General features: G+C 39.1%; 6 protein-coding genes across 18 annotated transcripts in view; 3 read left to right on the top strand and 3 right to left on the bottom strand.

The window, feature by feature from the left end:
• trpm3 (transient receptor potential cation channel, subfamily M, member 3) overlaps window positions 1–15,975 on the bottom strand; it is a 221,555-nt gene extending 205,580 nt beyond the window's left edge. For 7 of the 9 annotated variants that reach the window (XM_028458383.1, XM_028458377.1, XM_028458375.1 and 4 more), the window contains exon 1: window positions 8,589–9,204. In XM_028458383.1, the coding sequence (XP_028314184.1) occupies window positions 8,589–8,792 (204 nt within the window). In that variant the 5' untranslated portion in view covers window positions 8,793–9,204. Of the gene's footprint in view, window positions 1–8,588; window positions 9,205–15,906 lie in introns of those variants that run through there. The other 2 variants (XM_028458380.1, XM_028458373.1) reach the window with 2 other exon arrangements.
• Window positions 15,976–34,091: 18,116 nt separating this feature from the next.
• On the top strand, window positions 34,092–36,732 carry LOC114469487 (uncharacterized). Its single transcript, XM_028457032.1, has 2 exons — window positions 34,092–35,292; window positions 35,461–36,732. Exons 1-2 carry the CDS (start codon window positions 34,092–34,094, stop codon window positions 36,018–36,020), a joined length of 1,761 nt encoding a protein of 586 aa, XP_028312833.1. The 3' UTR covers window positions 36,021–36,732.
• An 11,453-nt stretch (window positions 36,733–48,185) lies between these two features.
• cemip2 (cell migration inducing hyaluronidase 2) lies at window positions 48,186–90,235 on the bottom strand. The gene is made up of 24 exons (XM_028457392.1): window positions 90,015–90,235; window positions 81,817–82,186; window positions 80,209–80,349; window positions 79,524–80,091; window positions 76,306–76,475; window positions 73,391–73,582; window positions 72,240–72,409; window positions 71,136–71,348; window positions 69,704–69,909; window positions 67,815–67,884; window positions 65,980–66,108; window positions 65,203–65,291; window positions 63,795–63,926; window positions 63,421–63,456; window positions 62,309–62,464; window positions 58,323–58,500; window positions 55,595–55,810; window positions 53,617–53,828; window positions 53,325–53,507; window positions 51,718–51,937; window positions 51,546–51,647; window positions 50,736–50,881; window positions 49,958–50,064; window positions 48,186–49,879 (listed from the first exon to the last, which is right to left on the bottom strand). Exons 2-24 carry the CDS (start codon window positions 82,166–82,168, stop codon window positions 49,680–49,682), a joined length of 4,188 nt encoding a protein of 1,395 aa, XP_028313193.1. The 5' UTR covers window positions 82,169–82,186; window positions 90,015–90,235; the 3' UTR covers window positions 48,186–49,679.
• Window positions 90,236–92,627: 2,392 nt separating this feature from the next.
• On the bottom strand, window positions 92,628–111,394 carry LOC114470368 (abhydrolase domain containing 17B, depalmitoylase). 4 transcript variants are annotated; one of them, XM_028458541.1, is made up of 4 exons: window positions 111,040–111,394; window positions 108,437–108,913; window positions 95,887–96,066; window positions 92,628–94,455 (listed from the first exon to the last, which is right to left on the bottom strand). In XM_028458541.1, the coding sequence occupies exons 2-4, from the start codon at window positions 108,901–108,903 to the stop codon at window positions 94,236–94,238; spliced, it is 867 nt and encodes a 288-aa protein (XP_028314342.1). In that variant the 5' UTR covers window positions 108,904–108,913; window positions 111,040–111,394; the 3' UTR covers window positions 92,628–94,235. The 4 variants fall into 4 exon arrangements, with proteins under 4 accessions (XP_028314342.1, XP_028314341.1, XP_028314340.1 ...); XM_028458540.1 differs by having other exon boundaries at window positions 108,437–108,916; XM_028458539.1 differs by having other exon boundaries at window positions 110,948–111,394.
• Window positions 111,395–111,774: 380 nt separating this feature from the next.
• c9h9orf85 (chromosome 9 C9orf85 homolog) lies at window positions 111,775–116,197 on the top strand. 2 transcript variants are annotated; one of them, XM_028457968.1, is made up of 5 exons: window positions 111,775–111,943; window positions 112,249–112,355; window positions 114,265–114,378; window positions 114,478–114,492; window positions 115,848–116,197. In XM_028457968.1, the coding sequence occupies exons 1-5, from the start codon at window positions 111,842–111,844 to the stop codon at window positions 116,083–116,085; spliced, it is 576 nt and encodes a 191-aa protein (XP_028313769.1). In that variant the 5' UTR covers window positions 111,775–111,841; the 3' UTR covers window positions 116,086–116,197. The 2 variants fall into 2 exon arrangements, with proteins under 2 accessions (XP_028313769.1, XP_028313770.1); XM_028457969.1 differs by lacking the exon at window positions 114,478–114,492.
• Window positions 116,198–126,109: 9,912 nt separating this feature from the next.
• On the top strand, window positions 126,110–142,226 carry gda (guanine deaminase). The gene is made up of 14 exons (XM_028457908.1): window positions 126,110–126,499; window positions 127,036–127,124; window positions 127,270–127,441; window positions 127,645–127,732; window positions 130,850–130,955; window positions 131,320–131,347; window positions 131,451–131,558; window positions 131,729–131,836; window positions 131,919–132,016; window positions 132,844–132,911; window positions 141,202–141,348; window positions 141,730–141,848; window positions 141,932–141,959; window positions 142,051–142,226. Exons 1-14 carry the CDS (start codon window positions 126,383–126,385, stop codon window positions 142,125–142,127), a joined length of 1,353 nt encoding a protein of 450 aa, XP_028313709.1. The 5' UTR covers window positions 126,110–126,382; the 3' UTR covers window positions 142,128–142,226.
• Window positions 142,227–144,179: the final 1,953 nt, after the last annotated feature.

Raw genomic sequence — 144,179 nt, forward strand, 5'->3', positions numbered from 1 at the left:
ACAGAAATCCATAAAGGGAAGTTGTTTGTGGGGCGACAGGTTTGACTATGAGAAAAGACAATAAATGTTGTTTCACTTTTGAAATCCACGTCTTATTGATTATTGAATGTGTGCACTCTCAGCTTCTTGGTGCTACTTAAATATATGTCCTTAAAGCTGAGATCCACGTTCCGCCCTAAACAGCTCCACCTCCTCCCACTGCCTCTCCCAATCTACCAGAAGCCACGCCTCTACTTTTCTGCACGCGCATCGCAGAACTTAACAAGGTCGCATCGGGTTGGATTGACATAGGTCTATGGGTCAGGTAAGAGCCAAAATCATTATTTACCTGTTTGCTGTTGTGACGCGTGGCCTTGTTTCCGTGCACAGTTCCACATTCACTTTGATTGACTGTCTCAAAAACAGGAAGTCAAAGCCTATTGGCTGGGTGCACTCGGCGATCATTTCCATTTATATAGGGGTCTATAGGACGAAGGCGGGACTTGTATACAATGTATATGAATGACCACTGGCAGTAGACCATAATAAAAAGATTAGTTATGTATTTTTCCGCATTTCAAAAGAATCATACATAAGCATAGATTTCTCAGAACCTCCAGATATCAGCTTTAAGCTGCTGTTATGCCTTTTTAAATTGCCCCATGGGGACAAATAAAGTGATTTTACAAAAAACTGTGTTAATAGTTAAAATTAAAAAATTTCCATCAGCTGCTGTGAACCATTAACATTCAGCTCGTGCTCCACAAAGAAGAGGCTCGGGGCTGGATGAGGACGACGGTCACTAATAACAAGTTACTGCTTCAAACCCTTCCAAATGTCTCTCCCAAGTTGGAAAATGTGCAACACTAACGGAAATAAGACTGCCAAAAAGTCTGTGTTAGATGTTGTGTGTTAAAAAAAAATATTCATGAGAAGTCACTTCAATGCAGAGCTGAAAACTTTTAATTGTTAAGTTAATTAGCAAAGTTTAGAGTGAAAAATCACAGCCTCTCAAGGCTGAGAGAAGGACACACATTGACAGTGAGACTGCACAAGCCTTGGATGTCATGTTCTGAAGTCACCGCTTACTACAAAGAAACAAAAACGTCTGATGTTGAAGTGTAAAAGTTCATTACAACCAAAGGTTCTCGGTAAATGTGAGCTACAAGACTTTAACTCAACCACCCAACTTCAAATAAGTATCCTCTCCAAAAGGACACACACACACTGAAATGCTAAAAATCCAAACAAAGAGTCACAGTTCTTTACTCAATAACAAAGAATGTGTATATTATTCTATCTCAGAGCAGAAGGTCTTTGTGATTCACAGATGGCTTGATGAACTGCAGGGTATTTACAGGACAACACACACACACACACACACACACACACACACACACACACACAAATAATCTCATTGACACACACCCACACTGAAAAATACACGTTCTCTAAACACTTTCTTAGACCTACAGTATATGTATTCATCAGCAATAATATGCATACTGTAATTAAAGATATCGGCCCATCCATTTTATTGGACGATATCTGCCATAAAATGCAATATCGGTCGAAGTTTGTATTCGTTTTTCTACAGATATTAAAAAACCAATATGTGCTGTTTGTTTGAGAAAGCATATTAAAAACTAATATGGCTAAATAATTATTATTTCTGCACCGATTATGTTTATTTGTAGAATACATTCAGTGGAGAATTGCATTAAAAGAAGCCATAACCTGTTATTTCCATAAACATATACATATACTGTATATATGTGTGTGTGTGTGTGTGTGTGACCAAAAATTGGGTGTGGGGGGAGGGGATGTATGTATACAACGGTAACTGTTAATATCAGTAAAATCTAAAATTTAGTATTGGACAATATTGGCATATGAAATATCAAACATCCCAAATATATTTGAATGTGAAACAGCAATAAACCGTCAATCATTGCTCGTATCCACCATTTAGAACCATCAACTCTCATTGCTGATCAAAAACGTTAAAAAAAAAAACATCCTTTGAAACCTTGAAACAAATTTAATATGTCACTGATAATCAGAATTGAAATCTGTTTTATTGTCAGGTATAGTTAACAATAAGAGGAATTTGTTTTGGCGGGATTGGTGCAACAATACATACAGATAGAGAAAAAAGACAAAGATAAAAGTGCAGTAGCAGAAAATAATAATAATGATAAAATATAAATATAGATAGTACAGTAAAGATACTAAACTGCCCATTGACGAAATAGTAATTATTGATGTTCTCTCTCAGCTTGAAGAACGAAGGTTGATTCCAGGTCCTGCCTCTTTGAGTGGAATTTGCATTATGTGTGCATTGATTTTATATTCAGAGACACTAATACCACTTTTTGCAGAATGTGATTCTGCAAAGATACCAAGATCCTACTTAATATCATTTATATGATTCTCAGGCTTTTCAACTTTTATTTTGGTAATACATTGTTTAGTTTATCACTTTAACAGTCTTTGTACAATCATTTAAAGTTGATCATTTAAACATTTTGACAGTGCTGATATGTAAAGGACCTTATCTGATGCACTTGACACTAGGGTTGGTGACTGAGATCCGTTTCCAAATAGGAACGAAAATGTTTGAATTTCAATTACTTTTTCCGGTTCCTAAATGCCCGTGCTAGTTTGTTTCTGCAGTTTGTATTACTCCACTCAGCATGCTTTGTTATTGTTTGTTTACACGGGGTTTGTATCTCTGCCCAGAAGAACATCACTCGTCTGAACATAGACCGCAAAAAACGTTGCTCGAAAGTCTGGCTTCATTTTATTTTGAAAAACGACGGATTGGCACAGTGCAACACCTGTCAAAAATGTGTTTCTGCCAAAGGAGGATGCACAACAAACATGGCAAAACACCTTCGCCAGCAGCACTGTGTCAAATCTGTTCATAGTTGTTGAAAGCGCAGAGTGATGCTAACGTTAGCCAGTCTGAGCCTGCTGCCTGGTTCTGAACCCAGAAACAAACTTATAATGGCACATTCACACCAAACGCGTCAAAAGCGTCAGATTTACATTCACAATATATGGTGGACACGCTTTTAGGAGCATCAAGGAATCCCGCAGCGCCTCCTGTGTGGTGCGTTTTGGAGATTTCAAGCTTGTGATGCGCATCCGGTGCCTCCAACGCGGCCAATGCTTGAATTAAGATTGTTGAATTGTGGCTGGAAACGCGACACATCGACCAATCAGGAGCTTTCTCTAACACATAGTGACGTAGTGATGCATTTCATGACAGGACTGTAGGACCCGGATGACAACAGGAAGCAAACACAACTATACTGTGCTCGCGCCGAGCTGTATAACCCAGCAAACTATTACTATAGAGACAAGAATAGGAAGGACCTTGCTTGGAGGAGGAATAGAGAGGAGGTCGGTGTCTCGGGTAAGTTATTTAAACTTTTCACTGGCAACAGAGAAGCCCCTTCCCAAAACGTGCTCTCTTCCCAACTTGTTTGGACGCTTGTCACCGAGCGTCTTTGACCCTCTGTGACAAGCGTCTGATTCAATGAGCACAAGCGTCCAACTACGGGCATTAGGAGCGATTTTGATGCCCGAAAAGTGTCCGGTGTGAACGTAGCATCCTTTACTGCCATGTCTGGCCTCCTCATATTCATGTGTCCAGGCCTCCCCAACGCCTACTGAATGTGTTCTCTGCTACAGGAAACACAATCTGTGCAGAACAGGCACGCTTACTGCCTGAAAAGGCAGACATGATCATCTTCCTAAACAAGAACTGTTGACTGATTTGTCACATGACTGCTCCAGGGTTTGAGTTTGTTTTATTTTGTTTCATATACATCTACCTGGGCTGGAGATCTTTGTTTTTTAGACTGCTGCCAACTTGGAGTGCACACATTCAATAATTGAATACCCTAGTTTCCTGGGGCTAGAGTCGGTTTTTTACCGCTTGTATAGTGGTTGAACATTTTCTGGCACTTTATTGTACATATATACAAAGATACTCATGAAGCTAACTTTGGGGACCTGCCATTGTGATTTGTGATTGTTTTTATCTTCTTGTTTGTGGTATTTTTGCATTTCACTTTCCATAGATAACTTTGTAATCAGACACAGTACTGTTTTTGGTCAAATTATTGTACATCGCTAGTTGTATACAGGGGCGTTTCTAGACCCCCTGGGGGCCCTAGGCAAGAAGGACTATGGGGCCTCCCGGCCCCAGAATGATGATGAATGAAGTCCAAGATGACGGATCAGTAAATAAATACTTTATTAAATAATTAACATATAAAATAAATAACATAGCGATCTAAACTAAATGCAAACTTTACTCACAATACATACAGTAAATGCCAGAAAAACAAACACAACTGAAGTGTGCAAAATTTTAAGTATGATAAAAATGCAACCAAGCAAAAAAAACAATAAAAAAAAACCAAGGAAATTAAGTGGAAAGTAAGAGTACACTAACCATAAACGTTGGATTTTGTCATTTTCTTTGGTCCGAGGTGAGTTCTCTGAACTTTGGTGAAGTCCATGTCTGTTATTTGGAGTGGTTCTTGTCTCACAATTTGACACCGAGCATTGTCATCGATAGCTTTTGGCCACAGCACAGGATCATGTGATATTATTTGATTTGCTATTATTTGAGTACCTTCTGTTCTGGTGATGTGGTGTCATGGGGGTGGTGAGGAGGTGGTGATGGAATGCTGTGCTGCATGAAGGTGCCATCATGTCCTACTCTTTTTCTTCAAGACCCCCCTCATGATCTGAGGTTGATATTGCTCGAAAGAAAATAGTATAAGAAGCAATTGTTTAAGACAAATATCTGTGTGGTCATATTAAATCAGATAGCTCCCATGGTATATTTTAAACCTTAAAATATATTTTAAAAAGTTAAGCTAAATAAGTTCCTACTTTCATGTAGAGAGGTCTGCTGTTACTGCTGCTGCTGCTGCTGCTGCTGCTGATGGTGGTGGTGTTGTTGTGGTGATGATCCAAAAAACTTCAACAAAGCACCTCGAGGAAGAAAAAAGAGAAGAGCACAATGTATTTGGTTGGCTTGCATAAAGTAAAGTAAAGAACTGTACATGCTACAAAAAACACTAAACATTTGATATGTATGGAATATTTAATGAACATTAATTTGCAGTAACAACTTTAATGCTTCATGTTAACATTTTATTTAATGTAACATTTAGGCTATAGCAGAACATTTATGGATGTATCAGTTTTACCGTTTGACAACAAACACTTTATTCTGGACTAACTTATTGTGTGGCTATGAATGTACAGTATGTACACAGCCATTGATAACAAGACTTATGATGTGTAAACAAAGCTGGACTTCTTAAAATAAAGCTGTTAAATTTGGTGTAAAGTAAGAATAAATATGTGCTTCAAGTTTGTCATAACACAGAAGTTTGTTGTTAACCACACTGTCAAATTTGAATGATTAATATATAAATACAAACACACTTTATGAATGTGTTTTGAAGAAAATGGCTGAATTCACTTTACACAGACTTAAATGTGCAGTTAACTTTTCTGGCGCTGGGTGGATGACTGGGAGTTTGGGACAAAGTACATGGGACTAACTGGGACAAACTGGGACAAACTTTTTTTTACAATTAACACACATTCTCACTTACCACGATCACATTTTTTCTTTTTGTCCTCTTCTTGTTTTTTCTTCTTTTCATGAGCCCTGTGGGATATGTCCGCTTCATTTCATCGGTGTGTGTGTGTGATAACATCAGCACGTTGATGCAGGGGCCCGTAGTAGTGGGTCCCCATTAGGGAGGTTCCCGACGTATCACTGTAATGTGTCCGGGGGGTTCACTGATGTCTGCAGTCTGTCGGGGCCCCGACTAGCAACTAACCAGTGACTACTCAGAACGGACCCCGTGCAGGGGATTTTCGATGTGCTGTCGTTGTAACGTCATTGAAATTGACTGTTAGCCATCCCTCGGGGGCCCCTTTCAGCTCGGGGTCCTAGGCAATTGCCCGTGTTTGCCTACCTTGTTACAACGCCTCTGGTTGTATATCAATACAAAATTTGATTTTAGAAAAACGTAGTGGAGGCTGCTCGAGGTCTAATCCCTCCAGACATTTTAACGTGTCACAACAGCATGAGAGCAGGTGCCATGATCTATAATTTGTTTTTCCCTCTGGTTTGGATTTTTGTTTAAAGGTCTCTTGGTATAGACATGGTACAATATGTACCGACTCAAGGCTTTACCAGTCCAGAGCATTCGGCTTCATCTAACACACCAGTAACATTGGCTGTTATATTGTAAATCTGTGCCTACACCTTTGACATTTACTTTTGAGAACTAGTCCCTAATCTCATGTGAAGCTCTAATGAAATAAAAATGCCTGTGAAATAAACGTTCTCCTCTACACCCAACTTTTTTTGCAGAGTCAAACAATAGCACAGTAACATGGCTTTATGAAATGGATGCCATCTGTTGCCGTTTTTGTTGATATTGTTTTGAAATTATTTAGTCTAAAAACACACTATGCATGTTGTCTTCACATCTACAGCAGGTGGAGTCTGGATAAAACTTAATCACAGCCATTATATGCTGTCTATATACAGTAGTTAAGTATCCTAATGTTACTTTTCTTAATGATATTCTGAGATATTGTCCTATATCTTAGTACTCAGGCTATTTTGAACATTTACATTCTCACAGCCAGGCTGCCTGAGCATTGCCAACCTAAAAAACATGCAGATACTGTTTCATGAATACATATTCTCATTCCTACATTAAAACACAGTCTTCTCATGGAGGATTTAAAGCAACACCTTTAAAATGTAACAGTTTAAGAAAATCCTAAAGAGCTCTTCTATCTCTCCCTCACTCTGTCTCCCTATCATCCTTGGCCAGTAATTCTCCTTGCATTTCACTCATCCAGCGCTATCACAAAGTATTGGATTTTCACATCGCTCCTTTGGTGTTTCCTCATCTGTCGTTGCTTTCTTCTTATTCTCACTTTCTATCTCAATTATTCAGTCAGTCATGCACGGAATTGCTCTCTCCCCCTCGGGATCTCACAAAAGATGCGCACACACACACACACACACACCATTGGGTCTTTATAGGAGACTAATGATTTGAAAAGTGCACTGATTTGACACTGGCTGTAGTGTTGCAGCGGGCGCAACATGTGGTTCATAACCAAGCAACAGACATCCCCGAGGACTCTGTTCTACTTTTGCTTTGTTCCCACAGACACATTCACAGACATGAAGGCACCTGGGGATCAACATGAGAGCACAGAATGTTGGTTTTTAAAAATAGCATGTATCTTTGTAAATAAAAAGGGGGAACTCTCAATTAAGGTTTTATATAATAAACATTAAAAAAAAGTGTAATTTTTCGAAGCCATCTTTTTGGTGCACTAAAGATGAATAAATGCTGGACAGATAAAAGCTGAAAAATATCAAATGCACCTCATGTAAATGCTCATCTCTGTGTCCTACTCATCACTCAGCTCTGATACAGCTGCCAAATAACACTCCACAGTTTGGCCCAGCTTCATGATATGACATGATCTACTAACTTCTGTGTCGTGGTACATTTCTAAAATAGACCGGACACTAACCTAGCTTCACCAGATCCCCATTGCAGAGAAGTGTCATCATAAAGTGGATATATTTTCTTCATCATCTTCAAAGATGCAAAAGGTAGGTGACAGGAAAAAGATTAGAGTGAAGAGAGAAGATAGGAATAAAATACAGTGATACCCAGAGAGAGAAAGAAATCCAGGCTTTTTTAAACAAAGCGTCCAATTACCAACTTGCACCCAGTGATGTTCACAGGTAAGCTATTATGGTACGCACTGTATAACGAGCAAGCATCTGTGTGCAGGGTTTTTTTCAAAGCAGCACAACAGATAAGAAGTAATTTATTAACTATGCATTGATGACAATTTGGGATAAAGAATATAAACATATGTTTGGATGAGAAATCAGATTATTAGTTGAATAACCTAATCAGTGTTCATTCTTTCATTGTGTCAAATAGATATTTACAGATACTCAAAGGAGAACTTGTTCATTTTACCAATATTATTGAGATACACAATGTATGTACAGGAGGTGTGAATGACAGGTGAAGTATTAAGCCCTACTCGTGCCCTGTGTAGGCTGGGCCAAAAAGCCTAAAGTGCCTAACATGTATGATGACGATTTGGAGAAAATCAGACACTGCTTGGATTAGAAAACACCATCAGTTTTCTGGCCCAATCTAAAAAACAAGACCCAGCTCCAATCCAGAATTAGTGGTAGAAATAAACATATATAGTCAGCAAAGGACAAAATAAATAAATAAAACCTGTGTAATCACATCCTAGTAAAGTTTGCAGGAAAGAAGTTACAAACACAGGATGCAACTTAATGTTGGCCTTTGAATTTCCTTTGGTATTATAAAGTACAATCATATGTTTTTAATATCTTAGTTCTCCATATTCCCTCAAAGGATCAACTCTTTTCTTTAAAACATGGTCAGATGTTAGTCATCCTGTACCATTTCCCTTCCAGCACTCACTCACTGACCTTTGGAGGGAACAGGTGGCAGTTCCTGGGTGTCCTTATAACACCTTACCTGTGTCTGCTGAGAGTTGAGCCCTCCCCTCTTGGTGGACCCCCCTCTGGAGCTGAGCCTCTTCCACGACTCCGAGAAGCGTCCCCTGGTGGTGGAACGTCCTGGCCCAGATGTCCCGGACGCAACAGAAGAATCATCCCGTGTGGAGAATGGACGTTCCCTCTTCAACTCCCTTCGCTCTGCCCACTTCTTCTTGGAAGCCATTGGCGTTTAAGACTCACGCAGAGGATGTGGGAAGGAGAGCAGCGCGACTCAGTCAAGGATGCTGTCTTTGAATCAAACTGCTGCCACAGGTGGCATCTTCACTTCTTCTCAACTGTGCCTGAACAGTTGGTAGCTCTTCTCTTTAATACAAACGACTCCTTTGTAAACTTTATGAAAAAAATGGCAAATGTAAAATTTTGAATTACTTCTTCATCCCTCCTTTTGATGATCTGATCAAACACTCCTGTGCAGCCAGTCTTCACCTGCTCAGATCTTCTCATGTACTCTTCTTCTCCTGTCGTACTCTTCCACTGGGAGGAGTGAGTAGTGGAGAGGAAGGTGGCGAAGCAGAAGGTGTTGGCTGTACCCTGTTGCATGTGCTGTTACCGTGGCTCAGCCGTGGATGCTGTTTTCTCTCCTCGCAGAGAGAGTGAGAGAAGGAGAGCGAGTGATAGAAATAGGAAAACAAGGCAAGAGAAAGAGCGAGGGAGGAGGAAGAGGTGGAGGAGGGTAGGATTTAGACAGAGATTTTAGGAATTTAAGAAAATTCTAGTTAGAAAAAGAAGGTCAGAAAACGGACGGGCTGGAACCGAGAGCAAATTATAAAGAGGCAGGTGGAAAAGAAAGAAAACACTCGCAGACGTGGAAAACAAAGAGACAAGCAGGAGTCTCCTGAGTGCAAGTCCCTGCTGAGCAGCTCTGAGCTGCTTTCAGCTGACAGGGAGACAGCAGATACCGCTCAGTAAGTCTCTCTCACTGTGAGCACAATGCTCCCAAAACCTCCATAAGCAGGTTCACTTTCATTATTACTTCTGCTTCACTTCTCTGTTCACAAATAGCTTATAACTAAAGTGTCACTTTACCAATTGGAACTAAAACATCCCACCGTGCTCATTCATTATCTCCACCACAGAGGTAATATTGTCACCCTCTTTTTTTTTTTTTTGCCTGTTACCATGATTACATCAAAAGTACTTAACCAATTTTGACTAATTTTAATTTAAGATGGACCTTATTCCATGGACAATTCCATTACATTTTGGAGGGCAGGGTTTCTATTTCTGGCGTTAGCGCGTGGAGTGATGTTTGCACACGTTTTAACATCCCTAAACCATCAGTGAATCCACCCTCTGAGTGATCTTTTTTCATTTATTTTTGTAATATCAAGGACATAAATGCCTTTCTTCTTGTTTTTTAACTGTTCTAGTGAAATCCAACCTTTAAAATCAACTTTTATGCTGCATTGTAGATCCTGCTAGCAGTTAAGTATACATCACGGGGGACCAAACAGTATTTTTCCAGAGGAGGAAGGAATAGATATCAGCCATTCTACAGGATTAACCAGTTATACACATACACACATACACTAACGGTAAAGAGTTTTAGAACACCCTAATTTTTCCATTTATTTATTGCAATTCAAGTCGTGCAAGTCCAATGAATAGGTTGAAATGGTACAAAGGTAAGTACTGAACAGCCAGAGGTTAAAAAAAAAAGGTTTGGTTACCCAAAACTAAAAATCTACATTTCAGAATTATACAAATTGGTATTTTTCAGGGGACATGAAGTGGGTTAACAATTTAAAGCTGCTCTGCAGCAATGAAGGTTGAATAAGCCTTGAAAGCTGGTGCTATTAATTCCTGCAGGTGTTCCAACTTTTCTTGGTTACTTCTAACCCCCTCTGTCTGCATAAAAGCAGTGTTTGGAACACACTGTAGTTCCAGACCCTCATGAGCATCAGGTAAACAGGTATTGTTCATGGATTCCATGATTTCTTTTTCAACTCAAATTGCTTATTTGTTTTTAATGCCTTCGTTTCAGAGTGCAATGACACAAACTGAATGATTTTCATTAAGAAAAACTGGAAAAAGTGTGGTGTTCTAAAACTTTTGACCGGTTGTGTAAATATATTAAAATATGTATAAATATTGAGTGACGAATAGTAAACGAAAATCTAGGAAGACCTGGCTTGAGTACACTTCAGTGTGTGAGTGTGATATGAAGCCATTATTAGAAGAATAGTGAGAGAATATTTTGCTAATTGCAGCAGATTCAAGTCAAGCAGATTTAGGGAAATGGTAAAGTTCGAGTTGGTGCTTTTTCAAATCAATCTGAGGAAGCAGAGTCTCTTATGGTGAAAGCAGGATCAGCCTGATGAATGATCCTGTGCTACATCCAAAAAGGCACAACACCATCACTGTGATGGTCTGTGGACAATTTTCCAGTTGATGGATAATGAAAAGGCACTGAGCTGAAATGCCAACCCTATACAGCTTATCCAAAGGTTAAGATTTATTGTTTTTTTTTATTTTTTGATCTGAAAAACTTCTGATGTTTACGAGTTACAAGAAAGCAATTAAAGTTGGAGATAGTGATTACCAATGACCAGTAATTAGGTGTGTCCAAAGAAATATCTGTTATCCAGTTCCAGATAATTAGAAAACAGCACAGAAACAAAATATAGAAAAGGACAAAAAATTAGGAAAAAAAGAAAACATTAGCAAGGATAAACTACTTGCCACAACATTATTACCTCCCACCAAATATTTATAAAAATTATGTGGATATTACAGGTTTATGATCTTTTTAAAGGTTATACATTATGTTAATGCTGAATTTTATTCATATAGAGACTATGCTTCATTTAACATGTCAACAAAATATAATCTAAAATTATAGCTGCTGCACAGCAATGTTCTGGGCCAGGCAATTTTAGGCACAACAAGACAGCAGCTGTTAGTGTGACAAGGCAGATTTCAAATGTCTATCAAAAATTTTGTTACTGTAAACAATGATTTATTGGCTCCAAACATGAACATTTTTTAGTTGCAAAATGTATAAATCTTATTATATAACACTATATGTATTCATTTTTCCCAACAGTTGGTCCTAATGTTAGAATATGGATGGATGGATTGATCAAAAAATCTAAAGACAGTGTAAATCCTGTGATAAAATCCCTCACATGATAATCTTTATTTGTAACTCGGAGCTCGAGCGTTCAATCTTAACACTAATCTTGCACTAAAAAGTCAGATGCAAGTTAAGCATGTTTTTTGGGGGAAAAAAAGATTGAAGAATAGGAGAGCATTAGAGAAGTGAAAAGGCAATAATATATTGTAAAATGTGTATATTTAAACTCTTCAGTGACAGGACCCTCTGTTTACATTCATTTTACAGTATTTATATAGTTTCACTCCAATTGATTTATCTGAACTAACCACAATAGCTAGTACTTCTAAACCAACAACCTGTCTTTTCGATCCAATCCCAACTCTACTATTTAAAGATGTTTTTCCATTAATTAGCACTAATATGGATAACTGGATTAACACATCTTTAGTAACAGGTTATGTGCCACACGCCTTTAAAACTGCTGTAATCAAACCTTTCCTTAAAAACCTACCCTTGATCCAAGTGACTTGTCAAATTATAGGCCAACACCCAATCTCCCTTTTGTTTTTCAAAATTCTTGATAAAATCATTGCAGGTCAACTATGTAATCATCTACATAGGAACTATTTATACGAGAGCTTTCAGTCTGTCTTTAGAGCCCATCATAGCACAGAGACTGCCTTAGTAAAAGTAGACAATGATCTCCTCTTAGCTTCAGACAGAGGGTTGGTCTCAGTTCTGGTGATCTTAGATCTCAGTGCAGCCTTCGATACAGTGGATCATCATCTCCTGCTACAGAGACTGGAAAGTGTTTTTGGGATTAAAGAAACGGCACTAGGTTGGTTTAAATCCTATTTATCAGACAGAACCCACTTTGTTCATGTTAATAATCTCTCCTCAGTGCACACCAGAGTTAATCATGGAGTTCCACAAGGTTCACTTTTAGGACCAATACTCTTTACATTATATATGCTTCCACTGGGTAACATTATCAGAGAACATAATATAAATTTCCATTGCTATGCCGATGATTCACATCTCTATTTGTCAAATAAATCAGATGAAACTCATCAGTTATCAAAACACCAGGCTTGTCTTAAAGACATCACATGATGAGCTGTAACTTTCTCCTTCTTAACCAGGATGAAACTGAAGTGATTTTATTTGGTCCAAAACACCACAAATTATCAGAGCAAATAGTGTCTCTGGATGGCATTACTCTGTCACCCAGCACCACAGTAAAAAACTTAGTCTTCATCTTCAATACTGACTTATCCTTTAACTCTCATATTAAGCAAATCTCAAGGACTGCCTTCTTCCACCTCCAAAATCTCTCTAAAATCAGGAATATCTAGACTAGATTATTATAACTTTCTACTTTCAGGATGTCCAAGTAAGTCACCAAAAATCTCCAGTTAATTCAGAATGCTGCAGCTAGAATACTAACAGGTACTAACAGGAGCGAGCAAATTTCCCCAGTAATGGCTTCCCTTCATTGGCTTCCTGTAAAATCTAGAATAGAGTTTAAAATCCTCCTGTTAGCATACAAAGCTCTACATGATCAAGCTCCTGTATATCTTAGAGACCTGTTAGTGCCCTATCGTCCAAGCAGAACACTCCGGTCTCAGTTTGCTGGTCTTCTGGAAGTTCCTAAAGTGTTTAGGAAGAAGCACTCGAACTTCTGAAACTGTGTTTTAATTTCAGGTCAACGCGTAAGTAAATACATTTTATTTATACAGCACCTTTCACAGATAGAAATCACAAAGTGCTTTACAGTAAAAAAAAAACAAAAAAAACAAACAGTGCTTCATAAAACAGAATAAACAGTGATTTACAAAAAATACAATACAAGACAGTCCTTCAAAATAAGGCAAATGAAAATACAATGTAAACACCAAGTTAATAAAGGAGGTTAATTAAAAGCTTGTCTGTATAAAAGTGTCTTTAACTGCATTTTAAAGGAGTCATTGGAGTTAGAGCAGAGTATAGCCTGAGTTCCACAATCTTGGTGCCACTGCCTGAAACGCCCTTTCACCATGAGTTCACCACACATGTATCTAAGCTGACAGCTCCACTTCCATCTGCCATCCTCTCTCTTTGATATCTGAGATCCAGCTACATGGTGTCATGCAGTTGCCATGGTTACGAACCAGAAAATTTAAATGTTGCCTTATTTTTGCATCATTACATTCCTCTCATGTATCGGACCGCGCACATTGTCACACACGCACTCACGCGCGCATACACAGTAATGAAGAGCAAAAGTTACATTCTTGCTCAAAACCAGTTCAAGTTTTTAAAAGTTATCAAAGCACATTCATTGACCCAGTCATCTCATTAATAAAGTAACTTTGGTAGAGAAACGTTGTCCACACCGCTAATTAGCAAAGTATCTTTTTCTGGGGTTGCAAGTGTCAAATCATAGATTTTTCAAGAAATATTTTTAACAAGTAAAATAATATTAAAGCCTGATTATTAGTGATGCATGGAAATTTCAGCCACCGAAAACCTTCGGCCAAAAATGGGCCAAAGGAAATTCTCAGTTTTTGGCCAAAACACTTTTTTCACAAAAACAATCCAGCCGAAACGGGATGTTACGATGACATACAGTATATATAAATATAGTATACTTCTATATATGAGTCAACGTGTCCAAAATCTGAGCACTAAAGCGTCTTCTAAGTGGAGGTTGAGACAGAGCAATGAAAAGTTCACTCTCAAGTGTGATTTACCGATATGTTTGTACGTCATGTCGATGGCCCTCAGTTGACGCGCGCCTCCAAAAAATCCTACCTACTCATCAGAAGTATACATTCAGCATTAGTCTGTCAGCACACAATTCACTGATATCTTCTGCACTTCATCGGGACTGTACTCGATCCGCGTTATAATGATGATCAGTACTTGGATTAGGGAATAAACAAAGCAGTGCGCAAAAGAACTGATACACATCACAATGGGAACCCGCTTGGAGACGGAGAAGCACGCGAAGCGCAGGAGACGGAGAACTGAGTTGACAGAGACAGACCGTCAGGAACAGATTTCACTGAGATAAAGCAGAGAAGCTAATCTTCATCAACAACTTTAATGCACTTTGTGTTTTTATGATAGAACATATTTAAATTGATTAATCTTTCAGCCAGTCAGTCACCAATCAGTTCTAAGCCCATATATTAATATTTAATGTATACATAATTGGGGTCAAGTTAAACATTTTGATTAAATTTTTTTTATTTTATGTTGTGCATTGTTGGAATGTCAGCTGTTGCCTTTATTATCCCCCGCCACAAAGTGCGGAAAGGGGGATTTGAGCTCCGTCCGTTAAAGGGAACAGTTTTTCTCAGAAACTGTTTAAGATAGGAAAACCAAATTCGGTGTGCGGCTTCAGGGTATCAACACCTTGATGGAGTTCGAAAATGAGAAGCGTGCATTAATTTTTTTTCCGGAGTCATTGCCCTTGTTTCGTTTTTTTCTGGCAGGGGATGATGAGGATGTCTTCTTGTTTATTTTATTTATTTTTAGCAAATGAATACAAACAGGAAAGTGTACATACATTTGTAGCCTACATGGCTAATTTAACGTAAACACTGTAGATAAACAGAAATAAATACACTGCTTGAAAGGGAGTGAAATGAATGTGGGATAAATGTCAGCGCTAAATAAATATCATATATTTTTAATTGATTTATTCTTTATAGCATTAATATTAATTCATGCAATTGCAATGTTTAAATTCTAGTGAGGTTAGTTCACATTCATAGCCATAAATTCAATGTTACTAATAATTGGCAAAATACGGTAATTCCCTTCGGTTTTTGGACTTTGTTTTCAGCCAATAATTTTCATTTCAGTGCATCACTACTGATTATTTTTAAAATAAATACAAATACCGTTGACATTCTTTAAGCTCCTAACATATCTAATTTGCAGAATTCTTAAAAATGTGATCACTCCCATGTGTTTGATGATGCTCACAATAGGTTTTCATGTCAATACACAATCACAATATTCTTGAAACTAATCACTATGCCACATGTGTGATAGCTTTTAATATGCATTTTGAATTCTCATTATCACATTTATCTTAAGATGGTTATGTATTTTGGCCCATCTGTTTAGATTCCCAAGGTCCAAAGTCTAAGGTTCACTGTAATGCTTAAATTAAATGGGTGCAAAAGGTCTCTAAACAGGATCAACAGGTACAGATGATGTTTCTTACCTTAATTTCAGTGCAAAGGGGCGTCAACACTCGTCTGGTGTGAGTTTTCCTGGTCATTTTTCTCAGAAGGGTGAAGAAGTTCAGAAGTCTGAAGAAGGAAAAGAAACATGTGTTGCTTATAAACAACATTGTGTCCTTTGAAAAATTTCTTTTTATAATTCATTACAATAAAATATTTCTTTCATTTCAACCATTGAGGTTTTTGAATTCTTAAAACTAAAGCTTTATTTGTATCTTTTGACAAAATCTGAAAAAGTGGGTCAAACACCAGCCAACTAGAGCTGAAACAACTTTCATCATTTTCTTTTGTTTTTGAATGGGTGCAACAGAGGATATTCACACTATTTACCACAACTGTGTATCTTTGTGTAACACAATTGTTTCCTATTGGTTTTATACAAATAGATACATGCAATATTTCATGTAATAACACATAGTGTTAACACTTAACTTCTTGTTTAGAACAGCCACTTTTAACACTTGTACAACATTAATAAAAGCCACATGGCATGGAGGAGAGTAGCTCAGCTCTTTGACAACATCTGCCATTTGTTTCTGCTTCCAATAGCAATATAAATTACCAGGAATAATATTAAAATTATTATTTAGTATTTTGTTTTTTATTTATTTGGTGGCCTTGAATTAGTTTTTTCTGCCCATGAAGCAGTGTTTTGTGCGCACGTTATAGTTTTTTTTTGGTTTTTTTACCATGACATGTCTGCTTTAGAGCAGTGGTTCTTAACCTTTTCAGCCTGCGACCCCAAAAATAAAGGTGCCAGAGACCGGGGACCCCCACTGTACCTGAAGGTGGTTGAACACCGACATGAACATTAATGAACAGTCATGTGGAGACAGGGCCATCTATAAGGGGGAATAAAGGGGAGAGCTTTTTGGGGTCCATCCATAAAGTCAGCAAAATGATGGTCCATTGTTCTATGAATAGATAACCATATTTATTTATTGATCTGAATAATATCCACTGTTATCCAGGAAGTTTATTATTTTTTGTAATGTAATATAGAGCCATAAAGATGTAAATCTTTGTTTTAATCAGAAATAATAAAAAAAAAAAATGGGTTCAAAGTGACCAAAAACCGGGACTTTAAAAACCACAGATATTGGTTAAAAGTTGCAAATTGGAGTGGCCAAAAATGGACAGAAAAAGTCGTTTAAAAAGGTTTAAAGTGTGGTGGAAATGATTTTTAAGTAAAAAGTCTTGAAAGTGGGAAAAAATATGCAGAAAAGGCATTGAAATTGAATTGAGAATTGGCAGAAATGGGAGTAATGTAGCAAAAACGCATTAAAAAGAGCAAAAATATGGCAAGAAAGTGATAAAAAAAAATAGATTAAAATATGGCAAGTTTGGTGTAGATGCAGAAAAAGGTTAAAGGAAAAAAAAAAAGCTTTGTTTCTTGAAGGTATCTGGCGACCGCCTACCAGCGTCTTGCAACCCCAAGTGGGGTCCTGACCCTAAGGTTAAGAACCCCTGCTTTAGAGAATTTTCTTCTATTTTGAGGTTTTAATAAAATTATAAAATGACATGTTTAGTTTCTTGTGATGCTTTTACTCAATGAAAGAAAAAGGTCATATTACCATAACTCTCCAGAAACTGTGAATTTAAATCCATTGACTATTGAACATCAAATTAATTAGTTTCATTATGGAAAAGTTAACCTTCGTTATTTCCGGCTCAATAGCACGCTTTGAGAGTCACATTCAGCTGAGCAAGGCCACTCATTCGGCAAAGCAGATCAATGATGTAAACAGCTGTGATTAATTCATAATCCTTATTCCCATACTGAGGATTTTTCTTAAAACCAAACCTGCAAAAAAAAATAGATTTTTACCCTTTAGTGAGGTTAAAAAACATCAAGCAAAAACAGAACAACATGGTCGTCTTCACCGCACTGATCTTTAGCCTGTGTCGCCACACACATTCTAACCATCACTGCTTCCTCTCTCTGTGCGACAAAAGGTTGAGGATGCATTTTTAAGCAGGCTGATGCCATCAATAATTTACGCACAGATATCCACAGACTAACATGTGTGTTTCTGTTCCCAAGGTGTTTGTAATTTATACATTTATACAGTTTTAATATATTAATGCATACAAAAAAATATATAAAGAAAAACAAGCAGCTACACTCTGTGCTTTGAGCTACCCTATGTGTTCATCTTGAAGGTGTTGGCAAGACTTTCCACCAAAACTTTGGTTTAAAACTCACAGATTCTCAGACTTTCTATGTCGTTGGACACAATCATCTGCTGTTGTCATTTGCCTTGGGAAAGATTTAACGAGCTGTCGTGCTGTACCAGAAGATGAGCCGAACACAGAGGCACCCCCCTGTTGTGAAGTGTAACCAACACAGTCCAAACTGCTACTCATCCCACAAGCTGTTTGATGACAGTCTAAATGACAGCGAGAAAAGCCATGATACGCCCCATATGTTCAACGATGCGTTGACGCTTTCCTATGAGACTGTGTGCATGAATCACCAGCCGGCTTCCCTTCTAACACACACACACACACGCACGCACACGCACGCACACGCACGCACACACACACACACGCTGAATTAAGTGGCACATACTTGGAAAAAAAAAATGATCTGATCATGAGTCTCAATAACGATGCCATACAAGGCGAGAAACGCTCAGTTTTTACTGATTGTTGGACAGAATTTATGTTTGTTTCACGACCCAAGTACAGAAAAATAAATAAATAAACTTGTCAGGCTGTGACGGTGCAAAAAAACGAAGGACAACCCAACAGCACAGAAGATGCCTGGAAACACAGAATAGCTTAGAGGTTTTAAGATAATCTATCAATATGTAGAGAGACTGTGATGGCCAGAAGATGTTTAATTGATAACCAACATATGGTTGCTTAAGAGGCCAAACAGCCAACAGATGGGAAAAGAAGCAAATGTAGGCAGACAATTATTTATTTAATCAACTGGCAGCAAAACCATTTCCTACCATCAGTCTGTTACTCTGGGTCACAATTTGCAACATTAATCATGGCCATGAAGAATCTAAATGATGTATAAATCCCTGGCAAAGCCAAGATAGAGATCTTAAGCTACTGTAAAGTCCTTTATAAGTCCCTCAGCTACAGTATGTATAGATTTTTGATTAGATTCAAACTTCAAGTCTTTGACTTCTCCATAGGGAGCTGAAACTTCATCGTCAGGAGAGCATAGAAATTCAAAATGGCTGATGTCTTACCACTCTATAGTCCCAGGGTCACTCTGTTCCTCTTCCCTTTACTTCACTTCACTTGATTCCTAGACTTCTGTGTGAAGATCCTTCTTGGTTTCTTTCAAAAAAAAAAAAAAAAAAAAAAAAAAAACTTCAGACAAAGTGGTGCAGATCTTCACAACCAAACAGGGGACAAGCCCAGATGAATGAAGGGAGAGACAAATGGTGGCTGTGATGAGATGGTTGGCTCCAGGAGTCAGAAGCCACAGGTGGGCGAGACGTCCCCCTGCTAGTGATGGCGCACTGGATGATAGGGCATGACGCAGCTTGTGTTAGTGTGTGTTAGTGTGTGTGAGAGACACTGTCAGTCCCAGTTAAAACACATCTGTGGATCCATTAGAAACACGGTGGACCAGAAATGAAAAGGGTAGAATTCCACAATATTTACAATTAGCATTTGTTCCAATAAAGCCACTCGTTATTTTTATTTCATTTCATTTGTTTTTCCACTATTTATACTCATCTAAGTCTAAGTAAGAAGTGGAATCTTCTTCAGCCGCTTTTCTACATCAGCATATCTCATCCTTCAGCAATGGTGGTTAAAAGAAAATGCAAAAATTAAGCAAGAGAAAGCAATGCCTTCTGTTTTCAATGGTCTTGCTGGTTATTTCCTCTGTTCTTTCTTAATTTTCCATGTTTTGGAGAAGACAAAAGGCAAAGGAGAGACCAAAAAAATTAAGAGTAGACCAGTTCTTGCAGATCTGGCAGCTGTCTTAGTCCAACGAGCATCTGGTTGGTGGGACGTCATCAGTGAAACTACTTGGGTCACAATAAATATGATGTGGGGCTTCATTGTGAGAGTCCTGCAGTGTGTGTGTGTCACCCCCAGTGATCCAGAGCCTTTGAGCATCTCACCGGCGCAGGTTGCTAGGTAATGATGCTATGATACACACCCTAAGTCAATTCCCTCACACATGCACACACACACGTGAAGTGCACAGTTTGAAGGTTGGAGGGTTAATGATAGCAAATAAAGTAAAGTAAACAGCGTGTGGCTAATGAGTGCTAATTTAGTTCTAAGCTGTACTATAAATTAATGAAGAGATCTCTTTGACGCCATGGCAACAGAGGGGAGGAGTCGTCTTGTGACATGACGACGTGGGGCCCCTGTATGATCACTGATGGTTTTAGGGCCCACTTGGTCGTCTGGAAACCTGAGGATGATGTAATCTTTTTCTGTGGTTTATTGTGTGTAAGCACTATGTCTTTGTTTTAACATCCACCCTGTACTTATCCTGTTCTGTAGTCCTCACCCTGCTGCCTCCATGTATCCTTCTATCATGACCTGTCGGCTCAGATGCAACAGTGAGATCGTAAGATGGCTCATCCAATTCTGGCCTGTCACATCAGGTACAAACTGGTGCTGATCAGGGCCTCGTTCATTACCACACTGCTCCATCAAACATGTGCCCCTGCTGCACACACACACACTTTAACCACAATCTACAAATTGATTTCCCCTAAAGACTGAATCAAAAGATTGCATTAATAATGTTGAATAAACATAACGAACCCGTCTAACCTTCGTTCTTTGGTTATTTTGTTTCAAAACCAAATTGAAAAATAGAAAAAACGGGTTGGTTGTTTTGTTTTATTCATTTAAAACCAGAAACAGGAAAACCAAAAACCAAACAAGCAGCGTTTTTCTGTTTTAAAATCATATCTGGTTCTGTTTGTGTGATATTTGGATATTTACAGGGAAACTAGGACGAGAGCTTCATGTTTTAATCTCACCACACACAGATGGACTTAAATGATGGATAAAAAATGATGACAAAGAGGCGTAATGTGTGTGTCGATGACGTTTAGTTAAAGCGTTATTGATGCTGGAAGTCCAAATTTGTGAATATATATCTGTCAACTAGTATCCAGATAAAATGGTGACTGGGCGGACTTTTGTTCCCAGTCCGAACATAAAAAGAAGCAACACATAAGTCACATTACTGGTGATTTGAAATGTTAATACATAAATAAATCAAAACCACAAAATGGATTAAGATATGCGGAACCAGAGGTGGTGTAATGAACTACTGGTGCTCCTCCTCCTTTCTTCTGATCAACTTCTGTGTGTGTTGACGGCTGCTGTTAGCGGTATTTATAATGTGCAAAATAAATATTTTTACTGCCCTCAAAAAGCTGTAATTGTTTTTGCAAAAGTGTTAAATCGTAGAAGTTCTAACATCTAATCTTCATCAAACCAGCTACACAATCGATAGTCGGTCACCAGCAGTGTTTGGAATAACGCCGTTTAAAATAACGGCGTTAGGTAACAGCTTTTTTTTTTTTTTTCAATGACGGGGTAATCTAATTACTTTTTACGCCGTTAAGTCGTTAACGTTCCTGAACGTTAAATGCAGTGCGTTACATGCATTGATTGAATAAACTGTTATCCGAACGCAACCCTGGCTTCATATGCAGCTGTAGTGAGGAGGTGGGTTAAAAACAAGGGGAGCGATTATGATTGGCTAAGGCAGCGTCATGTTTTGTGGTAGCCAATCAGAGCCAGTATTTTTACACATGTGGCAGCACACACGCCACACATACACAACCACTACAGATTTGATGAAGCAGTAGGGATGGCGAGCGTTGAGCAGTCCAATGAAAAGTTGGCATTTGTAAGGTGGCGATACAAACACTACTTTGTCGACATCCGTCGTAAGCAACTAGTATTTTATGAAGCACCTCACAACGACACACACATCTAAAAAAAATCTGAATTCTTTGACATATAGCAACTTTTTTTTTTAACAGTAACACAAATAGTTACTTTCCTTGGTAATGAGTTACTTTTATTAAAGAGTAACTCAATTACTAACTCAGTTTTTTAATGAAACTATAACTAATTACTTTTTTAAAGTAACGTTCCCAACATTGGTCACCAGTTCATGTGGATTCTATTTGGACCTTAACACCACAAAACAAAACATAAACATGAGCAGCTTTTTACGAGCTAAAACATCCACAGACTGAATGAAAACATGAGCAGGAACAGAAAACTGCTAAAATAAATCCTAAACAGTCCTAATGTGTGAGGAGACCTGGTCCAGGACCTGGGGAAGGAAACCAGGTGCACCGGACTTCAGTTCTCGCTCTAATTTCTCTGTAAATATCCAAATATCACACAAACAGAACAAGTTAAAAAAATAAATAAAAATACACAAAAAACAGAAAAATGCTGCTTATCTGGTTTTTGGTTTTTTTGTGTTTCTGTATTGGCTTTAAATCAGTAAAACAAAATAACCACACGAGTGACGAAGTAAAATTAACCCATATTTAAAGATAAAACATCAAATATTATGGCCAAGAGTGACAACAGTGGGATAAGAAATGTTTCAAAGTAAAAAGTGAGTGGGTGATTCCCATCAAACTAGTTACACAAAGCAGTTATCCAAATGCCAAGCAATTCATTTGAACTTTATATAGTGTAGTGTTAAATACAACAAGTCATCTCAGGGAACTAAGTAATCACTAAATAGAAAGTTATGTTTTAAAAGTTGTTTCATCAAGTTTATTTTCCCAAGTCGGTAAAGATAAAGTTAATAATGATGCAGCTAATTTTACAGTTGTTTTTAATTGCTGACTCAAATGAAAGCAATGTTACAAAAACAGACATTGGTAAAACATAATCTGAACGCATCACCTGGAATTTAAAAGTGACAATCCTGCAGGGACTGCTATCTATCATGTATTGCTTTGATCAAACTCTTAATAATAATAATAATAATAATAATAATAATAATAATAATAATAATAATAATAATAATAATAATAATAATAATAATAATAATAATGCATTGGATATTATATAGCGCTTTATCTCAAAGTGCTTCACAGAATTAAGGCATTTACTCTTTCCCTCCACACTTGGTGGCCCTTCTGTATTGGCCCCTAAAATGAGTGTGACACCCCTGGTTTAGAGCGTTTGCTAGGTTGTACTGTGAAATCCCACATAGTAACTACAAACCAATTGTCATCGATTACTTTTTCATCAGACCAGCTCCATAACAGTGTACTAGTGAGCATTGAATTTCACACTTTGTGATTTCTCCATTGAGAGGTGGACGAAGCATGATGGAATTACTGTGGCTTTGATTCAGACTATTTTCTTCTTCAGAGTTTGTTGATGATCTGAAGAGTTATAGCTCCACACAGTACTCCCTTTCTACCTTGTTTGCCTATTATGATGATGATTATTATTATTATTATTATTGATATTTGTGCAATTATTGTGATGCCATTTAATAGTGAAACACAAAGTAACAATCTTGCAGAAAGGGGTTTTTTTTTTTTTTCTCTCTGCAATTAAATTTGATTCGCTGGTTATTCTTGTTGATGCTTTAACTGTTTCTTTTTGTGTGGTCTGTGCTTTCTCTTCTCTATCATTTTTAGGTGTCCCAGGATTGGAGCCGACTGTTCCTGATGTGTGGTTCATGGTTCAACTCTGATGTTCTTTCTCTCTACCCTGTTCTGTTCTCCTCTTTCTCTCCACTCACTCTGCTTGGGGTTAGTGTACAGCCTGAGTCAGGTTCTGCTGGAGGTTTCCTTCAGTTAAAAGGTAGTTTCTCCACTCCATCATCACTAATGCTTGCTCACGTGGAAATGTAGGGTTTTTTCATTAAAGGTGTTTGCTAAATTCTGAGCTGTACCCATTAGACAATACAGCATTAAAGAGTGATAATGTTCTCAGATAACAAGGTTTTGTCCTTATTCAGGTTCAACTTCAACATTACCGCTGGATAGTGCATTTGCATGCCCAGCTAAGTAAATTGTTCCAGAATTGTCCTACAAACAAATGGACACCTTCATCATCAAGAAAAATGAGGTTAAATGGAACTATAGGCTTCTCTGTGGACAACTTTCTACCTATATCAAACAAAAAAATATATATATATATATATATATATATATATATATATATATATATATATATTTATTTTGTAACTAGTTTGAATACAGCATTAAGCAAGAAGCATTAAAAATTTGACAATAGTTTCATAATTGTGTGATTATATTTAACCATATCAATAAAATAATACATACAATTCAAGCATGGACAGTCAGTGGCGAACAAAAAAAGAAAGAAGTTGTGTTCTGGATCACACGTGTCAGTAACGTGTGTGTCTGCCATATGCTGCCATAAGCGTCTGTACCCATTGTGGCATTGTCGTTTAGCGTGTATCTGGCTCTGTAGAAATTGATCCCACTCGGGGAACAGTGCATTTCAGCGTTCCTGGTTCAGAACATCCCAAAGATGACCTCTAGCTGCTTGCGGCAATCATGACATCTTCACTTTTTTACAAGTTTACTTTTTTTTTTTTTTTTTTTAAACCAAACTTTTTATAGCCAGAGCTTCCACTTCAGAACAAGCGTTGCACAGCGTTGAGTTTTATTTAGGAGAAATTGGCAACTACGCTTCAGTATTAATTTTATTTTTCCAAATATTCATGTCTACACATTGGTGCTGGTTGCTCTTTTAACGCCTCTTCTGACTTTGTATCTAGCTTTAATTTTAAAGTTAAAAAGACTCTGACTCTGACTCCTATGGATGAAAAGAGTCCCAGGAGGAAACCTATGGCAACACAGAATAAACAATCAAACCGAGACGAGGGTCTGTGAAACCAGGGTCTTCATGTAATGAGGCAGAAGTGCTGACCACTAAATCACTGCACTTTAGCTCCACAGCTTAACCAACACACATTGATACCAAACTGTGACACAAATTGGGATGACTCAATTTCTTGTACAATGGCAATGGAGTATTTAAAAAATGTAGATCTTTATTTTCATACATTAATTTAACAAAAAAGATGCTGCAGTTTAAACCTTAGATAGGCTATTATAGGCTATTTTTTTTAATCCTGTCAAAGGTTCATGACCCACTTAAAATGGGTCTAAGACCCCTTTTTGGATCTTTCCCCATGGTTGTAGAACTCCTACTTAAGATGGCAGAGCTCATTTCAGTAATGCTCCCACTGGGCTCATTGACACAGTTGATGGAAATAATATAAACTTTGCTTCTGCTTATGAAAAATCTGAATCTTTATTGATTCTAACACTGCTACTCTATTACTAAGCTATTATTCCTTCCTATAGTTGAGCTTCACCTAAAGAAACTACTAGTAATCACTTATTTTACACATATACATCATTCCTTATTTTCCCTCTTCCGTCATACAGAAAGTCTAACGTTATTTTTTTGGACTCAAACATCTCACAGGATGGTTTAAGTTCCAACACAAAGTCAATTATTAGCTTCTAAATCATTGGGACATAATCCTTTCTTTATTGCATTTTCCAGGCCTTGATAAGCCCCTGTCGTGCTGTGTGGAAATTACACGGCATGTTTTCTTGTGATAACTGTGCCTGGGACAAGGCTGTAGCGTCACAGCCATACCTCTTCATCAACAGGTGGATAAGGTTAACTCACTATCTAATGGGCCACCAAAGCTGATGAACCATTTGATGTTAAAGGGTAATTGCCTACGTCTGGATAGCGCTTTTGTGTGTGCGCGTGTGTTGGGTGGGGGAGTGTATCTGTAGGAGTTGTGTGTACGTAGGAGGGGAAGATTATGGACATTATTAAAATATTCCCTCCGTGACCTTAAAGCCCTTCCTCCCACCTCTACCCACGCTGATCAGTACACACCAAAGCCGTTTGTGGGCCGTTACTCAAGGAGGAAGCAGAGTTTGTCAAGCCACGTTAAAAAAAAAAAATCAGATGCTCTGTATCCATTACATACAAAAGTAATAAACGGGGTCATAAACAGAGGAAATATATTTAAATATAATTTATAACACTGTGGACATGTTGGACTGAGTTACAGATAAGTCATATCTCTATTGTTCATATTCTAAAATCATTTATTCTTTTGGTTCCATAAATAATCTGTAACTTGAATGTTTTAACATGTTTACACAAACAGATGAAATAGAACACAGAATCTAGCAAACATTGCGAAAAATTATTGTTTGCCATGAACTACTTGTAACCTTAGGGGTACTTGAACACGTTGCAGGGGGTATTTGGATCATTTATGAATTTATTTCCAACATAATGACTAATTTAATTGCCTATTTCAGACACTGTATGTAAGAATTGTTCCATTTGTTGACAAAGAATGGCCTCAATGAATCATTTGAAGAGAGGTTTTGGGGTACACAACAGAAAGGGTTGGGAAACATCAAATTAAATAGTTACTTCGTATCATAAAACCAAAAAACTTCTGCCAGGGCAGCAAAGATATTAGTGGATATAAAGGTTTGGGGTTTGACAAGAATCTCAGAATGACCACAAAGAGAACTCAAGTCTCAGATGATACGTCGCGAAGCTTTGTAATTTCATAGAGCAGGATAGTAATCATCTATGCATTCGTATTTATTCAAGATTATGTAGGTGAAAAGAAGTTATTGGACAAACTGTTTCAACTTCAAAAGCAAGGAGATTAAAAGTAAAATAGATTCAAACTGTACAATATCTTTGGAACAATTGTTTGGAATATAACAGACAGACCTTCCTTGCTTTTATAGAGAGACTGTGTGTTTTTGTTATTTTTTTGTGTTTTTGTTGTAATTTTGTGTATTTCTCGGTAATTTTCTGCATTTATATTGTCGATTTGTGTGTTTTTGGGGTCACTTTCTGTATTCATGTGGTTTCGGTGGTTGTTGTGTCTGTTGCTATTTTGTGTTTTGCGAGTTCTTTTGTGTATTTTTGGAATTTTTTCTGTGTTTTTGTGTACTTTGTGCATTTTGCTGTCAACTTGTGTGTTTTGGGAGTTATTTTGTGTAATATGTTGGCCTTTATATTCCTACATGCGGGCCCCGGGCCTCCAGTTGCCGATGTCTGCCACACAAACAAACTAGATAATGATGCATATTTACCATGGTTGTCATCAGTTCCAGGTCATTAACTCAATTAAGCAGAAGTTTGCAGGTGATCATGAGGGCTGTCAATAAGGTGCATCATGTGGTTCCTGGTCGCTCCTGAGACTCAGCTCATATTTGTCTCAGTCGTGGACAAAGTAAACAATTGTGGATTTGTAATCAAAAGCCTATCTTGTCACCTCCAACCTGTCAGTGTGCTCTTTGTGTGGGACTTTTGCTGCTGTGACATTAAGCAGACAGCAGATTTACGTCGCTCCTCTGGGCTGTAAGGACACCGGGAGAGGGGTTGTCATGGAGACGGCCCCCTGCAAGGCTGTCACTTTCGTTTCATTATTCACGAGCGCCGTTACCAAGCATCAGCAGGGAATCAACCGGAGCCGATTGAATGATGAGATTAGAAAATTATACCCTGTTGCAAGTTAGCGGAGTCGAGATCAACTGAATAAACTCCAGTGTCATACTGGGAGGCTAATGGCTGGACTCTGATAACAATCATTCATTGTCCTGCACGCTCAAACACAGTCAATATCACCATAAACATGCACCCACTGATAATCCAATAATCTGAAAATGGCAGGAAGTCATTATTTCATATCCTCTATCACCTCAGGTAGCAATCAATGGGAACATAAATGTGACAAAGCATTTTAGCAGACATAAATAAATAAAGGTGAATAATACACCCGACAGCAAAGTCAATATTCAAAAGATCAAACCAATATAGAATCCATAGCATGGAGAGAACATGCAAACTCCACAAAAAACGGTGCTGAGTCGAGCCAAGCATGTACTCCATGTATTGACAATACTCAACACTTAACCTGACCATCGAATTATGCTAAATAATGTATTACCAGTACAAGTGGTTGGCACAACTTTCTGGCACCTTTATTTTTCACTTTTCAAAAAATAAGGTTTATTTTCTATATATCTACAACAAATTTACCAAGATATGGATAAAAGTTGAAGTTGTGCAGTTAGTGCCTTTACCTCACTGTAGGAGGCAGTTTTAAGGTGTTCAGAACACACACACACAGACAGACAGACAGACAGACAGACAGACAGACAGACAGAGAGGCCATTCATCCTGTCATGTGAGTCACTCATTGTTAATCCTTGGTCAGTTACGTAAACATAACTGAGTGCATCTTCATCATGACATATGTTTGAAAGAAAGTCATTATTTTGTTCTTGTAGTTGATTTGTTAGATTAGAAAAATAGGAAAGTTAGGATTGAAGATGGTTTGACTTTAATTGTGATAATCAGAAGACTGATTTCTTTATTGAGCACAAAGAGACAAAGTGAGGCCTTGAGAGACATCAGGATGACTCAGAAATCCTTGGACAAACAGAACAGATTTCTAACAGCATCATGACAAGGAATTTTAGCGTTTAAGTGTACAGACAATGTATCTGTGTTTGTACCAATGAAGAGACATTTTATGTGATAAAAGAATATGTTTCAATTAAGGTTCCAGATGTTTTTCTCTTGCTTCAGGCATGATAAAGCATGTCAAGTAACTTAAGTAACTTTAAAATCGTGTTTAATGATTCGTCTTTGGTCAAAGAAATATAATAATCATGGAATATTTTAAATTTGACCTAATTTAGTCATCTTTCAAGGATTTTTAGGAGATTATTTACCTTTTTGAGCTGTCAAGGTAAATCAATAGAACACCTTGTAATAAATAAATCAAAAACAATAATAAGAAGAAGACAATCAACATCACCTGCCAGATTGGTTCTCATTGTAACAACCTTTTCCTAAATGTCCTGAAATCTACCTTAGATGTATACATAAGAAAATATGATCACATCAGGATATAAAATGACTAAATATCTTAAAAGGTTTCTAAGAAAAGCTGTCCCCTTTGCAGACACCTCGAACCTGCTGGTGTGGCAGTCTAGCCGGGCCCTTGTGTGGGGGGGGGATGACTATCAATAACTAAGGCGCATCACGCTGGCGGCGTCAAAAAAATGTGACCTGGGGTGCTCTGGGGGGCTCGGTTGGTGCACCTGGGGGCTGGCGAGGGTGGCATGCAGCATCCCTTTGTTGCCCACGGCGGCCAAGGATGTGGTCGTTATCCCTGGGCAGGCTGCTCTCGGTGCTGCTTCTATTCTGGTGGTCTGTTGCACTGGGTCCTCGGCTCCTTGGTGCTTTTTCTGGTGTGTGTGTGGGGGGCAGTGGCTGCCTCTTGACTTGGGGTCTTAGGGGCGTCTGGAGGGCTGCTCGGCCGTGGGGGGGTTGCCTGGGCTCCTTGGCCCCCGCTCTTTCTGCTAGCCTGGCTGCATTTTCGGGTCCGGGGCAGCACTTGGGTTTGCAGTGGCAGTTCTTGAACATACTGTACAATGGTCTACAATGCACTAGCATGCCTTGGATTGTGGGCTAAAACTCGTACTGGGCTAAACTTTAGACACGTTGATCCCAAAGACCTGTTTTAGGTATCATCACTCACTCCTTCCCTCTGTCCACAGCCACCATCATTTTACCTAAGCTTCACGCTTATCACCAGACTGGCTTGATTACACAACACAATAAGCACAATTTCACATCTCACCCTCACTTTACAATAATCAACTTTTCCCTACCCTTCCATTTTCTACCTTGAATCTCGAGTCCCTGCAATAACAAAACATTCATTGCTGTCTTAAAAAGATTGCACTTCTTGTAGTGTTGACCTTTGACAGCATGTGCAGACAAAAGTTAAAAAAAAAAATTGTTTGACTGTTAATTGTCCTCTTTTAACTAAGCTAGAAAGAAATAGCCTTTGAATTGACTTTAGCCTAGACTGCAGCCTTAGCATCAGTTTGTGTTTGACAATCTGTAACTTGGATCATCTTTTTGTCTCTTCCATTACTCAAAAGAAGTCAGAATTAAAACAAAGGCTTGGGTTTGCTTGTTTATGTCAAATCGATTACAATAAAGTAGGAACACAACCAACAAATGGTGTGTAGCAGATAAGCATGTGTGTGTTGTTACAGCTATAATCGGTCTCATAAATACAATATACAGTTCAATGCTGAAGGCTACCGCCCACACTTCAGCACACGCAAGTCTCTAGTGTCATATTTTTAGCCTTGGCATTTCTCTAAATGTATTTGCATAGTTCAAAAGCCAGAGCATTACATAATTAAACCTCCACTGTAAATATTTCTCAGAGCTTCCCTGTGATGCGAGAACACAGATTTTATAGGATTTAAACAGGCACAGAATGATTTAAATGAAGCATTTGAAATGATTTGATGTCTTGTGCTGAGTAGAGGCTCAGTGTGAGGGTTTAGGACTGTGTGTTTTCTGTCTTCATGTGCACAGAGCATTTTATGGGCATCATAATCTACTATGAGATGGGGGACCATATGGGTGCTTTGGGCTGTGAGTTTCATATCCTTTCCTTGTCAGATATACAAATAAGTTCCCACACAGATGTTCCCTGGAGTATCACCTGAATGAGACGAGTACACTGACTTTATTATGCACACTATAGTATCTATTCTCACTGCATTGGCCTGCTGACAAAAAGACAAAATGCTTTTATAAAGGATGGTTTCTGATGCCTGGTTTCATTATATTTAATTCATTTACTCAGCTATTCAAATATACTGAAGTGTAATTATGGATCAAATCAGATTGTGTGCTGAGTGGGACACAAGGGGAGAAATGCAACTTCTCAATCGAAGGGTTGTTAATCAAAATACTTCCAGTCTATCATAAATAATGACATTGGTTGTGTGCCAGCGTGGATGCGTCCTGAGTGACTGCTTTGGAAAAGAATCCAACATCTTGTGATTATTAAGAACATTTACATTTTAATTGGGGGGGGGGGGGGGGGGGTTAGATTGTGGATAACTTGTGTAAAGTGTTTGATTTGCATTGCGTAGACATTCCTTTGTGAAATAAGAGCATGGGAGAAAGAAACAGCCAGAGATTATTGTAATGAGGGCTCAATTAAATCAAGGAGCCAACTTATTCCTGAGAGCCAATTTTCTGATTATGTGCTAAACCTCCTCTATATAATAAATGTCATTTCGTTTCAACTTCATTTCAGACCAATTCGGTCCATATAAAAGAGGTATAAACAACAATAAGTATAATATATCCACATAGGGCATATAGTTAAAACACAAACATTACTGCCAGTGATCACAATGGCTGAACCCATGCGCGGATCAACTCATTTTTCTAATTAGATAACCTCAGCATAAATTTAAACATAACATTTCTGAGCACAGTATGAAAAAATGTAAAATTATTACTGATAATTGACTGGCACTTGTAGATCTAGGTACATAACGTTGAGCATAATTCTAAAGGCATCATTATAAGCCACCAGTATTTTTTTATTTTATTTTAACTTTACTGTAACTGCACCACAAATGTGCTGTATAGAGTGGTGTACAGTATGCTCTAAAAATAGCTATTTTAACATCTACAGGACACATGTGGAATTTGCGTGCAAGCATGTTAGCTTAAGCATACAGTTTGCAACACTGATGCCGTAGATCATCATCATCATCATCACCATCATCACATACATCTTCCCTGATAACATGACCCAGGAACCTCACTTTATTAACAACATTCAACTCCTGGTTGCCTAAAAAGAATGTGGGAAAGCTTAACTTCCAATTCATAACAAGACTCTTCATAACAGGTCGTAGCCAAGCACCCCTCTGCTCCACTACAACATTTTACTCAGAATATTATGAAAACATGTTCTGATGGACTACGGCTGGGCCCGCAGAACTTCTCCGCGCCGAATAGCACGTTTCATGTTCCTGAGAATTCTGTGAAATGACTCGGTTCCACAGAGTAAAACAAATGTAATTGTGCGAAGTAAAACGATAAACTACATTGAATTGCCAACGATATATCACACGACTATGTTCCAACAAATTTAGAAATGACCGGAAAAGGGGGTGGCATTTTGAGTCCGGTAGCCCGGCCTAAAAACAACTATAGAGCATAATGATGGAATAAATGAGTTATAAACATTTTAAACAATCTAATTTTGTAAATAAGTGGAATGAATCAGTATTTAGTGCCTCCTGATTATTTATTTCTATAGTTCTTATAATGCCTTGTCATCTCCCGCTTAATGCGGGACAAAGACTGACTCTTCATGTAATCAAGATTATTTCTATCATGATTTTGTTTGTTTTTGTGTCATTTAGTGTATTTTGTTGTTGTTTGTCTGTTCTTTTTATTATTCAGTAAATTTTCTCTTATTTTGTGTGTTTTTTTGTGTCGTTTTGTATGTTTGTTATTTTTTTGTATTTCGAAGTGATGTGTATTTTTGTCACATTGTGTGTGTTGCTGGTAATAGTAAGTATTTTTCTCTCTTAGTGCGTGTGTTTTTGGTGTCATTTTGTTGTTGTTTGTCCTTTTTATTATTCAGAATCAGAAACAGAATCAGCTTTATTGGCCAGGTACAGTTTAGAACAATACGAGGAATTTGACTTGGTAGCTGCAGTGAAAGAATACACACACCGGAGCAGCCATTTGCGGTGCCCACATATTTAGGTGAAAAAGGGATCAACAACAGGAGGAGAGGAGGGGTTAGGGGAAAAAAACTGCCAGTTTGAGACTGATTTCCCTAACAAGAGGATTCCAGCCGTTTGGGGACATGGGCGTGCTGCCAATGGGCGCTGCGACCACGCCTCCATGCAGCGCGGAAGATGGCCGACGCCTCTATGCAGCGCAGGAAGATGGCCGACGCCTCCATGCAGCGCAGGAAGATGGCTGACGAGGGCATTTGAAATTGAAGACCTGTAGCTGCGCTACTGACAACAGTCAGATGATGTGTGGCAACAGTTCAGCGGCACAGTTCCAGGTGGGAATGTAGGGAAGGAGCGGGGGGAGGGAGTGGGGGTAAGAGCCGCCGTCTGCAGAAACTTCCTGGTGATCAGAGATGAGACAACCTTGGCTTTAGCCTTGGCTGGCCGGGGAGCCGAAAGGGAGATAAGCAATGTGTTTTTGATACAGGCTATGTCCATTTTACAGGCTATGTCCATTTTCAATAGCCTTCTGTCCTGGGTCTCTCTGCTGTAATCCAATGAGTGGTCGAACTACTACTTCCAAGCTGGGCCTCCAACTTCTCCCAATTGTTATCCATAACGCGTAGACGATCCATAAGCAGCTCTTGCTTGCTTTTGATATCAATCAACACATGAGTCTGAGTGTTCAGAGCCCTTCTACATCCTTCAGAAATCACTGGAAGCTTTTCCAAAACAGTCGCCAGCGTAGTACATTCGATAGATAAGAAAGCCACCAGCTCTGATCAGCAGCATGCCTACTATCATTATTCCAATCATGTAGATGTCCTCCACGTCTTCCACGGAAAGGATGGACAGACACACAACTCGCCACTTATTCCAAGGGTCAAGTGCGTATCCAGCCGCAAACGTCCCGCTTGGACATGCGGGTTCACCACCCCCGATTCTTTTCTTCGAAAAAATCTGGTCGATAGCACTGAGAGACCAACTAATTAATTCCATTATTCCGGTTTTGGATGAGTTGCAGAGAGAGGCTCTTTTAGGCTCACAGGACCAGACAAAGCAGCAGCAGGGAGAGATAAGAATGGAAGGGAGGGAGAAACAGAGAGTGCGACTGTCCTCGTTGAGATCAGCAAGAAGAAGAAAGTGTATTTTTCCCTTATTGTGTGTGTTTGTGTTGTCATTTTGCGAGTTGTGGTAATATTTAGTATGGTTATCATTTTTAACTAATAATTAATTTAATAAACATTATAATAGCCCATATATTTAATAATTTTAATTATTAACTCTCTCTCTCTCTCTCTCTCTCTCTCTCTCTCTCTCTCTCTGAGTGAGTGAGTGGCAGCGTGAGTGTGAGTGGAGGCTCGGAAACCCGGTGTTTTGGAGTTTTGTGAGTGAGTTTGAACCTTTTTTCTTCTTTTTCTGGCTTATTTCGTCACTCTGTGTGATAGTTTTGCGTTGCCTCGGTTTCTGTTGGGTGGTTTTTTGTTAGATTGCGCAGTTTGGTGAATTGTTTGGCGGCGGCTAACGCCGTCGCTGCTCAGGTGAGCATGACAGCTCAGGTGAGCTCCGTGGGGCGGAGCAGCCCCGGGCTGGAGAGACTGACCCGGCGGCACGGCGTGAAGCTGTGTACGGGGCCGGGTGTCTCTGTGGAGGAATGTAGTTTGGCGGTGGGTGAAGTGGTGGGTTTCGGGAGCGTTAAATCGGCCTCACGTATGAACAGTGCGGTGGTGATCTTTGTGGAGAGCACGGAGAAGGCCAATCAGCTGGTGGAGAGTGGGGTGGTGATCCGCGGTGCTCTGACTCCGGTGTTACCGTTGGGGAACCCTGCGAGAAAGGTGTTGATCTCCAATGTTCCGCCGTTTTTGAAGAACAGTCTCCTTGAGAAGGAGCTGTCCCGGCACGGTCAGATAGTATCTCCAATTAAACTGATCCCATTGGGCTGCAAGTCTCCTAAACTGAGACATGTAGTGTCCTTTAGGAGGCAGGTGTTTATGGTCCTCAGCGGGAAGCAGGAGATAAATGTAATCATGAGATTCCGCATTGATGAGTTTGATTATACAGTTCATGTCAGTTCTGACAATTTAAAGTGTTTTGGATGCGGGGCAGAGGGACATCTCATCCGCTCGTGTCCGGACGGAGGTGGCGCGCGTCGATCTGCCGATGCAGAGGCTCCGCCTCCTGTCAGTGTGGGGGGGCTGCGTGTTGGTCAACGTGACCTCGATATCAGAGATTCGGAAATGCGGGGTGAAGCGCTCAAATCGACGGTCACTGAGGGAGCACTGATTCATTCTGTCTCACAGAGCACAGAGAGAGAGCACGGAGCACCGGGGGGCACACACTGTAGTGAGGTGGGAGCCGTCGGCTCACATGGGGAGGGGTCCCCTGCTAGTGACAGTCAGAAGGAGGATGGCAGTGAGCTGGCTGGGGTTAACGTTCACACTCAGCCAGAGCTAGGGCTCACTGGTCTGAATGGGGGTTTACTGGAGGAGGAGGAGGGAGATGTGGTGATGGATGAGGATTTTCTGAAATCTTCATCGAAACGTAAAATTACAGAGAAGATTGTTAAAAAGTTCACTAAAGTTTCTAAGGTTGACACACATGGCATCTCACACACTGATGTCACTTCACCTGATATGCACACCGGTTCACTGGACATGCACACATGCTCACAGGGTGCACACACAGTGATACAGGACGCACACACAGATTCACAGGGTGCACACACAGAGATACAGGACGCACACACAGATTCACTGGGTGCACATACAGTGATACAGGGTGCACACACAGTGATACAGGACGCACACACAGATTCACAGGGTGCACGCGCAGTGATACAGGACGCGCACACAGATTCACAGGGAGCACATACAGTGATACAGGACGCACGAACAGATTTACAGGGTGCACACACAGATTCACAGGGTGCACACACAGTGCTCCAGGACACACACACAGGTTCACGAGGCGCACACACGGCTTTAAGCTGCGCACACACAGATTCACTGGATACGCCCACACTTATGGAGGATACACACGCAGATGCACTAGATACACACATGGTTTCACAGCACGCACTTGGAGATTCGGTACTTACAGACTCGCAGGCCACGCACACAGTTTTGGAGGAGCACAGTGACTCACAGGACTTGCTCACACCCTCTCAGGATGCACACGCAGATTCACAGGTCATAGATGCAGGGGCCCCCTCCCTATGCGCTGGGTTAGGGGGTGACCAACAGAGCCAGTACTCCTTTCAGAGGATAAAATCCTTCCTCAAGGATACAAAGGGAATGAGGCTGGTTCGGCTTGAGGCTTATTTCTCGGACCTCCAGGTGTTCCATGACTCTGTGGGACACTTTATGAGGAACCCAGGAAACCTGGGGCAGGACGTGTTTTCGGAGCAGGAGATTTTTCGGTTAAAAAAGTTTCTGACCAAGATTAGAAAACGGGCCTCCCAAGATGATCAGTTTTAGGGTGTGTGGTTTTTTTTCTTTTGTGTTTTTATCCTTCGTTAGTTTATTCCCAGCTGACACAATGTGTGAGTTCGAACTTGGTTCTCTGAACTTAAACGGGGCCAGAGAGGCGGTGAAGAGGGCCTCACTGTTCAGCCTCAGTCAGGCTAAAAAGCTAGACGTCTTATTTATCCAGGAGACACACAGCACACCAGAATTAGAAGCAGATTGGAAGAAGGAATGGGGAGGGCAGGTTCACCTTAGTCACGGAAGCAGCACTAGTAGTGGGGTGGGTGTGCTCTTCTCCAGGGGTTTTTTACCTGTCTCCAGTTCCTCTGAGGAAGTGATCCCGGGGCGTCTTTTAAAAGTTAGTGCTGTTTTTGAAGATGTGCCAATGGTGTTTATTAATGTGTATGCTCCCACAGTGGGCAGACAGAGGGTGGAGTTTTTTAGTGTTTTAAGTGACGTCCTGTCTAACTGCAGTGATGATGTCCTTCTTTTTCTGGGGGGGGATTTTAACTGTACCACTAACCCTGGATTAGACAGGAACCACCCAGAGCCACACACAGCCTCCAAGAGCTGTTTTTTAAAAGTGATTGAGGCCTTTGACCTCTGTGATGTGTGGAGGCACATTCATCCAAGGGTGAGGCAGTATAGCTGGACTCACTGCAGGGCGAACTATCTGTCCTTGGCCAGGCTGGATCGTTTTTATTGTTTTCAGCACCACGTTAATGTTTTTAGGGGTTGCCAGATTAGCCCGGTTGGTTTTTTCTGATCATTCCTTGGTTAAAGCTTCGGTTTTTAAGAAAAATGTTCGATGTAAGAGTGCTTATTGGCATTTTAACACAAACCTGCTCAAAGATCGAGTTTTTAAAAGGGCTTTTAAAATTTTCTGGCAGTCCCATAGTAGTAGAGAGTCTGATTACAATTCTCTGCAACAATGGTGGGATGTTGGGAAGGTGCAGATCAGACAGTTGTGTCTTCAGTATACTCTCAATGTCACTAGAAGCATGAATGGGTCACTTAGGGCTCTGGAGAGAGAGGTGGAGGAGATGCAAAGTCAGGCACACTTCACGGGAAATCGAGAGCATATTGAAGCTCTCAAAAACAAACGATCTACTCTATCTGACCTTCTGGGGGTCTCTGCACAGGGAGCCATGGTCCGCTCTCGGTTCCAATATGTGGCTCTCATGGATGCTCCATCACATTTCTTCTTTGGGTTGGAGCGGAAAAACGGCCAGAGGAGGCTGATGCACTCTCTGCGCTCCAGCACCGGGCAGCTACTGACGGAGTCGGCAGGGATCAGGGAACATGCTGCCTCCTTTTACAGGTCCTTATACAGGAGTGAGATCCAGGAAGGGGCGGAGGAAGCACAGGCCTTCTTTGAGGGCCTCCCTCAGGTTCCTGCTGACCTGAGAGCGGAGCTAGATGCCCCATTAACTGCTGGTGAACTACAGGCAGCACTGAAAAGTATGCAGAGTGGGAAAGCTCCGGGTATCGACGGGCTGCCTGTGGACTTTTATAAGGCTTTCTGGCCTGAGATGGGCAGAGACCTGCTGAGGGTCCTCAGAGACAGTCTCAGGACAGGGCGGCTGGCCCTGAGTTGTAGGAGAGCGGTCCTGACTCTACTCCCCAAAAAAGGGGACCTGCAGGACATCAAAAATTGGAGGCCTGTGTCCCTGCTCTGCAGTGACTACAAACTGCTGTCCAAGGTGCTGGCCACTCGGCTGAGGAAGGTGATGGAATCCGTGATCCACGTAGACCAGACCTACTGTGTGCCCGGTAGGCTCATTTCAGATAATGTGACGCTAATTCGAGACATTTTGGACCTCTCTAGAGCATTGGGCTTCGACCTTGGTCTGATCTCTCTCGACCAGGAAAAGGCTTTTGACCGGGTTGAGCATCTGTACCTCTGGCGCACGCTGGAGGCTATGGGGTTCGGCTCTGGTTTTATAGCCATGATCCGGGTGTTGTATGGTGACATTGAGAGTGTGCTGAAAATAAATGGTGGTCTGGGGGCCCCGTTTAAAGTTGAACGTGGGATTCGACAGGGCTGCTCAATGTCAGGGATGTTGTACTCTCTGTCGTTGGAGCCTTTTTTACATAGACTCAGGGCGCAGCTTTCCGGGGTGTCATTGCCAGGGTGCATGACCAATTTTAAAATGTCTGTATATGCTGATGACCTTATTATCCTGGTGACGACTCAAAGAGACATTGATGTACTTAATAAGACTGTGTGTGCTTTTAAGAAGATTTCCTCTGCCAAAGTGAACTGGCTTAAAAGTGAAGCGGTCGCAGTTGGGAACGCTTCGACAGGGACACTGTGTCTACCTGCAGGCCTGACGTGGAGGTCAGGTGGGCTGAAATACCTCGGAGTTTATCTCGGGGATGAGACCTTCATTGCCCAGAATTGGACTGGTGTTTTAGAAGCTGTTGAAGGTCGTTTGAAGAAATGGAAGTGGATCCTCCCACGGATGTCATACAGGGGCAGAGTCCTGGTGATCAACAGTCTGCTCGCTTCCATGTTGTGGCATCGGCTGGTGACTGTGGAACCTCCAGGTGACTTGTTAGCGAGACTGCAGGCCATGCTGGTGGATTTCTTCTGGGATCGATTACACTGGGTTCAGCAAAGCGTGCTTTTCCTGCCAAAGGAGGAAGGGGGGCACGGTCTGATACACCTAGCCAGCCGGGGAGCTGCCTTTCGCCTCCGCTTCATCCAGCGGTTCCTGACCGCTCCTGCCGGCCTGGTGTGGCGACCTTTGGCGTGTGCCATATTGAAGCAGTGTGGAGGGCTGGGTCTGAGTGAGTCACTGTTCCTGATGGATTTTAAAGGTCGGACAATGGATAAGCTTCCGTCCTTTTACCAGGGAGTTTTTAAAGTTTGGAAACTTTTTTACCTTCGCCGTTCTGAGCCCTGTACTTCTTTGTCGTGGCTACTGAGGGAGCCGGTTGTGTTTGGGTCCCGTCTTGGATGCGAGGCAGGATCGTCCGCAATCCTGAACAAACTTTGCAGCTCGAAGGTGCTAACCCTTGCGGACGTTGTGGTATTTGCCGGCCCTCTCCTCAAAGATGCCGACGGATTGGCATCGCAGATCGGCGTCAGGTCGGTCAGGATCGTCAGCCATTTTCTCCGTCGACTCAAGGGCCAACTTGTGGAGTCTGAGCTACGGCTCCTTGCAGGTCACGGTAAGAGGCGATGTGTGCCAGACCCCACAGATACCTTCCCGGAGTGTGCGTTGATGCCAAGAATGACACATCATGGAGAGTTTTTAAGACTGAGGGCCTCTGCGGCCATTTCGTTTGAGGAAACTGGGGGTCGGGAGTTTTACTACCTTTCTGTTAAAGTTTTAAATCAGGTGAAACTAAGTGGTAGACCGGATACTCCATGGAGGTCACACTTGGCCCTGTGTGACTCACGAAAACCTGAGTGGAGTACACTGTACAAACCTCCACTGACTAAGAGGGGAGGGGACCTACAGTGGCGCATTCTTCATGGCGCAGTTGCAGTCAACTCTTTTGTGTCAATTCTTGACCCCACGGTGTCTGATCTGTGCCCTTTCTGCTCCCACAGGGAAACTGTTTTTCATTGTTTTGTTGAGTGTTCTCGGCTTGCTGCCTTTTTTTGTTTGATGTCCCAGTTTTTCTTGTTGTTTGGCCTCACTTTTAACACTCATTTGTTTATTCTAGGGATCAGACAGGTAAAAAAAAGGAAAGTTGAGTGCCGATTACTGAACTTTCTGCAGGGACAGGGCAAAATGGCCGTGTATCTCAGTCGGAGGAACAAGGTCAATGGTTGTAGAGATGATGATGTGGTCATTATCTTTAAGAGAATGATCAGAGTGAGGTTAAAGACTGATTTTCTTTATTTTAAGTCATGTGACAACCTGCAGGAGTTTGAAGATCTGTGGTCACTGAAATGTGTGCTGTGTTCAGTGGTTAAGGGGGAATTAATTTTTGGTACTGTTATTTGAGTGTTCTTGTACTGTGTTAGCACCGATTTGTAAATAAATGTGACTTGAAAAATCAAAATCTCTCTCTCTCTCTCTCTCTCTCTCTCTCTCTCTCTCTCTCTCTCTCTCTCTCTCTCTCTCTCTCTCTCTCTCTATCTCTCTCTCTCTCTCTCTCTCTCTCTCTCTCTCTCTCTCTCTCTCTCTCTCTCTCTCTCTCTCTCTCTCTCTCTCTCTCTCTCTCTCTCTCTCTCACCCCTGTAATGCCACGTACCCCCATTTGTGAAACACTGGTTTATACCATAACTTGAGCACACTGAGCAGCTGTTGTAGCCCAGCACTGCATGGAGACCGAACACCCAAGTCATCTGTATACATCAAATTATATTAAGACACTCCCCAATCATGGATCCAGTCTTACACATGTTTAGGAGATCCTCCATGTACACATTAAACATTACAAGTGACAAAACGCCTCCTTGTTGAACCCCATTTGTCACAGAGAATGGAGCAGATATTTCCCCATTTGACCTGCATTAATTGATGTGAATACCAACGGTCAAAAGCTTTAGATGCATTAGGAAAACATAAAAACAGACGTGTTGTGCCCTCTGTACTTACTAACCACTTCCTTAAGAGCATATATACATAAATCTGTGATATCTATGAAGCCTAAATCAATAATTAAAACTTAAAATATAACTAAACAGGTTTTTAGGCTGGACTAATGCCACTCACTTTGTTGTTCTTGTGGTCGTGTACACTAATTCAAACTACTACTTCTCTGTTATTTGTAAATGAATTGGGCTGAGATTTGGTAGGTATAATCTATGGATGTGTACACATCGACGCTTGGAGCTCGATTTTTGATTTGGGGCCCAAAAAAAAAAAAAAAGAAAGTTGATTTCTAATTTATTCACGAGTGAAATATTACGACAGTTGGTGGTACCAAATCATTGGCACATACCAATATATAAATGGGGCCCGTTACCCCGTATGTGTCACGGGAGGCCCATTTTTCAAATGACGACTCCTCCGTTAGTTCTCGTTAGATTGGAATGTAGTTTGGTATGAATACTCTATGAATGGATATGTGAGTGAGATGCTTGGAGCCTTCTTTTTTTTTTTTTTCTTAAATGGGGCCCAGGGGACCACCCCTCATTTCCAGTAATTTCCAAATTTATAGGAACATAGTCATGTGATACATCGTTTCAAAGGTAATTCAACGTAGATTACAATTATGCCTCGCACAATTCGATTAGGGGCCCGGGGGCCCACCCCCCTTTTTAGGTAATTTCCATTAGAGTCATTTTCTCATTTATTTGTGAGTCAAATGTTGCGACAGTTAGTGGTACAAAATCATTGACACATATTTACATGAATGGGTCCCATTACTCCTTATGTGCCCCCGGGGGCCCCATTTTTCAATTGACTACTCCTCCGTTAATGCTCGTTTTACTCGGTGGAACCGAGTCATTTGACTGAATTCTGGGTAATGTAGTATGTGCTATTCGGCGCGGAGACGTTCCGCGGGCCCAGCTGTAGTTCATCAGAACTTGTTTTTACAGACCAAGTAACTCTACACACACGCGTACAGTAAATATATGCATTTTTGCTAAACAGAGGCTTAGGCACTTGAAAGACACTGAAAACAACTTGTTTACTTATCACATTTTCCACTTATTTTTCTAAATTTGAATATGAACAAAAACACAACATTCATGATAACTAGTTCACCACACACTAAAAGTTTGCTACATAGGAAGCTGTGCACGTTGTCAAAAATGTATGTCAAGTGTTCAAACAAACTGTGATTATCTAAAGCTCAATTGTGTTTCAGTACAGAAGTGTTATAATACGATAACCTTTTTTTGCCATTTAATACACAGCGGTGTACAAGTACACGTACAAGTTTACCTAAAATAATGAACCTGTATAACTTTAAAGACGTGCAAAGATATTTAAGACACATGTTCGATATTTCTTGCTTCAACACAGTAGTTACTGTCCTTGTTTGGTTTCTGTGAAATACAGAATCATAAAAATCACGAGGCTGCCCTCAAGTGGTCAGTTTGTGTAACTGACTTAGAATGTGTCCCAACCTGGCATGTAAAGGATAGGAAACACATCTTTCAAAGTGTTAATAAAACAATTTTCTGAACATATTTGTTTTAAAATTAAACATTTTGTTTTTTCCAGCCCAAGGTTTTCACCTGAACCTTTTAGTCTAAAGCTCGCGATAAATTAATTGATGTGAAAACGTATTGTCAAAATGTGGATTTGTTTTCACACTCACTGGTTACACATACATAGAGAGATGTTCATCTTTATTATATTTGTATTGTTGTTTCAAATTATTTCTACTTCTCAACCATTAGTAGGTGGTGAACCATGCACAGTGCTCCATATCATTTAGCAATAGGACAAGAAAAATCATCATGATTAAAACACTAAATAAGTAAAGTAAGTAAGTAGTTTATTTATAAAGCGCTTTTTGCAGATAAAATCACAAAGTGCTGTACAGAGTTGTGGTAAAAGTACAAGTGCAACACAATAGAATAATAAAACAAGAGTGCATAAATATCATAAGAACAGCAACATTAAAGGATAAATAAAAATTAAAATACAGTTAACTAAAAGCTTTTCTGTAAAGTGTAGTCTTCAGCAGTTTTTTAAAAGTGTCCACACAGTTGAGCTCCCTGAGAGACTGGTGCAGGTTATTCCAGAGTCTGGGAGCTACAGCCTGGAACGCCAGGTCTCCTCTGGTTTTAAATTTAGTTTTTGGGGTCTTTAGGAGACCCTGACCTGAAGACCGAAGGCATCGCCCTGATGAGTAGGGGCACAACAAGTCCGAGATATATTTAGGGGCCTGACCATGTAATGCTCGGTACGTGAGAACTAATATTTTATATTCTATGCGAAACTTCACTGGAAGCCAGTGCAGAGTAGCAAGAATGGGGGTAATGTGGGATGTTCTAGAAGCACCAGTTAAAAGTCTGGCAGCAGCGTTCTGAACGATCTGGAGTCTGTTTAGGGTCGACTTATTAAAACAAGTAAAAACAGAATTACAGTAGTCAATACGAGATGATATAAATGCGTGTATGACCAGTTCCAGATCTGATCTTGATAAAAGATGCCTCACTTTAGAGATACTTCTCAGGTGGTAAAAACAGTTTTTAGTCAATTGACGACAATGTCCCTCCAAAGACATGGACTGATCAAAAACAACCCCAAGGTTTCTGAGGCTGGTTTTAACAGATGAGTCCAGATCACCAAGAGAGTTTTTAATTAGAGGGATGTTTTTATCAGGAGCAATGATCAGAGTTTCTGTTTTGTTTGAATTTATCTGGAGATAATTTGATGAGTTTTTGATACAGGATAAACAGTCTAAGATCTCGGATAAAAAGTGAAACTCTGAGTCATTAAAGGAGCAGTACAACTGGATATCGTCAGCATAAAAATGATAAGACACATTTTTAAAACCACGGATCAACCGACCAAGAGGCATCAGATACAATAAAAACAAAACAGGCCCCAGAACAGAGCCCTGGGCTACTCCACATGACAGGTTGGACATATTGGACATAACATCGTTAATAGCAACATTAAAGGTTCTTCCATTAATGTAAGAGGTAAACCATTGGAGAACAGTACCAGAAAACCCCATCTCAGATTTGAGTCGATCAACCAGTATACTATGATCTACTGTATCAAAAGCAGCTGTCAGATCAAGTAAAACTAAAACTGTGTAATGACCAGAGTCAGCGGCCATCATCACGTCACTAGAAACTTTCAGAAGAGCAGTTTCAGTGGAGTGGATTGATCTAAAACCAGACTGATATTTATCATAAATATCATGCTGTTCCATGTATGAGGTAGCAACCATTTTCTCCATGATTTTAGACACGAAGGGAAGCTTAGATATGGGCCGGTAGTTTATAGGCTCCCCCGGATCAAGATTGGGTTTTTTAAGAATGGGGTTTATTATCGCATGTTTAAAAAAGCTGGGGACCGAGCCAGATAAAAGTGAGAGGTTCATCAATTTTACCACCCAAGGACCAACAACATCAAAAACGTTTAAAAGCAGAGAAGTAGGAACGATGTCTACAGAGCTCGATGAGGGTTTCATCTTTCCTACTAAAACCTGAACATCCTGTAGGCTGACAGGAGTGAAGGAGGACCATGAGCTCACAGGGGCTGATGCACTGCACAAGCTAACCAAGGGAGGAGTGATGCTAGCCCTGATATCTTGTACTTTATTAATATAATGTCAAAACTTGACATTACTCCCCAAATCTACCAAAATAGGTTGATATGGTTTCCCTAGCAGATGGAAATAAAAGAGAAAATGATCACTCACAACCAAGTAAACACAGAGCCAGCATCGCCGATACCGATCTGATACTTTTTAATATCTAAAGGTTTACGATCCATCATCAAACTGCTGTTTTTTCCTCTATTTCACTTCTTTTCTTGTTTTTTTTTTTGTTTTCAATAAAAAGTGTACAAAAACACCACAATACAACAAATGGTATATATATATATATATACATACATACATACATACATACATACATATACATATATATATATAGATAGATAGATATACAGTATTTGATCTAATTATGAGGCAAGTTGTGAAGTTACACCAGACGCGGTTTTTGATATGGGCGACATGGGCAGCGTGAGTCTTCCTATTGGCTCCTCAGTCCAAAATTTTACATGACAACCAATGAAAACTCAGGATTTTGTTCTGATCCCCCACTTCATTTGCACTATAGTTTGCTGTAAAAACCACACGTTCATGTTTAGTTCTATTTGTGACTCAGATTTATTTTCGTTTTTTCAGTTTGAAGTTATTTCTATTTATTATTTATTTACTTAATGGTTCATACTTTTTCATAGAGCCAAATTACTGTATCTACACTTACAGAAAGTACATTATTTAACACTGATAAGGGTTGTCAAGTTAAATACATGTTATACGATCATTCTGTACGGATGATACATTAAGGATGGGGTGAGTTGGGGGCCACAGGATCAAAACTCACTTGGGGGGGCGTCGATGAGGTTGCCCGCCCAACGAGTAAATCATGTCAGGACTAGGGATGTCCCGATACAACTTCTCCATTTTCGATATGGTACCAATATTGCAGCCTTGCGTATCGGCCAATACCGACATTGATAAAATATCAGCATGAATCATACATACTTCTTTTTATACTTTTTTTTTCTTTCGTTCAAGAATATACTTCTAAAGTGTTTTTTTTAATGAATGTGCAGATCATTTGTTTATTACTATGGTTATTCATAAAACACGACTGATGTTGTAAACATAACTAATACAGTTACCTTTGATTTGCTGTGAGGTCCAAATAGACCAGTCATCCCATCTGCCATGGTGCCCTTGAGCAGGTTGGTGTTAGCAGGATCTTCATAATGAAAACAGAATCAGAAGTGTTTTTAACATGTGTTGTCCAAAGCAATGCAAATTCCATCACCTCTTCATAGGATGTTGTTTATATACAAAAAGTAAACACATTTGGATGAGGACATTATTAGCAGATAGTCTATGAAGATGATCAGCCTTTTCAAGCGTCTGATCTCTGATTGTTTTATACACAGCTTTAAAACTAATGAAACCTTGATATTAACATTTTTATTGATTTTATATGAATGGATTTTCAAAAACGTGTCTATATATAATTAGCAATATTGTTTTCTGTACTGAGGAGTAGAACATTTCTGAACTGTAGAGATTATGTAAAAACTTAAATTCTGTAACTCTTGTTTTACTCATTTGATTTAATTCACTCATGGTGTGAGGCACAAAGCAACAAATATTAAGTCGCTAAACAAGTTGTTGATATCAAAATTAATTTAAGTGACCATTTCTATTTTTGTTTTTATTTATTTTTTAAAGGAAAAAAAAAAAACAATTTTAAAAAACAATCTTTCGGTATAGACTTTTTTTTTTTTTTTTTTTTTTTTCATGTTTTTTTCAGTTCCAATGATATGAAAAAGCCAACATAATCCTCTACGGTTTTATCTAATGATAGGGATATAGCAACAGTTCCAAAGATGCTAGATCCACAACTAGCAAAACCTTTTCTGCAACAAAATTTCCGACTAAAACTATATATTATATGCAACCATTTTAACCAACAGTGTTATATGAGTCCATGTAGGGCTGTTTCTAACCATTTTGGTGCCCTAGATTTTATTTTAATTTATTTATTGATTTATTTGATAGGGACAAGTGTGAACAATGACCACGTACACTACAACATTTATAGCCACGGCTGACTTGCAATGTCTGTCCCCAGAAGATGAAATCAGATTCCTTCATATTTTAGTTTGATTACTTTTGTACTGAGGAGCAATTGATGCAGAGAAGCTCTGCTCTCAATGCATTATTTTGCCTTCATGTCAGTGGGAATTTTTATACTATTTTTCTTAAAGCTATGCATTTTAATTATATTTTTGACTATCATTCATTGGTAGGCGAAGCACTGAAAACACAAAATTAATTTAGATTCAGTCCCTGCTGCAAGACTGATAATCAATCTTTCTTTAAAAACTAAAAAAAACATAGATGTTGTATTTTGTAAAAATGTTCATATATTTTTGGGGATTTCAGTACAAAGTGAAATAAACGATTTAGTTCCAATAAAAAATTGAGAATTTTCTGGCTATACTTTGTGTTTTCAGGCTTTAGAGGTTCATAAATAATATAATACAGACTATCAGTTTGTTTTTTCAGAACAATTTTTATACTTTAATGAGTTTTCCCCCTCCCTAATAATGGATTCATTTAACACAGCTGCTCACCTCCTTCCTCAGGGGGAACTTGTTCAGCTGCTGTTGCCTTGGACGTGTCTGTTGGCAACATGCATTGATTAGTTTGAACTAAAACAGTGAAATGTTCAAAAATACAGACTTTTTTTTTCACAAATATGAGCAACTTTGGGGAAAAGGTGAGCTGGCTCAGAAGGAATGTACAAAGTTAGGATTCGACAATAGGCTAATGTTCCAGGACTTTCCATCACATGAACCACTAACAGACCCACCTTGGACATAGTGCATTTTTCTACACCCTGACTTTAGAACCATCCTGCTGCTGCCTTGACCTCCATTCACTAGTGTGAACAGGTAGGGGGTCTGTGTGAGGAGCAGGTGGACTGAACCATTTCACAGAAATAGAGGGGGGGTTAGAAAAGTCTCCAAAACAAGTAAACTTAGTGTTACCAAATACATTGTAAATAAAACATGTGTTTGTGTGTTTATCACAGGGAATCATATTATTTTGGCAGTATTATAATTGTATTAGAGGCCCCTCTTAATCATGGGCCCCTAGAATCCTTCTTCTTATTCTCCCTCTTTCACCGCCCCTTGCTGCAAGTCAGGGACACATAGAGGGGTGAGAAGAATGAGATGCATGTGTATTTTGCAACATTTTTTTAAAAAATACATTTTCTCCTCTTTTCATTAAAAGCAGGACACAGACCATGTGGAACACTTGGGGCCTGTATATGAAGCTGGATAAGGGGTTATAATAAAACCCGGAAACATTTCAGAGACAGAGTAAATTCTGCCCCGTACTGCATGGACAGGCTGCAATATCACCAAGTTTATCATTTGTACAAATTGTTTGAGCTATTATCTTTACCAGGGAGCAATTATTTTTTCCTTGAGATTTTAGATGCAGTCCGATAAAATCCGATATTTGTTTTCTGGCTGATATCGGATCGGGACACCCCTAGTTTCCAGGATTCGAATGATAAATACATTTGAGAGATGTAGTTAGTACTAAGTAAAGTTCAATTCCGCTGATAAAGCTTTAGTATAAAATTAACCATCTTTAAATGTTCATTTTCACAGAAACTTTGTTCCAAATGGGTTTATTTCTTGCAGATCTGGTGTATGGTCAGTGGTACTGTATGTTATATATACTGTAATATAAGAAATATTTTGAAAAACAAAGTGGATTTTCGATAAAATGTAATAAAAATGAATTAGGACAAATGAAGTGTTTGATGTTGAAACCTTAACAATTCCTACCTTTTTAAGTTACTGCTAGCCTTCCTTCTGAAACTGTGAAAATTTTGTATTTAAGAAGTGCTTTTCTATCTGGAAGCTATACGTTAACAGTTTTCTTAATGAGTGCACGCTGTGGAAAATAAACACATCAACAAAGAACTAAAGTCGTCTGTTGAATTGGCAGGTTTATTACAAGCACACAATAAGATTCATATTAAATGGCATACCCTATTTCCTATTTATTCCAAACTTCTATCACACAGCAGGCACACAAATACACAGTACTGACGACTCAATTCCATTCAAACATGTACACATTGAGATCAAAATCCTATTCACAACGTCCAACGAGAAATATCTGCAATACAAAACATCTAAAAACTGAATATTTGCTCTTTTTAACAGTTTAAGTGGTTAAAAAGCGACAAGGGGACGGTCCAACATTCATCCATCACTCACTCAGTCACACATATGTACGCATCGCAGCTCAGTGGGGGAGCCCTGCTCACATCCAAACACTCAACAGTGTCAACACAACGCCACGTATCTTACAGAGAGTATGTGAAAGGTCTCGTTTTAAAAAAGCATCACAATACAACCCACTTATTGGGTAAAGATGCTCATGGGAAAAAAAAAACAGATGGCGGATAAAACATTCAGCTCAGTGTGAAGGCGAACAGTATTCAGGTGGTCGGCTGTTTAAGGGGAATTATCACTGAAATCAGATAAATACAAAACACGAGACAAAAGATCCAGTAAATCCATGAAGGAATCCACAAAAAGGTGCTTTTAGTTGTCCAGCTGCTCGATGATGAAAAGAGTTCAATTCCAGATGATGAGGTCTTTACACAGAAACAGAGTTCGTCTAAATACCACTGACTGTTCATTGGTGTTTCGTGCATGAGAAAGGCACAGCAACATGAAACACTGAAGAATAAACATTAAAACATCAAATTACTGATATGGTTTGATGGGATTTGATGGAGCAAAAAAAAGTCTTTATCAAAGGACTCGGAGAGGTTTGTGTTTAAGCTCTCAAACATTCAAACAAAATCTGTTCTTTTCCTTTTTGTTTTATTCTAATTGTGCAGTCAACCGTTTGTTGTTAAAGGTCGACGTCAACCCAGGAGTCAGAAAAGCCCAAACACCTGTTGGGTTTGTGCCTTATTTCCACTTTGTCACAAATCTAACAAATCTAACCCACTGACTCCAATTTATTACACTGCATCTTGGTTTATTATTGCTGGAAATTCCCACACATTGACTTACTGCTTCCTTCTGACGTAAACACATAAGATTAATCACATTTCAGTTTTAGTTCCAGTCTTCTTTTAGAAAAGGCATCTTTTGCTCTACGATCTACCACTGACCTGATAATTAGATCTCAGAGGTATGGTTGTAGGCGATGGCACTGATTTACTGTTTAATATCTTTGGCTGTTTTGTCTCCAGAAAAAAGTGCATTGACAGCCCTAAGGCATACTGACACATACACATACACAATATCAAAATATCTTCACCCTGCTCATTGAAAAAACAAAAAAAAAAAGTTTTCAAACCAAGTAAAATCCGTAAACATCTTTGTTGTAAATAAATTAAAGGTTCAGCAGTTCACATTCATCAGCTCGCTGTGTGTTTGTTGAACTGTGCAACAGTGTTCTTGTGGCGTTGGTAGTTCATCCCCTTCACATTGGTCATTGTTGTCCCGTGGTCTTTTTCAGAAGCTCCAGGTCTTTGCGTGTTTGAGCTGCAGGCGGCAAACAGCCATAAAGCTCCAGAGACAGAGGCAGGAAGCGCTCCTGCAGCCCCAGGAAGTGGTCTCCCTCACCGGCCTGTAGTGAAACCCATGATGGAGGCGAAGAGCTGCCGTGGAACCCCCAAAAGGCAAGTGTGTCTGTAGGTGGCAGCAAGAAGGCCAGAAATCACAACATGGGACTACACAAGAAAGGCAGGCATATGATGTTTCCCTCACCTTTACTCAGCAGGTCAGGAGCTTTGGCCAAACCAAAAGACACCAAATATGGAGCTAAAGCAGGCAGACCTTCCGGCTGACCCCGTGTTGCTAAGAGCAATATTGATCTAGGGCAAATAAAAAATGAATAAATGAGAAGACAAACACGAAAATCACCTGAACATTACAGAAATACAGAAAAATCAAAAACCAGATAAGCAGCGTTTTTCTGTTTTAAAATTAAATATTGTTCTGCTTGTGTGATATTTGGATATTTAAGGGAAACTATGGACGAGAGCTTTTTACAAGCTAAAACCACAGACTGAATGAAAACAAGAGCAAAACCAGAAAACTGCTGAAATAAATCCTAAACAGGCCTATTGTGTGTGGAGACCTGGTCCAGGACCTGTGGAAGGAAAGCAGGCGCAGTGGACTTCAGTTCTCGCTGTAATTTCCCCGTAAATATCCAAATATCTCACAAACAGAACAATATTTTTATTTTATTTTTTTAAACAGAAAAACGCTGCTTATCTGGTTTTTGGTGTTTCTGTATTTCTGTTTTGGTTTTAAGTCAGTAAAACAAAATAACCATATTGTTTTTTTGTTATTTTGATTTGGTTTTGAAACGGAATAACCAAAGAATGTACAACACAGATTTTTGCACAATGTGGACACCTGAGGGTAACATGCAAGAATAACAATCTAATATATATGAATGCACATAAATAGTCATTATTATTATTACTTATGATTAATTAACAAAAATAATGTGAAAGTTTATTCAGTTCTTCAAGCTCACCGCTTTGGTATTTCAGTTTTTAGGTGCTGCTTCATCTTGGCATCCATTTTGGAAAAAGTCGTTTTCTTGGTGACTTTTCCAGAACAAGCGTCCACGGAGACGAGGAGAAAGCCAGGCTGAGAGAAGGACATGGTCTCCCTGTTCACCTGGTGGGTGTCAGAGAGAAACAGGTCAGGCTAAGTGTCTAAGGTGACAATAAAGATGCGATAGCGCAGACGTGGGAAACTTGTATCACAGCAGGGGCCACAAAAATGCTTTTGTTTGATCGAAGGGCCACATTATCAACATTCATAATAATGACCAATCTGAGCGTTAACACAATAAAGAACAAAAAGTTTCTATGGTTATTTTTTGTGTGTTTTTCTGGCATTCTGTGTATGGTTGTTGTTGTTGTCTTGCTTGTTATAATTGCATTTGTCCATTTCCTTTTGTGTATTTTTCCAGTAAAATGTATGTTCTTTGGAGTCATACTGTGTATTTATGTTGTAATTTTGCGTTTCTTGGAGTAGTTTTTGTGCATTTCTGTTGTCGTTTTGCTTGTTAGTACTGTGGGTTTGCAGTGTTTTTTGTCGTTTTCTGTAATTTTGTATATTTTTCTAGTGATTTTGTGTATTACCGTCGTCAGTTTGTTAATTTTTTGTTGTACTTGTGTTTTTCTATTATTTTTTTGTCTTTTACTGTATTTTTCTGCAATGTTGTAATTCTTTGTATTTTTCAAATGTATTCTTGCTGTTGTTTTGTGTATTTTTCTGTCATTTTGTACGTTTATTTTGGGGGCCATATAAAATTAGACGAGTTGTAAAGCCTCACAGTGATGAAGGAGCTGTCGTCTCCACTCTGCTGCTCTCTGCTGCCGACAGACTTGACCTGTGTAAGGAGGTAGGAGGTCCACGGCTCGCTGGAAAACACCAGCTGAGACACAAATCCAGTGATGAGCAGGGCTGACCTTTGCTTAGAGAAGCTGAAAGTGGATGAGACGAACCTGTTGAGCTCCGCAGCTTTTACAGGGCAGAGTGTTCACCGCTGGCATCGGCACCGCTGCTGTAGGTGTCTTGGAGTACTTGGGGTAGGCTTTGGCTGTGCAGTTACACAACTCTTTGGAGAGCGTTATGGCCATGATCTTCACCCTTTCGCAGCCTTCCAGGGAGCAGTAGCTGTGACCGTCACGACCATGTCGGGCCCGCAAATAGAACCACAGCAGACTGGCCGCAGAAACACAGTCGATTCATGTCAAACAAGAAGACGTAGTCGTCAACATCCCCCGCCAGATTGGTTGTCATTTTAACTCACAACCTTTTCCTAAATGTCCTAAATCTAAAAACGTAGATGTATACATTAGAAAATATTATCTTAAAAGGTTTCTAAGAAAAGCTGTCCCTTTGAAGATACCTCAAACATAGCAAAAAAAAGCACAAGAGCAATAAATCCGGAAAAATTATTTGCGCACTTCTCATTTTCGAATTCCATCAAGGTATTGATACCATGAAGCCACACACTGAATTTGGTTATCCTACCTTAAACAGTTTTTAAGAAAAGCTGTCCCCTTAAACTCGCACGGAGCTCAAACCTATATCCTCCTTCACACTTTGTGGCGGGGATAATAAAAACACTGATGAGGAAAACCTTGTGGATTGAAAATGGCAGCGGTGACAAATACTTTGTTACTGTACTTAACTAGTTTTGTCTGGTATCTGTACTTTACTACTTATTTTTTTAATGACTTTTTACTTTTACCCCTTGCTTTTTTAAACAAATATCTGTACTTTCTACTCCTTACATTTTTAAAAAAAGGAGCTTGATACTTTTAAGACCTTTTTTTTCTGTTAGGCAGCTCCCTTAGTTTTATAGTTAACATTTTCAAGTTTTTAAAAATATTATTGCTCTGGGTTTATTTGAGCATTTGCATTTTTTTTTTTTCTTGAAACATTTTATTCATTAACTTTATCAATAATGAGTGCTAAATTCTGCAGGTGTTCAAAGGTAACAGATTTAACTTGTTTCCATGTACCAGTATTCTACAAGTTCTTTAAAAAAATAAAATATATGGAATTTGCTGGTTTAAAAACCCTGTCTTATTATTGAAGGGACATTTGTTTTACTTTTTACTTAAAGGGGACATATTATACCCAGTATGTCAACCAAAACTTCAGGGAGACGTTTCTGAATGGTTAGTTATGAACTATGGTGTGTCGGAGACTAGCTGAGGAGAAGGTATCTTCTTTCCTGATTCAGCTTGTGATGTCACAAACTGAGAAAATTTGAAACGGAGCACTTTTCTGTGTTGGAAGACTTGCACAGGCCACAAACAAAGGACTAGATGGATTTATTCCACATTTTGTGTGCCGGGTGACACTCCAGTTAACCACATGTATTCAAAAACACTGCAAAAGTGGATTTTTCATGATCTGTCCCCTTTAAGTAAATTTAGTAGCATGTACTTTTATTCAAGGGAACAACTTCAATACTTTTTACCAGTGTCATTTGTTATTCAAGTATCTATACTTTTACTCGAGTACTGAAAACTAGTTTTTTTTGCCACCTCTGGAAAATGGTGGAAAATAGCTAAATGTCTTGTTTTCTAATTCTTACCCAACACTTTGGTCAAAGAAGTACTTCCTTTCCATTGGATTCTTCTCCAACTGCTGGAGAGACGACACAGTCCCGTAGTCTACCATGTCATCAAAGGTGTTGCTCTGCCTGTTGTTGATGTCCGACATGATCTGAAATGTGGTGTCTGATGGGTAACACATCCCCACCAGCACCCAATCGTCCCTGAGTAAAAGAAACCACAGGAGGAAAAAGTCACTTGGGTTCAGAGGAGCACAAAGTTCTAATAAAGTAGTCTTACATTAATCCTACATACACACAGCTGATTACTGACCTATCAAAGTTGATCAAAGTCAGGACCACCTCTCTGGGTGCTGGGCCACTCCAGTGCAGAGTGTAGCTCTTACTCATCATCAGGACAGGCTGGTACTGTTGAGACGACGCCCCCTGGCTGTTAATCCCCCTCAGCACCAGGGGATTGTGCGGATATTCATCTCTGCTGATGGATAAACTGAGGCTGGAAGCTCCCTGTGTCTGGATGTAGACCTGGAGGAGAGAGGATGGCGTTTCAATTTTTCAGTCATTCAGAGCAACACTGACGTGCTGACTCTGGTCTCTACCATCAACGTGTTGCCTTGACACAATACCCTCAAACTTCTTTAAAACTGTTGTAAAGTCAATTGTCACTGATTTGTGTCAGATAATTAACTGCTCATTCCAATCAGGCATCGTACCAAAATCCCTGAAAGTAGCTGCTGTGAAACCTCTGTTAAAAAAGAGAACACTGGATGCCTCTATACTGGCTAACTATAGACCAATCAGCAACCTTCCATTCATGGCCAAGATCATTGAGAAGGTGGTCTTCAACCAACTGAGTCAATTTTTAACATTCAACAAAATATTTGATAAATTTCAGTCAGGTTTTCGTTCTCATCACAGCACTGAAACTGCTCTTATCAAAGTGATCAATGACATAAGGTTGAACACTGATTCAGGAAAAGTATCTGTTCTCATTCTGTTGGATCTAAGTTCTGCATTTGACACTGTAGATCATACAATTTTGTTGCACAGATTGCAAACATGGGTTGGACTAAATGGAAAAGTAATGCAATGGTTTAAGTCATACTTGGAGGAGCGAAGCTATTTTGTAAGCATTGGAAACTTTGAATCTGACAGATTACCAATGTCCTGTGGGGTTCCTCAGGGCTCTGTTCTTGGACCCCTTCTGTTTAGCCTTTATATGCTTCCTTTAGGACAAATTTTACAGAACTGTAAGGTTGATTATCAGAGCTACGCAGATGACACACAACTATATCTATCACTGAACCCAGATGACTATGGTCCAATTGAGGTGTTGTGTGACTGTTTAGAAAAAATAAACTGCTGGATGAGTGAAAACTTCCTTCAACTAAACCATGACAAGACGGAGGTGATTGTCTTTGGTAACAAGGAAAAGAGGACTGCTATCAGCAATTATCTTGAGTCTCGATCTTTAAAAGCTAAAGACCAAGTCAAAAACCTTGGTGTTCTGATTGACTCAGATCTTACATTCAGCAGTCAGATCAAATCTATCACAAAAACAGCCTTCTACCACCTAAAGAACACCTCCAGAGTCAAAGGTTTAATGACTCAGAAAGATCAGGAGAAACTGGTCCATGCTTTTATATCCAGCAGACTGGACTATTGTAATGGTCTTCTGACAGGAATCCCCCAAAAGAGCATCAAACAGCTACAGCTGGTTCAGAACGCTGCAGCTCGGGTCTTAACCAGAACAAAGAGGTCAGAGCACATTACTCCAGTTTTAAAGTCTTTACACTGGCTCCCAGTCAGCCTCAGAATAGACTTTAAAGTTCTGCTGCTGGTGTATAAATCTGTGAATGGGTTTGGTCCAGAATACATCAGTGACATGATAGTCAGGTATGAACCCAGCAGGTCTCTCAGATCTATGGACACAGGTCAGATAGTGGAGCCCAGAGCTCACAGTAAACATGGTGATGCTGCTTTTAGTTGTTATGCTGCAAAGAAGTGGAACAAACTGCCAGCAGAGCTGAAGTCAGTATCTAATGTGAACATTTTTAAATCAAAGTTAAAGGCACTTTTTTTCTCTACTGCATATGATTGAGAGAGAGATTTTTTGTCATGTTGTTGATGTCATGATGATTTTACTGATGATTTTAATTGATTTTACTGATGATTTTAAATGTTCTTATTGATTTTAAACAATTGAATGTTTTATCATGTAAAGCACATTGAGTTGCCTTGAGTATGAAATGCGCTATACAAATAAATTTGCCTTGCCTTGCCTACTGTACCTGAGAGTAGCGCCCACTGCAGGTCACTGCGTTCCACTGCCGCATTTTCACACAGTCAGGATGCTGGATTAGATAATTATCAGCTCGGCCGACGTAAGTGCCTGCGTATCCTGTTACAGAGCCGTCCACGTTGTGAAATATGGAGTTTTTGTCCCCATCCAGGTCATTCTCTTCAAACCACTGACCAGGGAGCCCAAAGAAAGCTCGCAGGCCCACCTGAGGATGATAAACAGGCTGATCTTAACAACACACTTTATTTTATCGTTGTTCAACAAAACAGCAATAACACTGAAGGAGAAATGATTACTGTACAATGATAATTTGGAGAGTTTTAATCAGGGATGCTTGATGTTATGATATTGTCAAACACTAAATTTCTGTTATTAACCAATACGTACATAGACCCCCTCACCCTCCACCTAATAGTAGGTCACATTATAAATATAACTCCATGGAAACTGTGGGTTAAGCTTAAAGAACACCTTTTCAACTTTAGTCATGAAAAAAGTGTCATATGGATTTTAAATGTGTTTTTTCAAACAGCACAAATAATTTTTCCAATAACAGTGGAAAAACGATACTAAAGTCAACCAATATTACAGTTTATGGCAATTATCGGCCGACAATATCAGTGGGCCGAAAATAGCGCACACTAGTTGTAATAGTTAGAATTTGTGTCTGTTGAATTAGAGCACTCAAAATGCATATTTTAGCCAACAATGAGAATCCCTCTTTGTACCACCTTATCCTGATTAGGATCACTTAGTGCAGGCACTTTTTTCCTATGCAAGTTCTCCTAAAATGTGGAGCAACAGTGAGTGTTTTACAGAAGCTGTTCTGCCCTAAAGCGAGGCAAACATTCCCTCCACTGATAGTGTTTAGGAACACAGAAACATCATTATTAATGTGCATACACACATACAATTCTTTTGTGACCCCATTAATGTGAAATTGGTTTAGTAATGGATGCCTTGAACTTAATTTACTTCCTGCTACTGGAGATGTGATAAAATATTGAATGTGTTAACAGCAGATTTTATTGATCATGCTATTCCATCTGCAGTTGTAAAGGTGATGTTCACTGCTATTTTTCAACCAATTGATTCAAAGTCAATAATAATCTTCAGGGGTTACTATGGTAACATAATGCAGTGGTAGATAAAGCTTAATATTTCTACAAAGTATTAAGGGGGCAGGGAATAAATTGTGCCTAATAACCTGGAGCTATAAAATCCAAACTGTATGATGCAACCACCAGAGGGCAACCCTGACCTCATAAGAATGACCTCAGCATTAAAATCATGCCAAAACCTCACAAACACAACATGATATACTCACACCCAATGATCACAAACAGTGTGGTTTGCAAATACAAAACTTCACAATGAAAAGCACTTTGTTTTGCAAATGAAAAAACAAATAAAAAAACATTTTGTTATTGTATTTGGCAATTGAAAATTGCCAAATACATTGTTCTCATTGGAGTTATTTTACTTCCCGCAACTTGCTTTGTCGTAGAACTCCACCTAGGCTATTAATGCAGCACTAATGACAAGTATATCATCTCATAGGGGCAATGTCAAGGATATGCAGTCAACCTTTTTTGGAGCCAAAAGTCAAGGTCACGCCAAGTGTCAAAAACAAAGATTTTCAATACAATACGATGCTTACATTTCTGAAAAGCTCATCTCAAGTGGAGTATTTTATTTCATTGGACCGAAGCTGTACGACTTACCAGTAAAAAGATCGGTAGGGGTCAAAGTTCATGACGTCGCAAAAAAAAAAAAAACTTGGCCACTGGTACCATTGAACAACATTTCCTTTCAATGTGTGACCTTGACCTTTGCTCAAAGTCATATTTAAGGTCAAGAACTCCTCAGAAAAGTGAACAAAGTGAGAGCTCAACACTCTGGACGACGAAGCTCAGCCAAAAAAAACTTTTTTCCTTATAACTTGGCCACAAAACGAGATGCAGTTCTCAGACTGGTACCATTGAACAACGTTTCCTTTCAATTTGTGACCTTGACCTTTGCTCAAGATCAGTCCTCTTTTTTCTACATTATTACTTTCAATTTAATTAGTATAAAGAAAAAAAAAAAAAAACTTTTTTCAATTTTTAATTGCTAAATACGTATTTTCCTTGCCAATACAGGTCTTGCCTAGTTGCAGAATTGTACTTTAAAAATGTTATGTGACTTTGGAGCACCTTGGAGATCCACACACACAAATGCTCCATTTTGTACATATACAGTATATATACATACATTTTTGTAATTTAAGACATGTTTCTTTGTTTTGGCATCATTTTTACTCCACAGCAACGACTGTAAACTGGGAAAAGACTTACAATCACGGCATTTTAAAAAAATGTTAATAAAAGTTTGAACGAAAACATTGATTTAATGATTATTGAGGTCATCTGGACCCCGACATGTCACATGAAGCAGAATGGTGAAACAGAGAGCTATCATGGTCACAACTTCAAAACATTACATTTTTTATACCTCATAGTGCATACAACAACAAAAACAACACCAAGAAGAAAGGTCCATTTATAAAACAGTGCAATTGGTAGTGAAATCTGATCTCTGTGTGTGTGTGTGTGTGTGTGTGTGTGTGTGTGTGTGTGTGTGTGTGTGTGTGTGTGTGTGTGTGTGTGTGTGTGTGTGTGTGTGTGTGTGTGTGTGTGTGTGTGTGTGTGTGTGTGTGTGTGTGTGTGTGAACTCACAGCTGAGTCGAAGCTGAGCTGTGACAGGTTGTTTCTCGGTGTGAGCTGCCAAGTGTTTTTTAAGTTGAATCCCACTGCGCTGGTGTAGCGCTCAGGTGTGGGAATGAATCCACGAAAGGTGCTCTGCGTGAGCCGCACTGGACCGTCGTAGAGCTGAAAGCCTCGGATTGGGAACGTCCTACAGAAAAAATGAAAAAGCTAGTGTTGGCATGTGATTTACAAATACCAAGAGAACAATTGTTGGGGCCCTTTTAACTAATAAAACATCTAATACATGTGGTTACCAACCTTTTTCTTCCCGTGACCCCATTTTTGTATCACAAATGTTTGACGACCCCAGAGACTGTTTTCTCTAAAACTTGATTTTTAACCATGTTTGTTATATTGTGTTACAAGCACAGCGTAGCCAGCATTAGTGCACAAAATGACAAGATGTGCAAGCTGTGATATTAGATTTATACTTGAGAAAGTATAGAATACAATTGTATGTGATTGTGTGTGGTATGTAAATTTGAAAAATAATAATAATGATTTAAGCTCTTTGAGATTTCTGCCTCTTCCTGCACTTTATATCTAATTATGTGATATATTTTTTTTATTCAATTGGATAAAATATAAATTAAATACATTACGTATCTATAATTATCTTTTTACTAGACATTTCAGGTGAACCCAGTTTTTTTTTTTTCTTCTGAATTGTCCTCAGAAAATGTGTAAAGTCGGAGTAAGAACATGTTTATTGCTAGTTTGCAATACCGGCATTAGCCACAAATGGTATTTCAGCTCAAGTTAAATAAGAGGTATTCAAAACAGGCTGAAATTCAAAGGTCAACATTAGGAATCAAAATAGAAATATAGCACTCCCCAATTACACAAAAAGGACACATGGTAACTTGCACTGTTGGCAATGAAAGGCCTGACGGTGGAGGATGAAGGCTTTAGTTTCCCCTCTGAGGAGTACATTCCTGTTCTCTATGATAACATTTATCCTTTGGAAAAGAAGAGTCACTGAGAACAAACATCTGCTGATGCCAACAAAAGACTGACGTTTTATTATCAGGCAGCTCCCAAATGTCTTTTATGCTGATATGGTTCCAAATTGTAAAATACAACAGTCGAGTTTAGAATGTTTTTGTTTGCGATCACAGGGTAGATCTGGGTTACAGATTGAAAATAACCATCCCTTCTGTTTAAAAGCTCTTTCTACTCTCCATAAGTGTTAGCAGCTTTGGCAGTAACTACATATAATGATGCTGGATTAAATCAAATATCACTCTGCTGTCAGAGAACCTATAAAGCAAACTAACACCCTGCTTTAAACTGTCCGTTTGTTCTACAATTTTTTTTTCTCTGTTCAAGAGGCTAAAGAACAAAGACAGAGTGAGACACTAAGGAGACCAAGTCAGAACCTATTAACAGAATTCCCTTCTATCCAGATTCAGTAATACACAGAGCGAGTCACGGTCTGAGCATCTCAGACATCTGTCTGCTCTCTTAACCCTGTGTTGGACCACTGACAGTTTAATGTCAAGCCCCTTTCTCCAAAACACATTACTTTATTGTGTTGATATCATACAAAATAAGTACTAAACACAATAGGGAAAAAAAACTTTAGGTTATGTATATATGCCGGTTCTATGAGTAATATGAGTGAGATGTCTCACTATGGGATGCAACCTCTGAAATAAATGCTTCTGAGGAATGTAGACAGTCTGCCAATCCTGATTGGCCGGTGAAGCACGTCCGTTCGTTAGGAGGAGACCCACCTCCTATAAAGGAGGACATGGACAGACGTGCACCATTCAAAATAAGCACCTCTTATCCTCTTTCGAGCAAGAAGGGTAGTCTGGTGAGATATCGCACTCATATTACTCATAGATCCAGGGTTATACACATAACCTAAATTTCTATTTCATAATATTTTGTGAGATGTCTCACTATGGGATATGGAAACTCCCGTAGTGGAGACATGCTTATCGAGCGGTACCAGCCTCCAGGGCAGAAGTCTGATCACATCAGGACAGTAAAACCACCCATGTCATGCACAGGGCAGAAATGTCCAGCATGTAAAAGCGGACAAACGTGATAGGCAAGGTCCAACTTGCCGCTGCACAGATGTCCTGAACAGACGCTCCCTTGAACAAAGCCCAGAATGTGGCAAGACCCCGAGTTGAGTGTGCACGCAGACCCATAGGCGGCTGCAGACCATGACGCGAGTAAGCTAAAGCAATAGCCTCCACCCCCCAGTGTGACAGGCGTTGGTTAGTAACAGGCTTCCCCACGCAGGAATTGGCCCAGGAGACTTACAGCTGATCGCTCATCCTGAGGTCCGGAGGGCCCGTTTGCAGTACGGTGGAGCCCTCTGCCGGTGGCCACCCGACCAACAACAGAGAAATCTCCCGCACAGCAGAGGAGCCTCCTGTCCTTGAAACAGGACAAAACCCACTGGGGCGAGCACACACTGCTCCCTCCAGGGGACAGGGTGACAACGGGGAAACCGCTATTCCTGACCAGGAGGGGGCCGGAGCCTCCCTGCGAGTGGAAATAACAGGACCCGCCATCGCCCTGCTTATAGTGGCAGACATTGCTTTCACATGATGCGCCCTGGCCTTTGGCCAAAGGGTGCGAGCGAGGAACACATTACTCTGTTTTGAACATGTGTGAGTGCGTGCTTGTGGACATGCAGGAAGGGGCAACAGCCAAATGTTTTGGATGAGCATGTACAGTGTCTGAAAAAGGCTTGGACGTGCTTCACCGGCCAATCAGGATTGGCAGATTGCATTCCTCAGAAGCATTTATTTCAGACAGAAGTTGCATCCCATAGTGAGACATCTCACAAATATTATGACATAGAACTGACTAACTAATAATCAGTAAGTTAAGATATACAATAAAACAATCAATTAAATTTGGATATAAAAACACTAGCCATAGATCATGTGATCGGCCTATTATTGACATTAATCACTATACTGTGACCAGACCATACATTTATGAAGTGATTTGAAACTGAATGCTTGAGCATTGCTTTTGTTGTGAATCCAGGCTGTTCCATAATTTCAATCCACATACAGACAAACAAAAACTCTTTCTGGTGCTTTCAATATTGGGTGTTAGAAAATTTCCAAAGCCCCTGGTACCATGACTGTTCTCTTTAAAAATGAAAAATCTTTGTATGTTGACTGTTAATTTTATCTCAAACATTTAAAAAAACTTCTACCAGAGTATACTAATTCACAAGGTCATGGATTTTCAGGAACTTGAATAAAGACATTATTAGTGTGTGCTAAATATTCAGTCTTATGTATGATTCTTATTGCTCGTTTTTGTAAAAGGAATAATGGATGTATGGAACTTTGATAATGGTTTCCCCAAACTCCAATACAATAGGTGAGATAGGGACAGTAGTACTAAAGAACAATATCAAATTTTGAAAGCATCATTCATATACAATGAAAAATTCTACTTAAGAGTTCACAAAACAAAAAGCAAATGTGTGAATGACATCTTTCAACAACAAAATGTAAATTACCTGGTATTCCTGTGAGTGTTCAACCTCTAAAAAATATTTCCATGTCTCTGACCCCTAAACATATTTGTTACAATAGAGTAATGAGACATTAGTTTTTCCGAAAAAGGGTTTTCTTGGTCTTATGCAACCAAAGTCAGCAGTGAGTAATCCCTCCCAGTCAAAGCTTGTAAATTATACCATCACAGTTTTTTTTTTTTTTTTTTTAAAGTGCCTAAAATATCACTCCAGGGAAGTCAGTCAAAACAGAACTTCTTTTCACGGCTTCTCCTCCAACTCAAATCAGCCTCAGACTCTCCCCCCCAATGCTTTTCTGGCTCTTTTCCCACACCTTGCATATTTTTCTTTGGGCAAATCGTTAAACCTCTCTCCCCGCAATTTCCCAACAAACTCAGTTTGATTTGGACCGTCTCCCTCTGGACCGCAAATATCTCGCTCACTGTTTGCTCCGTCTCACCTGTTTCTAGGCAGAGTTCTCATCTTGGCATCAGTACCTCCCACCCCCCAGTATTTGTTTTGTCCTGCGTTGGTTCCTCTGTTTCGGCTTTCGCCCACAAAAAGGGACTGTGTGATCTCCTGGCTGGAGCCTTCATCCTTTGGATAGCTTCCATCGCTGCAGAAAAACACAATCACAAAGCACAGTTTAAAACTTGAAATAAGATTGCGTGCAAAATTCTGTTTGAGTTGTTAAAGTAAGCAGCTATTATTTAAAAGCTGTCTTCAATAGTGATTTATATGTGGAGCACGCCAATAAGGAAAATCAGTAAATCTTCAGGGGTTTTAATCAATTTGGAAATGGCAGGACACGGTATAATCCCACAGGATTTATTGTAATAACTCGGTGATATATGTTTTTAAAATGTATTTTATTGGGCTAATATTTGTATAACTTGTTTTTAAAATGGAATACTGAATGATTTCATATCTACATATCCTGGCCCATCTTCAGTAGCGTATGGCCTACAAGTGGAATGCACCCCACAATTTTGAAACCATGTAAATAAATTAAAAACACAAAGAGATTTCTTTACTCGCAGGAAAACTCAGTGTTAGGAGGATACGTTTTTATTAAGATATATTTTTCCGTTTATTTTTATATTTAATCATACCTATAAAGGACATCTCACAGCCCACTTGCTTTGGGAATTAAGAAATTTAAAGTTTACCTGATCAGAATCAGAAACGTTTTATTCACCAAGTACAGTTTAAAAACAGTACAAAAAATTTAACTTGATAGTTGGTGCGAAGAATGAGAAAGAAGGAAAAAAACAAAACAATAATGATAATATAGTGCTGCAGGTATTAATATGTCTTTATGGAGGTGGTGATGGGGGGGGGATCAGTGGGGGACCAGGGCTGTGTTCCTGAGGCTGGAGGCAGAAGGACAGAAACTGCTTTTTGTTTTCTGATGCAACGATAGCCATTCTAAGCTTCATGTTTAATAACCATAGCAGATTTGAAGTTTTGTTCAGCAGTGTTGCTCTGTAAACAATTATTCTAGCCAATATTTCAGCACCAATTGTAAATAAAAAATTTAAAAAAGATGTAAAAATGTAGAGCAGGACCCACCTGGCAAAAGACAACCCCACTCCATTATCAGCAAAACTGGTAAGAGAAATACATGATTAATTTAAATTGGTGCAAACTTACATTGAGGCTAATAGTTTTCATTTGTCTCGCATTAAATAAAGTACAGATCTACAGTTATGGCATGTGTTCGACTGTCAGATAACTATAAAGGGGAACAGATACTTTATCAGTGTTGAGTTCAGGGGAAATGCTGATGTCAGTGGAAAAAGGAGATCAAACTACAGATAAATTCCCCGTAAAAATGTGCAGCTGGATTACATCATATTTTCTGCTCAAGTCATCATCCAGTTAACACTGATGACACTAAACTGTTGGATTCCACCAGAAGCCTCCGACATTCTGTCTGCTCTTACCCAGAGTTCTGGATGACAATGTCCCCGCCTCTGATCCAGGCTCCCAAGTCATTATTCTTGAAGGATATCAGCGTGTCGATGACCGCTGCCACACGGGGGCGGCTCGGGTCGGCATTCTGGTGTGGTCGAAACCTGGGAAAATATTTCCAGTGAATTTTCTGAAATGTATTCCAACAACATCAAATCCATTGTGAGCTCAGTCACTTGCCCACTCATGTTGGCCACATAGAAGTAAAAACACCTCAACTTAGCAACATTGTCATTATTCAACAATTACCCACAGTCAGATAAAAATTATTAACCTTTCCAGGTAAACTGTAGAGAGTTCAGGCAACGCTCAATGCTTCCCACAATGCACCACAATAGTGGCACTTAGCATCAATGCTAAGATATAGGATAGTGTTACATTAAGCACTGTTGTAACAAGCTGGAAGGTTTTAAAGAGAAGTTACAGTCACACATTGGACACATTTTAAACACCTTCTCTGCAGCACACATGCAAATGCACAGCTCTGCCAGTCGTCTCAGTGGACACACAAGACTTTTTTCCAACCAGTTGAGGGCTGTATTTAGGTAGGGCGCTGCGGCAGCGTGGAAACTATCAGTGAAGCTCTGTTTTCTCTGTCAACACAAACTGGGGACAGAGCTTTCACTAAAATGCAGTAACACATGCTAAAACCGTCTATCCCCGCAAATGGTCAAATCCTCCTAGAGATACAACAGGAAGCAATAAATTATTCAACTCAGTTATTAGACTTATCGACAGGGGCACCAACAAATACACTGCTGAGCATTGTAATATTTACACACAGTAGCTTTACAACAACACAGCATTAATCCTGTAATAATACACACAGGCTGACAAATATAAACACATTAAATCAGTCCATTTTCAGCCACTGTGTATAAATGCTGAAACTTTCCATCCCACATGTGTAAAATTGTAGCACGCCAGAACATCAATTTTGTCATGTGTAAGGATTTTATTTAGAGTGAAACTTAAAGCAACATTATAAAATCTTACATCAATCAACATCATTTTGTCTACACTCCACATGAGTTTTTTTTTTTTTTTCAATTAAACCAAAACCATCCAATATCTTGCAAATAATCACACAAAATAACTGCATATTGCAGGATTCAAATTCAAGGAATTTTGACTCTTTTTCCCAACATTTGACATTTTAAGTTACATTTGTTTACATGTGATCAAACAGTCATTTTTGGCCTCTGGACCAAAAGGAGTTTGAAACCCCAGTCCTAAACTATGCCTTTTGTAATACTCTATATCATTATGTAGAAATAATCACTGAAAGAAGTCAAATATATGACAAACACATTGGATTTAAGTTTTTCCCACTTCTCATTTCAAACCGTACTTGATGTGACTTCTTTCACCTGTACACACCTTGCATTGTTATCCAGACACAGGTATTCCCGTGGATCAGCAGCGCTTGCATTGGTGGTCTTAACTCCTTTATCAATGAACAATCCAGCCTGGGAGAACAACATTTAAACACATTTTTTCTTTTTTTCTGAAATGTTGCTGGGGATTATATCAGAAAAAAGATCATCCACACTTTACAAAACAGAGAAACGTGGTTTGTGTTATTAGTCTGGCCCCTGAGGCTCTAATAAAAGTGCTAAATGTACAAGTTCATCCAACTATACTTACAACACATATGCCATTCCCTAGTGCAGGATGTCGACACAGAGGGCCAGTGAGAAAAGTCAAGTACAATGTATATTTGCACACTCGTATGGATTTGTTTTATATGATTTAATGTAATCTGTAAGACAAACTGAAGAGAAAATGCCATGTTTGTGCACCTTGTTTACATGGAAATGTGTGCTCAGAGTTGGCTCTGTATAAAGTGAACTATAGTCTTAATTCTTGGAGCTCCTTCTACTGTACAGAGGCTGCTGTGGTCAGACTGCTACAAAGAGCTCCCAGTTCACCTGCCCGACTTCTGTCATTATACAACAGAGCACCATTATGGAGGCCAATCCATGTCACTCATTTTTTTTTCTTATTTTTTAGCAGAATTTAAGGTATTAAATTAGAATACCATGGCCAAGGCTTCTTTTACAAGTCACATAAACACTGGATTTTCCACATTTCTTTGAAAATAAAGATCTAGCAGCATAACAGAAGTGAGAGCGATGTTGGCCACACAGCTAATACCTTAAAGTTAGAATGGACTCTGTTATTGTAAAATATTCCCAGAGGTGTGAGCTCTGCTTTGGTCTCTGGTACCAGCCCGTGAGAGTCCCCGGTGGAAGAGCTGTGGAACACAAACCATATGCCAGCGTCCTGAAACACAGAAGAAATGAGTGAACCACAGCACAGCAGTGATTCATGTGTTCAACAAGAATTCTAGGGAAACACAGAAGTGCTGAGTCACAGACTTTCAAACAAGTTTTACTCCCAAAGGCTCTCAGTCACTCATTCTGTTTAAGTCACTGGTCAGTAACAGACAAGGTCCTTAACTCATGGGTCTGGACCCAAAAGAGGGACACGGACCTGTTTTCAGCAGATTTGAAAGTAACCGATTACAGGTACTCACATTACTGTAATTGAGTTGCTTCTATTGGTACTTGTACTTTATTGAATATATTTCTAAATCAGTCATTTTACTTGTACTTAAGTAAGTTTTAAAAGAAATAAAGTAATTTGTTACATTTCTACACAATCAATGGACATTGGGAAACAACAAAAAATTAAATGACCAGACAATAATCAAATGCATACATCATAGCCGACCCACCAGATTAAACGTAATGCACGGTGCTAAAACAGCATTGAATGGCGGTTATTTTCTGAGTTTTAGAGTTAATACATTCAGCTATATTTAGAGATTTAAAAAACTTTGTATTTTACTTCCTGATGAGGTTTAATTCAGTCATTTTTTTTTCTTTTTGTGCATCTACGTCTCTTGTTTCATTGCCTTCCTGCAATTTTGATTTTGTCCTTAATATAAATGCTGTTGCTGGGCTTGACCTTGTTACCATAAGACGAGAGCAGTTAACCATCACTGGTATGGGATTTTGTGATGTGGTGGCACAACTTTAAATTCAGACGTAAGTACACAATCATTCAGTCAGTATTCTTCACTTGATGAACTCAGCAAAGCTTCTTACTGTTGTCACCCCGTTTTCTCCACCTGCTTATTCTGTACAGTATATTTAAAACAAATGTCAAAGTGCAAGAGTCAAAGACTTTAGTCAGGGTTAAAAACAGATTTAACATTAAAAACGGAAAAAAAAAAAACGAGCAAAGCCAGATTTAAAAACAACAAAGGTCTGCAAAATCCAAATCCAAGAGGGGGCGTCTCGGGGCAGAGTGGCCAATTGTCTGATAGTTGGCGAAAGCTTTTAGATCAGAAAAGACTGCTCAAAACGTTCTTTTTCAGACACTATAGTAGGCCTGTGCATGGCTCCCACAGCTTTCCCCAGTACATTAATGCTTAGTTTTTATCATATGAGGTTAATCAAGTTATATAAAGTTGGGAACATTTACCCTTGTCCCAAATAAGACAAGATTTCTACCTATGATTTTGGGGCTGGTTGGTGAACAGTGAGACAGTGATGCTGTACATTTTGCTCCTATTGACCTGTTATACGGTTGTCAAATCCCTGGCAGAAGAAGAATACACCTGTGGGGGTTCACTAGGAGTTCAACAGTTTATTGACGTCTGTTAAGAATACCCAAATATCAGCATAATACTTCTACTATTGAGAGGGGCACCGCATAATCCCTTTGTGGAGCACAGTGTTTATTAATGTGGACAAGAGATGGTGAACAAGCCTCTTTTTCTGCTCTCATATATATATATATATATATATATATATATATATATATATATATACACACACACACACACACACTCCGTTATTGTACTCCCAACAAACACTAAAGCCCATCAAGTCCAATTTTATTGATGGATCACTGTGTTATTAACTTTAAAATCTTTAGTTTTATTATGCAGTCCCATGTATGCACTCCTTTACTGTTATTACCTGAGAACCAGCAGCTGCATTGCTGATGAGGTTGTTGTTGGGGTTGGCTATCCAGAACGTTGAAACAGCCCTGGGAATCACAGCGGTCACACACACACACACACGAGTTATTAAAAAACTGGCTCTTAGACACATCAGACAAAACAAGACGACGTAGTCATAATGACAACCAATCTTTTGGGGGATATTGATAACTCACAACCTTTTCCTAAATATCCTAAATGTAAGAACGTAGATGTATACATAAGAAAACATTATCACATCAGAATATAAAATTACTAACTATCTTAAAGGGTTTTTAAGAAAAGCTGTCCACTTTGAAGACTCCTCGAACAGAGTAAAAAAAAGGCACAAGGGTAAAAACATTTGCATACTTCTCATTTTCAAACTCCATCAAGGTATTGATACCCTGAAGCCACACACCAAATTTGGTTATTCTAACTTAAACGGTTTCTAAGAAAAGCTGCTCCCTTTAACTCTGACAGATGGACGGACGGACAGAGCTCAACCTACAGTATATCCCCTTTCCACACTTTGTGGCGGGGGATAATAAGCTGAGGACAGAAACAATTCCCTACGTACATTAGCACTTCACATAGACACACACTGGAAACACACCTCATTGTCTCACTCGCTTCACGTGTTCCTGTGGTGATATGAAGACGCCGCAGAGAGGCGAGGTTGTTATTGTCTAGATAAAAAGCCATCCTGCCAATATCTTTCTCATGCACTTTTATCAAGTACAGCGTAACTCTCACAGAGAGACAGACTGTCTGTTTTTCCTCAAGTCGACTCTTTCAGAACTTTTCTCACACACAGGCTTCACATTTAAACACAAAGGCACTGATAGAGATAAAAAAAAAAAAAGAGGGAACACATTTTGTCCTGAAGCATTTTACAGTCAGTAGTTAGTGCTGTTTAGTAGTGTGAGAACAAGCAAGTGTTCAGTGCTGTTTAGGAACTTGGAAAATGGTTTGTAAGCGGAATGTGTGTGTGTTCTTTCACACAACTCCATATATTTTGGCTTCAAAGGACGTAATTGTTTTAAATATCTAAAGTAAAGCAAGTTGTTCAACATAATTCAATTTTTGTAATTTCCCACCTTGAAACATTTGGGCAAGGATAATCAGTCAATATGTTTATTTTTTATAGTAGTTACTATGTAGCTATAGTTCCTATATAAATATTTACATTGTGTGTATCTCAGGAGTTTCTTCATTCTGCTAATTCCAATTAGTAATCATTGCGGTGCCTGAATCAGTCTTTTTATTCTGCAAATTCTCTTTTGGTCATTGTCACAATGTCACAACTGTAGTCCCAGACTCTTCCCCCAGTAAGTCAGCTGACTGCCGACTGTGGCTGCTATGATGTGCAACAAGAGCTCACAAGAACAACTCCAGACCATCAGAAGTAGCGCTAACACACATTTGTGTTTTATCCGTAGTTATTTATAAAACAATATTAAATATGGATAAAAGCATTACAAAAACCTAAATAAAAAAAAGGAAAATCTGATAAATCGGGTAGGAGCTAATGAAATCACATCCAACCAAAAATGCCTGCTCCCCATGGATTTTATTTTAAGGTATAAAGTTGGGCAAAAAAGTACTTTATGTGTTTTTTAAATTAAGGTGCACATACTTTATTGATAATATGTTAAAACACTTTTTTATATATACATTTACATTACAGGTACCCTTTAAATACAACTTTTATGAAGGAAACTTTAAAGTATTCTTTATGATTATTATTACTATTATTGTCATTGTTATTATTATTATTATTATTAACAGTCATGTTTTCTTTAGTCAGTTTTGCTGACAGTAACTTCACTCATCATTGTCACGAATATCTAACATATTTGAATAATAATAATCCTTGCATCTTACTTGCACTCAGTGCTGGGTGAGGGAGTGTAGCCCTTGTAGACTTTGTCTTTGATACTGGTGCACATGGTTTCATTGCGATCGGTAGGTAACAGCGTCCCAGGTCGAGTCAGGAGGCCGAGGTTGTGGAAGAACGTGTTGCGCTGCTCAATTCCATCCTCCAGGAAGAAGCAGTGGCCTAAAGTGTCATAACCAACAGTGTTTTTCACCTGAGAGAAGAGAAAAAAAAATCAAAATCAAAAGATGAGTTAACAAGAGAACTTAGGAACAAGTTTGTGAAGAAAAGAAAACTATAAATTAAGGTGTCTTATCTCCTTTTATCACCTTCTTTTCAAAGAAAATAACGTATTTACCCTAATAAACATGACTATCCGAACACCTTGACTTCATTAAAAACCCTCAGGAAAATACAGCCCATTCCCACCGCAGGATGTTCCTTCCGTTTAAAATGCTTGAAATTCCTGAATTAATTACCCATCAAGAAGACTCTTTTATTGGCATCCAGTTGAACGTAAACGGGAGGACGCTACTGCCTCAGATTCACAAGGGTGAAACATTCCTAGAGACATCGTGCCAAACAGGAAGGACACAAAATACGCCAAGTCTAACAATGCAATCTAAAATGCTCAATGCCATTTCCTCCTTAGCTTAAGGACCCATGGACCCTGCGGTGTGACATCAAAAGGAACACGAATCCAAGGACGCTCAGGCAACGAGAACACATAAAAACACCACAAGATACACTGAAACTTTGATTGTTTGGCAGCAAATGTGTGTGATAGTTACCTCAGAGATAAAAAAAAAAAAAAAAAATGAAAGAAATTAAAATAGAATCTACATGTAATAAACTGGTAATATAAATAAAATGGGTGACAGAAGTATGCAAGTCAAACAAAAAAAATCTAATTAAAAGGAAGAATCTGAGGGGGAAAAAAAAACATCAGCATCACTGCCTATTTATGCTTGTTCATGGTTTAACAGAGCTACAAAGAGGTGTTTAATGGCTCAATCAATGCACAAATAATAATAATAATAATAATAATAATAATAATAATAATAATAATGTAATCTGATGCTGTGGTTTCCCAGCTAATGCCTTGGGTGAGCTAAAAAGAATAAAGCAAAAGCTAATTCCTGCGTATTCTCTACCATCCTTTGATTTCAGGACTTGAAGAATGTTGCTAAAGAGTGAGTGGTATTTGTATCAAATCATATAAACCTGGAAAAGGAGTGATTCATGTGAAGGGTTTTGGTCAGAAATGGGTTCGTCTGTGTGCTGACATGAAACTTTAAAGAGGATGGTTGTCAGTTTGTTTTACCACCACACAGAAAAGTAGTCACAAACGTGTACGTAGTCAGCAGCTACGACATAGAATGTATCCCCTTAAGTGTTTCACTCCCCAGTGAGAACTCGACACCAAAGGGTTTTTCTTACCAGGAGTCCATTTGTAGCGTGGATGGTGAGGCAGCGAGAGAAGGAGTGGTGAATGGACAGTCCGTCCACATATGTGGGTTCCCAGTAGCCTCCCTTCTGGTCGACGTCACTACATCGGTGAAAATGAAGAGGGTAGCGGCTCTTTTGTCCCTGCTGACCCATGTTTTTAAGCTCAACGTGGGAAAGATGAACCGATGAGAAGTTAGCAAGAATCTGTCGATGAAGGAGAAAGAATAAAGCTAAGTTAAGAGTGGATAAAGAAGGGAGAAAAATTTGCCAAATGTGGCAGGAGTTTCTTAAGCCATGTGGCGTGCAAATATACAATTCATCATTTAATGATGGCTGAACTGATTTCATGGTTGAGGTATAGGATTCTTGGGAATGCTTCTGCAGTGACTTCAACAGCTCCACTCACGTTGAAAGACATTTGATATTAGAAACAGAAGTCCAAGTACAAGTCAAACACAGAGAGAGAATGATGTCCAAAGCAAACGATCAAACATGGACGTTAAACAAATACCAACACAGAAACTGCAAGGAAACAGACCCATAAGATGATGCCATACCCCCAAAGTCAAAGTTAAATGGCCAATTGTATGATAATCCAAGCCATCACACAAACGCACACCTTCTAAATTTCAACTTTATCTCAAACAAGCATCAAGCCTGTTAAATTAGCATTTTTTTCTTATCTATATGAAAATACACAAGACAGAGCGAGCGTGATTCGAAAAACATTTCCGCAGCTGGATTGGAAATTGCATAACAAAGTTGAATGTGCTTGTGTTGGAGACATTCAGGAATTTCTAAAGCAAAAACAGAACCGTTATTGGTTGAACACATTCAGAGAGCACTAGAAATCCTCTAAACATCCAAATGTTTGAAACAGTGGCAACGGATGAAAAGCTTCAAAAGAACAGAAGTGGGAGAAGTAACTATTTCCATTTGAGATCATGATTTAATAAGACTGAATATTTTACCGTTGCAAGAAAAAAGAAAATGATTCACATTGTTATTCAAATCGGTGCCAACAATAAACAGTGAATTATTGCAGTGCTAGTGCTTTTAGAACACAAAAACCTTCACACACACACACACACACACCTTAATGTGGCCGCCAAAGGTGTCGTGGTTGAAGAACTGGCACATGTTGTTTCCGTAGCAGGACTTTTCCATTTCCCCGTGAATGAGAATGTTTCTGGAAAGTAGAGCCACTTCAGCGCGCATGTCAACCCCGTCCACGATCTCTCCAACGTGGTTATACAGGGGCCTCCCTAAGCAGCACCAAAACATCACCCACTCAATAACATGTTGGGCAAATTGGTTAACTTAAATTAAACAAAATGATTACAAGTGACACTGTGCAGAACTAATATCATAAATTCAAACTGACAATGCATCAAAGCCCAATTTATTCAGCTGTTCCACTGAGCTGAAAGTAACTCAGGTCAACATCTGTCAGAAAGCTGTGCAAAGCTATACTCAAGACATTGGGCATACACAAATAAAGAAAAACGCTCTACCCAGGAAAGGAGTGAGTATTTGTTAAGAGCGAGATAAAGAGATTATAGGCCTTTTCCTGACAGATTGTTGGTGACTAAGATGCAGGAGGTGTAACGTGGGAGGCCCGTTCCTTCAGCATAACTCTGGTGTTTGTTATGAGAGGAGGTTACCATCAAAACATTAAGGTGCTAATGTATGCTGAGCCTCCTCCAGTAGAATTACATCAGCTTTACAGCTGTAAAGGAAATGAGGTCCCAGTGGACCTTTAGGATTATTAGCTCTAGGTCTGCTTCATGGACTGTATTCATTGATATTTATCAAGTCTAAGATGTTTATACACTTCTTTGGCTTTTACTAAAATAACTCATCACATGGGTGCAGGCATTTGTAAAAGAAATGTGAGAAATATAAGTTTTCCTGAAAGATTTGGGATTCCCAATAATTTGGTTTACACATTTCCGCTATCGAAAGAAATTCTCAAACATAAAAACATCTTACAGTGACCTAACTTTCCCATTCCTATTGTGGGGAAAAGGTTTCTGCATGGTATCATCTATCAGCTAACAAACAGAATGCTGTTTTGACATCATGAACAAGATGAAAAATGAGATTTTCCATTTTTGTAAACATGTCTTGGTACATTTTATGGCTGTAGCTCCCACACACAAAGGAATCCTGCAAGAAAAACATTGACACGCCATAATCCACTCTCATGTTGCAGCCAAACATTCTCTGTCCTCTCTCGCTCTCACCTTGGATCCGGACCTGTCTGCTGCTACACTGAGGGCACGGAAGTAGGGTGAACTCTTCTGCCTGATACATGGAGTAGTCCGTGCTGGCAACCACAATGCTGTCCCCCGGATGCCAGGTCTGCTGCACCTCATCCTGCAGGTTAAGCACCACCTGGTCCACGGCATCCACCTGGAAGCCTGAGATGGGGAAACCTGGAAGACACAGCAAAGCATTTTTACAAAGGAAAACACTAGAATTACTTCTTGTCATGATAACTCCTTTTCCAGAAATGATGGATTATTGAACATTCTGATGAGAAGCCACAGATATGTTCTCATAAAAACAAAAAGGAGAAGTGAGGTTTTCCACTGCTGTTCAGAAATATTACAAGTTATTCTTTAGACTTCTAAAGTGGAGAAGCTTGAAAATTAGGGGATAGAGTGTAAAAGTTGGATAAGGAAAAATACTGTTCGACAGCATTTCATTAATTTATTTAATAGTATTGCACAGTAAATCACGTCATAATGGCCACATGCACAATATAGTGTGAACCCTATCATCAGGTCTGCACTGTACAATGCACATCAGGACAAGATCTGGTTCCAATAGCTCAAATAGGACAGCAGGAGAACAGTAAAGCTATAATGAAAGCCAGTCTTACTTTTTGGCTAAATCAGCAACTATAGAATTTACTTCCCTAATAAACAATGACAGCTCATGGCCTCAAATGCCTCTGTTTCCATTCTGACTATATGGCGGCAATGCAGTCATCAAGCCATCATGATTATTTTATGTTTATTTGCAAATTCTAAAATTCAGATTTAAATTCAAGGCACTTTTCTTTAGAAGTGTCAAGAAGGGATAAACAAAACAAAAAGAAAGTCTTTTTTCCATGTGGTGCAAACAGAAGTTGCCAATATCAAAGTAAGAGTATCTGAGGACGCTGCTGTGTGGGAGATGCAACATTCTTTGGTGCTGCTGTGGAACAGAAGTTGATTGACATAGATCAGTATGATTTTTTTTTCAAAACAATACAAGTATGTCTCAAGGAAACGGATATGATTGCTGCAAGACCAAAGTGCGTTACAGAAACCATTTTTCATTCACACCAGTCACGAACATGAGTCATACCAGTGGTGGTAGAGAAGCGTGGGTGCCACTTAGCGACTATGGCCCCTAGCGACTATGGCCCCTCTGACCATTCATGCACAATTCATACCCATTTATAAGAGGCAATGTGGGTAAAGTGCCTAAGGACACACAATGAGTTGGATGAGCTGGATTCAAACCCCCAACTCTTCAGTTATTGGACGATCAGCTCTACATTTAGTCGAGGTGTCCACCATTATTGGTGTCTTGTGTAAAACTGCTGTTCCTCTTCCTCATAATTATTAAAGATCAGTTTGTTACACTTGCTTATATTAATACTTTGCTTTAATTCATCCTGTAGGAAGTCCCATAGTGGACTATTATCCCCAAATAACATCAAATCTGTTTTGTTCAACTTTAGTGACAACTTATTTAAATCAAACCCTCATTTTCATTTATACATTTCTTCTGTGATTAATCAACACATAGTATATTTGTATCATCTGCATATAGCCCATATTTTAGTTTTTCAGTTCTACAAATATTGTTGATGTACAAATAAAAAAACATTTTTGGTCTCAAAACTGACCCTTGTGGTACCCCACATACATTATTCATAAAATGTGATTTATTCTGCATTCTCTGCACAAACTGTTTCCTGTTGTGCAAATAACTATTTAACCAGTTCAACCCAATACCTCTGAAACTAAACTTTTCCATTTTTCTGATGAGTATGCTGTGGTCGACTGTTATCAAATGCTTTCTTAACATCTAAAAACACTTCCATTGTATATATTATCAGTTATTTCTTCAATTAGATCTGTCATTGCCAGGGCCGTTTGATCTATTATTTCTGAAACCATATTGACTGTTAATAATTCATGTTTTTTTGCAAAACTATCAAATCTATTTATGGTGATACTGAGATTGACATTGTATTTTTTGTTTTTAGAATCATAAAATGAAAATGAAAAATGTGCTTAAAGTTATGTTTATCCCTTCTTGACCCTGATAAAGGAAAAAATGTCTTGAATTTCAATCTTAATTTTGGAATTTTAATGTGAAAATCAAATAAACACTCATTTGTTTTAAATATCATTTTCTGCATGTAAAATCCAATGATCAAAACAAACTCAAACTCATTCCCTTGAGTCATGATGATGGGATAATGTTACTAACTTCACGTTACTGTTGTGACTTCAGCGTTTATTCTTTAGTGCATGGTCGTTTGGGGGCCACGTCCAGCCCAGTTTAATTTAAAATGGTCCACACTAAAATAACGTTTCTTTACCTTTATTGTGCCGTGGTTTAATATTTGCAGATGGAATTGAGGTAGTATATATTCATTTTTACTCAAAATCATTCTGAAGGCCTGATTGGGTGATATAACGTTAACATTTATTTCCTCAATTTTTGAGACATTATGAATGTGTACAAAAACTCTGTCCAAGACTATAAATGTTATCAAATTACCGTACAATAAATACTACTTTACTGTAACTGTGTGTGTGTGTGTGTGTGTGTGTGTGTGTCACAAAAACAAAGCAACAGAGTGACGTTTCCAATAAAGTTGATGCACCTAAACTGAGAAAAACCGTAGCTTTACGGAATATGATATGTAATTGATGAGTCTATGGAGCTCTATAACTATAATATTAAAGTATGTTTTGTGATGTGCACATGTTTTCAGTGCAGTTGGGTAGAAGAAAAGCTGCTCCTTGACAAAATATTTCCTGTCTGTTAAGTTTGTCGACCCTCAAAGTCTGTGTGCTGGTAAAAAAAAAAAAAGCACAAAAAACTAAATGTCTAATCTGATGACTTTTTTTAAGGATTCATCATCTCTCACCGTTTTTCCACTCGCTGTAGGCGGTGACGGAGAAGCCCACACCATCCATGGTAGTGAAGTTGCGTCGTGCCACAGCTCTCCCGCCCGTGTCATGGTTTTCGTGCTCCCTGACATTTTCTGTGCACGATGCGTTGCCACCGCCGACCTCAGAAACCAGAGCCCACGCCTGTCTACAGTGACCACACCACCCATGATGGGAGGGAGGGAGGAAAAAATTGACAAATGGTCACTTTCTTTTCCTCCTAGAATGCATTTTAAACTAAAAGTGTTATCACATTAACAACAGGGAACGTTGTGGTTTATTTCACTCTTGCAAACAGTAAAACTTTGCACCAAACCAACCCAAGATGCGGTAACTGCAACCAATGATTTAAATGTGAAGCCTTGACACAAGCAACACAGTGAGAAGAGATTTAAGTCACAAAGTTAAATGCACATCACAGATGTGATTAAGTGTCTCAGGATAAAAACATGTCAGTCACTAACAAACCTGTCCTCTGAGAAAAGAGACATTTTGGATTTTACCAGGCAGACAATCAAAGTAAGACATCTGGTAAAGTGACCCTACTTTGTTACAGATCCTGCCTCCTCACAATTAACTTATGAAGCAGGAATGTCAAGATAATCATTTTCAAATTAGTTTGAAATGATTTAAATTAGCAGAGGTTGAAATCTTTTGAGCCGAGGACCTTGAGGGTGTGGACGGCGAATGGGACTGGGCGTGCAGTTCATAATCTGTGACTGTAAACAAGACAGCACCCTGTGACTTAGAGCCTTTGAATGATCCTACCTTTGGCTTACAGGGAATAACTTTCTTATTTGTGAAACATCTGTCCCGGCTGAATGAGTTCAAACAAGCTTAAAGCCTGTGCAGATTAGTATCGTCTTAAATGTCATGTTTCCCTCTGCAGTAAAACCTTTAAACACCACACAGATGTTGACATGAACTAACATGGCCTTTTGACACAATTAGAGCTCTTACAGAATGTATTTATACTTTCACATTACACAAGGCTGTTCTCTGCAATCATTCACTGTTTTAACTGTACAAGAAGATGATCAAAATCACTTCATCTCTTCAGCTTTATTTGATACATTTCAGTAAAGGAATCCAATGTAAAACTTTAGGAAACGCACCCATACACGTGCAAGTTCCATTTTGCCAATAGTTATTTTTCGTAGCAGAAGCTAAAGTACATACGACTTGAATAACACAATTTTATTATTCATTTTATCTATTTTTCTATTCAATGTATCAAGTTTCTGATTTATTAAATTACACCAAAAGCTACAGAACATGCTAGAATTATCATTTTTTAAATTACATTCTAGTAGTAAATTGCAAACTCAACCTTTAAATCAAACTTGCCGTATTACTTTTCATTAAAACTTTACCCAGCCAGATTCTGTCCTTTTATATAGGAGAAGCCCCCATCTATGCTATGCAGCTGTGCATCCAACAGTATCCTATCCTCTATACAAGACATGGGCAACTAGCAGCCCTAGGGCTGCAGCCAACAAAACAAATCCCCAAAAATAGTTTAAGAAGTTGAAAAGAACATAAAGCCCGACGTAATACCAAAAAAACTCCTAAATCACAAAAATCCAGAGCAAAGACAGGCGCAACAACCACTTAAACAAATATCATGACTACAAAAAACACAACAACAAACACATTACAGAATACCTCACAAGAAAAACAAACAGTCAAAATTGCACAAAATGACAGGAAAATGCAGCAAGAACACACACAAAAACTCCAAAAACATACAGAATGACTAAAAACTGACAAAACCACAAAGACAAAAAAAGACAAAACCCTTTTTTCCACTTGTATTATGATCAGATCAGTCATTATTCTAATGTTTATCATGTTGCCCTTGGATCAGATACAATTACATTTTTGTGGCCCCCGCTGTAATATAGTTGCCCATCCCTGCTCTATACCCTCATAAGTTTGTGCTTTTGGAAGCCTTATTTTGGCCTTTAAGCTTCTGACATGCAGCCAGTGTTAGTATAAAAGAATTAAGTCAAGTTTATATTTTGGCCAAAATCTTTAACAAAGTATGTTTACACACGTGTGAATAGTCGCGGGAGGATGAATGATTAAAGACTGAGGTCAACAAGCACGAGACAGGATCTGACTCATTATGTATCCGTGCCTGGGAGAGACATCGACGCCACTGAAATCCTGCCCATTAGTACTTCGGGCGGTGATTGAGGCATGTTATTGAAAACAAGTAGGCAGTTTGTTAGGGGGTGCATTCCAGCAGCATTCAACATTGCCTGCAGTTTCTCCACAACACTTGATGACACGTCATAAACTCATTTACGCTTCGTCACTGTGCTCAGGCCTATAGGTCATGCATCTCTGCTGATGCTTGTTGGGTTACCAAAGTGCAACTTTAACTGCATCCTGTCTCATTACTATGTGCATCCACTGAAGAACTGACAAATCCACCTGAGGCTCCAAGTATAGACAAATGTGCACAACTTCCACTAAACAGTGCAGGATTCTCTGGGCACAAAGAGCAGGCTGTCAGCTCATTTAAAACACCTTGCTTTCAATCGGAAGAGCTTTGTTGGAACATTACATTAATGTGCAGATTTGGCCATTTTATTTCTTTTTGGTGAAAAGAGACAATGGTGAATCTGGCCAAGCACTCAGTTCATCAACTCAGAGTAAAATCCACAAATTATGTGAAAAAGCTGAAATTGCCACACCCAGGATTTCTGGTATCTGACATTTCGATTGTCTGAACAAAAAACCTCCTGAACTTTCACATTTTGTACAAATCCTGGAAACCCAGACCTTAACATCACAATCCTGTGTGTGCTTCCTTTCTCTGGTGGAGCATTGAGGCACAGTGTAGGGACAGAAGAGAAACAGGAAGCCGAATAACTTTCCACGAAGGGTGGAACAACAACATGTTGAGCCTGTCGGTATATTACTGCGGCTTCAAAGGTGAGAGGGTTGACTCAAACCCTTCAACAAAAACACTATTACCTCCTTTATCAGGCCCAGGGGACCAAAAACAAAGACTATCCCACAGTAAACACAGCACAGAGGACAAGTGCAATGAAGTTCAAAAAGCTAGAGCACAGCTGAATCACAAAAACTTCGACATAATTCGCAGCAGAAACATCCATTAAATCAAAAGTCAAGCAACATTCCAGCATTTTTCCATTCTACTGGATTAAAACGATTCAGGGTTTACCTGTATTTTAGATCGTAAACAAAGCTGCTTCCAAGAGTCTCCTCAATGGCCTTCTTGGTTTCATCCAGAAGACTTTTCACAGCAGAATCTCCCACAGCGAGCGTGACAATGCGTCCTGTTGGCAAGGAACGAAGCAACTGTGTGAGCCGCCGACTGTCATTGCGAGAGTCGTGCGTGTCGTAGCGTTCATTGTACAGCACGGTAGCTGTGTCCTGATCCACTACGCGCAAGTTGATGCCTCGGCTAAAGTTTCTCTGGAAGCCGTAGCCGCCAGTGGTGAGACCAGACACCGGGACACTTTGGGTCAACAGAGACCATGACACGCGCTCCGTGCCATGCAGCTCCAGAGTTCCTCCCCCCATTACGCCAATGAATTTGCGGCCTAGGCCCGGTACCGCAGGGATTGAGTCGCCTTCTGAACGTCCGATAAGAGTGATGGTGGCACGAGATCTGTAGCGACATTTGGGTGAACCGATGTGAAAGGTACCACCCTCTTCAATGAGGATATAATGTGTCCTCAGGGTTATGTTTTTGGAGCCATCTGCATTGTCGGCAAAAACTACTTGACCTATGAGAGGACAAAAGGAAAAAATGTTTAATGTTTGTCAATATCAAAAATGTGTGCGAAAATATGAAATGATTTGAAATTTCTCTCCTTACAACTCATGCATTTTGATGCACTTACCTCCTGACTGGATAGTTAGAGAGAGGAAGGTGGCAGAGGAGTCCAATTTAAACAAATCTCCCTGTCTGACAATGACGGCCTTCTCTGGTTGGTGGCCTGGATTCCAGCTACTAAGTGATGGATTGTGGTCTGGACAGTTTTCTGAATACCAGTAGAAGATAAAACAGATAAGTTCATGCACTTTTAAAATTATAAACCTCTGAAAAACTAGTAATACAATGGATGCACCGAAATGAAAATTCTTGACCAAAACTGAAAATGAAAAAACCAAGGCCGAAAACCGCAACACCAAAATAAATTATTAATTGCATTACATTCTAGTATGGCCCTATAAAATCCACGTTAACAAAATCGCGAACGGAAACACGGAATCGACCAATGACAACGGTTACACGCGGAAATTAGATGAATGAAATTAAACGCCATCATCGTGAGGGAGCACTCATTAGGTGCACCACTCTCCACCCTCCTGCCCTGGCTGCATTAAGCAGGGCCTAAAACACATCAAACACTGTCTAAAATTGCCACAAAAAAAGCTCAAATCATCACTGACTCCAAAATACAGAACCACCAGTGCCCGTTTAACTTTGCTGTGCCTGTGAAACTCTGACCATTTCTCATGTAGCGCACGAGTCAGCTTTAATCAGTTTCACCTGCTCAGAGTGTTTGAACAACATCTCATCTGTGCTACAGAAGATCTGTGGGAAAAAAGTTGTTCTGTTGTTGTGGACGAGAGCATCGATGCCAGGAATTGTAGTTCAATAATAACTTCTGATACTGTAAAATATTCTGGCCCCTAGTGGTGAAACAACTGATGCATCCTTGTGTCCATTTATTTATGTGTAATCATCATCAGGATAATTTAATTTAGGTTCATTTAAATGAAGGTGATCAAAACTTAAACAATAGACCTGATCAGATTCAGCAAACCATTGATCCCTGAGGGGAAATTTGGTGATTGTGACATTAATGCTGTTCTCATACAGTTTTATATGACATAAATATTTAAAAAGGAGCAGTCAGAATAATCGTGTTCACTACAACTTGAATCTACCTTTTAATTGTATCTTAATTTATTTTTGACATACATTTTTGTTTAATTATGTTGTTTTTTTTAATTTATTTATTAGTATTTATTTTGTATTATATATTTTTTTCTGAAAAAAAAAAAAACGAATTTTAAAAAAATTGGGGAAAAAAACGGATTTTATAGGGTCCTATTTATGGCTCTGAATGTGAACCTAAATAAATCAATTAAAAATATGCATTTAGCACTGACATTACAACAATGCACAACATAAAATGTTTACATTGTCCCCACTCATACATTAAATAATATTGTACAGGTCTATAACTGACTGGGCTGCCGTAAGAGAGTCAAATTAAATATAATCTTCTCTCATTAAAACACAAAGTGCATTTAGGTCACAGAGCATGTGTGCATCACAAAGAAGCTAACTTAAAGAAAAAAAAAAAAAGAAAAAAAAACAAAGAAGCTAGCTCTGCTCAGAAGATGCTTTAGTGCTCAGATATATTGGCCAAAAATTTTCAGTTTCCGCAATTTCAGTGCATCACGAAGTAATACATCTGTAAATTTGTAATACCAACCATCTAAAACATGTCGACTTTTGAGACTAAGGACAAGAATAAGTGTGAAAAAGAATAAACCCAAGGACACTCCACAGCAGATCAGAGTGTTCTTCCTTTGCTGGAGTCTGTGAGCGTGGCCCCGCCGGCGGTTCTCCTCGGACAAGCTGAATGTGGCCTGTCGATCCAGCGGCAGGCCGTGAGGTTTTACTGGTGGAGGCGGTGGAGCTTTGGAAGGTGGTGGGGAACGGACGGGAGCCACGCGTCCAGGAACGTAGCCTGGACACCTCTGATGGTGGTGGCTGTGGGGCGGAGCGACGAAGGCGGGAAAGCGACTGGCGGGATAGCGACTGGGGCCATCACTAGCTGGCATGGTGCAAGAGTCTGCTACCTGTGAGGAGAAAAGGAGGACAGAGGAAGAGTGAAGCGCACAAAGAGAACTCTTTATTATTCAAGACATTTTTTTTTTTTCATTTAAGTCAATATTTGAGTGCGACCATGACTTCTTTCTTAAACAGAGTTTGCTATATTTAATCCTGAACCCTAGTTACGATTGTTTGATTGAAATCTACCAAATCAATCACAGATACGGTACTTGCTGATGACAGAATTAAAAAATGTGGTGCTGCCAACATAGAGCTCCACGCACTCAGCGCAAGTAGAATAACTCTTACACTAACTTAGTCGTTCTCAAACTGTGGGGTGACACGAGAATAGCCTTTCTTTTTTTTATTTTGTCTTTATTATTCAATATCATTACTGTTCTAAAATATGTAATTGCATATTTTATTTTGAAGAGTTTTGAAGAATAAGTCAATTTTTACATTTTTCAAGGTTACATTTGTACAGTCAAATGGGGGCTGAATATTTTCATTCTTCAGCAGTTCAATGGATGCCATCGCTGCCTCAAAAGGTTCCCTCCAGGTTCATTGGTTTCTTTCTCCTGGTTATAAGAGGCAATTAGTGCATGTGTGAGAGTGAGAGTGTGTGTGTGTGTGTGTGTTAACCCTGTGATGCTCTGGCAAAATGTCAATCATGTAATTCTTCTAGGGAGGATGAGTGGGTGGATTCAAAACAAAGTTCCTCAGGCTGTGAATCAATGCCATCCAATCGACACCATGTCATTGGATTTATCTCATTAACAAATCTGAATCTTAATATTAAAATATATGATTTTCATGTCATGCCATGTTGTAAATTCAACTAGAAAAGTATGTAAAATGGCATTAAATGTTGAGGACGATATGTTGGAGAATAAATACATTCCAACAGAAGAAGTTAAAGTGGAGGAAGATGACCCTAAAGAAAAGCTCATAAAATGTTCATAAAAACAGCTGGAGGTGAAGGAGGGGAAGGGCCTGATTCTGATTCAGGGAGAAAAGCCTTTGGGTCCAGGACCTCCAGGTAAAGACCCTATGAGTGGGTCTTAAACAGAGCATCAATATTCACCCACTGCAGCGTAACCCCCCCCGGCCAGTTTGGCTCCAACGCAGTGACACTGGCGGCTCTTGTCCGCAGTAAAGACGGCGCTTGTGAATAATGGATCGCAACATTCCTCAGACTCTAACACGGCCAAAACAGATGGCACCAATTACCGTAGAGGAGGAGAGCGCTGCAGCTCCGACTGGGCTACTTTTATTTTAAACAAGTCGACAATATTTCACAGTGACATCTTCAATAGTGACCGACAAAAGCATACATACATGCACATGGTTTATCTTCTTTAGAGATTTTAATACTAAATTCATTTTCCAGCTTTGTCAGAATAATAATAATCGTAATATTTGTATTGCATAATGGTATGCATGTATTAGGGCTGGGCGATATGGACCGTAATTCAGATCGATATGTTTTCTCAAAATGGTGATATACGATGTAAATCTCAATAATTTTATTTCAAATTGAGTCTAACCAAAAAGACAATTCTGGGTTAAATTTGCTGATGCAAAATGCCACATTTATTAACAAACAGCTGCACAATATGTGCAACTTTTGGCTTTTTCTGCAGGGACAGCATGTGAGTGACTTCTATAGCATGGCTTGTTTAGGGGAAATACAACCGTCCAACAATGTTTTATGCTCTTCTGAGAAGTTGCTAAAGCAGCGACTCCTAAATAATGATATAGGCGATATTGTAATTTTCTACATTGGCCAGCCCTAATATATATTTTTTGTGTTAAAAAACATTGTGAACTGATTTTGACCTATTGTGAGGGTAGTCCGCACTGTGTAGAGGAAAAAGGTCACACACCTGAACACACAGACACTCCACACTACAGGACATGACACTGCAGAAAAAGAAGCTTAAACAGAACTTTTCCTGAACACAAACATCACAGGAAGCCACAGCTTGTTGGCAGTTCTTAAATCCAAACTTTACAAGTCATTTCCACTATATGAACTGTGAGACCGTCATAACGAACAAATGACGGGCTCTGAAAGAGGACCAAAAAAGACAAAGTATTTTATTCGACAAAGTCTTAATCTTCATGGCTAAACAATGGGCAGTCTTTGATTCCAGTCAGAGCAACAATAGTACATCTCAGCTAAAGAACAATGGACGACAGCTAGACAAGGCTTCACTCATTTTATGTAGGCCACAAAGTCACGGAGGTTTGACTGCAGCTTGTCCACCCACTACAAATGAAATGGTCCCATTACACTGTCATCACCACCAAGCCTGACTGTTCTAAATCCAATTCTAAAATAGTGGATTACACACTTTCTGTGGGATTTAAGCCTCTGCTTGTAAAGTCAGTGGACAGAATGTGTCACTTTCTGTTTATAGAAGAATAAAAAGCTGTTTTCACTCCCCCCCAACATTAGATCAATGCAGTCATGAGTCACTTTACACCTTTTTGCAAGCATTCAAAATTCTTAACTCATTCAGTGCCAGCCATTTTCAGATTTTCTACCTCCCTCAGTGCCAGCCGTTTTGAGCATTTTGACTGATTTTAAAGACCCACAGAATATTTTCTACTATGACTATCTGAAATATTGAAGCCTCTACTTTCATTAAAAAAATTAAAGAAACATTTTTTTCTGGCTCGTTTCGTTCTTTTGTAATTGGCTGTTGAACAGAGCAAGTTTTACACAAATCTTCAGTTTCAGAGCAAAAAGCTGAGAAAAAAATCCTTTTTGTAAAAAAAAAAAAAAAAAACCCTGTCAGTCTCCACACACACACAACTTCCTCTTCCTCCCCGACGTACTGAGTGTCACTGCGTTCCCCGTTTTTTTTAATGGTTTTATCTCACCATCGCCACACTATCCATGAGTTCCACACATGCTCTTGTCGAGTGTGCGCTGCTGGGAACGTCAACTTTCGTACGTAGCGCCATTTTCTGTCTGGCAAACTCTTTACCTTTCTTCCTCTGAGCTCTGCTGAGCGTGGATGATCTCTTATCCAAAGGTGCGCTGCTACCTCCTACATGTCACCTATTATTTTGCTATCTGGCTCACAGGCTGGGGGTATTTTGTAGCCCCCCCCCTCACCCCTCCTCCCGACACACAGGGATGACCCGTTTGGCCCGGTTAGTTGATGGTTTTATCTCACGATCACAACATTATCAATAATCCACTCAGGTCCACACATGTTCTGTGTTAGTATGTGGAGCTGTGAGCTGCTGGATACGTCACAATATCACTCTGTAGTGCCATAATCTCCCCCGTTCCTGTTTCTTCCTGTTTTGCTGGGTAGCATCAGTGGCTAATCTCTCATCTAAAGATGTACTGCTGCCATCTTCAGGGCACAGTTGGTCACTACAACACCCCACAGCTTAGATATTGATGAGGGACCTCCGCCAGGGTGTTTTCTCGTAATCCCCGTGTAAAAATGCAAATGACGAGTTATCTCGTAAATGGCACTGAGTGAGTTAATGAATCATATTGTTCCAATCCTTTTTTTTTTTTTTTTTTTTTTACTTCTGATACAATGCCGATATTGTAGCCTTGAGCATTTACTGATAGGAAATCAGCATTATTCCTGCATATTTTTATTAATTATGTTGGAATGTGGAATGTTAGAAAAGGCTTGACCAAGTGATATTACGATTAATCGTAAGGCAGTTAAAAATCGATTCATAGGTATCACGGTTGATATCGATTTTCTGACAATTGAATCGCAGTACTTTTTTTAACCAGCAGAGGGCGCTATCCGGAAGTGTTGGCGGCGGGCGGAGTCTGCTAATACTTTCTTTCTGGCTGCCTTCTACTCTTAAATATGTTAATAAATGATTAATTACCCCTTTAGCACCGAAAGAATATCTGTAATATTACTTGAATATCTGTAAAAGTCACGGTTTTCTATTAGCTCTGTCTGCTAGCATAGCTTCTCTTCTTCACTGCAAGATATCCGCATGCCAACCGACCACTGTGTTACCAGCGCCCTCTGCTGGTCCAAACAAATATGACGTAAATCAGTGTAATCACGTTTTTTTTTTTTTTTTTAAAGTCCAATTGTTAAGGCACAAAATACATTTTCAGTTGCACTTTTAAAAGAAAAAGAACTATTATGCAGTTTTGCATAGTTTATTATAGAACCAGAATTTAAATTAATAGGCTTCATTTTCATTTGTATTATTCCTTTATTTATTTCATTCAAGATTTATTTTTAGTTAAATTGCATTGTTTTGAATAGTTTATCAAGGAATTCTTTTGACAATGAAAAATAAAAGGAAAATAATACAGTATTTTCTACATTGTCTACAGTCCCATTTTGTAAATGAAAAAATCGTGAGAGAATCGTATCGTGAACCCAGTATCGTGAATCGAATCGTATCGGGAGTTGAGTGAATCGTTACATCCCTAGATATTACTCAAGCAGAACAACAGCAGGTACGAGAAAAACTCAGCCATTTATTATTAATCAATGGGTTGCATACATTTTAACCTTAAACAATATAATATTCTACAGTTGTATTAAATAAACAGATACATCTAATAAAAACGTGCAAAACAACCATGAGTTTATCTTAAAAACATAAGAATATTCTACAATTGAATAAAACAAAAAATTGATGAATTTGAAGACCCTGAAAAACGACATCAATAAATCCAATAAAACAAAAAATGATATTTCAAAGTGCAAAATAACCACTATTTTAACTAAGATAAGAGAATATTTTACTATTGAATGGAATTCAGAAGTAGAATCACTGCACTCACGACCAAATCTGCCAAGGTGGCAGAGCTTAAAGCATATTTGAACAACTATTAAAAAAAATATGTGAAAATAAATTAATTACAGGACCCTGAATATTAACTTCAAAATACTTTTAAAGTGCAAAATAATTCCCGTTCACTCATAATTTAGTATTTTGTTTTGTCAGCTGCTGGAATAAAGTGCTGAAGCGGAGTCTGGAATGGACTGCTTGTATGAGATTTTTTTTTTTTGCTGATATCAGACCAATTTCTGATAATAATGCATCTGGACACTCCCATTGCAAACAGGGTAAGCATTCACAATTCTCACCCAAGAGCCTCTGTGAGGGCATATTGGTCACGCTATTTGAGATAATATTTGAGCAATTTGAGAGAATTCTGTAGAACAAAGAACACTTTAAAGTGGACATAGGCTGGATGGACAAGTTCCCAACATGTGCAGAGGACAGATAGTGGACACAGAGGACAAAAGGATGCTGAAAATGGAGCTACTGAGAAAAAGATCACAGAGCAGGTTTATGGATGTAGTAAAGGACGTAGAGAAGGTGGATTGTCCTTGCGTTGATGATGATAATAAAGCTATAGGTGGAGATGGTGGCAGATGATTTACTGAGGTGGTGCCGCACGATTAGAATTCCAATCTTTATGAGTGGAATTAGCATGTTCTCCTTCAGCGCAGTGCTTTTTAACCCTTCAGGCCACGCCCTCCTAAATAAAGGTCTGAGAGACCAGGGAGCCACACTGTACCTGAAGGTGGTTGAACACATACATGAACATTAAAGAACAGTCATGTGAAGACAGGGCCATCTATAGGAGGGAATAAAGTCAGCAAAATTATGAACCATTGTTCTATGAATCTGTGATAACCACATTTATATATTTATCTGAATTACATCCACTGTTTTATTATCATTTGTGCCATATTATATATAGTCATTGTAAAGATGTAAATCCTTGTTTTAATAAGAAATAAAATGGGTTAAAAGTGACTAAAAATGATGGAAAAGGTGGTGAAATGGGGTTTTAAAAACCACAGAAAATTGCTTCGAACTTGCACATTAAAGTGAGAGAGGAAAAAGTGGTAAAAAGGGTTTAAAGTGTCAATAATGGAAGAATTAGTTTAGGCCGTGGCTATTGATACAGAAACGTATGAATAGACTGACAGTCTATTCATACGCAGCGCTCCTCATTGGCCAGTTTAGGTCACGTGATAGGTGCACCACATGACCTAAAGTTCCATCAGTTTTATTTTAGCTCATATTTATTTTTTAGCTACACCGCTATCCCTTTTATTTTAGCCCTATTCCTATCCCTAACCCAGGAAATACCCTAAAATGTTTTTTTATTTCGTCTATGTATTTTTAACCCTAATGTGCACGGTATGGTGAAACCCGAGTAACATGCGTCGGCGCATGCCTTGCCTTTGATTCCCTATTCCAAACTGAATGGTCCGAGGACTATTCATGGGGTTTCGAGACCCGTTACCAACAAACCTAACCCAGGAAATACCCTAAAATGTTTATTTTTTTTCCATTTATGTATTTTTAAAGGTGGAACTTTCCATGTTAAATATGTTTAAATAAAAATATATAGATTTCAAAAGTGGGATTTGAACCCACGACAGTGAAAGGAAGAATTCTTGAGTCAGGCGCCTTAGACCGATAGGCCATCCTGAAAAACTTACCCATAGTCCCGGGGGCTGTTTATACGTTTCCGTATCAATAGACACTTCCATTAGTTTAAACTTGGCAAATGATGGGCATGACAAATCATGAATGAAGTTAAATTGGCAAAAATAAGCATGAAATATGGTGAAAAGAGGTTAAAAGTGACAATAATGTGTCTCGATATGTGACATTAGGTGGGAAAAGTGAAGGACAGGGGTTATAAGTGACAAAAATGTCTTGAAAGTGGAATAAATGTGTAGAAAAGGCTAAAGGTGTCCCAATCCGATATTGGTATCGGTTCGATATCAGCCAAAAACGAATATCAGATTTTATGGTACTGCATCTAAAATCACTGATATAAGCTCTCCAATAAAATGTTCCGCTCCAGCACTTCTACCCATAGGTGACTGTGGTTCACACTCCAACACAGTAATCTACTGTTGCTGACTATTGTTCTCTGTTTGTGTAACATCACTTGATCAAGCCTTTTCTAATATTGCACACTACAAAATCAGTCATAAAAGTGTATGATTCGTGCTGATATCGTATCGGATCAATATCGGTGTCGGCCGATATGCAAGGCTGCAATATCTGAATCATATCAGAAGTCAAAAAAGTTGTATCGGGACACCTCTTGAAAAGACATTGGTATTTGAATGAGAAGTGGCAGAAATGGGAGTAGTGTAGCAAAAATGCATTAAAAGGAGCAAAATATGGCAAGAAAAAGTGATTAAAATATGTTCAAATTATGGCAAGTTTGGTGTAGTTGCAGCTCAAATCTGACTATAAAAACTATAGGAGTGTTATAAATCCACCTGTCTGGGCTTTATCTGCCTCCTGTGTAATAATCAGCGTCCAATAATCAGGATAAGCAGGTACAGAACAATAGGCTTCATATTAATGGATGGGCTTAAAGGTCTTTCAGATCAGACCTGGCTCTGTGTCCACTCACTGTCATATTTTTCTGATTTCCGGCCTTTTGAAAATCAAACACATGTGGTGAGGAATGACAGAGCATCACACAGACAACATTACTCACTTTAGCAACAGAAAGTCATGATAAATCAGTCACTAGCTTTAATGCTACAGCAACAACAGCGAGAGAAAGAAGCATCTGCTCTTTGTTTAACACTAAACCTCAACATACAAACTGTTTCATCACATTTTAACATCACTACCAGTTCCTGAAAAAGACGTAATAGAGGAAGTCTGTTGGACCAGTCACCCTGCCCTAATGTCACCCTATGTTTATACCAGTTTAAATCAAAGTTACTTGTTGAAAGTTATTCTAGAATGAATCAGATATGACGGCTGTTTCTGAGAAGCCCTCCCGGTGAGTTATATTTGCCCCACACAGGCTCACACACACACGGACACACGGAGAGCTCCTACCGTGGACTCAGACTGTCCATCCAGTCCCAGTCCCTTTTCGTTGGAACAAACACCGACTCGAGGCTACAGCTGGAGGTGAGGAGGACCAATGGACGCCCCTGGGTGCTGGTTTCACCACCGTCTCTGGTCGGCTTTATACAGCCTTGCTTCACATCGTGGTTTCCTCCTTTTTTCCACTGGTGGGCTGTCGTTGGTCCGAGGTTCGGCCCTGACGGACCCACCGTGGGATGGAAGGGGCGGGGCCTGGAGGGGCGTTCAAAACTATCTGAAATACCGCCGACAGTAACCTCCAAGACACATCACTGTTGTTTTAATGAAAGATATAGGCATTCTTTCAGTTGTAAACATTTCTACACCTGTGGGGGAATCATAAATTTACTAATTAAACTATGCAAACGTAACTTTGTAAGTTGAAACAATTAATAAACGAGGTGAATTTATTTATCTGCCTTGTAATTAGGTTGTATAGCATCTTCACTATTAATTTCAATGTGCTATATTATCATTATATAAATAACAATGATTATAATAATAATAATAATTATTATTATTATTATTATTATTATTCGTAGTAGTATTACAATTAATACTCATACTCATAGAGTACACGCATAAAAGCACACAATCAACTGTTTTTTTGTTTTGTTTTGGGAAGTTTTCTCAAGAACAATAAAATACATACATTTTGGCACCTTATTTTTTATTTGCACAATTTCTTTGCACCTTATGTTTCATTTGCAGTCTTTTATGTAGTCTTTCTACTTTTTTCTGCGCATGTGTATGATTATTAAACATATATATACATAGTGCTGTTGTTTTAATGTGCCGCTCTTTGCCGTTCTAATTACTCCTCGGGTATGAATAAAGCTTTTTTCTGATTCTGATTCTGATCCGATGAGTCATTTTTCAAGGGGTCATTGAAGGCGTCATTGGCAGCAGTTTGCTAATATGGAGCCAAAATGTGAACATTACTGCCACCTGCTGGTGATATCTATTAAATACACTTTTGATAAGGAGGAGGAAAATAGTGAGACAGGACAAACTCAGCTACTGTATTTACTATTAGAAATATACTTTCTTTCCACAAGCAGCTTTAATTACATGAATCGTTCTATGGATTATTACAGCAGTCCTAAAATGGGGACCTAGGACAGCCAGCATACACTGTAGGAGAACATGCAATTGCTACTGTACAATAGGGGCTTTATAATACACCTCCAAAAAAGTGTACAAATATTAATTTAAGACTTAAAGAACTGTTGTCATTACATTGTGTTATGACTCGGCATTATTGCACTATTGTGTAAACTGTAACGAGTGGAAAAGAAGTTTATGTTCTCAGAATAAAATGAAAATTAATCAGGATGCAACATCACACTAGGTTACATCTTGAAGATTTATAATTGTTTTGTTACTCAAACGATTCTCTTTGGTTTTGCAATTTACAACAAAAACTTAAATAGGTTAAACAATTATATACATGAGCTCAAAATAGATCAGTTCAGCTAATAAGAGAAAGGCCTTTTAAACAACTTGTGGTTATTTTATTCAAGCTGTTATTTTGAAGGCGGTAGAATGTCTATAATTTATAAACTGCAATTTGATGACTTATTGGGATATTTAACTCAATATACATTTTCCACAGTTTTAGTTGTCATTTATTTTAGTGTGAAATTCAAAATGCGTAATATGAGCAAAACATATGAGCCTTTCATAACATTGTGTTGCAGTCATAGTGCACAGATACTTATTTTTCTATACATAGTATTTTTTAATACCTTGTAAGTTCCTTTCATTTTTTGGATCATGTTTATTTTTTAACTGCCATTATATTTAAGGAAACATTTTTTTCTCCCACTTCAATAAAATGGGACTTTTTTTGGTTAATAACAAATGTTAAGTTTAAAAATTTTGACCTGCTGTGATATTCTTTAACAGCAGGTTGAAACTGCAATTTTTATATTTACTGTTTTGCTGATAGAATTACCATTTGTTGTCTGTGTAACACACACACACACACACACACACACACACACACACACACACACACACACACACACACCACACACACACACACACACACACACACACACACACACACACACACACACACACACACACACACACACACACACACACACACACACACACACACACCACACACACACACACACACACACACACACCACACACACACACACACACACACACACACACACACACACACCCACACACACACACACACACACACACACACACACTATAGAGGGAATAATTTGCTGAATCTTTAAATTACTACTTAAAGAAATTCACAGACTATTTTGTTTTGTCATGGCAATAAACAAAGATGAAAAAGTTTTACATTTTACAGAGTGAATTAAGAATACACACACACTGTATATATGTGGTGAGTCCAGCTCGGTGGTTGAAATCTAGAAAAGGGCATGCAATTCTTGTTTGATTGGAAATCATGTCCACATTTGAGTCATGTTTGGATTATATACAAGCTTTTCCTGCATTGAAATAAATGATACATGAATAACAAATAAAACCTGTCATATGGATTAGTACAGTCACTACAGTCATACCAAGAGAAGCTCAAATAATCCCAGATTGATGAACAACAATTGCTTTAATATCATGAAACGTACAAATTTTATTTACAAAAAGGAAATAAAAGACATGTTTGTAAGCGAGACAAATGAGTTCATAGAACAACAAGTTGGATCCAGTCTCCAGGAGGCTTTTTGTGGATGTCACCATGTCTGCCTCATCCACGTGATCAGACCTCCTGAAGGTTTACAGTAGCACCTATTGCCAGATCAGTCAGTCACTCTTAGACTAGGTTCAAAGAACATAAAATGAACAGCAGAGAGCACAGTCACATATGGCATTAAGGAGCACTTTGAACGCTATCGTGCTGCTTTGTTTGGCCTCATTTAGCATTAAAGGGCATATCAACACATAATAATGGGTCCAGAAATAGCACACGGACAGGAAGGTTCAGTTCAGACAAAGACTATAGAAATAAACATTCGTGATGGAGGCCTTAAAAGCTGAGCTGCTCACACATGACCTCAGTGTGTCTAAGTTAAGACTCTAGCCTCGCCGTGTTCACGTAATTCATCCTGATGGGCATCAGGAGTGAGAGAGCATCATAATGGACATCATTGAAGGATTCAATCAATCTGTAAATATAACTATTATGTAATAGAATATATTAAAACCCCTAAATAAACACATTTCCCCCTAATATTACTCTATATAAGTGAATGCCTATTGTAAAAAAAGTTAGATATATTCAACAGCATTTCACCAATCAGAGTTCAGCTTCCTGATTCTACAGCGACTGCTTGTCAAGTATAACTCAGAAGTCAGAGTAGGAAATCCAGCGAGGAGGATATACCACATCCTTCTCTGATTGGCTACACAAACTTCTGACTGTTGCTTCATTTTTTACAGTACCAGTTTGAAACTAGAACGGAGAAACTTCGACTTAACTCAGCACTTTGGAAAAATGTCCGTGTTGGGTAAAGTTTAGTACGGTACCTTTGTGAGTGTAGCCGAGTCCCTCAAATACATCAAACCAAACATTTTGGCAAAACTGGCGCAGCAAGGCAATCTCACTTTGTCTGAAACAGTTCTTATTTATTGGCAGATACGTGCAAAATGTATGTTAACTTAAGCAAATCATAAAAACAAAAGTAAAGAAAACATGGAGGCTGTAGCAAAGTGAGCAGGTCCAGAACACATTCAGATGTGGATTAGTCCATCTGCTCTGCACCAGTCTGTAGACTTGGTGTCCATTAAGAACCGTGAAACATGTTGTTGTTAAAAGGCAGCAGAATGGTGACTATTCACATGAACACAATGATATATACTGCATATACACACTGTTTGTAGTCCAAAAGATCATGTTAACTTCATCCTTCGCTCACACACCAAGTGTATAATTGTCATTAAGGTAAAAACAAAACATGGTAACAAAAATTTAAATAAGAAAACTAACAGAATGATTTTCCATTAAAAGGTGCAGCTTGTAGGACAAATGGTGTCAAAAAAACCAAACGCTTTAAATCCTACATCCACGTGACGCAGACTCTACCTTCACCTACTACAAAAGAAGTAATCTAACATGGTACGGCCCTTCATCACTCTGCTACACCTGAGAACACAGCACTCCCCCTTTCTCACCCTCATGGGCCCACAGATCCAGCTCTTCTACAAATTTACCAGCTCGTGAGCGACAAACTGCTTGAGTCTGTCCAGGTACTGTCCGTACAGCTCCACGTCATTGTGTCCCGCCCCCTCCACCCACAGCGGCTCCACGGGGCGCTGGCAGCGTTCGAACAGCGCCACCCCATGAGAGAAGTCGATGACCTCATCCTCGGTACCGTGGATCACAAGTACTGGTGACGTTACCTTGGAGATCTTCTCGATGCTTTGGAGGAAAATAAGACATTTAATTGCTTACTGATAGGAATTAAACCTTTGGTGTTTTTACAGTTTGTTTCATTCATCTCTAAATACAGTAGATGATTATGTCTTTTATTTGTTCATTGGATCCACGTTAGCTTCCACCGTGATGGTTGCTAATCTTCCTGGGTGGGGTCCATAAAAAAAAAAAAAAAAAAAAAAAAATCAATCAAGATAACTACTCTACAGTATATATATGGCTTTAAATTTACTTTTTAGATCACCAGCCAGCATGCATGACTAGTAGATTCTTAAAGTTACCAGCCAACCAGATTTACCACCAACCAATTTTTTTTCCAGTGAAAATGCCAACACAGAATAGATTTAAGAATTCATGTTTTTTTCTTTTTTAAGTTTGTAATTTAGTTGATTACAGAAATACATTAAAATGGTTGACAAAAAATGACAACATTGTTTTTAAATTAATTGTATATATTTTTAGTAAAAATATGTACATTAAATTTAAAAACAATGTTGTAACTATGCCTAAAAGGTGCAATATGGAACTTTGGGTGTGTCGGAGAAGTACACCTTTTATAAAGTATATTATCATAACTTAATAAACACACTTCCTTTTTAGCAGTTCAGATTTTTCAACACCTACTAAATATATCCACATGTTTGTTTGTTTTTTCCTAACTAATTTTACATCACCATTCACTCCTCCGATAAGGAACCAAAACAGTCACGCGAACGTAAGCACGTGGCCAATGGTTGTATGACACATCAAGACAGTGTTGATGGGAAATGTAGAATTAGTACAACCAACAGTGTTACCAAAGCATTACATTTTAAAGTCTAAACACACAAAAACCCTCAAATTCCTTGATGGAAAACATCCCAATTTGGCAAGAATGTTGAAAAAAATCATTTCTGCAGCCTGCCGATTCAAACAGACGCATTCGTTTTTGCTCTTCACCAGCCAAAATGGCTAGTAACACTACAATGTTACCCGCCAAAACTAATTAAATCAGCATGGTCCACATAACCAACAGACAACCTTCATCACTGAAGTCCAAACTGGCTCCTAACCAAGATGACCAAAGCTCCAGACCAAAATCAGAATAATAAAAAATCTAACCAATGAGTGATTTAGTTTGTTAATATAAAATATTGATTTGGATGTGATTCTAACTAATGTAATATGATATAATATTTCTCTGCAGCAACAACGTTGCTCAATTTTAATTGTGCAAAAATAATTCAGATTTATATTATTCTGTTATTGTCAGAATATATAATTATAGAACTCATCCACCAGGTGGTGCTCTTGAGACCAATTGTAAGAACCATCATTTCCAGAATGCAGTGATTCTGAATGCATTTGACCTCTGTCAAGGTGTTCCACAGGTCAGTACTGACAGTTACACAGGCTTGGTCTCTACAGTCCACTTACTTTGGAAAAGCATCAAAGCAGTAGGTTTTCTTTGTGTCTGGAAAGGCCACCCTCATGCCAGAGGTAAGTGGTGAGTGGAGGATGACTGCAGCGCTCTCGTAGCGGGAGGCCAGGTCTACGGAGGGCACGGTGCCAATGCTCTGCCCGTATACTATTACATTCTCTGGTCGAATGCCGTACCTGTGAGAGGAACACAACCAATCAGACAGTCATCCTTTTAACAGGATGTTTACACACCGAGTAGACAAATAGATTCTGAACATGGAGTCTTTAGCAAACATTGGCAGAAAGACAGCAAATTGTTTGGGGAAATGATACAGAAAGTCTGGCAGAACAGAAACAGCCTCTGCCTTAATAGTCATTGGTTAGGAGTTACATGTATTGTCTTAAGTGCTTATTACATTACACAGGGTGTAATTAATGTCCTCTCTTCCCTCATTTCCCCTCCAACACATGCTACTCCATAAGCAAACACACCTGTGTGTCGACAGACCCGACTTACATCCTGTTATCAACGTCACGCCACAGTAACCTTGTAATTATCAAGCCTCCCAAAAACAAGCCCAACGTCACAGGCACAGTTCAGTGAAGCAGACATTTCTGCTGCTGCTGCTGTAGAGGAAGGACCGCCCCAGTACTGCAGTCTTGTGATTCAAACACAGGGAGGGAATGTGAGTGGAGAAGACATCAACCCTGAGAGGAGGAAGACATTCCTCAGCTGATTATAGAGAACGTGACCCACACCAGTGAGCAGTCAGCTGACAGAGTGAAACACTGTGTGCCTGTGTTCATCTAATGAACCCACAGTCACCAGCAGCCTCACTCACTCTCACCTCTACTTTACACACACACGTAATTGCATGATTGATAATTACAATTATGACGTAATTATAATTGTAATGCAAAAAATGTGTTGCTGTCATAACCATAATGAAATTGTAATTGACTTTAGATACTTGACTTTGTAATTGTAATTACATGCAAATTCTATAAAAATTGACAATTATAATTTAACAAATTAATGTTGTTAATTATGAAAATGTTTCATATCAAGCTTTCCCATATTTCATTATTTTAAAAACATTGAAATCTAGTGGTATATGACAAAAAAGGCTCAGACATCCACACCATAAATATTAAAACTTACATTTTCATTGATTAGGAAGGTAATTAGATAGAAAAGAAACTAGATGATTGATATTCATTTTTAGTGTCATTTACAGCTGTTTTAGGACCTGTTATCATAAGAGATGCTAACATAAAGCTAACAGTAAAACATTAGGTTATTTATTTTAGGCTCAGTAATTGTGATTAATTGTAACTGAACTTTAGTAATTTAAAACAATTGGAATTGACTTTGGGGATAACAAAATAATTGTAATTGGAAAAAATGCTGGTCAGTAATCGTAATTGAAAGCCTAATTGGAACTGAAAAATGTAATTGATCCTAACCCTGACAGCCATACATTAATGTTAACTCAGCAAAGCAACCAGTAGCAATCTTCCAAGGTAGCTACTGTAAGGATCTCATCTTAGCCTCCTTCAGATCAAACTCCTTATCTACAGTGCACACAGTCTACTGAGGCATTGGCTGAAATATGGGGACTATTTTATTTACCTTTGGTGTGTAAGCTGGTCTTCCCTGACTATAAATAAGGGCAAGAATATGCGAGTGGCATGGGAACGCGCTACTGCCATTTTTCACACTTGACTGAATGAAAAACAATGTGGCAACATGTTGCTGACCCTCTCTAATATAGACTGCCTCAAACAGCAGGCGTACTTTTAAAGTCCCATCATGTTAGGGGCAATTGTATTGAGTTTCACTGAAACGGAAAAGATGGTGAATTAAAGATTTTACTTAAGTTTCAGAGAAAGCATAAACTTTACACTTAAAACCAAAAATGGTTCAGGGTTGGATAATAGTCGGCTGAAATGAAACGACTTCTTTGTGCAAACTGAAAATTCCTTTTTCATGTTCAAGTCAAATAGAGGAAAATGTGATTCTATTCTTTAATACATGAACACTTGATTAAACAAATATCTGCTGAGATGATCAAATCAAACGAACAGTTTAAGATTTAATGAGACATAATTTCTTCTAAAATCATAAAGTGCAAGTACACCCCCAATGACATTTTACAACTAAAAACGCTAAATGTAAAGAGTGGGACTGTGACCAAAAAACTCAGGAGAAATAAGTGGTTTTAGGGTGTACTTAGAGGTTAAGTATAATTATGGCTACACCCACCCATCCACCTTTAATCTTATAAATGGTCATGCTTAGAGATCAGCTTGTTGACACCCAGATATTGCAGGACGTCTGGCATAGTTTGAATCTATGAGTATCGTGATTATCTCACACTCAGTCACTGAACCATCTTGACACAGTTGTAATGACACCTTTTATGATGGTGAATAATTCCAATGACAGCTGCAGCAGAACACTTGCTAAAATGATCCCATGATGAGCCGCAACCCACTCCCCTTCACAAGATCAGTTCTTTCCATTTTGCCATGAGTCTGCCGTTGCATTTCACTTTAGCTTAAATCAACCTGTACAAGCTATTGCTGGCCATATTACTACTTAACCCCTCCCCCTTGAACCCTCATTAATTCAGTCCCAAATGAATCACATCCTCCAATCCAATCTAATCTCTTGCTTTGACAACCTCCATTAGCCTGAAGATGAAAAACATCTGAATTCCTGAGCAGCCAGTCTAATATAGTGGCACAGACCTTTCTGAGCATATGTACTGTGATTGAGACAGATTAAAGCACCATCTGCACCTCAGCAGGGGAGTCCTTATGAAATGATCTCTTTTAACGTTTTAATCATTTCTCGTCTTCTCGCGTCAACTCACATTAAATATTGTATACAGAATATAAATATACAGGAACACTTTCTTTTAAAGAACTGCAGACAGTGGTAGTCTGTGCTGAGAAAGTGAGTTACGCAATGAGTGTCATATGACCAAACAGAGAGTGTAGCCTTTGTCTAAAGCCTTCTGCAGGAGAACCAGCTGACATTTCACGTATGGAAACCAAACAATCTCAAACGTTAGGACCTCTTCCTGTTCGCCAATGCAAAATCATCACATCCATTAAACTCTGGAGAGGATGTTGTACAGCTTTATTGTGTGATCAATAAGCTGGTAGACTGGGGAGATGGGTTTTTCCAGTTTGTTTTAACTTGTCACAGTGCAGGAAGGCCACTGTCTGAAGCCTCATTGAAAAGTGGTTGCTAGGATACAGCTCAAAATCAGACAAGGGGGATTGACAGCTGAGTAGTCTCCGCCTCCAAGGGAAATGAAAGTGATACAATGGCATTTTGTGTTTAAGTGCACACACACACACACACAGCCGTCTATTAGAGGCCTCATCCATTGACATACTTTCCCTCAACCACCACCAACTCCAACCATTTAATCTACAACAGAATCAAATTCTTCATATTGCACAATCAGACAAATATAACATTTCATATCACTTAGATAGACACAAAGACAGGTCATTTTTAGTTTAGTTCCATAGAAACAGATTCCTGCCTTCATAGTTCCCTTTTCATCCACCACAATGAATAATAATCTGGTCTCATTCTTAGAGCGATACCAAAACGCCCCATAATTATTCAAGCAGCTGACGCATGCAATGACTGTGTCGTCTATCTATATATATATATATATATATATGACATGCTCAGGTGAAGGGTGTGCCTCCTTAATCACTGTGGCTGAACAAAGTAAAACAGGAGTGTCAGAGGGCAAACAATCGCTACTTTTGCTGACAGTTTAAACAGTGATGGACTCAGTTATTCAAATAGAAAGCCTAAACGGAAGCTACTAAAGTGAAAATACAAGAGTACCTGACTAAGCACCAGTTACAGCATCAAAAGTCACTGACAAATTAAATCCAAACTCTTCAAGGAGTTCTTCTGATATAACATAAGATATAAGAACGCAAGAAAAATAGAAGCTAAACAGAGAGGTTGTTTGATGTGGCAAAGACAAGGAATCCTAAACTTTTACTTTAAAAGCTATTTGGTTAAGCAAAAAGCTTATGCAAAATTGACCATGACGACTTTATTGGTAGAGATTTTTAATGAATAGTCTTGTGTTGGAATCAGTGATAGAATATCTTAAAAGATTTCCTAAAGGCAGGGACAAGTGGCAGGAGTGGAGCCAAAAGTAAAGATTTTCATTTCATGGTTTGTCTTGACTACATCCTATCCAACAACTCCAGCCATTAAATGTTAGGCGTAATTAAAAACAGGACGATGACAGGATGCGTATTGACATTTCTCCACTTAGCAAACATTCTAAAATGATCGGACTTGGTGCTCATCAACAGATTTGAATGACACAAAATATGCTTTTTATTGCACAAAAAATAGACTTAAGATACAATAAAAAAAAAAATCAAAAGTAAAACAATTTAAATTTGACATTTCTGACTGTGATAATATCTCAATTCAATGTTTGAAGTTCTGTTTTAGCACCAATATGTTAGGGGCGTGACCAACCACAGACTAATTCAATATCAAATACATTTTTTTAGTGTTTTATCAATTTCTATGCAATCAAGTTTGTTTAGACTTTTTAATATTTATTCAAACTTTTTTAATAATTTTTGCCTCCGAGCCAAAAATGGCTGGATCGTCCCTAGTTAAATACACTAATCACTGAGGCAGCTCAAGCCGAAACATGCCCATTTATTCATGTTTGTTTTATTTCTATATGCAATTAAATTGACAAACTTACGGTAAGTATTGTTTGCAACACATTACGTGTATAGTTCTACCTTGATTTAAAGTAAACGTGTTTTGTTTAGAAAAGAAAACCCGATGTGTGGGTTAAAAAGGGACCCGGGTCGGCAGTGCTCAATACAGTTAAAGCTCATTCAGTCACATCACAATGAAGCACGGCGGAAGACTGGGCACCCCGTGGCACCATGTGCCTGAGTTGGGCACACTGCATAACTGTGTAGTGCAGGGTGCGCGCTGTGGTACTGGTTGAGAGGGCAGCTTTGCATGTTGCAGTGAGTGCAGCGTGGGGTGTCAGTGTGGGTGCAGTGCGTTGAAAAGTTAAAATGAGACCCAGTGGCTCCTGTAACACTAAATGCATCGACTTATTTTCTTTTCTCTTTTTAACCGCGTTAACCTTGGATCGACCAATTTTCTTTATCTGTTTAAATTGACGAGTCGTTTCAGAATCTGTTGATCAGATATTTACAAAACCTGCAGTATTTGCACATTTCGTACACCTTCAGCTCACATTCTGGAGTGTTGCACAACATCTGCATCTTCCTGTTAGACAAGAAGCCTGTGTAGCCACTATAGAAACCATGACTGTTCCAGTGACTCACCTTGTTTGTTGACAAATCATCAGCCCCATACAAGGGAATTTTATAGGACACCGTAAAAATCTTGTCGAGTACAAATATATTGTGAATATAATTTAATTTCTAAGTCCCACACAGTTATAGCAATAGTACTGTGCTTCCAACTAGGGCCAGTTTATTATTGAGGGTTTATCCCTCAATGTAAGGACACACAAACTGGAAGAGTCCATGGAAGGGTTAATAAAATTTCCCAGATGGTAAAAACTAAAACTACCTTATCAACACTATACATACAGCCATTAGCCTGTTAAATCAAGACATTTAAAGTGCCCTTATTGAGTTAATTGTCATTAAGTGTGCTCAGAACTATTGAGAAAGAAAAGAAACAGATTTGTTCCAGAACTATCCCCTAGAGTTGAGGGCTGATGGATTAATCCTGTATTAGCACTCACTAAAAACTAACACTCAACATCAGCAGCTCTCCTGCCATTTCTCTTTGGAGAGAAATGTTAAACTGGCACAAATTATTCCCTAAGATATAGAGGCATTGTGGTTAAAAGTAGAGAGGGAATTAATACTTTTTAGTCATACTATACAGTCTGAAATGGTAGAGAATTATTGCTGAGAAGAATTAAAGATTTAAATGCTTAAAATTCACTATAGTTGGAAGCATAATTGTGAAAAGTACTAAAGAGGCCTATAACCTCAAATATCAACTCAGTCTGCTAATTCCAGTTTGGTTGGTCAAAATAAGTATCGTTTTGTTTTTGACTAATCATTTGTTAACAATGTAGGAAGAAAAAAAATAATAGTTTGGAAATTATTTGGATATTTTATTGTAATTTCTATGTCCTACTTTAGGTGTAGGGATGTGTTCAACAAATCCAGGCTGTATTTGAATATTTTTCTCATGACTGACTGGGAACTAATAAGCACAGCACAGCAATCCAACCCTGTTGAACTCATCTTGACAGTTATGAGTAGCTCGCTATGCAGCTTAACTAATGCAGGAGCGTATGTATCTTATGTAACAACACCCTAAACACACATAGGGTGAGGCTTTGTTGAAGCAAAAATAACTAACTGAAAAAAGGTTATGATGTTGTTTCTTGAATTTATTTTCAAAGTAAAGCGATAAGCCATCATAGACCAATGAATGCTAGAACCTGCTAGCCCAAAATTGGTTCAAACTTGAAGCATTAAAGTAAAGTCTGAGAAATGTTTTCATCTTATTGAGAGAACATACATTTCACATCTTTAATACCATCAATATGGTAATCTACCCAATGTTGGATGTAATCTGCCACATTTGGACAGACATCTGGGTTCATAAGATTATCAGTGTAGATAAGAAGAATCTTATTGGGGCGGTGTTTAGCTCAGTGGGTAGAGCGCCCGCCCCATGTACAGAGGCTATAGTTCCTCACCTGCAGCGGGTCCAGGTTCGATTCCCGGCCTGGGACCCTTTCCTGCGTGTCATTCCCTGCTCTCTCTAACCCCCTTCCTGTCTAGCAACTGTCATATAAAGGCCACTAGAGCCAAAAAAATCCTTTAAAAAAAAAAAAAAAAAAAAAAAAAAAAGAAGAATCTTATTTTTGTCAAGTGTGGCAAGTCTGTATACACTATGACGACAAAAATGATCAAATTATTTTTATGCAACCTTCGGAATGAATTGTGTTCATTGTGAAGATTAACAAAGTTGTATATAAAGAAACCAGGAAGTAGGGCTGGGCAAAAAAAAAAAAAAAAAAAAAAAAAAAAAAATTGATTTATCAAATTTGTAGAAAAACGATTTTTATTATGCAAATTCAAATTAAAAAAAGAAAGAAAAAAAAAAACATTTTTTTTCTATTTTTTTTTTTCCTACCACAGTTTTTTTTTAGACTTTTTTGCGTTCCGTCCTTGTGGATTACTGTAGTGCGATGTGAGCCAGCCCTCTCTGTTTACCCTTTGAGTAGGCTATATGTCTGCCACAGGCATGTTTAATGTTCTATTTGCACTATGCTGAGATGCTAAGGGAAGAGTTTTTTTTTTTTTTGTAATGTTATAATATGTGTAGTTATCTGAATTCTTCATCAGAAAATTTAAGCTACTGTGAAGTTGCTGTTGCACTTTTGCTTAAACCTGGGTTAAAGCTTGAAAATGTCAAATGACAGTCTCTTACTTTTTATTTTGGGATTGTTCTATGCATTTTAACTCTTGAAGACAATCACAGCAACAAAGTTGCACTTTCGACAATAAATCTGATGTCTACTATCGGCGACCGTGGCTCAGGTGGTAGTGGGTCGTCCTCTGATCGAGAGGTTGGGGGTTCGATCCCAGTACCTGACTATGTGTCGAAGTGTCCTTGGGCAAGATACTGAACCCTAAATTGCTCCCAGTGGTCGACTAGCGCCTTGCATGGCAGTCCTGTCCCACTGGTGTGTGAATGTGAGAGTGATTGGGTGAATAAGCTGATGTGTAAAGCGCTTTGAGACTGCTTCAGTGTGGGGATAAAGCGCTATATAAATCAAGTCCATTAACCATTTTTAAGTGCATTGAAAAAAAAAAAAATTTCAATCCACACCGACGTGAACTGCCACCTTAACGTGGAGGGGTTGTTTGAGCACCCGGATGATCCCAGGACCTATGTTGTCTGGGGCATTATGCCCCTGGTTGGGTCTCCCACGGCAAACAGGTCCTAGGTGTTGTCGGGCGGTGGAAGGAGTACTTCGAGGGTCTCCTCAATCCCACTGCCATGTTTTCCGATGAGGAAGCAGAGGCTGGGGACTCAGAGTCGGACTCACATCACCCGGGCTATAGTCACCGAGGTGGTTGGAAAGCTACTCGGGGGCAGGCCTCCGGGGATGGATGAGATTCGTCCTGAGTACCTTAAGTCTCTGTATGTTGTAGGACTGTCTTGGTTGACATGTCTCTGCAACATTGCGTGGCAGTTGGGGACAGTGCCTCTGGATTGGCAGACCGGGGTGGTGGTCCCTCTCTTTAAGAAGGGGGATTGGAGGGTGTGCTCCAACTACAGAGGGATCACACTCCTCAGCCTCACCGGTAAGGTCTACTCCAGGGTGCTGGAGAGGAGGATCCGGCCGATAGTGGAACCTCTGATTCAGGAGGAACAATGTGGTTTTCGTCCCAGTCGCGGCACACTGGACCAGCTCTATACCCTTCATCGGGTGCTGGAGGGTTTGTGGGAGTTTGCCCAAGCAGTCCAAATGTGCTTTGTGGATCGGGAGAAGGCGTTCGACCGTGTCCCCTGTGATGCCCTGTGGGGTGTGCTTTGGGAGTATGGGGTCCGGGGCCCTTTCCTGGTTCGCATTGCCGGCAGTAAGTCAGACCTGTTTCCAGTGCGTGTTGGCCTCCGCCAGGGCTGCCCTTTGTCACCGATTCTGTTCATTATTTTTATGGCCAGAATTTCTAAGTGCAGCCAGGGACCAGAGGGAGTCCAATCAGGGATCCTCAGGATCTCATCTCTGCTGTTCGCAGATTATGTTGTTCTGTTAGCTTCCTCAAATCAGGACCTTCAACATGCACTGGGGAGGTTTGCAGCCGAGTGTGAAGCGACCGGGATGAGGATCAGCACCTCCAAATCTGAGGCCATGGTTCTCCACCGGAAAAAGGTGGCTTCCCCTCTCTGGGTGAGTGGAGAGTCCTTGCCTTAAGTGGAGGAGTTCAAGTATCTCGAGGTCTTGTTCACGAGTGAGAGTCGAATGGAGCGTGAGATCGATAGACGGATCGGTGCAGCGTAGGCAGTGATGCGGTTGCTGTATCGGACTGTTGTGGTGAAGAGGGAGCCGAGTCGTCGGGCAAAGCTCTCAATTTACCAATCGATCTACGTTCCTACCCTCACCTATGGTAATGAGATTTGGGTAATGACAAGATCGCGAATACAGGTGGCCGAAATGAGTTTCCTTCGCATAGGGTGAGAAGCTCAGTCAGCCGGGAGGAGCTCGGAGTAGAGTCGCTGCTCCTTCACGTCGAAAGGAGCCAGCTGAGGTGGCTCGGGCATCTGTTTCGGATACCTCCTGGTCGCCTCCCTCGGAAGGTGTTTCAGGCATGTCCTATTGGGAAGAGGCCTCGTGGAAGGCCCAGGACATGCTGGAGGGACTACATCTCTGAGCTGGCCTGTGTCGCCTCGGGGTTCCCCCAGAACAGCTGGAGGTGGTGTGCGTGGATCGGGAGGTCTGGCGGTCTGAGACTGCTGCCTCCGCGACCCGGCCCCGAATAAAGCAAAAGAAAATGGATGGATAAATGAAAAAAAAAAAAAAAAAAAAAAAAAAAAAAATCAAAAATCAAATTGAAACTCACATTTTTTTTTTTTAAAAAATTCGGAGATTTTTTTTTTTTCGCAAAATCGCCCAGTCCTACCAGGAAACAAGAATCTGGAGGGTAACTTGTGAATGAGTCTTGTGCGTTTGTGGGAGCAGTGAATTCCTTCCTCGTTCATCCTCAAAGACAATTGATATAAAAGCAGAAAACACTTATTTTACAATAAACAAGCTGGTACTGGGCAAGAAGATGCAAGCAGGAGATGGACTATAGTTGTTATATTATAATATTACTCATTTGGAGATTCCAACAAACAAAAATGCAAGCCTGAGGAGTCATGAAACCAATTACCGGTACTCTAAACACACAAAGCATCTGACCATCAGAAAAGTGGTTCTTCTCTGCAACAGTGTGAAGTTCAGATCCCTGCAGTGCTGGCATCTACTTTTACAATTGAAAAAACAAACACCCACATCAGCATCGACACAGGAGGCACTCCACTCCAAATTTGCTGCATAGATTCTTGAGATACAATGGCTTTAGTCTATAAACATTTGAAATTATTATCATTATTTTTTTTACAAGTTAAAAGCAATCAGTCCAAAGCAGGATGACCACACTTATTTTTCCACACGCAGACTAAGATGATGTGTGTTTAGGTTCATGCAGAATGAGCATCCGTTCTTTATAAGTACTCATCCTCTCAGCAATAATAAACATCTACATTACAATAAACTACAATAGAGGGAAGCAACACTAAGGACAGACAAAGCTTCGTGCTTGTGGTTTAAAAATGAACAAATGTGGGAGATGCCCAGGTGGTTGAAGACAATAAGCAGCAGACATCCATAAACAAAGATGGAAGGAAGTGAGAAACACTGCATTTGACAAGCCTAGTAGTGAGCATTAAAGACAAAGATGATAAGGGAAGGAACTGATACAGAGCAGAGTCCACTCATGCTGTGATACACCAAATCATACAGATATCAATGACTCACAACACAAACATGCTATTGAAAAATTCTAATGCATAAAGACCATGTTAATATTTATGTGATAATTTAATGTCAAAGTTTGATTTTAGAATGTTCTCAAACAGCATTAATCATAACAAGCTGGTACAATAGGTTCAAACTACAATTACAAGCAGTTGGATCATTATCTTTGTGATGCCATTCAACAGATTACTGTGTGACTAACAGCAAACAATCACAGTCACTAGGACTAAAGAATCCTGAATGATAAAATAAAAATATACATCAGTCCTCAGACTGCAAAAAAAGAAGAAAAAAAAAAAAAGAGTTGCGCTGCCACCCACTCACGCCTTCATAGTCATAGAAACCAAGCGCCTCATCATCCCCCCCACTCTATCAGGTCATCGCTCATAGATCAGTGCTCATCATCGCCACACCATAATATTTATATGGTGGCGTTTACATTTCTTTACTCTGACCCTTTGACATACATATCTCTCCCTCACCATCAACCCCTCTGAACTGAGATATTGCCTATGTACTAATAAATAAATAATTTCAATGATCGAATGAAATTTTTGAAAAAAAAAAAAAAAAAAAACAATCCATCAGTGAAATCATGTGCAGGGCCTCTGATTTCCCTTGTTTACAGAAAGTGGATGTAAGTCACTCCTGAAACGGAAATAGCTATGACATGGAGTACAACGCAATGACACAGATCTTGCCATGAAATCTGGCAAGATCAAGCGTGAAGAAGTGATCTTGCAGAAATGTAACTCACCGTTTTGACTTTTGAAGCATAGAAACATAAAAATATTTATAAGATTGAACTTTATGAATCCCTAACATGCATTTTTGGCCTGATATGGGGTCATTTATTATGTCAATGATTAACATCAAATTAGGTAGAGCCGATAAAACGGAAAGGGATTAATATTACCTTTGTAGATTTGTGAGAATTTAAATTCAGAATCATGTTGAATCAAGTAGGCAAGATTACCTTCCTAAACCCATCCAATGTAATGTGTTCCTTTAAGTCAGTGGTTCAACTACCCCCTTTTTCTTATTTCTGAATCCAAGTACCCTTTTTGTCTGACAACAACATTTTGCTCAGAAACAACTATAGAGCAGTGGTTCACAAACGGTGCTACGGCACACTAGGCAAGTCCGGGTGTGCCGTGGGATTTTGTGACAAGTACCATACATTTATTGCAATATACAACTACACAAAAATAATTGTTTTTTAATTTACTTTGTATTCACTCGATTCCTAATACAGAGGCAAACTATACCTCAATTATTTTTTAAATATTTCGTTAATAAATATTTCAAGAGTAATATAGTGGTCTTTGTCACATTTTATTTGGCATTAGTAAATAATTATGTACATTTACAGATATTGTACATGATATGAGTGATAACATGTTATAAAGGCTATTTTGCTTTGGCTTCAGATTTTTACTTGTCATTTCGTGTGCCTCGGGCACAAAATGTTTGGGAACCACTGCTGCACAATAATGGAATTAATTAGCTATAACACATTTAAAACAATCTCATTTAGTAAACAAGTGGAATGGAACAGTATTTAGTTCCTTCTGAATGAATATATTTCTATACTTTTTCATTTCTGGTTATCTCCCACCTGGTGTGGGACCAAGACAGACCCTTGTATAATCAGTTCATGTTCAAATCAAAACCCTTTCAATCATTGTCATGATAATTATTTTAACTGAAAATAAACATAAAAACCCCATATTTTGAACGTCTTCATTTGTCAATTTTCTACCTTCTCTCTCTCTGTGTGTGTAATGCTGTTCCACCATTTGAGAAACACTGCTTTAAGTGATACCATCATTACTTCATCCAATTTAATCTCATATGCAACCTCCACCACACTCCTGTTCTCGCACTTATTAAGATGTAAAGATTAAATGTATTCATTTGTAGAGAAACTTAAACTTTTCTCTCCTTACCGTGATCGAAGTGCCTGCCAGGCCGCATCAACATCAGCATACAGGTTTTTTTCAGATGGTTTCCCAGAACTTGCTCCGTAACCAGAGTAGTCGTAGGAAAAGACGTTGCAGTTGATCCGTGAACCCAGGCCTATGTAGAAACTGCTCATCTGACCCAAGTCCACCGCATTCCCGTGGGAGAATAATAAAGTGTATCGGGCACTGGGTGAGCAGCGGACAAACATGCAGGCAATTCGGTTTCCCCTTGAAGTCTGTGTCATGAAACACTCGATGGCGTCCTTCTCACGCACAGAGTACTGCCAGTCCGCGCGCTCCGAGAGGTGCAGCGTCCACCGGCTGCCGCTGTCATCGCTCATCAGGCTGTACGTTGGCTCGGGGGGCAGGAAGGCCAGCTTGGAGGCTATTTTGCTTGGGCACGGTGGACAGCAGAACAGGCAACATAGCTCGCTAATGGACAAGTGGTTCATCCTCTAATTGCTGCTGCAGAGAGAATGAAAAGAATCAAATGAGTGCATCAGCAGTTTGATACATAACTGGCTCTAAAACAACAAAACAAATTTCAGCCACAAAAACATAACCATAGTTATTCATAACTCCCTCTATGGAGCAGGGCAAAATGCTCAAATTAATGTAGTTCTTCAACACACTCTCCAGTACATTCCATAATTAGTTTCTGTGCTGTCCTTCAAAGCCTTTTTAATTTTTTCTTTGTACATTTGTTTTGGTAAATATTCTGATGAAAATGTTAGGGTTGTTATTATCAAAGGACCATTAAGCTTGTGCCTTACTGGTGTCTCACTCATAATGTCACCACAAAGTCATGCAAAAGTCTAAGTTTTAACAATGGTAACATTCTCTCATTGTCACGAGAGTTGGGTTTTCTCAAAGTGAAACAAGGAAGCATGCTGTTGAAGCTAGACCAACTAATACAGAAGTAATAAATTACTCAAAAAAATGTACAGTATTTGCAGACAATTAATCAGGCAAAAGGCCATTGAGGTGGTGATAAATATCTAATTTATTACTAAAACTTTCGATAAAAGCGTGTAAGACTCAATATAATGATTTGAAGGTTTGTACAAATATTTGTCAATTATGAAATGAAAGTGGACCTGTAGGGTGCTATGTAAATTTTGATTTGTGATTTTTGGGTTATCGGAGAAGAGTGCAAATTGTGTAGACTGATGGGGAGGTTGTAATGGGCTCATCAATTATGTATTGATTAAGTTAAGGAGAAGAAATATGAGAATCCCATTCTTCTTTCTGCTCCTTTACAATAATGAAAACATTTCATTTGGACTGATATTATTCGACGTACATCGTTAATCTATGTTGGTTAAAGTTTGCATTTTCACGAAAGGAACACATTTTAAAAAAAGGCCGTGGCAATTGATAAGGAAACGTATGAATAGACTGCCAGTCTATTCATACGCAGCGCCCCTAATTGGCCAGTTTAGGTGACGTGATAGAACTTTAAGTCACGTGGTGCACCTATATGTTTTATTGTAGCTCATTTATTTCTTGAAGTGTCTATTGATACGGAAACGGATTGTTGAAAATACATACACAAAAAAAAAAAATACACATTTTAGGGTATTTCCTGGGTTAGGGCTAAAATAAAAAAGGTTAGCGAGGTAGCCAAAAATAAATATGAGCTAAAATAAAACTGACGGAACGTTAAGTCACGTGGTGCACCCATCACGTGACCTAAACTGGCCAATGAGGGGTGCTGCTATGCATAGCCACGGCCTTTATTTTTAGCTAACCCGCAAAGCCTTTTATTTTAGTCATAACCCTTTCCCAGGAAATAACCTAAAATGTTTGTTTTTTCGTATATATGTATTTTTAAAAGGTGGAATTTGCCATGTTAAATATGTTAAAATGAAAAAATATATATATATGACAAAAATAGGATTCAAACCCACGTTAGTGAATGGAAGAAATCTTTACTCAGGCAACTTAGACCACTCAGCCATCCTGACACGGTAAAAACACAGGCACATTACGCTTATGTAGAAAAGGTTATGTTTCTGTATCAACAGACACTTCCTTTGAAAAAATAAAATAAAAACCAGGTTTATTTTGGTGGTTTTGTTTTGAAAGCTTGGGGGCAGGAATTTAATGCATTTTACCAACACTGACACTTAAACCGATTAATTGGCCGGACTATTGGCCGATGTCGATTAATCTGTGATAGCTAAAATCGGGCTCTGTTAACCACTCCTAATATATAGTTAAAAATTCGTGATATTTGTGTACATTTTTGTGAGTGAAACAGAACCTCGTCTTAAAACGTCCCCATGATTAGTTTCTCCAAAAGCAGACAGACGAAGTCCAGCTGGTGTGAAATGATGGGGTTGGCGTGTTTATGGAGATTACCCTGGTTTAACACAAATGTTAGGTTTTTATCGTATTGCCTGGAGACACTATGGTTTAAGTGGTTCGATTGGGAATCCACGAACAGGTGTGTGCGCCAAACAAACCTAAGTGACGACATTATTACAGCCTTACCTGAGTGTTGACTGTCCGTCTCTCCTATAGTTCTGTTTCTCTTCACACCAGCTAATTTACGTTTGATGGAGGTGGTGGGATTGGCGGGTTACCTTTGACCAGATTAGCCGTGGTGTTATCCTCGATTTGTAGCCGATGTTACGTCTTTCCCGGCAGGCTACGGGTCACGATTAACTGCGGGTGTCGCTTCGTCCTCTGGGTCCAGACAGCCTCCAACAACTGGCGTTTCCTTTCACTACCTCCCCTTCTTCAACATATGGTCCGGAATGACAAAGAGCTGGGTTCAGTCAAACATGTCAAGGGCCCACAGCGAAGCACCGACATAGGTAAATGTAAGAAAGACGTCGTAAATTAGAACGGCAGCGGGATTCTCTGATACACCATTTATCTTACTGATGCTGGAAATCACTTGGCTCGTTATCTTCACTCGGAAAGGAAGAAAAATTTGATTGACTGCTCTTTAAACCAATGGGTTCGGGGTTTATCGAAACACTTGACCAATAGTACGCAGTGTTGATGTGTGACGGGGGTGGGGCTTAGCACAAGCATAGAGGGCGAGCCAGTGTTTTGATTGATAGCACTTACAACCAATTAAAGATTACTACTGAGGAGCACAAGCCAATCAGAGGTGAGGACGCCGTTTCTATAAGCCAAATATGACGTAATTTTCAATGAGAACTTTACAAACACATTTCAAAAATATTAAATAAACATCACTAACGTTAAAAAATATTTGCAATAAGTTTTTTTTGAAAATCCCAATTTTTCTTAGTTTGTTGAAAATGTATGTTGGATGTCGTGATGCGCCGAAACCATTTCCGGGTCACTGTTCTCTCGTGCTAAGCATGGTTGCTGTGCTTGTGTGTGTTTTAGTGTGAGACTGAAATATAAACGATGAGCTCTCAGAAAGGTAACATTGCTCGATCGCGGGGTCAGAGATATCAGAACACCACCGCCTTCAAAAACGACAGAAATGGGGCGACCTTAGAAATCAAGGTGTGTTGAACTTTCGTTTAGCCACAACATTACGACCATCAGACTACGGTGTGGAACTGAAATCTGTTAACATTGTGAAGGAGTTTTTAATGTTTAGGCTCTGTTAAAAGACTAAAATAAGTTTAATCTCAATTTACTTTGTATTGTTCTAAGTCAAATCCATCAATAATAATAACATTTGCTCCAGATAATTTTCTTTTTTCACTATCAACAATGATATTGCAGCCTTTTACATATAGAGGGACATTGCATGTTTGATTTTGTTTTTATATTAACATGAAACATCTGATTTCCCCATTGCACAGAAAGCAAATGCTAAGATCCATGATGGACTGTGTCTACGTTGTAAGGATGTTCTGGAGTGGAAAGTAAAATACAAAAAATACAAGTCACTCACAACAGCCAAAAAATGGTAAGTACACTCTTAATTGTATGCTTTGATGTCATCACATCATTTATTTTAGTTCTACAAGTTTTCTAGTGTGCTTACTGGCATGGAAGCACTAAATCAGGGGTGTCAAACTCATTTTAGTTCAGGGGCCAAGTATGGACCAGTTGACCTCAAGTGGATGTAGATTTTAGGTGGGGGAAGAAGAATTACTTTAACATTGTTGTACCCTAGTTTTCAATATCAATTCAGATTCACTTGATAACCAATTTTTGTGAAATTGTTTGTGAAAAATTGCAAGATTTGTGGAAAAATTGAGTGTTATTTCCACAATTTGCAATTTAAAAAAAAATGACTGCATTCATCTATCTATAAAGCAAGCAATCTCTGTGTGTGTGTTCCTCAAATATCTCTGCCCACCTCCTGAGTCGATGGACTTATTGATGATGTTATCAGTCTTAGCTCTCTACAGTGATGATGTCATCATGTAGAACATTAGAACGTTAGTCCTACTTAGCCAATCACTGCACACCGTAGCCACGTGGGTGCCAGAACCAATCACTGAAGAGCCCACCCCCACGCCCCACCCTTTTTGGAACATTGGAATATTAGAACATTAGTCCTACCTCTACAGTGATGATGTCATCTGTCCTACCCTCAACAGTGATGATGTCATCAGTCCTACCTCAACAGTGGCTGTTGCTTGCGGAACGTGCGCATGGCTGTTGCTTGGTTCAAGGGTGTGTGACGTCAGATTTGTTTGGATTGCAATGATACCGTTAATAAATTATTTCATAAATGCTTTACAAAGTCTGTGTGCGTCTAAACTGACTGTTGTGGATTAATGACACTCAACGAGTCCGGACTGAGTCTGATCCAGTCTGAGGAGATCCGGATCTGCGAGGACAATAAACTGGAATTTGAATAGATGGGGTTCAACTCCCTAACTCCTTGCTAAAAGCCAAAATATATGAAAACACAATAGTTATCACTCTACACATTTCACAACAAGCCTAAATATCCCTGACGTCCCACCTTCAAACACAACCTCATTTGGCCATCCATGAAAAAGCTCCTTAAACTTCCACTTTTCTATAGCGATACATACTTCCTACGGGCACGGCACTAGTGTGATATAAACAAAGGAAAAATTGCAAGCCACTAAAAATATTGTGGTGTTGGTGAATTTGAGATATCTACATCTGGATTATTTGGTAATTTACACAATAATTCATGTTTTTTCTGTCATTTTTACTTTGACTTGTGGGCCAAACTGGATGCTCTAAAGGGCCGGATTTGGCCCCCGGGCCTTTAGTTTGACACAGGCGCACTAATCAAGTATGTCTTTTGAAAATAACCACATAATCTGCATTTGGATAATACTCCCATCAGCTTTGGTGTTGAAGTTGTGTATTACGTTTGTATTAATTTCCCCATGTTTGTAAGCTCCACCTGCTCTAAGGTACAAATTGTAGTCATGCTGTGTCTGAACCAGATTTGACAACTGACATTTATTTTTTTGTTTTATTTATTCAGTTTATTTCCGACATGGTTGCATTCACAGAAGTTTTGTTGTTCTTTTTTTTTTTTTTTTTTTTTTTTATACATGCCGAAAACGGAGACGAGAGAAGCAGTTTGCTAATCCAAGTCCCGTCCCCTGTTTTGAACACAGAAAATTTACATCAGAGCTTGTCTCTCTGGTCATTGATGTGTTGATCTCGTATTCATGTGTAACATGCCATGGACTTCACATACCAAAATTGTTGTTGCAGTAGTAATCCTGCTAACTACGTAGAGGTTTAGTTCCACGTGTTAATGCTTTTCCTTTTTGCTCTAGAGTTCACGTACTAATAGATATTGATCTGTGGTGGTCTGTAATATAAGTGCTGAAGATGTGATCAACTGTTTCCAATTGTGTATTGTTTTTCTGCAGTGTCAAATGTTCTCAAAAGACAGTGAAAGACGCCTACCACATAATTTGTAAATCATGTGCCCTTCGCCTGGAAATCTGCTGCAAGTGTGGAAAGAAAGAAGAGATTGTCATTCCGTAAGTAAAGATGTTTTAAATTTAGAAAATAAATACAAATGTGTCCATAGTTTAATCTTACCTGCGTATTTGCTTTTCACTTCTTGCACACCTTTGTAGGAATGACAACAATATGTAAGCCTGCATGTAATGCATGGCATCCAGTAACAGTGATATTTAGCCTTCTCCTCCTTATAATCTCTGTATATTATCATTACTTTTACTCGCATAGGCCCTCGTGTATCCACCTTGCGTGAAAACGTGTGCAAATTTGATTTGGTCGTGCAACAGGACCAATGTGTGATTCATGAAGCATTCGTATTTGACCAATGCTAGCGTGCGAATGATCGGGTGTTGATAAATGCGGTGGCTGAATTCAATCGTCATTAACTACATAGTGCATTTAAACGTTCTGTGGAAGACGATCACTTACCAAACAGGTGACGTCTGCCCCCCTGTGTGCGTTCTAAGCAACTTCACAGCAGAGATCCTGGAGACACACACGGATATGACGTTTATATCGGCCTCAGTTCACACGCTTTAGGCAATAAATGTCACATTAAAATAAATTAATAATCGAAACACTTTTAAAAATAAAGCTTTAAAACTTACTAAATGCATTCATCTGATTTCACCTATAATTCATCACATTACCGATTACCGCAGCACATTTGTAACATTTTATGGAATAATTTACATTTAAAAGCATGAATGAGGTCCTATTTCCTCAATACAGCCTCTTATTCTTCAAAACAGAACATAGCAGCGCGTCCCGTGTGCGTGTGTGAACCTATGCGCGCATGCCTGGTAGCAGAGTTTATTACCAGGGTTGTGCAGTATTCTGTGAAAGGAAAACCAAAAAAGTGGTATCAGTAATAACGTGTTTTTTAAAAAAAAACAATTTTATTTAGTTTAATTAGTTTTAGTACTCCATTAAGATCTGTTCTGAATGTGTGTCTGCTTAGCTTAAATAACAGCTGAGGTTTGTTTTATACTTTATTTTCAGATTTTCCTGTGCTGCTGGACCACAAATCCACACATTCAGATTTGCGTACACGAGGTCAGACCGTAGCGTACGCTCACGCCAGAATTGATAAACACCAAAGCTTGCGTGAATATGGTGGAACTCATGCCGTGCGCTCAGATCTGAACGTACGAGCGGTTGATAAATCAGGGCCATAGAGCTGCAGGCATTGTTTCTAATGGTGATGTTTGGCTGTTTGCCACAAGTGAACACGGTTATGTTCCAGTTATATTCTGCCGTGTAAACTGTGACATGATCAAAACCCATTTAAGAAGGATAATAGATGCATGTTGTGAGACAAAATATACTCCTTGACAAATCTGCCATCTTGTGGGCAAACACATGCATTGCAACCAATATTTGGGGAAAATTGACAGATTGAATCTCTCCTTGTTCACTTAAATTTTTTCGTATTATTTTTAATCAAAGAAAATGTTCTTCATGTATTTTTTTTTCTTTATTTTAGACTCGACTCACACCTGGAAAAGAATGAGCAAGAGGAAACCAATCAGTGTACAAAAAAACAGGAAGGAAAGAAGAGAGCCAAGGAGGACTGTGATAGTGACCAGTCTGATGGATTTGATGATGATGATGATGATGATGATGATGGCGAGGAGGATGAAGATTGTGACTTAAGTACAAAAAAGACACAATGGAAACCAGCTGTGCTCCCAGATGTGTCCCAAATGAATGTTAAAGAGTAAAAAACAGTCTACCAAACTTGTTTACTAAACAGCGCTGTTTTCAATCTATGATTTCACTTTTTTGAAATGTATCTTTTCATATACCAATAAAATAAAGTTTATTTAACTAAAATAAGGCTGGTTTATGTGGCAAATATTGGGTACAAAAATCAATTTATAGTGCAAGAGTTTATCAATGCTGCAAAATACTGAATTATTGTGGAATTTAAATGATTTGGTTTTAAATGGACTATAACTTTATGATTTTATTTGACTTTATTGTCGTTATTCTAAGCTGAAGTATGATGTTAAACTCATGTTTTATTGAGCAGAGGGACTCCCCAGACTAACACGGACGTATTAAAGGGGGCATAAGCAATTTTTCACCCATCTCCATTTGTTCTAAGAACCCCCAAATCATAGTTTTTGAGGTTTATTTTTCCAAACTCGCCTGTTTTCAAGAGTTTCAGCCTCTGAAAAGTCACTTTCTGCGCAGTTCTGAAATGGGGCTGTTTAGGGGCCTACTTATGCATATTCATGAGTGGGCGTGTCTGTAGACGCTCACTTCATGTCTCCCTCTTTTACAGGGTGATCAGTGATCACAAAAGCAGTTTTATTTTTGCTATCCACACACTGTTATTGTTTTGAGCCAAAAAACTACACATAACAGTAAAACACATGGCTATTGAAGCGGCTATTGTTATTTTGAGTCTCTCAGCGCTTCAGGGTCCGTGCAGCAGCAGCACTCATTCAAACTCTCCCCATTGTGGTAAGCTGCTAAGTCACTTTCTCCTCCTCCTCTGCTCTTCTAACTACAGGAATAGTGCATTTAAGGTGATAATCATTTGTTTTCTCCAACCGCTGCGTTGGATTGTGTCACAAACACGTCAGATCAGCGATACAAGACGATATAACAGGTTCGCCAATGCGCCAAACCACAAGAGCGGAGCACACCTCCGCATGCACAAATAGTGCCTACACTACAGTGTACGTTTGCTGTGGAGGCGTGGCACCAGCAGCAGGCAAGTTCTGTATTTAGTTTTACCGGTAGCCATCACTCCTTTGCTAGCGAGAAAAACAATGGCGGACTTTGGCAAAAGTTTTCATCAGGTTGAGGGTGGAGTCCATGGGTGGAGTTACCAGCGGGGGGGAGGGATTTGACTTGTGACGTCACAAATGTGGAAAATTTTAAACAGAGCAATTTTATCTGTGTTGTAAGACTTACAAAGACCAAAAAAAAGACTGGATGGATTTGTTTCACATTTTGTGTGCCGGGGGACACTCAAGTTACCTCATATGTCATCAAAAAAACTGCAAAAGTGGATTTTTCATAATATGTTCCTTATTCCTGGACACACTACTTCCTGATTATATGTGTAACACTTGATGTTTGATAGATAGACAGGGCTCAGCTCTATAAATGCTGCTCATACTAACATTATGGATATTTGATGTGCACATTTTGTAATTTCCAGATACATTCAGCTCTTGGATGATGTCTTACATTTGTTTGAAAAACAGTAAAAACCACTGAGTTTTATATCAATCAATCAATCAATCAATCTTTTATTTGTATAGCGCCAAATCATAACCTATGGTATCTCAAGAAACTTTACAGTAGAGCAGTCTTAAGGACGGACTCTTCATTTTATGGATACACACATATGCATATATACGTATATGCACATACATATGTATCCCACACCCAACATGAATTCATCATGGCGGCAAGGAAAACCTTCTGTTAAGCAGCAGGAACCTTGTGTGGATCCCATTCCTATGATGAACAGCCATCCACGTTATGCTGTGTTGGGTGTGTGCAGAGGAAAGGGTGGAGACAGAGTTGTTGAGACTCTGTAACTCCACACTAAGGATCCCACGGATCAGATAGGTAGGACTTAAACCAGTTTAGGGCAGTCCCTGTGATTCCAAGTAATTCCTCTAATCTCTCTAGTAGAACATAGTGATCTATAGTGTCAAAAGCTGCACTAAGATCTAATAAAACCAGCACTGAAAGTCGTCCTTCATCTGAAGCCCAAAGTAGATCATTAGTTACTTTAACTAAAGCAGTCTCTGTGCTGTGTTGAGCTCTAAAACCTGACTGGAAGTCCTCGAACAGGCTGTTGTTTTGAAGGAAGTCACAGAGCTGAGCCGCCACAACTTTCTCAAGAATCTTTGAAATAAAAGGAAGATTAGATATAGGCCTGTAGTTTGCTAAAGTGCTGGAATCAAGAGTAGGTTTTTTGAGAAGGGGTTTGATTACAGCTACTTTAAAGGACTGTGGCACGTAGCCTATTGATAGGGATATATTTATTGTCTCCAACAAAGATGGGCAGACCAGGGGAACAACTTCTTTAAACAGCTTAGTTGGGATCGGATCTGAAAGGCAGGTCGATGGTTTGGAGGATGAAATAATAGAGTTAAGTTCCTGAAGTCCTATATGTGTAAAACAGTTTAGGTTAGGCCTATTTACATTTAATGGTGCAGCAGGCCCAGGTGAAGGCAGGGAGTGGCTAATTTTATCTCTAATCTTATGAATTTTATCGTTAAAAATGAAGTCCTCACAGCTGAGGGCTAGAGGAATCATGGGCTCAATAGAGCTCTGACTTTGTGTTAGCCTGGCTACAGTGCTGAAAAGGTACCTCGGATTATTTTTATTTTCTTCAATTAGTGAGGAGTAGTATGTAGATCGACTATGTCGTAAGGCTGTCATGTATTTACTATGGCTTTCTTGCCAGAGTATTCGTGACTCCTCTGTTTTATTGGAGCGCCACATTCTCTCTAATTTACGGGTTGTTTGTTTGAGTGTGTGAGTTTCAGAGCTAAACCACGGAGCTTTCCTCTGACGTTTAATAGTTTTTTCCCTCAATGGGGCAATTGAGTTCAAGGTGGATTTTAGTAGACTAGCAGAGCAATCGACAAGCAGATCCAGTTGAGAGGGGCTATAATTAATATCATAGTTATTTATTGGTTGGTGCACTGAGTTTAAGGCAGCAGGAATGGCCTCTTTAAATTTAGCCACAGCACTATTGGACAGATTTCTGCTCGTAACTATTTTATTGCACAGTGCGAGATCCTCTAGGATAATGTTAAAAGATATTAAAAAGTGATCTGATAGCAGAGGATTTTCAGGGTAGACTTTTAGTTCATTAATATCAAGGCCATATGTTAGAACAAGATCAAGAGTATGATTTAAGCGATGAGTAGCTTCATTAATAGTTTGAAAAAAGCCAACTGAGTCTATTAGGGACATAAAGGCTGAGCTCAGGCTATCACTATCTTTGTCAACATGGATATTAAAATCTCCTACTATCAGTATTTTATCAGAACTGAGGACTAAGTTTGATATAAACTCAGAGAATTCTGATAGAAATTCAGAATAAGGGCCTGGAGGACGGTAAATTATCACAAATAAGACTGGCTGGCAGGTTTTTGATTCAGTATGAGATAAATTTAGAACCAGGCTTTCAAAGGAAGTGTAACTGGTCTTTGGTTTAGGATAGATTAGGAGAGAGGAATGATAAATAGCTGCTACACCACCTCCACGGCCTATGTCTCGTGGCATATGAGTATTTAAATGACTGGGAGGAGTGGCTTCATTTAAACTAACATATTCATCTTGATACAGCCATGTTTCAGTTAAACAGAATAAATCAAAGTTATTTTCTGAGATAAGGTCATTTATTAGTAGATATTTGGATCTCAGTGATCTAATATTTAATAGAGCACATCTAATGGTTTTTTGTTTTGGTGTTTCTAGATTTGAGATTTTAATTTTTTTCAGATTTTTATAATTGATAGCTCTTTTATTTGATTTCATGTTAAAATCATTGTGAAATTTGGGTCGGGGGACAGACACCGTCTCCATAAAATAATATTCATCACCATCACAACAGTTGTCATGGCGATGAACACAGCTATCATAATAGCAATAGTATCAGAACAAAGTGCTACTTACATACTGCTCCCTACTGTTAAACAGTTGTCTTTTCCTTATCTAAAGTAAGGCCTCCAGAACTCGGTTTAAAACATTAATGTTTCTTTCAACAAGAAACTAAGTTTTTCATTTTAGGTGCAAAACTAAACATGGGGATTTTACTATTAAAGAGGTAATGAAATATTTTTGTGAATATTTTTTCAGTGAAATAAACAACTTCAAATCCTTTTCTTTTTTTTCAAACTTCCGTCATCATCTCATAAAGTGTTTGTCTAAAAAAATGCTGGACTTATTAATTGCCCCCCCCCCCCCCCCCCCCCCACCCCCCACCCCCCACAACCCTTCCTTTTTTTTTAGCTCCCTGACAATAAATGACCTGAGGTTACATGGTGATGACTGGGTGAAGACATTTGTCATGGGGTTGTGTATACATTTAGAATATCACGTGAATAATCAGTGTGGCCATTACATCCTGTTTTGTGTCTCACATTCTATGCTGTGTTTTCCTGCTTATAAGTAACACACTAAAGATATCCCTGATTTAAACTTTGTCACCATTTTTTTCTGGCTGGATTATTTTGAACCTGGAAGTGTATTATGAAATAATCTTAACCTGAAGAATACATAGCTCTGTATAATAATCAGGTCATACTCTACTGCCATTTGACTTAAATATAATGCTGTTGCCACATTTGCTTGTGTACACTCAAATATTAGGAATCCTCAGAGGTGTAAAGGGAACTGAAATAAAGGATGGATTAACGTGTTGTTTGTGAAGCGGTTGGATCCATCAAGCCCTCCTTTATACTCACTTATCCTGTGGTGACCAAAAGACACAAGTACAGTCAGCAGATTGCCAGCTCACCCTATAAGGCTGAATCACTGCAAATAAATCTACAATTTACAGAATACAAATAATAGCAGATTTTTTTTTTTCTGAATACATTTGTAAGTATTTGAAGCACTGTGTGATTGGCAAAGATAATAATAGAGATTTACAGATTTCTTTTATAATTCAACTGGTTTTTTTTAAAAGAAAAACGGGGTCATTTCTGTTACCGTTGTTACGTATAAAATCTTTAACAAGTATTTTCATTGTGAGGGGATCCGGTTATAGAAAAGCCATGATTAGGGAGAACATGCAAACTCCACTTAAAATCTTTTTTTGTTATTGAACTGTACGGTAAGTAATATTTATGAATTAAAAAGGACACGGACACGCTCAGAATAGTTTCTCTGTTCTCTTTGAGTGTGTGTGGATCATCTAACAATGGGCAGGTCATTTTCCAATAGAACTGATTGGTCAGGATGCAGGACTTTTGTACTCGCTCAGATCTAATCCACTTCATAACCTGGTTCTTCTGACCAGGTTAGGTCTTCAGCCTAAGTTCCCACAGTGATTTTGTCCGGTAAGATGTTAGCCACACCGAATAAATCCAGGAAGTTAGCGCGATAAGAGGAAATCAATCTTCGTAAGCCCATCAAGTTAATTTGATGTGTTTGTGGTGCTTTTTTGTGTATATGCATCTGTCCATTGTGTGCCGTCACCTGCTCTGATCATCAATCAGTGAATCACAATGAAGTTAGACAATTCCACTTCTGAATGAAAGAAAAACTGAAAGAACAAATTCAGTGCTCCAGTTTTGTATTTTTAATTTTGTCCTTTGTATGAACAGTATATATTACAGTCTCTTTTCGCATTCTTTTCTTTCTAATGTGTGCATGCACATTAGGGAGTTCACACTGAGGCCTGCATGTATCATGAGTATAGGCAAAAAACAAAGATTGTGTTGGGGAGAAGAGCACGCCCCAATTTGGATTAATTTTTCAAGTAAATGAAGCAAGTAAGGAAAAGGTTAAGATTTCACTTCTGCTTTTTAAAAGTTCACTATACGTTCACTTCACTTTAAGGTTAACAGAGCGTGTAGGAAAGCTGTAAGATGAGGCCATTGTGGGACATCTAAACCTCATATGAACTGTTAAAGTTAACTTTGGTAAAAGCAGTAAATGCTGATCAGCATTAGGAGCAGCAGAGAAAACACACGCTCAAATGTATTGGTGTGGTGTCCTTTAAAAAAACACACAAAAACCAACCTAAAATGAATTTTCACAGACTTACAGACATAATATGAAAATAGATGATAAGAAAGGCCTAAGGGTTTGGGAGGCTAAGCAGCTTAATCTATTGTAGTGTAGCATGCAATGGTATAACTAAATAACGATAATATAATACATTATATATATGGACTCTCGCACACGGCGTGTTCTCTGGACTGAACAGTCACATCTATGTCGGCACTTTCCCAACTTTTGTGTTAACACATTTTGACAAACAGCTGTTCTCAACTTACAATTTCACATTTCAACCTCAATAACTTAGTACGTGCTAAGAAAAAAAAGAAAAGAGGTCTGTATAAGGTCAGCTGAATTTGTTAAGAACAAATATGGGGTATAATGCATTTGGCCAAGCTTGTTAATTATTGAATTAATGTGGTATCACCAAACCCATGGCCAAATGTGTACAAAATGAAGTAACTTGCATACATTATCAATCCACAAACATTTGTAATACACAATGGGTCATTTTGAAGAACTCAGTGACAACAAGCATGCGATAGAAAGCCACCTTTGAAATGAGATAGTTTGTGTGTCTTTGCTGGATATTCCATTGTCTACTGGAAATTATAATGTTGGGAAGTGGACGTGTTTAGGAACAACTGAAACTCAAGTTACATAGCAGAGAGAGGACCACATAAAGATCATGGTGAGCAACTGCTAAGGCCTATTGTGTGTAAAGATCAACATCAATCTGTTGATTTCTCAGTGCAACATTTCTCACCTTCCACAGGCATTATTTTAAGCACAGAAACCACACGGCAGTAGCTTTGTGGAATGGTTTTCCATTGTCAAGGTGTTTCACACAAGCCTCGCATCACCAAGTGACAGTCCAATGTTAAGCGTCGGATGGAGTGGAGAAAAGTGATAGAACGTAACAGCGGATTCGTGGAAAACATTACCTGCCTTACTGCATTTTGCAAACGTTAGTTGGAGGACGTCCTGATTGTCATGTTGGCGTGGCAAGACAGAATGCAACACAGCTGCTCCTAAAACCGTTTGATCACTCTATTGAAGGTCTTAGCAGAAGCAATGAATCAGAATCAGAATCAGAAATGTTTTAATGGCCATGTACAGTTTTAAGGACAGTACAAGGAATTTGTCTTGTCCAGAGTGTCCAGAGCATAATAACTCGGCATAATAACCCGGGTCTCCTGTACAGCAGGCAGGAGAACTTCCAACAGGCCAAAGAGGCGATGTTCATGTTCAGAGGCAGAAATAAGTTTAGTTTACCGGGACCGACAAGGAGACATGGTCATCAGAGGCAGTTACCAGGGCCAGGCTGAGGAGACAGGGTCCAAAGCAGAAAGCAGTTCAGTTACCAGGGCACAAACGTCGACCAGGTCAGGAAGTCGTAAACGGGAAAACCAGAGAAAGCGCTGGAGAGTCAGGCAAGCTGCAACAAAGGGATATCCAGGAGTCGGCAAGACATTGTGTTTGAAATATTGAACCTACATTCAAGAATAGTAATGTGTCAAAAGCAATGTTGATGTTGTGTTACTAGGGGGACCGATTTGAGTGTGACACTGACCGGATCTAGGGAAGTCTGCTGTACGGTTTAAGACCTGGGTGAACGAAACAAAATGAAACAAGTAAGGAGTAGTTGGCAGATTTGTGTGGGTATAGCACATTTGGGTATTTTAGGTAATGAGAGAGTCGATCACATAACAAAGAAAGGAGCTTGGAAAGAAGACATAGACAAAGAGAAAGGAACAAGTACAGTACTGTGAATAGAAAGAGTAGGCGAGACATCTTTATGCACTGCAGTGTGAAGTGGCAGTAGGAGGAAAAGAGGAGGAAATTGGAAAGATGAAACTCTGATGACAAGACTCAGAACACGTGATTGGGACTCATGAGAGTTGACTCTGCGATTACTGCTTAAATCAGTGGAACATGTAATTAAAAACTGCCATAAGTACGCAGAGGAACCTAAGGACACGTTGGAGGGGATCAAGATGAAGGACTTGCAGGATCAGAATTCAAAGGCATTATTCCAACATGACCGTGCCCCATGAATAAAGAAAGGACCACAAAGCAATGGCTTGATGATTAATGGGCACATATTTCCACTGAAACACTAAATTGAATAGAGGTGGGAGAATATATCGTGCAAAAAGATATTACGATATTAAGACATTGTGCATTATAGAGGGTTTGGGTGGTATCACAAGGAGGGTTCACATAAAGTTCACATGATCAACTACACAGATTGTTACGGTTTGTTTTTATTTTGTATATTCTCATTGAGTTGTAAAGGTCAAAACCAGAGTCCAAATTTTCACAGTTTAAGGCTGCTATCCGGAGTTTCTGAGAGGACGTCGCGATGTCTCGCCCTAAACAGCCTCACTTCCTCCCCCTCCCCCACCAATGACATTTTCATGTGTTTCGACTGGCAAGTATTAATCTAACAATATCAAGAACGTAAAACACCATTAAAGAAACTTAAACAATTATTTAATAGCAGCCTCCATACTCTCCCAACAAAATATATTTTGTGACACGGCAGTGCATCCATAGTTTGTGTTGGAAACACAGAAACACGGAAAAAATGACAACAACAACAACTCAGAACAGCCGGTTCAGTGAGGCACATTCACAAAGCTAATCCTTCCTTTTGTACCATTCACTGTGGAAAATACTAACAATGTTCTGACCTTACCTTTGTTGAAGGTCTCGTAGCTCAGGTGTTGGTCTCCCATTTTTATAAAGCTGTCATTTTCCCTCAAAAGAAAGCTTCTTTATTGTCTCTAGCGCTGTCATCCTGCTTCTAGCTAGAGAAGGTATAGCAGCCACGCTGTATCAATTCACCAATTCACTGTGAACGTACGTATAGCATCTAGCATAGCACGGTTATGTCCAAAGACAGCGTAGCAATCTGTCTTTTTATGTAAATGTTTTCCATATTGGGAAACTGACTGCGCATGCACAAAAACATATAAACACGCAATGGGGCCAGAGGCAGAGCTGCCGTGTGCCTTAGTTTGAGAGAGGGTGTGGCCTCCTCCTGCCTCACCGCAGAGCGTACCAGGAAAAAGCGATGTTGATAATATTTGAACTATGAAAAGCACAAAATGCTGACACTTACAAACTTATAGGTACTGCAAGCTATCAGATTGATAAATAAATATAATTACATTATAATTTAAATAGATCAAAATCTAAATAATAATTAATCCTTGGGTAGGCACTGGCTACCCTGCCTACCCTGACTGCACGTCATTGTTCTTTTGTTTGTTTTACAACTGATATTTGTTTTTCTTGTTTTTTCCTTTGCAAAATTTTTTTTTTGTATCATATTGTTATCGCAAGCCAATTGTCGTCTATCACGAACACCTATCTTCCCACCTCTAACAAGGCACAGTTTTGTTCCTGAACTGAAGTAGCGACTGATAACTCAATCGAGTGGATGCACACAAATGACGAATTACCATCTGACATACACAATTTTACAATTCAGAGGGCTTCAATTTTGAAAGTCTGTATCAGAACTTCATGGAATCATCTACGTGACTTGCTGGGGTGGGGTACTATCAGTCTGCTATTAGTCTGTGAAGACAGGGAGTTTCCTCTTAATGTGGATCTGAACTTGAAGGAAATATTGATATTTGACTATTAACTGGGCTTTTATTTTGAAATTCCTCATCAGAAGCTCCAGTTATTGTGTTTTTGTGTATTTGCGTTTTCCACTTATACACACAGATGAAATGTCATTGCCTCCATTTTCTAAGGCTTCAATGTGATCAGAATTAAGATGGTAATATAAATTCAGTAAATAATCAATGTATTAATTCTTTATATGCTCAATCATTTAAATAACTTATCTCTTAATGAATTCATCAATCAATTAACAAACTGGCTGATTGTTGAATCTGTGTGAAATTGCAGACTGCCTTAATCATAAGTCTATGCTTTTATTTTGAATTCTGTTCTGGCAGTGTATTACCGTAATACCGGAAATAAACAGGCACTGCAGGTTACCGAAGATTTGGGAGTTTGGTTTGACCGCAATGGGTCAAGGAGGAAGATGGGATACATAATCACCAGCACGCACACGCACACGCACACACACACACACACACACACACACACACACACACACACACACACACACACACACACACACACACACACACACACACCCTTCAGTGCCATTGGTTGGAGCCTGTTTTTGCGGTGGTTGCGTGTTGCGCTCTCACAGATTAAAAGCCCTTTGCGCTCCTCCTGCTGAGGTTCCTCTCTGCTCACTTTGGACGGATCAGTTAAAAGATGGAAGAAAGCTCCACCATCGAGCAAGTCTACAGAGGGACATTTGTTCACTCCACCCCACAAACACCGCTGTTGATCCTGGAGGATGCGCTCCTAGGGGTGAACACGCACGGAACGGTTTGTGACTTTTCCTTCTGTGGTCACTTTTAATACGTGGATCCGATCGGCACCAAAATTATTATTGGTGGGTGGGCGATATTGATATTATTTTGAACATATCGCACCATAAATATATCTTTTAAAAATGTGAATGAAAACAACAACAAAAACCAACAAACATGAGGTTAGTCTTTTCATTTGGTCTCTCAACTTACCTGTATCTCAATATTAAAATCACTTGAATAAATTAAATCAGTGAGTGAACAGGTTCTTAACCTCTTATTTAAATCATGACTCTAGTTCTTCTCAATATAATTAAACTGTGACAAGGGCAGACTCGTCACAAAGATGGTCATGTGACAGATTATATCTATTGATATAAAAGCCTGTTGTTGTTGTCGTTTTTTGTTTTGTTTTTTTAATTGTAGATTGTTAGATTCCAAGAAAACAACCAGCTTTTGTGATTGTTGGTTTTTAACTCCTACATTTATTTTATGCTGCATTTTTTGTCAATGGTTCCTAGAGTAAATTTCTCCTCTCTTTTCTGCCTTCAGATTGCTTTCATTGGGGAGGGCAAACATGTAAAAAGACTATCTCAGGATTTTAAATTCAGCCTAAGTGATGTCAAACAAATGGCACAACAGTAAGTACAGGCATTGAAGATAAATGTGTTGTTGAAATTATTAGATTAGTCAAAGACAAAAAAATGTTGTGTCTACACATTGCTACACAAAACTTTTATGTGGTGTTTATCTAAACTCATCATTGTGTGGTTTTCTGCCCTGCAGTGAGTTCTTCATGCCAGGGATGGTGGACACACACATCCATGCACCCCAGTACAGCTATGCTGGTACAGCCCTTGATCTGCCTTTACTGCAGTGGCTTAATAAATACACTTTTCCTGTTGAGGCACACTTTGCGGACCTGAAGTTTGCCCAACAGATCTACAACCAAGTGGTGGTGAGTGTGATGAATCATCAACTCAGCAAAGAGTGCATTTTTTATGATAATACTGTATTTCTTTGACAGTATTTACTAGCAATCAAATGGAAAAAAAAGTTGTACTGTATCTATTAGTGCACAAAGAGTTGAACTATGTATAGGAATGAGAAATATGTTTGAATGGGATCTTAATCCTGGAACTTGATACCTGTGCTTTACAGAAAAGGACGTTGAGAAATGGAACAACAACTGCGTGTTATTTTGCTACCATACATACCGACGCCTCACTCCTGTTGGGTCAGATTGCAAGTAAGACGTCCTTATATAATATCCAATAAAACATTTAAAGAAGATAAAAATCCACTCTGTTGTTTAAACATTATATAATGTATAGATTTAAAACAAATGGAAACTTCAGCTGTTTACATTGGTGAAACTAAACTTTTTTAATCTCTTCATCTTTATAAGTCATTTGATACTTACTAAAGTTCACCTAAAGAAACCTGGTTGAGTTTAAGTTTAACTCTGGATGCCTGTTTACAGTCAGCCTATAAAGGGTTTTCATTGACGTCACGTTCTGGGCAGTAACCCGGTTGCGAGGCCATATTGGAGGCACTCGGATGGATAAACCAGAGAAAGAAAAGCTCCTCAAAATGCGTTACGGATGCAAAAGCATACAGGGAACGACTTGGTCTGCAGGAAGGGGCAAGATATTTGGAAAAGTTATGCTTTATTGGTGGTGCAGATCTATATGAGTTGGCTCCCTCGTCTTGGATCAATGACGACCCGGAGAGCCTTCCGTCTATTATGTATTCTGATATCGTCAACTACCTGGTTTTCTTGCCAAGCCCATAAACAGCATTCTAAAAGTTTGGAGGCCTATAACCAGATGGTGTGTGGATGGGTGAGGGAGATGCAGTATCAAGTCAACGACAGATGTGTTGTGAAGGTCAAAGTAAGTAATGCAATAACGGTAAAAGGTCAGACCTTTTACCTGGAATACAATGAGAAATACAGCATGTTTTAGCTCTGCATTTTAAGAACTGTGTTGCTACTGTAGCAGGCTATTAAATGTGATTAGATTAATTCCATAATGCCACATGCAGTAGCTTCATATGAATTATATTATTATCATCACACGAGAAAATTTGTTAAGAGCCGCTGCTATCAACAATTCACTTACCTGACGAGAAATGGGGCGAAGAAATTTGCATGACTTTCAGATTTTTGCCTCGTAGATCCTGGTTTAGCTACGCTAGCCACACGCGCCTCCTTTCCTCTTCTAATTTTTGACATTGTTCTCCCTGATTTGTGATAAGTTTTGGAAGTCTATAAAACTCCAATTGTTTTTCACGGTCTGACCAATTGGTATAGCCAAAAACATGGCATTAGTTCCACCATTTCCTCTTGAAATTCGGGGCTTGCGTGAGTGAGTTTTTGTTTACCTGCTGAGAATCTCCAATATGGCAACTTCCGGGTTGATGACGCGGTTGATGATGCGCCGTGAAAACCCTCTATAGCACTAAACCAAGCCAATATGTTACATAAAACACAGGATCTTTTTAAGATGTGGCACTGTTGTTAAGACAGCCCTGAATGCACCTTTCAATTCAATTCAATTCAACTTTATTTATATAGCTCAAATTACAACAGTCTTTTAAAAGTGCTTAACAAAGCTTAGAGTCCATATTAAGAAAGAAAGAACCCAACAAGATCCACATGAACAAGCATTCAGCTTTGTGTAACATCACAACCACAATTGTTATCAACTTTTTTATCATATTACACAATACCAACCACTATCACTCACATGTATGTATGGTAATTTGTTTAAATAAAGACCTGGACAGCTTTGCTTAGCCTTTTACGCAATTAGGACATTGAACCATAAACTTTGCCCTGTACTAAGTGACTGCTCATTTTCATGAGTACGGTGCAGGACACGCTGATATATTGATGTGTCCAACTCATTTTGTTACTGAGTTTATGATTAAGTATTGTATATATGTAAGGTAAACATACACACACACACACACACACACACACGAGATTTATATTCCATTACTCACTAAATGATTATATGGCATTTATTACACACCTCATGACTGGAGCACTAGAGTTTAGCTTTGTTGTATCACTGACTAAAAGTCAGTGCTCTGGTTTGTTTATGCACAGTTCTATTTTCCTCTAGTCATAAATGCATGCTTCAGAGGTGGCAAAAGTACTAGTTTTCAGTACTCATGTAAAAGTATAAATACTTGAATAAAAAATTACTCTGGTAAAAGTAAAAATATAGAAGTTGCTCTCTTACTTGAGGAAAAGTTAAAAAGTACATGCTACCATATTTACTTAAGTAAAAAAGTAAAAAGTTAAAGAAATGCGTCTGAACATATATTGCGTCATCTGGACATGCAAGGTAGGACTCAATCTGCTTGGAGTTTTCTTGAGCATTTCCTTGCTTAATGGGCAAAAAAAAAAATACAGCCAATTGTTTTCCTGAAGTTACGGATCTGACTTGCTGACTTCCCTTACAATAGAATCCACGTTTAATTGAACTATCGCGGTGATTAGTGCACCATTAACCCAACACAAAACTACCATATTGTGCTCTTTTGGCTGTAAACAGAGGCTAACTGGTTTCAGCTGCCCACAGCAATGGCACGGGGTCAGGAAATGCCCGTATGTTGTGACGTCATGTGGGAACTATATACTGTATACTGTATATCCGAGCCTATGGTCACCTGACTGCCATAAAGTGAAACGTTCTCCAGGCATTCTCCAGGTCGCATGACCAGGTGAAAGATGGTTTGTCTCCTCCAAACTTACATGATCGGTATTTCAAGAGGGGAACTCCGATCGGAGCATTGATATTGTCAAGCGCTGTATATTGGCCTGAGGAATCATTTAAAATAACTCAACTCTTTAGGTCAAAAAGTCCACGGTGTGCCTTTAAGTACCGTAATGAAGTATTTGTACTTCGTTACTTGTCACCTCTGGCATGCTTACAAATGTTATTGCTCACCTTTGTCTTTGGATGTATATCGAGAAGTGAAGCCTGTGCACACTGAGATCATTTAATGTTGTGCATGGGATGTGTTTAAGTTTTGTGGTCAAAACCTCACAATTGAACAAAGAGCACATCAGAAACTTTACAAAGACTTAAAAAAAAGTTTTGGTTTTTTTTTGCATTATATGGAAAGCAGAAATAAATACAAACCCAATTAAAAACATCAAAAGATAGCCAATCATATGTAATAGTATTTAAAAAACGTGAAGCAGAATCAGTTTGACTTGCCCTTAGCGGCTCAAATAATTGAACAAAATATGTTCAATTTACAGTGTTTTAAATGTTATTTGGACAAATGTCACACATTTTTCTCATGCCGTTCAATCATTTTATTTATTCATTTATTTGTTTATTTCTAGATGACCTTGGACAGCGTGCCCTCGTGGGTAAGGTGTGTATGGACAGAAATGATTCTGCAAAAACCTACAAAGAAACAAGTCAAGAGTCTCAAGAGGAAACACTTCGGTGAGTATTAACTTACTTTTATTCAGGTCTCTAAATATACAGGATGCCTTTGATTATAGTTAAATGTTGTGCAATGATTCTACCAGTACTATGGAAGTTGTTTTATTGAACTCAAACAGCAGTAGCCCTCAGTCATAGTGGTTATTATATTGGGGCAGATCAGTGTTTTTTGGGGTTCCTCTTACGCACAAGTATAATATCACGTTGTGGACCAACAAAGGCTGTACTATTGAATTTAGGTAGTCTATTTAAATGCATTTATGACTAATCTCTTCTTAGTAGTTAAAGCAGAAAACACAGGATTTGTTATACAATTTCTTGCATGAGCATTGAATAATACAAACTGTTACCTTTGTCCCTAAAGGTTCATTAAAGAACTGCTGGAAAAAAAGGTGAGATGATTGTGTTGTAAACTGTGACATGGAAACACAGACGATGTGATGCATTGTATCTTACAGTATTTTGTCTTTTTCTCCTGCTTCTTGGTCGGAGCAGTATCCTCGAGTGAGTCCTGTGGTGACGCCTCGTTTTGCTTTGTCTTGCACTGAACCCTTACTGGGACAACTGGGAGCCATTGCAAAAAACAACAACATACACATTCAGGTGGGATCACTGTGGAAACTAAAGCAGGCTGTGCCCACATGAGACCATTGTTATAGATATGAACCATTGGGGCAATGTTTGCATTCATAATATCAGAGTATTAGTAATCTTGCTAATAAATAAAATCTCTTGATCCTATATTTATGATCACTGTTTTGCCTTTTTTCCAGAGTCACATCAGTGAAACTGTTGATGAGGTGAATGTTGTTAAAGAACTGTTTCCTGATTCAAAGTCTTACACAGACGTTTATAATAAACACAACCTTCTTACTGACAAGGTGAGTTCACAGTGACACGTTAAAAAACTCATTTGAACCCTGCCAACAATCAGTTGTCATTGATAATGGTGATTTTCCACAGACAGTAATGGCCCATGGCTGCTACCTCAGTGATGAAGAGTTAACTCTGTTCAGACAGACAGGAGCCTCTTTGGCTCACTGTCCCAACTCTAACGTCTCGTAAGTCTCAGATCAGTTGGTGACAGTTAGTTTTACAAAAAACTGCATCATAATACAAACTAAATACTTTACTTTTGTTAGTGATTATAACTTCACAACAGATCAGGGTTGGGGTCAATTATAATTGTAATCGCGTAATTGATAATTAATTACATTTATGGCGTAATTATAATTGGAATTGGAATTTTAAAAATGAGTTGCTTTCAGAATGGTAATTAAATTGGAATTGAGTTCAGATAATTGCCATGAAAATTCTATAAAATATTCAATTATAATTAAACGCGAACCATGTTACAGTTCTATGTACAGTTCTACACATACTATATGTAGTTAACAATTATTAAAATATGTTTCACTTCAAGCTTTTCCACTTTTTAACATTAAAAAAATTGAAATTGCGGGGTATACTGACACGAAAAAGGCTCAGATGTCCACACAAAAATATGAATACCTATATTTTCATTGATTAGGGAGCCTAACAAGGTAACCAATGGATAGGAAATACATTAGATGATAGATATTTGTTTTTAGTGTATTTTACAGCTGATCTCGGACCCGTTATCATAAGCGATGCTAACAGAAAGCTAACACAAGAGGAAGGTTAACTTTTATTAGGTTATTTATTTTAGGCTCAGTTATTGTGATTAATTGTAATTCAAATTTAGTAATTGAAAACTTAATTGTAATTGACATTCTGAGAATAAAGAAATAGTCCTAATTGAATTGTAATTGAACATAGATAATTGAAAATGTACTTGTAACAGAAAAATGCAATTGACCCCAACCCCGAAACAGATATTTAATATCTGTTCCTCCTTTTTCTCCAGGTTGTGCAGTGGCCTGTTAGACGTTCGGAACGTCCTGAAGCACAAAGTGAAAATCGGGCTTGGAACAGGTTAGAGCAGAGCACACAAGTATGTCATTTCTGCATTTGCTTGTTCAAACATTCAGTGCTAAACTGCTGCTCTTTACACACGGACACACGTGTCTCATGCAGCTATACCTTCACACCTTGCTGTTACGTAACATTCAAATAGCAAGTCAGCTCTTTTGCAGACTATTGCCCGAAGTTATCACGAAAGGGAAAGTGCATTGAACTCCAAGCTATAAAACTCTCCAGATCTGGATTTAGAAATCCATCAAAATCAACTCAGCTTTATTTTTAAAGCACTTAGCAAACACTAGGGTATGCAGTGCTGAAAGTCAAACAAAAACCATAATATACACGCAAGTATAATAATGAAAGCAGCTTGAATATGGAATTAAATACTTCAAACACAAGTGGAAGGTGGTTACTAGTTTGTGTACTGTAACACCAGCTAATAGGTTAGAATGTTTAAACATTTTACACTCGCACCCACATATTTAATGACCAAATGTGTTTTTAAATTTTGGGGCACTACCCCCCGTGACACCCTCCTCCTCTGATGGGTTCTAGTCCCTGGAACACCATACATACAAGGGTTGGTCCATATACCTTTGTGGTCATACCACCAAGTTAGTCCTTTGGGACCTCCTTGGCTCAGATGGGGGTACAGGCCTTTCTTTGACACCCCCTCCCACAGGTAATAAGAGTCTCCACATTGGCGCAGATGGCCCATTTGCATGCTGTAGTGTAGTGGAAGCATGGCCAGAGGTTGGTGCGATGAATGTCATGTTCAGGGCCATCCTTGCCCTCTGGGCGTACTTTGTAGACAGGGCATTCGGGGTGGAGCCTGATAATGATATAGGGTCTTTTCTCCAAATGATCACTGAGTTTACCTGTCTGCCACCTTCTGTGATTTCGGACCAGGACTCGCTTCCTAGGTAGCAGTGGAACCTCTTTTTCTGTACGGTCATAAAGTCTCTTATTTTTCTGTCCTGCTTTCTGGAGACTGTTGGACGTTCTCTTGTAGGCATAAGACAGCTGCTCCTGATCCTGCCCCAGTCTGTAGTGTCCATGCTACCCCACAAACCCGAGAAATGAACGGACTTGACTGACAGTAGTAGGGGGTTGCCAATCTGCTACAGCTGCCACTTTTCTGGGTTGGGTTAAACTCCTTGGCTGCTGACTACATGTCCTAGAAACCTTACCTGCCTCTGGAATAGCTGGCACTTCTCAGGGCAGTGTTTAAGACCATAGGGGCCAAAGGTCTGGAATACTCTAGGTGCTGAAGGTGTTTTGCAAAACTTCTGGAAAAAACAATCACATCATCAAGATAGACCATTGCTGACTCTGCTAACAGATCCCCCAAGGTAGTGAATGCTGTTTTCTCTCTATCCTTTTCCTCTACCTCCACCTGCCAATAACCACTGGCTAAATATACTGTAATTTGGAATACAACTCTGCTTGAGTCAGGCTGGTTAGAGAGTGCGTGGGTAGGCGTCTTTGTATGTTACACTATTGAGCTTGCGATAGTCTCCACAAAATTGCCAAGATTAATTTTTCTTTTGAACAAGGACAATGGGGGCTGCCCCATGACCTGCAGCTCTCTTGAATTACACCCCATCTAACATGTCTTTTAAGAAGCTACGTATTTCTTTGTAAAGGGTCAGGGATATTGGCCGAAACCTCTCACAAATAAGGTTTGAGTCACTTGTTGGTATGGTGTGTTTTACAGCACTCGTCCGTCCATAGTCCTCCTCGTGTACAGAGAAGACATGTCTCATCAATAAAGTAGTGTGTCCAGTTGGCTTTGTTATTCCTCAGTCAGTCCATCGCTCTTTGAGACAGGAAAAGCAGGGCTCGCTTCAGTTATTTCCGGTAGTTCTGGAGCAGCATCGACCAGGCTGACTTCCACGACTCCAGGGTCCACTTCCACCATGGACAGTTCCTTACCATCCCGAACACTGTCAGGGTCAACAGCAGTAACTGTTGCCAACCTCTGGGACCTGCTCAGGGTAAAAGCATAAGGATACACATTCCTGACCCTCACAGCAACACAGCCCTTTCCCACAGTTACCAGAGCTCTAATCACCTCAACCCCTCCATTTTCCCCTAGGGATTCTACCAGTGCATCACATGGTTGATTTTGAGAGAACGGGGTAATTTTAGCCCAAAGAGTCACTTCACTCTGTGCAGGTATACTTATGGTGGAGCGACTGGCTAGCCTAGCTGTAACTTTTCACTGGTCAGATGGGGCATCCTTCAGGCCCATAACGAACTGGTCCCTTAACACCAAATCTTCTTGTTTGAAGCCCATGGTGTCTTTCTGCTTCAACCTGAAAAATGCTTCATATAATCGTAAGGAGAAAGCTCTTAATGTCTGATTAGGCTCCTGTCTGCAATTGAAAAACTGAATTCTAAAAGTGGAGACGTGTATTGTCTCCATACAGTTGAGACAGTGCATCAAAGATTTTTTGGGATGTATTTCTGTCGGTTCAGTCTAGGGTGTGAATTTCCCGTTTTGCTTCTCCATCTAATAGTACAAGAACAGAGTCTGCTTTTCGAGAGTCTTTGATAGGTTGAAATGTGAGCAGTCTCTATTTGGCTCTGCCATTCCCCAAATTTTACATCTGACTGTGCTCCACTAAATTTTGACGCCCATGGACCCCCCGTAAAGAAAGGCATCATGATAAAGGGTTGCCCACCTGACTGAGTCTCCTCTGTTCGCATGTTGATTCAATAAAGGCTCAACCCAAAGGACCAGTCCTGTATGGCAATGCCACTTTATGTCACGGGGCATAGTGCCCCAAAATGTAAAAACACAGTTGGTCCCAGGAGTAAATCTATTAAATACAACAATGCACAACAGTTTAAAATGTTTACAGAGCTTAATGATTATAAAAGTAAATATGTAGTCCCAGGCCTAAACCATGTCTAAAAGACAGAACAATGTTCGGTTGGTCAGTCAGTACCACGGACAGCGACCGTTAAAAGCTGGCTAACTAGTAGGCTGATCAGCTGGGCAAGCAAGGGCTATTTGCTTCCACACGTTAAAGCAAATCACACACACAAAGCCCAAGCAGCAGCCCTGCATGCGCAACTCAATGAAACGGGCACTTAGCTGGAAGGAGGGGGGTTGCCATACTCTCCATCTCCACCATTCCCGCAATGCGTCCTGTCACTTGGCCGCTCCTCTATTGTTCCGTTGTCACACTGTCCCACTCGCTTGACCCGTGAGAGGGTTCTCCTGGTCCCAGTCCTACTCGATCTCCCCATACCTTGTTCAAGCTGCCCTACAGAGCCAACTTCGGTGCCGTGGTGCCGCATGTGTCCGACTGTTTTGTGATCTTGTCTCTAGACCTGCCATGCTGCTTTATCCAGTCACACACACCTGTCTCTAATTATCCCTTATGTCACACCCAAGCTCACACATACAGTCTCAAGTCACTCTGTGACATAAACTTAGCTTTGGGTGCAGGTTTGGTAAGGATGTCAGCAACCATGTTTTGAGATGGTCAGCACATCACATTGATTTTCCCTTCTTTCAATGCATCACGTATAAAATGGTACTTTACATCAATATGTTTAGATCTCTGTCTGTTTACAGGGTTTTTACAAAATGCGATTGCCCCTTGATTATCACCATGGATTTTTGTACAGCTGTACTTTTTGTTGTCATTTAACAGTTGGGTTAGATGTATGATTTCTTGGGTAGTGGCTGTTAAAGCAATGTACTCAGCATCACAGGTGGAAAGAGCAACAGTTGGCTGTTTCTTGGACTTCCAAGAAATAGCTGGACCTTGTGTTGTTAGGCTGAAACAATAACCCGTGGTGCTGCGTCTGTCCTCAACTGAGGATCCCCAGTCTGAGTCACTGTATGCTATGAGGTTCAAGTCTTTGTTTTTCTAGTCACATGTACATTTCAGGTATCTCAAAACATGTTTAGCAATCACCAAGTCTTCTGTTGCAGGTTTAGATAATGTTTGGGACAGTTTACTCACTATCCAACTAATGTCTGGTCTGGTGCAGGTCATTGCGTGAGTCAGACTAATTATCTCACGATAGTGTGTAGGATTTACAGTGTCTGTTTTGTCATCCTCATTATTTTCATTTAAATTAGCGCTTTGCTCACATGAGGCGGATCTGGGTTTCCAATCTGACATCCCGTATTTTTCCAACATTTTCGGTATTTTGGCTCATTTTAACTTCATTTTGCTCAAAATATATACCTAAAAAGTTCCTTATTTTGGCCAAAACTTTCATGTTAAATTTGGATTTCATTGTTTCTTTGAAATCATTCAAAAGATCAATGCTGATAGCAGCAATGATCAAATCTTCCACCCAAATGATAACAATAACACATTTTCTGTTTGTTTTCTGTACACACAACGATCAGCTGGGTTCCTCTCAATGTTGTTTTGTTCAGGATGGTCATTTAGAAGTTTGTACTAGTTTATCCCTGCTTGTTTCAACCCATACAGGAATTTCTTTAAATTGTAAACATACTTCTCTCCTGTTCCTGTGTGTTTTTTATAGCCCTCAGGCTGTTCTATGTACATTTCTTCATCAGTTGGAGCATGCAAGCTGTTTTGACAACCATGTGATGAACATTGTCGTAAGGTGCACAGTCTGCTAGAAACCTCTGTGTTGCTATAGTTGCATCATTCTTGTTTTTCAGAAAATAGACAGCCACTGACCCTGAGAAATCATCAGTAAAACATATAACATATCTTTGTCCCTCTGAGCTTGCAGGATCAATGGGGGCTGATAAGTCAGTATGGACTAACTGTAGTGGTGCCCCAGCTTTAACGTCTGACTCTTTGTTACTGCTGTTAATGAATTTTCCTTCTGTGCATATGTTTTATTTATGTATTTATGTCTATTTTACTGTTGTCAGTGACTTTTATGCCCTCGCCGAAATTTTGTAAGTTCAAAACATCTTTAACATTACAGTGTCCTAATATTTGATTCCATGTTTTGACATCACAGGCTAGTTTAACTTTATCATTACAGATCACATCAGTAAAATGCCTCTCAATGCATTTTTCATTTTTAGATAATACCGTCTCTCATATACCTCGATTGGGAACACAGTTCCATCCTTACACAGAAGTTAATTCTGTCCTTCCATGAAGGTCACACAGCTCCATGGGCTGTCGCTGCTTGCACTGAAAAAATTCTCTGTGGATAGGATGGGATTAGCAAAGCATTTTTAAGAGTGACTTTTACATACTTCCCCTCAGAGTTCAGCAGCTTAATCCGTGCGTCACCCCGCTTCAGTGCAACATTGTTCATCTTGTTTCCATCCGCCAACTCTGTGAAGTGTTTATCTGGGTCAAAGTCCTTGTCAAACCGTTTGAACTGCTCCTCATCTGTAATGGTGTGTGATGTGGCTCCACAATCCACCATAATTCCACTACGCTTGATGTTATCAGGTAGAAGATCCTTGTTGACTTTGAAAATCATTGTCTGACCCTCCTCGTAGTAGTCGTGCTTCTCTGATGTCTGCTTGGTAGTTACACCATTTTGGTGTATTCTTTTGGCGGCAGTCTCTTGCCATATGCCCACGATTTCCACAATTGTAGCAGGTTACAGCTGTCATGTGTACTTTCATCACATTGTCTGACTTCAGTTTGTTGTCAAACTTTTCTGTCTCTTCGTAGCTTCAAAGTCTGCTTTTCAACTGGATAAATGTTAACTCTTCACTGCTCTGAGTTGTGTGAATAGCAAAAGGCTTGTATGACTTCGGAAGCCCCTTCAGGATCATTGCTATGATCAGTCCGTCACTTATCACCTGCATTCCCCAGAAACGTTGCTGCTTTTTCAGCATGTAAAATATATATATCACTGTTTCCCTAGGCTCTTTTGGCAGGGAGGTGAGCTCTGTGTAAAGAGCGTTGATTCTCGGCTTACCGTGGCTGGCGTAATGGCCGCGTAGTATATGCAGCGCTTTCTTGCCCGTTGTCTGCAGCATCTCTCATCACCAATGACAGGCTTTTATTGTCAAGGAACTGTATTAGCTCTGCATAGCACTCTTCGTTTTTCTCTCGGTCTGGGTCATCAGCCGATAGGATGGTGGTGTCTTTTAAGCCCAGTGTTCTCAAGTAAGCGAGGAATTTCACCTCCCATATTTCGTAGTGGTTTTTGTCTCCGTCAAAAACCAGTCTGTGCCATCGCCCTCCCGTGATGTGTCTAGGCCCAAAACCTGTTGCGTATTCATCCTCGTGGCTCATCCTATCAATGAACCACACGTTTCTGTTTGAGTGGTTTTATTCAGAACTTTCTGTTCTGGCAACCTCATCAGAACATCACTAAAACGCAGTGAAGGAAGTTTCTCCCGCTCAAAAGAAAACAGCCACACTCACAATCAAAACAGGAAGTAAAAACACACTAGGCAGGATCCAGAAACACGTTCCGTGCCTATCAAAATAAAGGGGTGCAAAAAATGCATTTAACATCACATAGACAAGGCAGATTGAGAACACACTCCAACACATAGGCAGAAAACTATGAGAAACCTATTTTAATTTTTTGTTATCTAACGTGAGCTCAAAACGTTTTTGACAGATTTCCTTATGAAGATATATAAAAACTTTATTTAAGTCATGGTATATTTATTCATATTGCGCATTATATACACAAGGCAATTCAATGTGCTTTACATGATTAAAACGTGGAACAAAAAAACATGAAACAGAGTTTTCAAAAGTTAGATGTGGGATTAAAAGTTTGTTCTTAACAGAAAAAGGTCAAGACCTCCCAGAATAGGAAACTGTCTAATCCTACGGTGCTGGCATCAAACAAAAGCAATGTTAATATTTACAACATGTGCAGACAGAAAAAAAAAAAAAACAAAAGTTAATTTTTTACATTAACTACTCTTACAAAGTTCAACGATAGGCCTCATAAAACCTTGTCGTTATCTGTCATTCTCGCTTAGAATTCAAGCTGTGTTTGCTTATCTACCTATAAATGCAAGAATGTTCTGTGTTCTGTGTGCGTCTTTGCGTGTGTGCGCGTGTGCAAGGAGCGAATATCTCCCCGACGCGGTGCCTGTTCGACCTAAAACTTTGTCAACGTTCATTTTAAATTTTAAATTACGGCTTCCTCTCGGCATTGAGCGCAGTACTGAGCGCAGTACTTCCGGTTCCGGGTCATGACGTCACTGTGTCGCAGTTTGTTTGGGCTTAAAAAAAGGTCAAGATTAAAAACATTTTTGTACTGCAAAAAGTTATTTAAGCTATTATTTCATGGTTATTTAAAATTATTCCTGTGATCCCAAACTTCCCTTAAATCGCGGTTCACAGAGTCCACTTCCTCCTCCGTCTCCATCACTGTGCGCAGCGGCACCTTATCACAAACTATCTGCTTCTTCAGACAAACTTTTTTGTTAGCGGATGGGGTCCACAACATGGCTCCACAATGATTATCGTTTGTTCTGCGCAAGGATGAGGGATATACTAGCAAAGCTCTCAAGTCGGAGTAGATGCACGCGCGCGGCTGATGCGCGTGCGTGTGTGTGAGAGACTGCGCCCACGGAGGAGTCCACGGACAGGTAGTGACACACACACAGACACAGGGCTGAAGAGTGTGCGTGTGAGAGTGCCGGTGTCACGGTCTGAGTTTACCTCCGTACTGAGATTCTCTTATAATCTCAGTACGTAACTGCTACGTACTGAGATGTACCCGTGCTGGATTAGCCATGTACAGAGATTGCTGTACTGATTTTAAAAAATGCTTAAAACGTTACAGTTGACCATCAATAAAAAATTGGCCATTGATAAAAAAAAAAATATGACTGTCATGATCAGATTTATATGAATACAACAGCTTATTATTGCAAAGTTACATTAGGTTAACTGTTATTTATTGCAATGTATATTATAATCATGTTTTTTTGGAAATTGAATTATTCCTTTTCGTATAAATAAGTATTTTTATTAGTACTAATTTATGTCTTTTATCAGATTCCACCTAAACTGCCGCTTTGGAACAAACTTTATCTATTCATCATGTGCATGTCCCATAAAATTAAACCAGGGAAATCGCACACGCTATTTTACTTTGCACCTGCAAACATACCCCTTCATAACACTACAGAGTATGTATAATTGAGAATTCTACTTAAGTCCCCACATGAATACATATTTCCGACGACCACTGTACTAGTATTTATTAATGAATTTTCCTGAAGCCAATAAAGCCATGTTGTGTGTGTCATAGACCAATGGTTGTTTGCTTGTGTGGTCTGTATGTCAGCATGCATTTATAAAACTTTGAATTAATTACTGTAAATGCGTGTTCATGGTTGTTGTGCCAGATGTGGCAGGGGGATACTCGGCCTCAATACTTGATGCTGCGAGAAGAGCTCTGGAAACATCCAAAGTCTTGACAATCCAGAACCCAGGATACAAGACACTCACCTTTGAGGAGGTATTCAGACTGGCCACACTGGGAGGCAGCCAGGGTAAGAAGGAAAACACTCGCTTACACTTTAGCTCATCAAGTTGAAGCCCACACTAATTTATTCATCTCTAGAAGTAAAATGAATGTATCTTCGTATTTCCCTCCCATTCACTGAGTAAACCTACCTCGTCCCTGTTATCAGGACTTACACCATGTCACCATGACTTAATGATTATGAGGCCTCCTCTAACAAGAACACAGATCTGAGAATGAGAATAAACAGGTTTATGATTTCAAAATCACTAGCTTTGCGTAGAAAGTATTATGCACATCTTTCAGGCCCCGTTTTTTTGAAGAGGTGAGGATGTTTTTACTGATCATCGATGGCAGAAAACTGATAATACATTATAAAGTTTATAGTGTTTATGTTTTTGGTTTGTAGCCCTTTCTCTAGATAAACAGACAGGAAACTTTGAAGTAGGCAAGGACTTTGATGCCCTGAGGGTGAATGTAGCAGCTCCTGGTGGACCCATAGACCTGATCAAGGATGAGCACCCAAAGGTGGGTATTTGGACGTTGATCATTAAGATTGTAAATAGTATTGTTTGGATAAAACTAACGGTTAAAATCTTATTCATTTTTAGGTTCTTTTGGAAAAGTTCCTGAATTTGGGTGAGTGAGTGGGTTTGTTTTTGAAAGTTATTGGGCTGAACATGTCAAGCATGGTTTCACTGGCTTTCATCTAACTTGTGCTATTTTACAGGTGATGATCGTAACATAGTGGAGGTGTTTGTAGCTGGGAAGAAAGTGGTACCATTTACAGAGAAAACACAAGAATAACCTGCTCTTCAAACACCTTAGGTGTGTGGTTTAGGAAGATCAATCAAAAGCAGCAAAGAATAAATGAGCCATGTGTCAGAATTTGTGTACAAATATTAACATATGAGTATGGCATTATTTATGTTTACCCAGATGAAAGAGCAGTAAGCCTGTCAGCTGCTGATTTTTTTTTTTTTTTTTTAAACAAAAATGAAGGGATTCACGTTTTTGCACATGCTGAGTAATAAATTAATTAATTAATTAATTGCTTATCACTGTTCCATTGATTGGTCTAAAAAGGCCAACATGAGTATGGGAAAAACTCCAATACAGTAGCAAAAAGGGAGGATGAGACACAAATGTCTTTTTTATTGTAAAATAAATTTGTGAAGATTTTCTATATACATATTCAAGATTTTAATGGTAATGTAAACAAAATGTGTTGTTATTAATGCATATAAACATATTTTTAAGGATTTTTCCAGAGAATAATGACTATTACAGTCAGTTTATGTGGCTGAAAAAATTGCTCAACTCACTGATTGTGAAATAAAATACTTGAGTCAAAACAGTTTGTCTTTGAGATTTATATTTAGTTTCTTGTGATAAGGAACAATGTGCCAATGATTCGGTACTGCGAACTGTCGCAATATTTGACTCACAAATAAATGAGAAAACAACTTTAATGGAAATTGCCTAAAAAAGGGGGGTGGGCCCCGAATCAAACAATATTTCACACGACTATGTTCCCATAAATTTGGAAATTACCGGAAATGGGGGGTGGGCCCCTGGGCTCCATACCCCATTTCAAAAAAAGGGCTCCAAGCGTTTCATCCTATTCATTCATAGAGTTTTTGTACCAAACTACATTCCGATCTAGCGAGAAATAACGGAGTTATTGAAAAATGGGGCCTTCTGGCGCCCCCCTGACACGTACGGGATAATGGGCCCCATTTATATATTGTTATGTGCCAATGATTCTGTACCACCAACGTCGTATTATTTGACTCGCAAATAAATTAGAAATTGACTTTCGTTTCTTTTTATTTTTGGCCCCCCCTGCGCCCCAAATCGAAAACTTGGCTCCAAGTGTTGATGCGTACACATCCATTGATTATACCTACCAAATTTCAGCTCAATTTGTTCGCGAATAACAGAGGAATAGTGATTTTAATTAGTGTACACAAGAAGAAGAACAACAACAACAACATCAACAAGGTGAGTGGCTTTTTGAGTCCGGTAGCCCGGCCTAAAAATTAAATCCCAATTTGTATACATCTGTTAATCATTCTTCTCAGTTTCTAATCAGATTCAGAGTGACCTCTAACTAACAGAAAACAGAGCGCACAGTGAACTTACAGACCAGTGTACCCAGCGTTTTTTGACAGCAATGACCATCTGGTCCAGGCAGCAAAAAAAAAAAAAATAGAGGTGGCTGTTTGTCTTGACTGGTGGAAAAGCCTTTGCTCACAACTGAATTACTGATAAGAGTGAAGAGTTGCACTGTGAATGAATTGCACAATGGCATACAACACTCGTTAAAATAAAAAAATCTTCAAATGGAATGCTAAAGTTTATTTTAAATTAGCGGTGTCCAAACTTTTTCTACAGTGGGCCAAATAATGTGAAAATATTGTGTAAGGCTGAACCTCTTATATATATATATATATATATATATATATATATATATATATATATATATACTATGTAGATGTATTTCTCTTCTGTATGGGAAGGACTGATTTTTAGTTACGGATATTGTTATTTAAACAAGAACGGGTTCCATGGCAACCTTCCTATTACCCTATTAGCGAATCACTAAGTCGTCGTTCTGGCCGATCAGTGGTAAGAAAGGCGGGACCTTCACATAGCCAATCAGCTATTCTCGTCATTCTGGCCAATCAGCAGTAAGAAAGGCCGGACCTTCATCTATCATCCTACATTTCGCAAATTTGCGCTCCGCCCAACACCCGATGTGAGAGATGCAATGTAAGCGCAATGTGTCAACGGCGCTTTGACAATTGTCACTACAACGGTGAAGTTGGATATTTGCCTCCTACACCAACAGCGGTA

The sequence above is a fragment of the Gouania willdenowi genome, chromosome 9, assembly GCF_900634775.1.
Source record: "Gouania willdenowi chromosome 9, fGouWil2.1, whole genome shotgun sequence".
NCBI classification, from domain to species: Eukaryota; Metazoa; Chordata; class Actinopteri; order Blenniiformes; family Gobiesocidae; genus Gouania; species Gouania willdenowi.

Coding starts and splice junctions, on each gene's coding strand:
- gda (XM_028457908.1), top strand. CDS start 126,383: ATGGAAGAAAGCTCCACCATCGAGCAAGTCTACAGAGGGACATTTGTT. Junction 127,125..127,269: donor GTCAAACAAATGGCACAACA/GTAAGTACAGGC, acceptor TCTGCCCTGCAG/TGAGTTCTTCATGCCAGGGA. Junction 132,017..132,843: donor TGTCCCAACTCTAACGTCTC/GTAAGTCTCAGA, acceptor CTTTTTCTCCAG/GTTGTGCAGTGGCCTGTTAG.
- LOC114470368 (XM_028458541.1), bottom strand. CDS start 108,903: ATGAACCACTTGTCCATTAGCGAGCTATGTTGCCTGTTCTGCTGTCCA. Junction 96,067..108,436: donor TGGCAGGCACTTCGATCACG/GTAAGGAGAGAA, acceptor TTCCTCTCACAG/GTACGGCATTCGACCAGAGA. Junction 94,456..95,886: donor TGCTTTGATGCTTTTCCAAA/GTAAGTGGACTG, acceptor TTTCCTCCAAAG/CATCGAGAAGATCTCCAAGG.
- cemip2 (XM_028457392.1), bottom strand. CDS start 82,168: ATGCCAGCTAGTGATGGCCCCAGTCGCTATCCCGCCAGTCGCTTTCCC. Junction 80,092..80,208: donor TCTAACTATCCAGTCAGGAG/GTAAGTGCATCA, acceptor GTCCTCTCATAG/GTCAAGTAGTTTTTGCCGAC. Junction 69,910..71,135: donor ACGCTACAAATGGACTCCTG/GTAAGAAAAACC, acceptor CTCTTCTCTCAG/GTGAAAAACACTGTTGGTTA.
- c9h9orf85 (XM_028457968.1), top strand. CDS start 111,842: ATGAGCTCTCAGAAAGGTAACATTGCTCGATCGCGGGGTCAGAGATAT. Junction 111,944..112,248: donor GGGCGACCTTAGAAATCAAG/GTGTGTTGAACT, acceptor CCCATTGCACAG/AAAGCAAATGCTAAGATCCA. Junction 112,356..114,264: donor CTCACAACAGCCAAAAAATG/GTAAGTACACTC, acceptor GTTTTTCTGCAG/TGTCAAATGTTCTCAAAAGA.
- LOC114469487 (XM_028457032.1), top strand. CDS start 34,092: ATGACAGCTCAGGTGAGCTCCGTGGGGCGGAGCAGCCCCGGGCTGGAG. Junction 35,293..35,460: donor GATACAGGACGCACACACAG/ATTCACTGGGTG, acceptor GTGCACACACAG/ATTCACAGGGTGCACACACA.